The sequence below is a fragment of the Xyrauchen texanus genome, chromosome 8 (genome assembly GCF_025860055.1).
Source record: "Xyrauchen texanus isolate HMW12.3.18 chromosome 8, RBS_HiC_50CHRs, whole genome shotgun sequence".
NCBI classification, from domain to species: Eukaryota; Metazoa; Chordata; class Actinopteri; order Cypriniformes; family Catostomidae; genus Xyrauchen; species Xyrauchen texanus.
In genome coordinates this window covers 35,521,348-35,665,526 of record NC_068283.1, presented here as the reverse complement: position 1 = coordinate 35,665,526, position 144,179 = coordinate 35,521,348, and the positions used below count along the sequence as shown (strand labels likewise).

Here is a 144,179-nt window from a genome sequence, read left to right as displayed (position 1 = left end):
ATATATATACACAGAAGTACTTCTTGTGTGGGTGTTCAAACTGTACACATCATAAGAACAACAGGTTGAGCTTTAAATGATTTTTGATTTGATGATTTGCTTTCTTACGTGAAACACAACAGGAGATTCTAGGCAGAATGTGAGCCTCAATCACCATTTACTTTTCATTCACTTTTGAATTTAGTTTTTTTCTAAACAATGAAAGTGAAAAAGGGCTGAAGCTGTCAGTCCCTAACATTCTACCTTACATCTCCTTTTGCTTTCCAGAGAAGAAAGAAAGTCATACAAGTTTGAAAAACATGAGGGTCAGTAAATGACAACAGCATTTTTCATTTTGAGTGAACTATTTCTTTAAGATAAAATGTTGTGTGTTCTAACTACTCACAGTGTTTTGTGGACTAGGGGATGTGGAGGATGCTGTTGAGCTGGTGCTGGATGGCATGTAGGAGCTCGATGCTGAGCTGTCCGCCCTCTCTCTGAGCTGCCCTGTGGGGCTAAATCGTCGGTCCACCTGTGGGCTACTTTGGGACCCAGAAGAAGAGGTTGGGTTTGTGGAATGGAGCTGTTTAGTCCCAGCAGCCATTTCTGAGATGAGAGAATGCATGCTTGTTTTTGGGTCCTCTGGATGGAGTACATTCTCTGGTGGACCTGTTGTTTGGCTTACCTCCTGGGGCTTGGGAATTGGTGCTGGAAACTGTGGATCAGGATTTTGACACATGTCCATATATTGCCCTGCCAGCACCCCCTGGTAGTATGGAGCATCAGGGTTGCCCATGCCTGCTTGCTGGGCCGCATACATAGGCCCATAACCTGTTTGAGGGGCCATTTGGGGGTGAAAACCTTGAGGTATGTGGTTGGGCATGGGTCCAGCTGGTATAAAGGACTGTGCAAAGTTCATAGCCAGAGAAATAACATTGGCCAGAGAAATTAAGGGCTGCTGGGAGGGAGGTGGCCACAAACCTGCAGCTTGTTGGCCAGGTGGAACTGCAACTGGAAGGGAAAAAGTGTTGCTTTCTGTCTGAGAACTCATCTCGACACTCTGCTGAACTGGAGAAACAACAGAGGAGGAGGAGGAAGAGGAGGAGAAGTTTGGGTTGCTAGGGACGCGTGTGAGAGGACTTGAGTTGATTGAGTTCTTGAGGGGGGTGTGATCCATGGAGTAGGGGTAAGGGTATTGGCCGCCATGAAGGTAAGGTGGTTTGGTGAACTGAGTGGGCATGGCAGACATCTGGTTTGGTAGGAGATGTGGCAGATAATCAGGGTGGGAGTATTGTGGATATTTTGGGGCAGATGACTGGTAAGTCTGTGAGGAACCTGATGAAAAGGAGAAAGAGAGAGAAACATTGGGTTAAGATAGTTGCAGTACTGTTGGTTGACAGCAGGCATTCCTAATTGACTAGAGTATGATACTGCTGGAAATTTCAGCTTAAGCTGGTACCTGTGTTTTGTGAAATGGTCAAAGGTGGTCTAAGCTCATCTAAATTGGTCTTAAACTGGTCCAAGCTGGACATTCACAGTCACAGTGTTCCAATAACCAATTTGACCACCTGAAGCTGGTTAGACCATCTGTTAACTGCTAATGACCATCTTAGACCAGCTAGAAACCAGCTATTATGTTCCAACCCTAATGAGAAAAACACTGTAAATCAGCTGGGAGGCCAGCTTTCCTGGTCATTCACTGGTCGACCAACCACCATGTTCCAAAAAAACAGCTTAACGACCTGAAACTGATAGCTTGTTTGTTGCTGTTCCAAAATGGTCTACCAGCTTGGACAAGCTAGAAAACAGCTACCATGCTTCAACCCTGCTGAAAAAACAAGTCTTAAACAACTTAAACCAGTCTAAGATGGTTTTCTGGTCTTAGGTGGTCTTCCATCCTGGTCAAGGCTGATCTTTTGATTGGTTTTATAGTGGTTTTGAGTATTTGTCAGCTGGTCGGACTGGGAGACCAGTTGGCTGTGTAGCTAAACCAGCTGAGCACCAGCTTAAATCAGAAAAGACCAGTAAATCATCTTAGGGCCGTTAACACAGAAAGCATTTTTGAGTGCATTTTCTCAGTTGTTTTTCCTTTGTAAACATGTGCTAGATGGATGTATTTCATTGTTGTTTCTATTCCAATGTTTTTTAGTTTTTTTTTTTTAAGAAAAGAGAGCAGTGCCTTTTTATATTCAAATAGAGCTTTTATAAGGTGTACACCGGATGTGCAATGTGTGTAGTTTTGTTCTCTCAGGTAATGAAATCTATTTGTCCAATTAGAATCAGCAGGTGTCAAAAACAAATCCTGAGACGCATCAACAATGATGCTGGTGTCAAAGCCTGGTTTCCATGGGAATGGGTGTTTAGAAAAACAATGATGAAAAAGTGAGAATGTTCATTATGATGCTTAAACACTGAATGCCCCAAAGGGTGAACACTCTGTTGATGTGACAGAACATAGCTCTCATTGCCTGAAGAGACCAAAGATGATTTGTCTTGACAGAATATGCTGAGTGGTGATGTGACAGTATGATTACATGCACTTTAAAAGTTTGATTTCAGTCAGACTAAATCAATAAATGAATAATTGAAACGCTTAAGTACGACTGAAATCGTACAAGTCAAATTTTTTACATACAGTATGCGATCGTAGTTATCAATGTACGCATGCTCCAAAAAGAGGGGTGATGTGGGACTTGTAACACAACTCAGCTGACGCCCTTCTTTCATATATTCGATTACGCATTTTGTAATGTATAGTTTGACTGACAGATGAAGACTGTAGCTTGACAATGCAAAAACCCACTGTAGCTTGGTTGCTAAAACTGACAAATGATTAGATGGGCAGAAAGAATGATTTGAAAGTGCTTTGTGATATCAGAGGTTGAAAGAGGACTGAAGTATGGTACCTGTAGTGTTAAAGGATTGTGAGCGCAGGGGGCGGACCTGTGGAACAGCATCATAGTCGACGTAAAAGTCTGCACTGATTGTAGGAGAGGAACCCCGGGTCACCTGACCTATACTGGAGGCAGCATAATCTATAAGATAAAAATATTTGTGAAATTTTAAATTCATTTTAAGTAACCCAAACAGCAAATGTTTTGGTTGGTGAATCTTATAAAAACCCTTCCTGTTCACATTTCACCCCATATTAAATAAAATAAAATAAAGCTTATTTTAAGACCGTTAAGATGTTTCTCCTAATGGTCCATAACTAGTTATTTTTAAAGCAAAAATTATTATTGTTATATAATTATAATTTCTTCAAAATGTATTTCTTTTTCTTTTTTGTGAAAAATGTAAATGTTCTAGACAGGATTCATGAAGTTCAACTCTACTTGTCAGACAGCAAAGATCATATGCTTTGGACCTCATGGTGAATACTTTAAACTTCATATGAAAGCTTTACAGTATATGGTCAGTGTTTGTTTGCATGTGTGTGTATGTACTTGTGTATACTTGTTACCTGGCAACGAGGAGTAAGAGTGAGTGCGAGCGAGGCCCTGTGTGTGGAGATTGGGCTATGGGGAAAAACAGAACACATGTTAGACAAAGACAAGAGTCAGGAACACAAATATAGGATCCAATCACATTGTTACAGAGTCCTTTCTCACTAATGACTATTCAATATTGATGAAGTTCTCTTATTACCTTCAGTGTGATGAACAACTCAATGTGTCACTTTGAACTAAAAGAGTTCAATCTAACATGTTAGAATGACTTTCTAAGGACATCATATTTCTGAACAAGAATATCTACAATCTCAAAGTAAATTTAATGAATTAAACCTGGTGCTTGGCCCTGGTGCCTGCCTGGTACCCTGGTGGTTAGCTGACTTACACACTCCAAACCATTAAGATACCCTAAAAGATCTACCAAAGAGATAGGACTAAAACCAGTAATTTGAGTTCTGACTCTCCAAAAGCTCACCTGAACTTTTTATCTCTTAACTTGAGACATAAGAGAGGCAATTTCTGTAATTGGCGCCAGGGCAAATCTAATCCATTTGCACTGTTTTTCAATTGTTTTTCACACAAACATTCTAAGTGCTAAAATGTTAATGGACGGCTGTGGCTTGGTGGTAGAGTGGGTTGTCCACTAATTGCAGGGTTGGTGGTTCGATTCCCAGCACACATGACTCAACATGCCAAGGTGTCCTTGGGCAAGACACTGAAGTGTAAAGCACTTTGAATACCGCTAAGGTTAAAAAGGTGCTATATAAGTGCAGACCAAATGTGTCTCGAGATACCGGAGTTCTGTTTTGTTTGTTGCACTGTGTCCTAGTTTTGTTCAGAGCCAGCGTGTACAGTCTGAACTAATTTCATGGCCATCAAATTCAAAACACTTACTTGAGGCCGTGAGAACTGACAAAATCACATTTGACAGAGAAGGGAGAAATCAAAGAAAAGTTGATGGACGTAAGGTTGAGTACACAATTCCATTGTCTGAAACTAATATGACTATAATATGATCAATTTATAGTTACAATAAACAGGACTAAATGGGAAAAAAAAAAAAAAAGACTTATCTCTGGAAATTAGCACCCTACATAATAGAAATCACATTTTCCTTTATCTCTGGAAATTAGAGGGCAACAATCAGTTTCCGGATCAGAAAAATCCCATTCATTTTCTCCATGGGGGGAATTGATTTTTAAACAATAAATTGTAAACCTTTAAAGACAGATCTACTGCAAGCTCTAAGATTTTTAATCGATGGTATACGCTTCTGTTGAAGCTATCAGTCCATGTTATTTCCACACACAAGAAAAAAATAAAATAAATCAGCAAATGTCCCAACCCCACCCTAATCCTAACCATATGGCTGGGTAGCCTGTCAGGAACAACGCATGGCACCTTTCATCCATCGTGCAAAAGAGCCCAGTAGCAAATGCTCACTCCAATAACGCATGGCGAATGACACAACGGAGTCGGGGTCCCTACATTTTCAAACTACTTTACTTTGAAATAATCTTGTATTGTTTCTTACTTATAATCAACTTTAAGTCTTAGTTTAGTTAGTTTAGTCTTCGTTAAAATCAGTTTTATATTTCCCATCATTTTTTACTTGATTGTCCTTTGTAATGCTTCATGGAATTGTAGTTCATTCCCACCTATAAAATGATAATTAGAGAGTCTTGTACCTTTGTCTTTTTCCGATTTTCAAATAGTTGTGATACGCCTCTGAGCTAGTTGGTTTGTTTCATGGCTTAGAACTCTTTTATAAAGGATATTGTAAATCCCTATGGGGAAAAAAAAGCATGGGAAAAACACTTCCGGAGCCAATATGGCTATAAATAAAAGTAAGTGGACACTGTTGCACTCTTGACTTCGGTTAATTACTGTAAGTACAATTAAACTTTCCCACAATGTCTGTGCTCTGCTCAGTTGCCAATTTACCAGATAAAATGATAATAGCATTAAGTCACTTGTTGTTTAAAGAACATATGCTTCAGGATTAGAGAACGAATTCAACAGGCTGACGTGTTTGAGAAGAGTTGATACACACCTGTGAGGCGGACAGTGATCCGGCTCTACTCAGGTAAGGCAGATGAGGGGTGTGTCCTGGACTGATTGGCCCCAAATGCTCTCTCCTCATCAGGGCCTCTGCCCGACAAATGATGTCCCTCATGCGGTGGATGAATCCCTCCCTCTCTCCAGGTAGGATAAACTCATTATGTACCTAAAAGGCTTATTTTTAGTACTCATTGAAAACATGGTGATGTGCGAATGCACTGTGTGTTTAAAACTTCCTTAACTAAGCATTTAAGAGTCTAAGGAGAGGAGCAATGAGTGAGTTGGTCAAATATTTGTCCCTGCAAATGCTGAGGACATGCGACTTTGTATATAATCACAATCTTTATCTAAAAGAAAAAAGGCAGCATTTGAGATGGCAGCTGACCTCAAGGCAAAGTCTCCTACCTTATCAATGTTATTTGCATGATTTCTACAAGCTATAAAATAGAAAATAAACGAAATATTTGAGAAAAACAACTTGGAAATGTATTATGTGGGCCCCAATGTGTTGGAAGATAGCAGTGAATTAATTTTCAGATGTACCTTTATATGATTACCCTTTTAAGGATTAGTCAAAAACAGGTTATGAGGTATGTGCAGCTTAAAAATATGTCTAAAAAGCTAACAAGCCAGAATGGAGCCTTATACCAATACCAATATTATACCAATAATATAACTTAACTTGCTTTGTTTAGTTTGTACTTTGGTCTATCTTTATCAGGTGAAAAGTACATGAACCTTTAAATTGACCTGGATGTCTACATAAATTGGTCATAAAGAGTTGATCTGACTTTCAACTAAGGTTGAAAAGTCAGATCCCCGAAAAATCATGCTCTGTGAAAATTAGCCGTTTTACACATTGTTTGTGTGTTATATGTTTAAGAATTCTGCGTTTGTTTACTGTTGTCACTTTTTTGAAGAGCAGATCAAACGTTATGTCCAATTCATGCAGAAATCCTGGTTACTTTTTGCAGTAGCTCACCATCACTGCAGCAATGTCTTCTGGGTTGTCTCCATCCAGGTCGAATTTAAAAGTCACCATCTTACTGTTGTGTGTCTGTAGCTGACACTCTACCACCCGGTCCACTTTATCAGACAGCTATATGAGGAAACACACAGACAGGCACGATAAGATGGTATTTGTATGGGAGAGCTTCACAAAACGACAACAACAACAAAAAAACCTCATCTGATTTTGAGAGCAGGTCCTACAATCCGATAACAGACACAGTGTCAATGGATTGAGAGGTTTGGAACCACAGATGTACAGTTAAGAATAGTTAACTGAACATTGACTCACCTCAGTGATGCGTAGACGTGAGCGAGCCCTCTTCCTCAGCAGTTTGGTGCCTGTGCGTTTGCTCTGACCTTTCCCACCCCTCTCTGATAGGCCCTCGTGTCCGTCACTCAAGCCGGAGGTGACATCAGAGGCATAGCTGTTCAGAGAGGAACAGTCACATGATGATATGTTTAAAACAGATGGATAGGAATTTGCTAAGAATTAATTGTGCCTGCAGACGTGTCTGCGTTGTTTTAGCACCCATTCACGAAATAAATTATGAAAATAAGGAATCGGTCCAAACACCCCCCCCCAAAAATCTACTCCGAATGTAATTTGCATGCTGCAATTCCCAATATTGCGGGCCGGTTCTGAGAGCTAGGTTGAGGAAGATGCAGCAGACTCCCACGATCAGGCATCCTTTACAAAGACTGTTCAGCATCACTCCACCACAGTGATCTAAACACCTGAATTGGCTCTTTAAATTCAGAATGTGTGCTCACTAGATCACATGTCTGGAAAAATACCCACCTAAATTAGGTAAAAATCCATTTTTGCACTGAAACACCACATACGAATGAGGCGAAATTGTTTAGTACACTGTTAAATTGCTATTTGTGATGTTCTGAACTTCACAGAACAGATCCTCACAGAGCTTTCCATTTATCAATTTACCATTAGCACATAATGGTTAAGTACTTGAGGATAGATCTTCTAAATCAGGTTGAGCTAATTTAGTATAATGCAATTATGTACTTGTGTACCTATTAGACCATATGCTACCTTTGCTTTCCCTTCATCAGGCCTCCAACAGAAATGGCCTTCATGGTAAATTGCTTCCCTGAGCTAAATCATTACATTTAATGCACTTCCCACTGAGCTGTGTGTGTGAATATGAGTGTGCACGTGTGTAAGTGAATGAGTCATACAAGATAGGGACCGTTTGACTGGAGCACTGCGGCCACTGTCTGTACACGTGGCACTACGCTGGTCAGTTGGTGAGTAAGATATAACTTTCACAGCTGGGCTCATATCTTGACATCAAAACAAAAGCCAATTTTGCACAGAGGACAGATGCAGACCAATAATTCAAATATTATTTAAAGGTGAAGTGTGTAATTTATTCGACATTAAAATACTACCTTAGCGTGATATGTGTGACTACAAGTAAGCCAATCCTCAAAGGATTTCCTTTAAAAGTATTAACACTGTGGCTCTGTGAAGCTATCAAAAATGGCTCTTTTTGTTTGAGCATCCTGAACAGACCGACACAGAAACACTGGCTCAACCAGTGGTGTACGTTTGAGGCGGGACTATGCGTTTATTCAACCAATGGCAGACAGCAGGAGTGTTCATTATTTGTGCAATTTCGTTTGTTGCATCTAGAGGCAATTCAATTACACATTTCAATTTAAAAGGGGTTTAAAGGGGTTATGACATGAGAAATCTAATGTTCCTTTAAATTTGAACATACAAGAGGTCATTGTACTGTAAATACATACTGTAAGTTTCAGAACTCAAAATGTCCTCTTACTGTAAAAAGAGCATTTGTTGAAACCAAGCTGCCAAAATGACTAGTTCTCAACTTCCTCCACATTTTTATGTAAACCTGTACTGAGCATTTGCATGTGACCAGCTCCACAACAACATATCAATGCCTACTTTACCTCATCTTCCATAGCCTCACACAGTAGCAGTGAGCAGTGAGATGGCAAGGATAGAGCGCCAATCAGTCAAGAGCAGAGAGCCAATCATAACTGTGGGTGTTTACTATCAAGTCTTAATGGAGAAGCAGCAACAAATTCGAGCCTTTATGACACAGGGTATAAAATTACCTATCAACAGGAGAAGAAAACCCACTGGCATTTCCTGACTGGGTCCTGTCTGCATTTTGGGACACAGCAATGCTCTATGGAAGGACCAATGGCAAAGGAAAATGATTAGCAATGAAAATCATGATTTAAAAGTAAATCTCATCCAAATGAGCACAATTCACAAATTATACACATTTAGAGATTTGGTGCATTTATATAATAGTTTCGCTGTAATCTCTGCAGTCTAATGGTCTGAAATCCCAACATTTTCCCTTTTTTTTCTTATTTTTGTTGCACGTGTTAAATAATACAAAGAAATCATTACTGCACATCATTTTAAGCATCCTCTTTGCCCCTGGCACATTTGCTACCTACCGATGGAAAACGGAGAGCTGGGATTGGTGCAGCCAATTTGGGAGGTGCTTCAGTGGGTGGGGCTTCAAATGCTTCTGCATTTGGCATTACACTAGTTGGTTGTGGAGCTGTGGAGGGTTGGCTTGCCACAGGAGTATGACCCTCTGAAGACTCCTGAAGCCCAGAGGAACTGAGGTAGCCATCCGTCTCACAATCAGCTGCCATGGTAACACAATTAAATAAAACAAGAAGATTTTGTTAGTGAGCAGCTAGCTATTAATAGAGATTTAATATGTGAACTAGCAAGGCTGCAAAGTAGCCACAATATATGCTCCCAACAAACACTGTCGATCTATAGGGTATTACATGGTTTTTAAAAACCGCTAGCAAACTTATTTAAACCTATCCATTACAAAAATCTCTCAAATCAAATGTATACATGCTCTCTTTTTAAATTCTAACACTAGACTGATAAATTAGGGGCCATTCACACCTAACACATTTTTGCATCTGTCTGTGCTGTTTTGCAATATTTTTTCTATGTAAACATGCACTAGACAGACATAGTTGACTGCTGTTTTGTCAACATCTCGCTCTGGAGAGCCACAGTTTTAAGACCATGTCAATTGAAAAGAACTTCTATTTATAAAATGCGTCTCGAAACATCTGCATTCTGTTCTATTCCTTGCACTGTGCCTAGCCGTTTCAACGCAAGAATGCATTCGGCTGAATAACCCCTTAGGTATGTGCACTCAAATATTTGGACAGAAACAACAGCAATGACTGATCCTGAAAACACAGTAGTTGCATGACTTAATCTGTTATAACTTCAAAAAATTGCACACTTATTGAATGTCCATTAAGAACTTTAACCCCCAACTGTGAAAAAGGTCATTTTTGATCGAGAACAGGTAAAGAATACATAATAAATACAGACTAGATTTTGGTACTGGAACCAAACGTTGTGACTTTGTCAAGACTATCAAACAAAATAAAAAAGACAATTTAAACAAATTGTTCATTCCATTGTCTTTTACAGTTTTAAATAGCTTTTTGTACATCTAGGAATCAAATTTGACCTACAAATGAATTAAAAATATCTAAAATGTTGCCCCCAGCTCTATTCTCTAGCTTAAACACACACACACACACACACACACACACACACACACACACACACACACACACACACACACACACACACACACACACACACACACACACACACACACACACCATTATACACTTTGGGACCACAATAAAACAGATTTTCGTTAAGGTTTAGTGCTGTTGTACACTAATCAAGAATGTATGCCATTTTTAATGATTTTCAATAAGGGTAAAAAAAATGACAGACAAAAGAGGGGTGCAGTTTTTTTAAGACAATAGGAGGGTTAATGCAAATGTGTCAAATTTGGCCTCCTTTTTAGTATATGTGATTGATATTTAATTTGCTATTTGTTACGGTGGCATTTTTGGCGGTACCTTGTAGTATGATCAGTTAAAGAAACTTGCATCAACACTATAACGAAGACTTCCAAGTCTGGGGCAGCATTGGAGCAGAATGCAGAGTCCACCTTTTAAAAGTTAAGCTATTTTTCACTTCCACATCATCTGCAACGTGCATGCCAGCATGCAATGCCAGTTTGATGCATGTCTCCATAGACCCACTTTAAAAAAAGTTAGATTTGCGACAAAGTGGCTGTCAATATGCCGTAAATTAGCAGATAACAATACAATATGCTGAAAATTGCTACCAGAAGTTTGCAGCTCTTCTCTGGTCATGGTAATCTGCAGCAAACCTAGGCAACAAATTACAATTTGCCACGACTGCAAATACGTCTATGGTAAACCTGAACTCTAGATTTATGTAAGGGCCACCAGCCAAAAAACACACCAAGGGAACTCACTTCAACACCCCATCCCAAACCAGAGTACTCAAATACTTGGATGATTTACCATTACACTGACATACAGTATACTAACTGATGATGTTTAGCGCTTTTACCAAAATGAACCCCTCTAAATTGGCATGTAATATAAACATAATGTACATACAAATGGTACAGTAACAAAGGTACTGTATGTAGCCCTATTGTTTGCCCACTAATGAATAAATCACATTGGTTTAAAAGGTTTGTTGGTCATTGGAAACATGTGACTGACTGGAAAATCATGTAACACACATACACAGACACAACTGTGAGAACATGTATCTGTGTGTATAATAATCACTGTCTTGGGTTTCATTTAGTAGCGTTGGCTCTACAGTAATATGTGTGGGATAAAGCCATGGAAAAAAGGCTTTCAGCAAGTAATGGAGGCAACAGATCAACAGCAGATAGGATTTCGGAAACTTACAACACAGACTCAAAGATTGTCTCGCTTAATGCATTTTTATGGCCAAGTCGGACAATACACCTTTGTAAATACTTGGAGCACACTCATATGTATCAACATAACCGTGTTGAGAAGTAATTAACTAAAAGTACAGTAGTGATGCTACTAACGTAGCTTACATATGTGTGACAGCTGATCAAAGGTCAAACAGTGTGACCTTTCCTGTTACAAGCAACTATTTCTATTGCATTGGTGATTTTTATGACAAACCCCAGTTTAGGAAAGTACATAATCAAATGTACTTTCCTAAACTGTTCTCACCCTCATATGGGGTGTTGGAAAGTCACCTCTTTTTTGTTGTTGCTGTATTTAGAGGACATTTGTCTTTACAAGTTTAAGTAATTATCATTTACATTAAATCATTAAAAAATATATTTTTTTGTAAAACATGGGTGTTATCAACAGGTAAATTTGAATAGATATTGCCCCCTCAAGTAACTTAAATGGAAAACAAATTTTTGTTAGAACCTTGTAGGAAAACAAATTACTTTTTCAAAAGAGTAGCTTGACTGTTGTTGAACAACTTTAAATTATGAGCTTGTAGCTCAGCAAGCTGCAGTTTCAAAGTAACTACCTCTGTTCAACTCCATCCAACAGTGTAATATACTGTATACATACATACACACACACACACACACACACACACACACACACACACACACACAACTCACATGCTGCCGATGAGTAGCTGGCATTACTTATGTTGAAATACTGCCTCTGGTCTGCATCTGGCTCTTCAGGTTCAGTGGCAAAGCTGGCATTGAAACCAGAGTCAACAGATTTGTTTGCAGGCAGTGAAACAGGGCCAGACGCTGTGATGGTGGGCGGAGCTTGAGTAGGTTTGGATGTGGGCATCTCTACAGGAGGCTTGGGAGCTGATGGGGTTGAAACTGAAGGTTCAGCTTCAGGAGTGGGTTCTGGTTCCTCCTCAATCACCTCCTCCTGACGCCTCTTCTGGGCCTCTTCAGCCTGCCGACGGAGCTTCTCTCGCTGGCGCATGATGGCGGTGACACGGTCACGGATGGCTTTGGCCACAAGCTTGTAGTCGGCTTCACATACAAAGCCAAGAATGACCTGAAAGATATGGAAGTTTTTAAGGGATAGTTCACCCCGGACATTACAATAAAAGACTAATAGTGGACTGTTTCAAACTTGTTCCAAAATAGTCATTTTTGCAGTTCTTTTTGGTACTGTTTTGTTTGGTTGTCGCGCAGAAATTCGACACTCCACCTTTAGCCTACGAATTTGAAAATGGATAATTTATGAACATAAATCAAGAACTCTTATCTCACCATCTCCTGAGCTACCTCCTCTGGGATGTCCTTGTAGAGTTCGAACAGGAACTCAATAGCATTGTTGTCCTTGTATTTGCCATGAAGCTTCTTTGTGTCGTCCATTCGAAGCCACAGTTTAAGGCCAGACTTCACCATGTCATCTTCCTCGGCCAGCTCGACATGGACGCCATTATTCTCTTGGAAGAAGGTGTGCTCTAACAAGTCCTGGATAGTGTACCTAATATAACGAGGACAGATAAAACACAGATAATCACATTCAAACTCTGTGTTTTAACTGGAAATTTAATTTAAGCTACTTCATATTTATCTTGTTGAGATTATATCTACAGGGGCTTTAGAAAAAATCCAAGCAATAAAAATTGACTATACAGTACCTATCTCATGGGGACATTTGCTGTCAGACAAGGACTTTGAGGTTTTAAATGTGATTAAGAGTAAGAATGTTATCATTTACTATAAATTAAGATAATTCAATAAACACTATTAATCATCAGAATAACCAGCTATTGGATAGGGTTATGACAACAGGCTACTGACCTCTCTCATCAACAAACATTTCCGTCCGCAGAACTGCCCCTCACTGGATGTTTTTTGTTTTTGACACCATTCGGAGTAAATTCTAGAGACTGTTGTGCATGAAAATCCCAGGAGATCAGCAGTTACAGAAATACTCAAACCAGCCCATCTGGCACCAACAGTCATCCATGCAATGATATAATTAGCCAATAGTGCGGCAGCAGTGCAGTGCATTAAATAATACAGATACGGGTCAGGAGCTTCAGTCAATGTTCATATCAACCATCAGAATGGGGGAAAATGTGATCTCGTCTGTGGCATGTATGTTTCTTTTTTTTTTTTTTTGCACTTATATAACACCTTTTTAACCTTAACAGTATTCAAAGCGCTTTACACTGTGACTCATTCACCCATTCACACACCAATGGCAGCAGAGCTGCTTTGTAAGGTGCTTGCCTGCCATTGGGAGCAACTTCGTGTTCAGTGTCTTGCCCAAAGACACTTTGGCATGTGGAGTCGTGAGTGCCGGGATTCGACCCACCAACCCTGTGATTAGTGGCCGACCCGCTCTACCAACTGAGCCACTGCCGCTGTAACTGCTGATCTCCTGGGATTTTCATCCACAGCAGTCTCTAGAATTTACTCCGAATGGTGCTAAAAACAAAAAACATCCAGTGAGCGGCAGTTCTATGGATGGAAATGACTTGTTGATGAGAGAGGTCAACAGAGAATGGCCAGACTGTTTCAAACTGACAGTCTAAGTCTACGGTCACTCAGATAACCGCTCTGTACAATTGTGGTGAGAAAAATATATGTACAGAGGTCAGAATGTAATTCTGAGATGATATATGTACAGAGGTCAGAATGTCATTCTGAGATGATATATGTACAGAGGTCAGAATGTCATTCTGAGATGATATATGTACAGAGGTCAGAATGTAATTCTGAGATGATATATGTACAGAGGTCAGAATGTCATTCTGAGATGATATATGTACAGAGGTCAGAATGTAATTCTGAGATGCGGGTTGGCACTGTTTTGGTGGCACGAGGGGTCCTACACAATATTAGGCAGGGCTGATCTCTGTGTTTATATATATATATATATATATATATATATATATATATTATACACACACAGTGGGTACAGAAAGTATTCAGACCCCCTTAAATTTTTCACTCTTTGTTATATTGCAGCCATTTGCTAAAATCATTTAAGTTCATTTTTTTTCCTCATTATTGTACACAAAGCACCCCATATTGACAGGAAAACACAGAATTGTTGACATTTTTGCACATTAATTAAAAAAGAAAAACTGAAATATCACATGGTCCTAAGTATTCAGACCCTTTGTACAGTATTTAGTAGAAGCACCCTTTTGATTTAATACAGCCATGAGTCTTTTTGGGAAAGATGCAACAAGTTTTTCACATCTGGATTTGGGTATCCTCTGCCATTCCTCCTTGCAGATCCTCTCCAGGTCTGTCAGGTTGGATGGTAAACGTTGGTGGACAGCCATTTTCAGGTCTCTCCAGAGATGCTCAATTGGGTTTAAGTCAGGGCTCTGGCTGGGCCATTCAAGAACAGTCACGGAGTTGTTGTGAAGTCACTCCTTCGTTATTTTAGCGGTGTGCTTAGGGTCATTGTTTTGTTATAAGGTGAACCTTCGGCCCAGTCTGAGGTCCAGAGCACTCTGGAGAAGGTTTTCGTCCAGGATATCCCTGTACTTGGCCGCATTCATCTTTCCCTCGATTGCAACCAGTCGTCCTGTCCCTGCAGCTGAAAAACACCCCCACAGCATGATGCTGCCACCACCATGCTTCACTGTTGAGACTGTATTGGACAGGTGATGAGCAGTGCCTGGTTTTCTCCACACATACCGCTTAGAATTAAGGCCAAAAAGTTCTATCTTGGTCTCATCAGACCAGAGAATCTTATTTATCACCATCTTGGAGTCCTTCAGGTGTTTTTTAGCAAACTCCATGCGGGCTTTCATGTGTCTTGCACTGAGGAGAGGCTTCCGTCGGGCCACTCTGCCATAAAGCCCCGACTGGTGGATGGCTGCAGTGATGGTTGACTTACTACAACTTTCTCCCATCTCCCGACTGCATCTCTAGAGCTCAGCCACAGTGATCTTTGGGTTCTTCTTTACCTCTCTCACCAAGGCTCTTCTCCCCCGATAGCTCAGTTTGGCCGGACGGCCAGCTCTAGGAAGGGTTCTGGTCGTCCCAAACGTCTTCCATTTAAGGATTAGGGAGGCCACTGTGCTCTTATGAACCTTAAGGGCAGCAAAACATTTTTTGTAACCTTGGCCAGATCTGTGCCTTGCCACAACTCTGTCTCTGAGCTCTTCAGGCAGTTCCTTTGACCTCATGATTCTCATTTGCTCTGACATGCACTGTGAGCTGTAAGGTCTTATATAGACAGGTGTGTGGCTTTCCTAATCAAGTCCAATCAGTATAATCAAACACAGCTGGACTAAATTGAAGGTGTAGAACCATCTCAAGGATGATCAGAAGAAATGGACAGCACCTGAGTTAAATATATGAGTGTCAGAGCAAAGGGTCTGAATACTTAGGACCATGTGATATCAGTTTTTCTTTTTTAATAAATGTGCAAAAATGTCAACAATTCTGTGTTTTTCTGTCAATATGGGGTGCTGTGTGTACAATAATGAGGAAAAAAAATTAACTTAAATGATTTTAGCAAATGGCTGCAATATAACAAAGAGTGAAAATTTTAAGGGGGTCTGAATACTTTCCGTACCCACTGATAGATATATACTGTAGAAATACAGTACTGGGCAAAATCTACTGTACATTAGATGTTTCACGTCGCATTAGGACAAAAACATAGATGTACATAGAATAGACAGCTTTAATTGAGTTTTATCACTTTGTGTCATATGTTGCGTGTTTACTTGGAAGTCAGGCTGACAAGTGCCCAAAGGCCCTGTAACACGACAGAGGTCATATAAAATGGCCAGGGATGCGTGCTCATGAGCCATAACATGACAACATCTGAAAAAGTGTTCGGGTTAGTGTCTTTGACATTGTTAATTCTGTAACCATGTGTCACCTGATCAGTGCAGGGCGAAAACAAAAATAACCATTGCAGCTTTGTAACAAAAATTGTGATGTGCAGGGCTCTCCGTTTTGAAGCCTTCATGGTGTATTGTTTAAACGTCAAAAGCACTGGAATCTGGGTATAGTTATTTTAATGTGTACACAGTAAAAACCTGTCTGGCAGGTGTTAAAACATTACGATGGCTGCTGGCACACATACACACCCCTGCAGTTCTTTGGGTAGGCCTACAGATTTTTTTGGTTTGTTGAAGGATTTTGTAGATGTTGAAGTTACCTTTCGTCTTTCTTCATCCGGATACATCCTTCAATTATCTCTTTCAGTTCTGGGACTTTTACTTTGTAAAAACTGTCTGGCTTCATACCCTGAAGGACAAAAGAGAGAAATAATTCAAAAATCTCTTAAAAATTATTCCAAATGTTTCCAATTCAGAAGTCAAAGATCAAATGCATGTGTTACTGGGGAAGGATAGTTATGCATCTGCTGCAGCAATCTACTGGTTGAGGGAGAAGAAAGGATAAAGAAGAGGAGGATTATTTTTAGATACTGGAAATGTCAAATATGTCAATCACTTGGACGGCATGAACAAAAATCAGTCCAGAGGTGAGCCTTCACTCTAATGGAGAAAACAGTTCTGGTAATGTGTGTACATGTTTGTTAAATATGGGTGTGTGTGTGTGTAGAGCACTCTGAATGACAAAAAGACACATCTACCTATATTTACACAAAGAGATTAGTGGATATGAAACAGACCAGGAAGGAGTCACCAGAACTTAGGCAGAAATCCTGTTAGAAAAGTACAGTACAGCACTTGTTGTATTTCCTCCAATCTCAGACTTTCTTTGATTACTGTATTAACAAGTATGAGCAAATTACAAAAACTGTCATTTATGCATTTTATTGACACAGTGTTGCATTTCCAGGGACTTGAAAGAGGTTCAATAAATATTAATAAATTAATGAAGTTGGATCATATCTATTGTCAATTCATTAAAACCATTCAAAACAGAATTACATTATATAAGTTAGTCAGAGAGAGAAAAAAAAAACAAAACAGAAGTATATTAAAACATTGCAGACCAGGCTTGCTGGTTTGAGCTTCAGTATTTAATTGTCGTAGAAGCTCCAGACTCTATTAGACTATATGTAGGCTGCACAGAACAAATTTTATCTTTAATAACTTGGCAGGGACGTTTTAACTCATTTTACTTGTGAAGAGGACAGCCAATCAAAACAGAACTAATACACACATAGAAGTATTAAATATAGAGTAGCTCCAACAGTCTGTTTAGGTCAGGCAGACAGAAAAAAAAGTGATGTAAAACTAAATTTCGACTGCTTTTGGTGTATGAAAGCTTTAGAAAAAGAAACATTACATGCAACAAAAGTATCAAATTGGAGCCCTTTCCTTTAACAGACCTAAACATTAAAAGAATGTTCTGGGTTCAATACGGGTTAAGGTCTAGCGACAGACTAATCTCACTGTGAATTTGGCGACAGTAGATTGAAAGTTCTGTTGCAGAAATCGGCAAATGCTTACTGAAGAAAACACTGCCCCTGGTAGCTGAAGATGGAAGTGTTATTGAATGTTTCAGCAAGTGTGAGCTCCAGGTGAAAATAATACAAAATAAATAATAATTGATCAATTGTCACACATTACACATACATTTCTGCATATACATGCTGAAATAATTTATTTTTCACATATCCCAACTAAGCTGGGGTCAGAGTGCAGGGTCAGCCATGATACGGCGCCCCTGGAGCAGATAGGGTCAAGGGCCTTGCTCAAGGGCCCAACAGTGGTGTCTTGGTGGTGTTGGGCTTGAACCCCTGACCTTCTGGTCAGTAACCCAGAGCCTTAACCGCTGAGCCACCACTGCCCCTGTGTCCTAGAGAGGGGTGCCAAAACTAAGTTGTGAATTGGATTGTATTTTTAGTTGTAAATGTAGTGCATTCAACAGGAACACATACTTTATTAACCATACACCCCAACAAGGCATGTAACGATACACACATTTTATGATCCGATATGATACAAAGCCTCACGATACAATAAAAAAAAAAAAACAGCGCCAACAAATGTTTTGCTCAAATTTATTTGAAGATTCAACATTAATGTCTTTTAAATCATAAATGACACAACAATGTCTGACATTATCAAACATATAAACAGCACTGCATTTATTTAGTTTGATTGTAATGAGTAAAACTCATATATGAGCTCACAATGTTCATGTTTTTCTTGAGAAAAAATAGTTTGTCTACACTTGTCATTTATATCTGTATAACACTTTTCACAATACACATGGTTTCAAAGCAGCTTTGTAGAAAATCATGCCTTAATGATTTAAAGCCCTCAGAGAGCAAGTAACTTATTTCAATGTTATTTATTGTAGTCTTGTGTAATAGCAGGTTTCTTACATTGTCAGATTTTTTAATAAGCTTGTTTTTGTTGCTTATGAGCATCTTGATCAATGCGATTCTCCGTGTCATCTGGGAGGGTTGCAACTTTGCTGCTGCTGTGTTTCTGCTTGGCAAATCCATCGATTTGAGTGATGATGTTGACATAAATAAAATAACATGTTTGATGTACTGTAGCACCAGGACTTGACACCATTGTTTAGCAAATTCGACAAGCTGTGATGCTACAAACTGCTTGCTGATGTACTGTAGATCTGTTGCTCTGTGAGCACTTAGCACTGCCTCTCTGGGGAGAAGACTGTTCCGCAGCTCTCAACATTGCGTTGCTTGGTTTTAATTACACTATAATGTGTTTATATATTGTACGATACATGTGGTATTGAACCGTGAGCATCGTATCGTACGATACAATACTGTACAATACAATATTTATTTTTACGCCCCTAGCCCCAGCCCAAACTCCAACCCTAAACCTGAATGTCAGTGGCATAAAAATGTAATCTTAGAGGGAAAGATGTCTCTGGAGTAGTGCCATAAGAAAAGGTAAACACACTTGAACTGAAGCACAAATACCTGATGGGAGATGGTGCTTGTCAAAAACTCAGCAGAATGAGGTTGATGTCAGGATACCAGAACATGTGATAGCACCGATTTCCCATGTGATCACGTTGCTATCGGCAGTGTCAAATAGTCCCTCGATGTATAAAAACAATACAAAAAATGCATTTATAGTAAAGAACCAGTCTGAACTCATGAAATGTACATGAACATGACAACATTTTTGCAGTTCAAAATTATACACATTTGGCTGCAGGTTTCCGGTGAAATGTCCAGCTGCGAGTAAAATGGTGTCGTATTCAGATTACATTTACATTTATGCATTTGGCAGATGCTCTTATCCAAAGCGACTTACAGAGCCCTTATTACAGGGACAATCCCCCTGGAGCAACCTGGATTTTAGTGCCTTGCTCAAGGACACAATGGTGGTGGCTGTGGGCTTGAACCAGCGTCATTCTGATTACCAGTTTACCAGTTATGTGCTTAGAGCACTACACCACCACCACTCCCAGATTAAGTTTTAGATTGAATTTTAGCTAAAACTTTTGCCTGAACCAAACCAATAGTGTTTTAAAATATAAATGAGATGTTATAAAAGACTTCTTTACCTAATCAATGCCTATCGTTTATCCATTAGTGTATTAAAATGCAGAAGCGAAATTAAAAAGCACATTTTCGGATTTTCGTGGCTGGTCCTCTGATTCAAAGTCCAACACTTTATGAGGTGAGCTACCGCACAAGCTATTCATTTAGGAATAAGTGTATATATGTAGGTGGTCTATAATACAAGCATTAAAATGTAAAGTTTTTCAAAAGATGCATTAGAGTATAAGTGTGTTGATATCATAAAATAACAGGGTCTGAGTAATAGAGAGAAAAATAAGTATATATAAAGTCATAATCAGCCATTAAAGTCATGATTTGAGTGAAAGTGAATAATACACAGTTGTCGTGGCACCTCTATTGTTCATTTCACCTGGAAGTTTATATTGTGTATTTAAAGAAGTTCAGTTGAGAAAAAGGACAGATGGCAGAGTCTGCACAGTTTTTATGACTATTTTCCAAAAAGGACCACCGCAGTTTCATTTAGATGATAAAAATCCAATTTTGAAATCCACAAAACATTAGTTTTATAGCCCATCTCCCTTAAGTGGTAAAGCAAAATTAAGTCAAGCTCTTGATCTGCGAATGTGAGGCACTCTAAACTGCATTGTTAAACTCAAACGAGGAGAAAACCACAACATTTTGCTCAAACGTGGGTCATTTTCAGAGCATTACAACCACTTCAGAACTGTCTAATTTGATGTAAATGTCCTCACTGTGGTTATGTTGATATGTTAAACACTTAAAATGACTAAAATGTACAGTATGTTGTAAACAGTTTCAAATTCATTACATAATCGTTCAAAACTTGGACAAATACCAATGGAGCAGAGTTATGACGCAACTTTCGTATTCTTCCAACCAAGGCCGATGTCATACTGCGAAATGTGTTAAAGACTAGATCCCTGTTGCTTCTGGACAGAACATTTTTGTGGCAACGTCAGCCATGTTCTGAGCTGTCCAGAAAATACAGAGAGGAACTTGTTGACGTAACCAGAAAGCTTTGGCATTACTCGTTCAGATAATAGGCCCATTGAAAGGTTGAGATGGAAAAGTAAACAGAAAATACAAAACAGAGGTGCAATTCAGCGTAAAGGGGGCGGGTGGGCCTGGAGTTCTCACATCGTAAAACTGTTTCTGTTTGTAGGCTTTTTCCTGGGCTTGCAAACCAGATTGTTGAAAGGGATAAGCTTGGTATAAGAGTTGTAATGATTTGTCATGTATCCTTCATGGGTAAGGCGCCTCTTTATGTCATCAGTCTTTTGAGGAAACCCTTTGAGACTGTGAGGCAGAGACTAAAATGGCTATTATGTTACAGTAGTCGTAGTCACCATTCCCATTTATTGCATCTTTTTTCTATAGAATTATAGTGAATAGTGACTGAAGCTAACATTCTGCTCTGGTATTCCCTGACAGGAGCCTCTCTCGGGACAGACGCGCTGGTACACAGCTGGCCCCGGTGGATGCGCAACTATGCATTCCCCCCCAGTGAGCCGTCTGGCACAGACCCTGTGCAAAGTCAGGGAGGATGAGGAACAAATCACCCTCGTGGCCCCCCCAGACCTCACACTCCTCGCAACAGCACCTCCCTGGCAGATTCCTCTTAGGAAGGACCTTCTTTCTCAGTCCCAAACTGGCACCCACACCCAGACATCTGGAACATCCACGTCTGTCCCTTGGATGGGACGCAGAAGATCTAAGTGGCCTACCACCAGCAGTCGTAGACATGATCACTCAAGCCAGAGCTCCCTCTACCAGGCATCTTTATAGCCTGAAGTGGCGTTTGTTCGCGAATTGGTGTTCTTCCCGAGCTGAAGACCCCCAGAGATGCGCAGTAGGGTCAGTGCTTTCCTTCCTGCAGGAGAAGCTGGAGGGGCAGCTGTCCCCCTCCACCTTGAAGGTATACGTAGCCTCTATAGCCGCACACCACGACACGTGGATGGTGCCAGGGAAACACAACCTGATCATTGGGTTCCTCAGAGGCACCCGCAGGCTGAATCCTCCCAGGCCATGCCTCTTCTCCTCATGGGATCTCTCTGTGGTCCTCTTGGGCCTTCGGAGAGCCCCATTTGAGCTGCTACAGTCAGTCGAGCTGAAAGCCCTCTCCTTAAAGACGCCCCTCCTGATTATGCTCACCTCCATCAAGAGGGTGGGGGACCTGCAAGCGTTCTCTGTCAGCGACTCTTGCCTGGCATTCGGTCTGGCAGATTCTCACGTGATCCTGAGACCCCGACCATGCTATATGCCCAAGGTTCCCACGACCACCTTCAAGGATCAGGTGGTGAACCAGCAAGCGCTGCCCCGGGAGGAGGCAGACCCAGCCCTGTCGTTGCTGTGTCCGGTGCGTGCTTTGCACACCTACTTGGATCGCACGCAGAGCTTTAGACACTCTGAGCAGCTCTTTGTCTGCTTTGGTGGACAGCGGAAAGGGAACGCTGCCTCTAAACAGAGGCTTGTCCACTGGATTGTGGACGCCATTTCATTGGCCTTCCAGGTCCAGGCCGTGCCCGCCCCCTTGCGGGTTCGAGCACTCTCTACAAGGCACTGGCCAATGGCACCTCTCTAGCAGACATCTGGTAACCCCTGTGATGTATATTCCGCGGTACAGTCTCCCTGTCGATGGACCCGCGTCTCCCTTTGGCAGAGCTCTCTCTGCCCCAGTCGCTGTGTTTGTAGAGTCACTTCCATGTGCAGCTGCTGAACCCATGTGTCATATTGCCACATGTTGACCTCCCCTTTTGAGCAGGATGTGGTCTCCTGAAAAAGATTAGAAAAGAACACCTTCCCCAATGCGTATGATAGTGTTAGATGGCCCCAGCCGAATCGAATACTCTGTGGAGAGAAAACATAGAGAGAAAAGGCTGCAGCTGGTGCAGCCTGCTCCCATGCTAGTTACGTCGCTTCCCCCCCTCAGGGATGTGGGGAACTACATGACGTCTTTTGGGGCATTGGGGGAGGTTACGTGCAGTCTGATGCACCTGCTATTACTCACGCAGCAGCATGCTTGCACCTGCATCAGTAGTTCACGTAAAACAGTTCAGCTGTTGTGGTGTTTTTCTATAGGGACCCGTAGTGTCACTACATCGACTCAACGTCGAGTGAGTGATAGAAGGGGAACGTCTTGGTTACTTTCGTAACCTCCGTTCCCTGATGGAGGGAACGAGACGTTGTGTCCCTCTAGCCACAACACTGTACTAGACTCCAGTGGTTTAATCCATATCTTCAGAAGTGATATAGTAGGTGTGGGTGAGAAACAGAACGCTATTTAAGTCCTTTTTTGACTCTAAATCTTCACTTTCAAATGTGAAAGTGAAACTAAACAGAGACACCACATGTGACATTCAGATGTAAAAGTGAAAGTGGAGATTTAGAATAAAAAGGGGACTTCAAGTTTTATTTATTTATTAAGATTTATTTCTCACTCACCGCTATTATATTGCGTCTGAAGATATGGATTTAACCAATGGAGTCTATGGATTACTTCATAGTGATTTTTGGAACTACAATGGTCTGATCACCATTAAGGTATATTGTATTAATCTACAGAGCTGAAATATTCTTCTAAAATCTTTGCTTGTGTTCTGCTAAAGAAAAAAGTAATACATATCTGGAATGTCATAAGGGTGAGTAAATGATGACAGAATATTCATATTTGGGTGAACTATCCCTTTAATGTCTCATATCATTTTGTTTTTCAAGGCAATTTATCTTTATTTAAGAATATATTAATATCTTAAAATGGAAAGCAAGACAAAAATACTGATTAAAAAAATATTTTTTGTTGTAGTGTGGCACCTGTAATGCTTCAACCGCAAAGGGAACAAGCAACACTGCCTTAGATTTTGGCCAAAACTAGGTACCTTAGTTTTGCTGCCTAATGTCCAGAACAGCCTTTGCGTTTGAAGCATGATGCCATAAAATGTTGGCAGTTCAGTAGGTTTTGGAAAAGATCTTCTGCCTCTCTTTTTCCTTATGGCTCAGTGCTCTGGAAAATGGAAATGGCCTCTCTTGCCAACCACGCTATTTCTGCATGTCCACTTCAAAGTCCGAGCTACACATGTCACACAGTACCTGCTCTGCAATACCAGGAACAGCAGCACGAAAGGTGATGTCTGTTTGGCATGTCAGAGAGGCGTAGCAACACACAAATGACTGCAATCATCTAATTCACTCTTTCCTTCCTCTTTTTTTATCAGCTGAATCTGATATGGCCTAACCTTGGGATAACACTTATGTATGAGGGGAAAACAGGAACAAAACACAACCAAAGGACATGCCGATTGAAGAAAGGATAGCTGTAATTTCATAAACATCTTACTATGATGCAGAACAAGACGATATAATGTCCTTGAATCAGTGAATTAAAGAGGAAATGAGCACAGGCCAACGTATGTGTGAAATTAAATGTCTCTAATATTCAAAATGTATTAAAATGTATAAACAACCTAAAAGAAAATGCATTATGAAATCACATTTCCAATGTATTTCATTATTCTAAAGAGGGGATTAGAGGCCATTCAGATTGACCATGTTCATGCGCTAAAAACAAACTACACACAGACCAGAAAATATAACAGAGTTCAGATGCTTGAGACGTGTTTTTAAAAGTTGAAATTATTTTTAACTTCACACTGCATCTAAACATGGCACTTCTTTGTGACACAACATCCATCTCAGATAAACAATTTAAAAATAAAAAAAAAATAAAAATCGGTTTGAACGGCCCATTAGGCATTACATAATCTGTACTTTTTGAAAGTCAGCTTTATTTTATTACAATTTGTATACAAATTTGTATTAAAGGGGTTATGACATGCCTTTTTTATTTAAAAATTTTCCTTGAGGTACACTTATAATAAAAAATAATAATTATCCATATATTTGTAAAACATGATCATTTTCCCACCCTCATTTTGACCTTCTGTCAGAAAACTCGTGGTTTTGCTGCTGCTTCTCCTTTAAGACTTGACAGTAAACACCCACTGTTATGATTGGCTCTCTGCTCTTGACTGACCTGCTCTCTACTTGCCATCTCACTACTCACCACTACTGGGCAGGGCTATGGAAGTGATAAGGTAAAGTAGGCATTGATGTGTTGTTGTGGCGGTGGTCAGATGCAAATGTCTTCACAGTGTGACATCACAATGTGGAGGAAGAAGAGAATGGGTTGTTTTGGCAGCTTGAATTCAACAAATGCTCTTTTGCAGTGAGGAAGAAAAGTTGAGTTCTGAATCTTACAGTATGTTTTTACAGTACAATGACCACTTCTTATCTGTCAAAAGATCAAGGAAAATTGTATTCCTCGTGTCATGGTCCCTTTAAATATATTCATTATATAATACTTTTTGTATGTAAAAAATATTATATTAAAGTATTGTATTAAAGACCCCATGAAATAAAAATAGCGTTTTGAGACTTTAAGCCCATGTTGGTTTGCTTTAAGGACATTTACATGTGATTCAATCCCCTTAATATACATATAAAACATTTACAAAGTTTGAAATCAAGGTGTCTTGCTTTATTGTGTAGGCTTAACCCTAACCCTGCTTAATTAAAATTACCCCATAGTACCACCTAGCGTCCAACCAGCGGTAATACTGGTGTTTGTTCAAAGTATCGAAAAAAGTATTGTTTAGGAACCAGTAACGATATTGAATTTTTTTTAACAATACCCAGCCCTACCCTCATGCCATCCCAGATGTGTGACTTTCATTCTTTCAGAACACACTTGAAGAAAAAAATTGAAAAATATCTCATCAGGTCCTTAAAATTTAAGTGGTTGGTGATCAGACCTTTAAAGTTAAAAAAAAAAAAAAAAAAAAAAAAAAAAGTCAGTATAAACATAATCTACACAACTTCAGTGGTTAAAATAATGCCTTCAAATCACTTTGGTGTGAAAATATTTTAAGTATTTTTTAACACTAAATCATAATTTCCGTTCAGCAGTGGTATGCGTAAACATGCACGTGCGACACACCCAGAAGAGCAGTGCTGTTTACAACTGAGTAGAAGGAATGCTGTACAGAAGCTTTGTATCACTTTAGAAGTCATTAACCACATGAATTTAACCACTGTAGTTGTATAGATGACGTTTATACTGACTGCCTGTGACTTTTAGAGCTTCAAAAGTTGGATCATCATCCACTTGCATTTTAAAAACCTACTAAGCTGAGATTTTTTGTGTTCTGCTGAAGGAAGAAAGGCACACACTTGGGATGGAAGAGGTTGAGTAAATGAGAGAATTTTCATTTTTGGGTGAACTATCCCTTTAAGAGAACAGATTATAAGATGGTAATGTAAGTACAGTGACATGTACTTCTCAACATGTGCTGGCCATTTAATGCATCAAGGAATGGAACTGAAAAATAGCTTACAGTCCTTTAGTGTGTGTGGTTTTAAGATGAACGAAATGGAAAATCAGGCCGTTTTCCCACAAGAATTATAACTCTCCAGAAGGGGTTCTGTATCCAACAATGCTTCTAGTGTTGTTCTACAACTGTTTAACTGTGTGGTTTTTGCTTGTATATTACACTACTCATTAACACATTGATTGGCCTTAGGCGAAGAGGCATAATGGAAGAGATTATGATCGTGCCAACTTGATGCACACCCAAGATTGTGGTTAGTGTGCACTGCACATATAAGCATAATTGAATTAATAACAGATTTCAGCGCTGTTATTAGAAATAAGATGGATCGTTGGGTTAACCAGTGGGTTGAGTTCTGAGCGACAGAGGAGAATGCCGTTTCCTAAATGGAATTATATCTCAAGGGTGTTGTGCTTATTGTCCCATAGTTGTGAAATAAGTCACCCAAACTCTCATACAAGCCTCAAGCCTCACTCATCTACATACATTTGGTTCAAGTAAGCACTAAAAGCCCTTTCCCACCTACAGTCCTGGTACTTTTCCCTTAGTAACTTTCAAGATCAGAACTCTTCCAAGGACCGGGACACCCAACGAAATCAACAACACTGACGGAGGACGCCAGGATCGGAGCTATACTTTTGTTTGTTTAGCTGTTTTATATGCAGCTTTGGCTGCATCGGAAAATGTAGGCAGCTGCCTTATCAGTTAATGGTTTAAACAACAGTGTTTTTGGATCAGCCTATTTCATCCTACCTTCATCCATCCTCATACAGCCTCTGAATGCAGCATTTTCCAGTTTTCAGACAGTTTTCAGCTTACAGTTTAAACCAGGCTCGTGAGCTGCTCCATGCTGCCTTCAAGGTGGCTAAAGTAACGTTTAACTGTACATAAGTTACTGAAATACTCACTCATTCACTTAAAAAAAAAGTGTCTTGATGCAAATTAACCACGCAGTATCAGGCATGCAAAACTACCCCTATAGATATATCCTAGATTTAATGACGAAATGACACATTTTCTTTGGTTAATTTGTTTATAATATGTTATTTCTGTTAAGGGAATTGTAAAATTAGCACAACCCTCTCAGAATCAGGCTAGCAGCTAGTTTGTTTACTATTGGTGGCTATGGAGCTCCTCTCCTTTCTCAAAGCAGGTTTTTGTCCAATCACAGGCTGCAGCACCTCCCACAGTTCCTATATGCCCCAAAATATCTACTCCGGAGTATGAGCTAAAATTGTACCCTAAAACGACTTCAAGGAACTACAGTTCCTTAGGTGCGAAAGCGACAAAAAGAACTAGTCCAGGGAAAAGTACCTAAAATGGGCTTTAGTACCACCAGTGGGAAAGGACCTTAAGTTTATAATGCATGAGTTCTGCATGAAAACATTCACACGTCTTTTTTTTTTTTAAATAAATGCAAAAAGAGTCCCAAGCGGTGTTTTGACTGTGCATAACTAGCATTGTGAGCCAAGCCCGGGGCTGTGACATGTATCTCAGCCTAAATAATACAGGATTGACTTACACTGGTGACTTTGCGGTAGATCTGTGCAGCGTTTTGGCACTCCGAGTAAGGGTACTCTGACGTGGTCATCTCCAGGATGCACATACCAAAGGCATAAACATCCACAGCTTCATCATACTTCTCCTCATACATCTCAGGAGCCATAAACTCTGGAGTACCTGTGGTGGAGCAAAGAACAATGCCAACAAAATCAGAAAATTCACAAACGGGTCATTCTGTGTCAATATAACCCAGGGGTGTTGAGAGGAGGGTGATTGAGGATTCACACACATTTCACTTCTGGTAACATGCGTAACTGTTCATCGATATTGAGAGGTTATGTCTAACTTCTTTGCTTAATAATTGGCTAAGCCCCTTATCTCTTCCAGCCCTAGCAACACCCCTGTTAAACCCTTAAAAAGGTGGCAGCATCATTATTTAATTTTTAAACAAGAATAATAAGATAATCACCTTTGGTGCTTTTCTAATGATGCTTTCCAGAACTTTGCACATGTACATTTCTGAAGCCAAATAAACTAGATGTGTTGCACTAACCGTAGAGCCACATGCATCACTTATTCTTAATAACAGTTTATTATTAACATTATTGTTTTTGTGTAAATAAATAAAAGGTATGTTCCTAACAGAAATTATACTATTGTATTTTTGGACATGAAAAACTAGCCTTGTGAAATTGAACAATTTACACATGGAGCCTCACTGAGAGCCCCATATCTCTAAAAGACTCACACGTGTAATCTCACGCGTGTCTCCGCTAGAGTTTTAGAAAAGATCTCAACAATGTGACTGTTCTCAGATTTGCCAAGATACTAAAACTGTTGTGTAGGTGGGGGCTTGGTCGAGTGTTCGTCCGGAGAAAGCGGTAAGGGTACAAACCTGAGCGCTATAATATCCAACACATGTTTCTGATTGCAGCAAGCACTGGGGAGAGAGATAAAAAGAGGGAGCATGCCAGAGACGAGGAGAGAGCGCCGAGCTTCCGAGCCGTGTGTGTGTGTGTGTGTGTGTGTTACAGAACTCTTACGTTGAAAAGCGCGTTGTTTGAGTGTAAATAAATGTACCGTTTTGGGTTTGAAATTCCCAGTCGTCCACTTCCTTCTTCTAAGAGTGAAAGAGATATGCTACAACTGCCAATCAACAGTCAATATGTACTCAAACGCTTCTCATTAAATTCTTCCAAAACCAAATTATCTGAGCTATGCTACTCACCTACCTTTTACAGCTCTTTATTTTATAGATAATGTGCCATTTGTATATATGTGTATTCCTGCTTAAGCTATTTTAGTAGAAACATACAAGACAAAACTGATACTTTAATGAAAAACGACTAAGAACTCCATTTAATCTCCTGAGCTGTTAAAGAATAACTTTTGAGCAACCTCTATTGGACTCAGACATGACAACCTTTTGATTACCCAAACCTTTAACCAATAAAACGCACCCAGAAACATGACTTAGCCCACCAAGAGACCAACTGTTTAAATTTAGACATAAGCATTTACAATACATTTGAAAGCCAAAGACAAACAATTTAGATACTGAATACCCTTGGAAACTTCCTTTGAGCTTGGGACTGAACTTAAGCGATTGGTTGGGCAACGTAAATCTGTTACTGATGTATCAGGTGGCACATGCTTTACTTATTCATGCCAGTGAACATTCTCCTAATCCTCTGGGTGTGAGCAGATCACATTTTAAATCAAATTTAGCCAACGGTGAGCTAAAATGATATACTGAATGCAAGAAGTGAACATTGTAGGCAGGTGAGAAGAGAAATAGTGTTAAGCACCTGTAATATAATAAATATAGTTGACCTCATAAACAAACAAACAGATATATAAGCTGATAGCAGAGGTGGGGCAGAGTTCTTTCACAGGAACTCTCGTGAAGGTTAAAGAAAATTCTCTCTGGGGTGAAAATGGATAGCAAATGTAGGGACATTTCAAGTTTTGTGATTATAGATTATATGTTATACAATATTCTCCTGCAAAAAAAAAAAAACAGTGGGTCACAATTGGCTGATTTTTGGCCATTTCAGGATTATCATGTGATAACGGTGTCCACTTTGTCAATTAACAGAAGAGTTACTTCCACCATCTGTCAGTACCAAACTCTACAGACAGCCTTGACATTTTAATCAATTAATAACAAACCATTTCTGATTTCACTTTTTTAACTCACAAAAGCTGGTTTTAACTCACCTATTACACTCTTGGCGAATGAGGCACTCTTGAGTGTGGCTAGACCCAGATCACCGATCTTCACAGATCCAGTAGGGCCAGTAATGAAGATATTGTCACACTTGAGATCTCTGTGGATGATGGGGGGTGTTCGTGTGTGCAGGAAGTGAAGGCCTTTCAGGATCTGATGACTCCATCGCTGGAGAAGCTTCAGTTTCATTTCTTTGAACCTCTTCAGGTACCTGTCGGAAAACAGAAAACAAGAAAACCCATGAGCTCAAAACATAGCAACCCTGAGCCAAATGGCAAACCTAATGTGGACTTGTGGTCTTCTGGCTTACATTTGAGTGTGACCATAAAGGCCATTTGTCACTCTTTGGTGAAAACCACATTGGTTTTCATTGGTTGATATACTTCAACTACAGTAACTACCCAACAATTCATGTGGCCAAAATCTCCAGTCAACAATGAACAGTCAAGGGTGGACATGAAGGATTTAGGATGTGCCATTTGGGATAGGGCCACTGTCACTGAAGTGTGACATATGACTGGATGTGGTTGGAGTTTCATTAGCTAATCATCCGGTGATGTTCAATGAAACTATGCCAAAATCCAGCCAAGCTTTGAAGGATTTGGCTTGTTACTTAAAGATTTAGAAGTTAAAAATTGAGGCCTGCTAAGTTTAGAGTCAGCTAAAAAGTACTTGATGTCTTCCACTATTTGAGCAAGAATAAAGAAAGTTCTCTAGAGAAACTGCATTAATCCTACTGTTGCAAACTGTTGGATAAAAGTGACTGCAAAATTACAGTTATCAAGCAGTTTCCAAAGGCAAAGGTTTGGGAGAAATTCTTAAAAATGTTGGCTTTACTGCCTCATGGACATCTTTTTCATTCTGATGTCTACTTACTGACATCTTTAATGCCCACACCATCTGCAAGCACTTCCGGAGCAATTTTACGGAACTATGCGAGGACTGAACTTACGTCTTCAGTGTTCCTGACGTCATGAGTTCTGTCACAAGGATGATGCACTTGTGACCTTTCATAGTGGACTTCCAGGAGTCGTAGAAACGGACAATGTTAGGATGCTGTAGACACTTTAGCATTTCCACCTCTTCACTAAAACGCTGCCGTTCTACTTTTGTCAGCCTCCGGGTCTGTCAAAGAGACACATATTTAAAACAAATTTATGGGTTTGTTCATTCATGTCAGTACAGGATGGGACATATGGCAAGCTCTGGATTTCTCTTGATTTGAAGGGACTTCAAGTTTAGAGTGACTTCAGTGACTAAATTACATTTGTTAACTTTGCTTCAGATCTCCTTTAAAGAAGTGCAAATGGATTTCTTGGAACTGTTGGAAGCAACTGTTGCATGCCTTTTCTGCCATTTATTCCCTCTCCTCTAATGTGTTCTCTAATGTGATTTAACCAAGTAGGACAGTTTCCTAGATTCTTGCTAGCCCTGGAACAACATGCCTATTAACCAATCAAATGTTATGGTTAGGTTAAGGGTCATGAAGGATTAGGCCTAGGGATAAGGTTCAGGGTATGAACAACATTCTTTGAAGCCATTCACACTAAAAGTGGTTTTCCGTCCATCCATGCTGCTTTTCAGTTGTTTTTCTACGTATATATATGTGCACATCTTTGACATGTTTTTTTTTTAGCTTTTTGTGCAGGAGTGACACATTTTTAGATGCTGCGACGGGATAAAAAGAATGTAAACTTTAAAAAATTGGCTACTGCAACAAAGGATTCAGCCTAAACAGGCCCCAAGTTAGTTTCCATCTTATTTCAGAGGAACTGTAGGTTAAGGTTAGGGGTATAGTTAAGGGTAGGGTTAGGGTTTTGACTGTTTGAAATGAATGTTGTTCCTTGACCAACTAAGAATGATGATCCAGAACATTATTTAATTGGTAGAAAGTCTTTGCCCCCTGTCTGAATTTCTGAGTTTGTGTTACTCTTGTTTGTGGCCAGATTTTATTGTGAATTGCGGCAGTATATAAATAGAGTCTAGTTGTGAAATAGCCTTTCATTTCTTTAGGAGTTCAAGGTTTCAGTTACGCAAAAAAGCTAGTTGTTAGCCAATATAACTTTCTTAAATACATGAATGATTTATTTCATGTTTAGTTTTTTTGTGTGTGTGTTCATGATGACATTTGGTGTAAAAATATAAATAAAATACAGAAAATTAGACACGAGGCAAAAACTTCAGCAATTCAGGAGGTTGAAAGTGCATGAAGTCGTCTTTATACGTTCATTTAACCTAAAGTTTACAGGTGAGTATGGCAACAAAATGCTTGAGAAATTCTTACTTTTCCCACCATGAAATATAGACATTATTTAAACCGTAGAATGGATATGTAGGTCAAAATGTACCTATGTCTAGTTTTTAGGACATAGTTTTTATATGAAGTGGTCTTTTGATCTGCAGCTCCAGGTGTTCCTAAATTAAGGTGTCTTCTTTCAAGTGAAGTGATTTTTCTTTTTTTTATCATTTTTTTTTTACATTTAGTTGAATTTCAGAATTTTGTTTTAGTTGAAAAAAATGTTTTCATTATAAAATAATTTGTATCACTACCCCTGGAATGCATATGTGCTTCCTATTCAACACATACAGTAAGTGTTTTTGTGATATTCAATGCATTTAACACTGGCATTCATTTTTAATACAGATTTTTTTTAGTTTACATTTGTTGTGTAATTAAATATATGCTAAATACCATGTTAAAATGTAGTTATGTGTAGTATTCAAGAAAGTTGACATTCAGCTGATGCTTATAACCAAAGTGTTTGACATTACAGCCGTTACAGGGACAGTCCTCATGGAGCAACCTGAAGTTTGATGACTAGTTCACATCAAAAGGCAAAATGGTCATTGCACCAGGACCACTTCTTAGTGTATTTTTCTTTTGGATGCCTCACCACTATGAACAACAAATATAGCTACATAGAGCAGATCGGGGGCCCTAAGCAACTTGCTTAGTTTACCTATAAGGAGAACCAGCACTGCAGTTATGCATTTAAGGAGGGTGAAGTTACATAGGCGTTTGAGGATTAAAAGGAGGTCAGTTGGCTCATCCACCTTGACACAAGGCCACATGTGTTTGCTGCAACACTCACAATTTCAGTGATAAGACATGTGAGTCTTGACTGCACAAACAAAGCACCCATGGGGCTATAAGGCCACATTCTATCAAACTGTCTAATACATTCAGTACCAAGGGGCATTCAGACAGAATGCATTGTCACATTAAAAAAGCTAGATGGAGCACACTAAATAAAACAGAACACGGGTTGCTCGAGACACATTTTTAAAAGGTGAAGTTCTTTCAACTTGACACGGAGTCTTAAAAACATGCCACTTTTGCTCGCCATGCAGCAGTCTAAGACCTCAGTCTAGGGCCTGGGTAGCTCAGCAAGTAAAGATGCTGACTACCACACCTGGAATTGCAAGTTCGAATCCAGGGCATGCTGAGTGACTCCAGTCAGGCTTCCTGCAACCAACTGGCCCGGTTGCTAGTGTGGGTAGAGTCACGTTGGGTTAACCTCCTCATGGTCACTATAATGTGCCGCTCTAATGTATAAATTCTCACTCTCAGTGGGGTGTGTGGTGAGTTGTGCGTGGATGCCGCGAAGAACAGCGTGAAGCCTCTACACGTGCTAGGTAACTAGACGCAGAGGCAACTGAGATTTGTCCTCCGCCACTCGGATTGAGGTGAGCCACTACGCCACCATGAGGTCTTAGGTTGCATTGGGAATTGGGCATTCCAAAATAGGGAGAAAAGGGGAGGAAAAAAAAAACAGAGCAGACAGATGCAAAAAAAAGTTAGGTGTGAACAGCCCTTAACACACACAACAATAGTAACCCCCAATACAACACAAAACCTTTATACAAGTGAAAAAGAAGTCTCAATGCCGCACTGCAAATGACCACAAAAGCACGCTGTCACAAATCAAAACATGATTCACTAAATCCTGTTAGCAGCTATTCTGTGTTTATAAAGCATTAGCATTCCAGCAAAGCCAAAATGTGCTAAATCCTTAAGCTGGCACCCTTTCTATACAAAAGCATCTGAGCTCCACACATGGAAAAACTGACAATCCCTTCAGCTTTAATTACTCTGATTTGCTGCTTTGGGTTTTAAAGACTCTAAAAGCCTGAACTGCATAATTTCCTGAAAAAGTAGATGATGTATGACAGAAGCTGTTGGTCAAAACACATTTGGCACTTCTGAGTTTGTTTGCATTTCCACAGCTGGCCCTCTAGACAGACTGATGAGCTCCACACATAATATTATGTCAAAGCAGAAGCCAGATGTTGCCAACAAAATGGGGGACCTTCTCAGTAACGGTCCCCTAAGACAGGTGACAGGTCGACCGGACCGATGACTGCCTTGTACTCAAGGTTGTTAGACCGTAATAGGCTTTACAGCAATAACACACTCAAATCCTACATTTTGTTTCACCTTTAAAACAGAGAATCCACTGTCCAGAATTCTGGTGTAAATGATGAGTGTTGGTCTAGAGAACTAAGCTTATAGTGACTACTGTGGGCACTAAATTCTGGGTTGAGAATGTTATTTAACTTGATTTAACCTAAAGCTAATGGGTAGAATCTTTCGGATAGTAAAGTTTGCCCAAAAATAAAAATTCTGTCATCATTTACTCACTCATGTTGTTATACTGGTTTGGAACAACATGATGGTTAAGAAATTAGTTACATTTTTGGGATAATCTATCCCTTAAACAACCTGTGACATTGAGAATGTGGGGCAACGGCAGATGGTTATGTAACCAAGGCAGCTGAGGACAATCCTTAAACAGGTTTGGATGAAGTTGGAAGAAGTGGAACATGAAGTGTGCATGAGTGTGTTGATAGTGCTTTAATCGTAGTAATAGAGAACAGCAAGAAAAGCATGAAAGAAGATCAAGTGTCCTGTATGTCAGGCAGAGCTGCAAAGGAATGCTGTTGCATCTCTGACTACACTATTTCAGGACGTTCCCCCCCAGAGCCATGGAAAAACTGCTGTGTGAAACTCGCTCTCTCCTGCCCTCTCCCACTTTTCCTGCCAGTCCACAAGATCCTCTATCACAGGGATCTTCAACCTTTTTCAGGCCAAGGCCCTTTGAGGGTAGAGAGATGGAGATGGGTTACATAATGTATAAGTGTTGTGTTTTATGCCTATAGTAATGTTTATGGTACCAAATTAATGTATGTACAACGTGCATTCAAAGCCATCAAAATAATCATAAAGTGATGTACAGCAGGGGTCTACAACCTTTTTTGACATGTTGTTCACTGTTATTCACTGTGCCATAGCCCCTCCAGATGGAAAGATGGATGGATGGATGGACAGATGTGGTACTATACACATGTAACTATAGGCATAAAATGCAACACTCAATTTTATACTATATGACACTATTTTTGCAGAGCAGCTACCAATTCAAAATAAGTTTTAACATAAATCTCACACATACGAAATGTAGAAAGTTACTAAAAATCTTCAGTTTTTGTCTGCAGGGAAAATCCAGCTTAAACTGGTAGCTTTTGGAACATGGTAGCTGGTCCAAGCTGGTTGACCAGCTACCATGTTCCAAAAACCAGCTTGAACATCTTGAGCTGTATGAGCAGCTTTCTAGCATGGATCAGCTAATGACCAGCTTAGACCAGCTAAAGACCAGCTTGAACCAGATACTGACCAGTTTGGACATGCTCATGAGCATCTTGGACCAGCTAGAAACCAGCTACCATGTCCCAAAACACAGCTACCAGATTAAACTGGATTTTCCAGAGGCTCCGAGGTGAAATGCATTCATGGAAAGATTCCCTCATTATAAAAATGTCATATAATGATGTGTCTGACTGGATAAAGAAGCTATCAGACATTGTTTTGTAATCTGTGCTAACATCCTCTCTAGGATAGAGAAGTCTCTTCCCTCTTATGGTAAATGAGCCAAATGTTGATGGTGGTAGATCCATTCTTAGCCACAACAGCCAATTCACCAGTGCAATATAGCATTGTGCTAACCGCTAATGTAACCACAATCAGAACAACACTGTCTGCCACTTTCAATTTGACTTGCTTAAGTTGGAAACTGAGCCTCGTTGTCTCTTCAAGGAGTTTTTAGCAGATACTAGGCCCAAATCATCAATAAATTACACAGGCTCTGCTTCTAGGAACACTTTTTACTGCAGGGCTGAACATTTAATAAAAACACTTTCAGCACAAACAATTCCCAAACTGCTAGAGGAGCTTTCCTCAAGAAAAGAAAATGTTCTTACAAACAGTAATTTTATGGACCCTAAATGTAGATCATAAATGGTGCCAGAACAATCCAGATCTGTCCCAACACCACTGCTTAAAAGACCAGCTTATATCATCATGAATTGCTGGTTGTTAGTGCTAGTTTGGTGCTGGTCAAGCTGGTGGGCCACCAATTCCACGCTGATTGACAGATGAAATCTTACTGGTTAAGGTCATTTAGAAGCTTTCTGGGCACACCAGCATACCAGCAGCCAAAACACAATATATGCTGATGTCTTTCAGAAGAGACCTTGGAATTGCATCCGGAACCTGTTTTAGTGGATCCCCCCACCTCATTCACCTTTGCAAGAAATTCCCAAGTGAGAGATCCCACAGACAGTCATGGGTGGAAATGTGAGACTCCATACAACTTCCAAAACAAGACTGCCATGTGTGTGTTGCTATGTTTATAATTCGTGGAATGGTTCATCACTGTAGGGCTGGGCGATATGTAAAAAAGATTTTAGCGATGATTGCCTTAAAATATATTGTGCTATCCAATTACATTATCAACCCACCAGTGTCCAAATAGTTTTTGGGGCCTCTCAGTTTCTCATGGTTCCTACAGCCATTGTGCAACAATAAGGGCTTTACAAACAGAAAAGATCTTAGAACATCCTATATTCTGCCGTATAGACGTATAAACAGTGAAAACCAAGAGGAAATGTGTTGAACTGAACTCTGAATGTTTGGAATAGCAAAACCTGTAATTATAGTTGACAATGGTGGTCAGCGGTTGACTGTGATTGGGGTTTCTGAGAGTGGTTGTGACGTCAAAGTGAACATGTAATGTATTCCAGACACGGGAAACACATGTAGTGTGCATTTACAGAGCAGAAAATAAACTGGCAATGAATGCAGGAACTGAGAGACAGTGAGAAGGATGTGATGTAATAGTGTTGGAGTGTGTGGGTGGGTTACACAGGCCTGCTCTTTATCAGGAACAACCAGTGTCATCTCTAAAGATACTTTGATTTTGAACAGAGGGGCAGCACAATATATTGCCTTACTGGCTCCAGTGCTCTATTAATGCCCTGTTAACACTGACATGATTTTATTGTTGGTGGTCACCAGGTCACTGCACTGTTGGTCGTAGTGGTCTCTTCTACTGTGGGGCAGGCATTCATGTGATTAAAGGCATCCGTCTAGCACATGCTTAACTAGAAAAACAGCACAGACTGATGTAAAAACATGGCCCATTACTGTATGGCAAGACTTGAAACTTAACTAAACACTCAATTACTTCTCTTCAGCTATAAAAAGAGCAGTTTTTGAGCAATACACTTTTCCTTTGTGTTATTGCAATTGTAAACAGCAAAGCTTGGCAAAGACAGATTCAAATTTGCATTGCCTGTGTGAATACAATAGCTCTACGTTTTACAGCATCTACAATCATCCTGGTTCCACACTGTAAAAACAAATCTTGTTAAATTAAAAAAATAATGGCAGCTGTGGTTGGCAGAAATTTGACGTAAAAAATATGGTAACCACGTTTCAGGCTTAACGGGACGTAATTTTAATGCCTGTATATTTTATGGTGCATTACAGTAATATATATTATTATATAATAAACTTGCTATATTAACCTTCTAAAACTGTAAATATCTGCTCTTCACTTTATAATTTATTGTTAATCACTATAGTAATTACAGAAGAGCACATGAAGACATGATGTTCACCAGTAGTGGCTCTTCCAGGAGCAATGACCAATAAACACAGAGACAGTGCTCAGTCTCACTCACACAAACATTAAAGCCCATCAGGGTAACACATGTGAAATTAAAATAATGTCATAAACACAGAACACCCCAATGTATGTAACTGATATTAAAAACAAGAACATAACTATTCCCATAAAATATAATGAAATTAACTGGGTCACACAGGGAATTCTGGGAATGCCCAATTATTGTTTTTTACCGTAATTTTTACAATAATTTATCTTAAAGTACATGTACTCTCTTGTTAAACATAATACATTTTTACTGTTAATTATACAGAAAATCATACTTTTATTAATATTTTTGCAAAATGTTACCGTAAACTACATGTATTGTCTTTTTAAATGATATATATATTATTTAAAATATATTAATATAATATATTTCAAGGTAACTTCCCATTAACCAAATAAAACTTTTTGCTGTAACATTTTCAAAGTCTTTTACCGTTAACATTACAAATATTTTTTACAGTGCAACTACAACCATTTTAAAGTACTGTTTCCCCTAAATAAATAAATTTATATACAAGCAAATAAATGAATATACATAATACAATTAAAATAAATCCTGTTATAAAATAATTTTTCCTTTTTAACATCAAGTGATCTACAGTTACAGCAACCAATGTCCATGCAAGTACTCATTTTACATGGGGCATCAAAATCCACATGATTTGGGCAGTGTATTCTCAATAGCGGTTTTAAACACCATGCACCATGGGGGGTGCATGGTGTTTTTACAGAAAGCTCTGTAAAAAAAACGCTTGAGGGGTGACATGATGCTCTGTGTACATGTGCAAATATGCTGTTGTCAGTGCTCTTAACGGTTCATGTTAGAGGTCTGCCGGGTTCAGGTCAGTTTTTCAAGTAGGACTTGAAATGTTGTGTGTATGTTTACTTTTATTGTTACGAATGTTGCCTACAATGCTTACATAAAATACACCTTTTGCAACATGAGCAATCCTCTGCAGCATTAGAATATAAGCTCCAGGTTAAAATAAATAAGACAGAAATATTTTACTACTGTATACTGGATAACATGCATTGATTATCTTTAACTAGAATTGTATTGAATCAAACATTTTGAATGCACTTGGCTTCAACGGCTGATAGGATGAATTTAAAATTATTTTCTAAATTGGGCCTGAGTTGGTTGGTTGCTTGGGGCCCCAGAAATTGTAAACCTGCCCCTGTGTATTCTTAGCCTACACTGGAGAGCAATGAAAATTTGGCCCTGTGTGCCACTCTTACCCAACCTGTGAATGAGCATTTGAATATGCTTCTCCGTCTGTGATCAGTTTTGCCACTTGTTTATTTTATGATGCCAAAAGTCCAGGATATGTAGGCCTAGATCCCATCTATAGTGATGAACTAACTAATCGTTAATGCCATGGGATACATGTTAGATAAGATAATTAAGATAAACTGCAATCTCAGCGGCAATGTTTTTCCGCCTATAGCCCATAATGTAATCTAGAGAGATAAGCACACTCTAGATAGTGAGTCATCATTTAACTCAAATATGCTTAGCCTTTGACCAAAATCCGACAGTCTTGGCACAACAACCTAATATGTTGTCTGAAACACAGTAGCTGCAAATGTAGGTGAAAAGATCCCAAGAACAACAATGGTTATCATGAGCCACTAGAAGCTTCTCTGGTTCCTCTCTGACATCTGAGATGATGGGGCAGGTCTTTATGAAGAAGTGGTAGCTGCCAAAGATATCCGTGGTGATCCATACAGTATATACTCTAGGCTCTCATCCACATGGCTGGAGTCAATGGAGTCAAGAATGCGAGTAACCTACCAAATGGATCTGCTGAGATCTCTCTACAATCCAGGAGTAACTCAAGTCCTGCAACTGAACAGGTAGAGAATGTTGCTAGCAATGCCAAAGTCATGGGTTAGATTCCCAGGGAACACACAAACTGATCAAATGAAAGCACTATCAGCAGCTTTGGATAAAAGCATCTGCCAAATGATAGTAAATGCAATGTCTAGACCAGCATTCAAATTTAATCATCATTATTCAAATAATCCATTGCCGGAAAGGAACTGCATAGTCATTTTAAATACACATCGTAGAACACAAGCTGTCTTTGAATGGAGGCCACTTTGTGCATGGATTTCAGGATTTGAGGACAAGAGAGAAATTACTTTCAAAGAACTCATTTCCCAAGCGCTCAATTCTAAATCCTCCCCAAAACCCAATCCTTATCACAAAATCTGCCCAATACTCTCATCTTCACCAAAAACAAGCCAAATTTAGCCTCTACAACATACGTAACAATGATTTTTAACATGTTCCCCACCATTTTGACCAATGAATTTGATCTTGACTTTTGCATGACCTTTCTAGTCATTTGTGATTACTAGATACAGATTTTTTTAAATAATTTTAATTTAGACCAATTTGCCAATGAATTGTTCAAACCTGAACTAAAAAGGTGAACCTTTTTAACCTATTCATTGACACAAAAGCTAATTTACTTCAAAAATCTAGCTGATGAGATATTTTTACTATAAGTAAGCAATTTGTAGATTGATTTCTCAGAATTTTTTTAAACACTGTGATACTTTGTGGGTTTGTTTGAGCGTCCCAACATGTCAACTTTTGGCTCAATCAATGGCATGATTTTATGGCAGGACTACTTTTTTGGTTGACCAGCAGAGAGTTTTTTTTCATAGCCATTTGGGGCAGCTAGCGGCTAACACTTAGTTTCTTAAGTGAAGAGTTTACACATTTCAGTGTAATGCAAACTTTACCAACAACTTTTTCCACTGTGCCTCTGCTCTTTGGCTTTAAACCATCTGTCAGGAAAATGGTCTGCATGCCCAAGTACACCAGAGGAACGATGGATGATCCCTCTATTATGTAAGAAATGGATCAATCTAGAATTTCCATACCCACTACCTCACTGGAAGCTTCCTCTTTCTCTCTTGCTATCTCTCTGCATATGAAAGCCCCAAATTTATGGATCACTAAAATGGCACAAACAGCCTCTCCATGTCATAAAAAAGACTTTATAATAAGAATTGACAAGGTGGCAAATGAGGTGTGGAAATATCTGCGCATTTAGACAATGCTGGTGTGTTTGTTGAGACTGGTGCGTGCAGTTATAAAACAGAAACAGGCCCTGGGAAGCCATGTCACTGACTTGACTTAAATAAACAGTTCTGATACAGTGCTACAGTGACATCATTCATTGGCCATAAAAACCAAGGCATGTTTGACCACTGTCAGAGATGTATGACTGGTGCAGGATTGCACTAAGGTAAACAGGTAACAAACATACTGTAAGGTGTAAAAAAAAAAAAAAAAAGAAATTCTATCCAGTTGTGCCAAAGTTACAAGCTGCAGTAAGTTTATTGGACTTTATTGAGCACTTTGAAAGTTCTTACCTTAAAAGAAAGTTCATTCAAGTTTATGGACCAATTCAATTCACTTGTTGATGAAGGAAATCAAGTTTAATAATCTAAAACCCATAAAAAAAAAATGTTGTTCAGTTAAGTTAAATGGATGAAATGAAATATTTTGTTATAATGATGAAAACACATTTTTGTGTCTATCCAAATGTATTTTTCATATGTTTTTACATTACTGCATATTTTTGGATATATGTAAAAATATTTATTAAACAACATCCATTCACCCATTTTCTACATCCACTTATCCCATGTATGGTCGCAAGGCAGGGACGCTGTAGTGGGGGTAGGACGACTCTAAGAGCCCTGGACAGACAGGCGCCCCAGCACTGCTGTCGCAGTAACTGATGGTCCAATTCTACACTAGGCAGATCCAGGAATTGAGTTAACAAGATCATCAAGGATCTCTCACACCCTGCTCATCACATCTTCCAGCTCCTGCCATCTAGGAAGCCATAAAAACCAAAACAACTAGACACAAAAACAGTTTCTTCCCCCAAGCAGTGGCCCTCATTTACAACTGAACTTCACCAATAAACTGCATCACAAAAGCAGAATTTGCGTCTCTCTATAGACATGAGGCGCCACATAAAGCCTGAACTGTTAGTTGAAGGTGCTGTTATTTAAACACAGTAGCACAGACACCACTACAGATACTGGCATCTTTTGCTTAAACACACTGTAGAAAACAAAAATGAAGCAAAGTGAAACTATCTTCATCCATCTGATGTGTGATTCAGACGGTTCAGCTAAGCCAGGTTTGAGTCGCCTTTAGGCTATAGCATTTTTTCTGTCTAAATTTAGCTTAATTAATCAGCATGTTATGTGCCTTTCATAATAAACAAACATATTTTTGTTCTAATTTTGTGAAAATATATCAGAGATGTCATCATGGCTTGGGTGGCAATGATTATGTATTTGTAATTGTTATGTAAATTGTTTGTTTGTTTGTTTGTTTGTTTGTTAGTAGATTCTCACTTTAAGGAAAATATAAAATGGTCAATTCAGACTTTTACATTTTCATACATTTTCTAAAAGGCCTCCTATGCTATTTGCCATACATATATATTCTGAATGTAAAAATATTTAAACACAAAAACTGGACTGCTGTCATTCAGCTTCAAAACTAACTGTTGATCTTATTCTGAGAGTTTTGAAGAGACTATTTGGACTGTTTAGGATTTTCTTTTACAAAAGTACTATAGCTGCCAATGTGGCAAGTTATGAAAAATATTCAAAAATATATATTATATAATTATATAGCCATATGACACTATGTAAGCTATGTATTATTATCTGGACCTTTGCTGGGAAGGAAATGTTGAGAGTCTTGGAACTTTAATAGAATACCCCTTTTATATTGTGTCATAATTGTTCTATGCATATTTTGTATACTGTGCATATGTGAGTACTTGATGCATGTTTAATGGCATGTTTAATTGTCCTTGGAGAAAAACACCAAATCAAATTCCTAGTAAGTGCTACTTAACTGGCCAATAAAGAGAACTCAGAATTCTGGGGGTGTAATACTTATGGATCATTGACAAATAAGGTATTTTACAAATCTAGTTTAAAACACTTCCGATTTGGTTTCATACATTTAAAAAAAAACAAAACATAACATTTTCTACAAAAACAAACAAACAAAAAAATACAAATAAATAAAAACAATCTAACTTTAAAACTGTCATGTGGTGTAACCATTAAGTACATGTATTGTAATATTTTCTCTGCACCTTGAATACATGAGAGTATAAACAACTTTTTCAAAAGTTTTCAAAAACATTTTTCAAGATTCAAAAATAAATAAAATTACAGTAAGTTAGTTGTGCTTGAGGCATTGGTGTAACTCATTCCACTTTATTATCCGTGTGTGTATGTCCTGCCTGAGGGAAGGGAGGCTGTCTGGTGGCTGTGTGGAATGTCTCATAAAACCAGCATTTTGCTCGTAATGCTCTCAGATCTATAAATGGGCTGGGGATTCAATACACCTCGATGTTCCCATTATAAGATTTCACTAGAGCCTCTGGCAACACAGAGGAACGAGATTACAACGTAAAAAACTGAAAACCAAAAGAAGCAAGGCTTAAATCTACAAATTGTATGACGCTGTACTTTAGGAATAAGGGATTAAAAGCATTTGATCACATGTAACATAGATCAAACCATTTTGTTCTAGCAACGGCAGGCTTTTAAATGTCCTGGCAAGACCATAAGTTTACTGTTTTCCACCAGTAAAAAAAAAAAAAAAAGCTCTGTTTTCAGAGCTTTCATGTTTCAGTATTTGTTTACTACAGTAGAGAGAGCTGGTTTGTGTTTAGATGTGACAAATGTTTGACACATTTAATCACCAAATCATAACAGTAAGGGGAAATACATTTTTTTAACATGAATTTCGATCCATTAAATTCTATGTCCTCAAATACACATTTGACAATTCTGCATCCGTATTGCTACCTTAATTCAGGAATTGAAATGGAATATAAAAGCTATGCACAACCTATTTACATAATGCATCAAACTATTATAGTTCAAAAGAACAAGTACAAATCCTGTTTTGCTCTTTAAGTTCCTCTGTTTTAATCCTCTGTCCTTTTTAATCAAGAGGTGGAAAGCTTGCATCTGTGTCCTATTCCGGTCATTATAAAGCTTCAGAAGTTTCTAAAAGGCAAACACTGTGTCCATAGAGCTTCAGCTCAGTGTGTTGCTACACGTCATAGCAGACGATTTCATGATCCCTTCCTTCCACAATGTGATACAGGGATGTTTGACTGAAGCCCCAAGATACAGTTTAACCCCAGTTAACGGTCACCATGACAGGAAGTGACAGAATTTAATGCCAATGCCAATTGTTCTAAGAAACAACACAAAATTCAATACAGATAGAAATGTAATGTCAACAATAAGAGATAAAGATTTTTTTTCTCATGAAAGGTCAGTTTAAGAATGAAAGTCAGAAATGTGACAAATGCAATCAGAATAAACTGAAATGTATAAAATATTACAAATATTAATTACTCATTCTAAGATTGTAGCTTGGAAAGGTTTATAGCTTCTGAAAGGCAACAGAAACTTAAATAGTCAGCGACTGCGATAGAGGGTCATGGCGACATGCTGCCGCTGGATCTGGAAAATCTCTGTGCCGCTCTGATCTTCGAGCTATCATCTAACATCGCAAAACAGGTAAAAGCAGCCATTGACTCCGCCCTTTCCCCAGTTGTTGCCTCTTTTGAGTTTTAAATAGAGCATTGAGTCACAAGGATGGCAGATTGATCAGCTTAATCAGCACTTGAATGACTATAGCGACCGCATTGTAGTCACTCTCTCGGCCTTGAAATCTTCAGGTCATCGGCATACCGGAGCGAACAGAAGGGAGCGATCCGGTTACTTTCATGCCACAATTTTTCCAGGACGTGCAGAAATCTTTCCAACTCCCCCGCTGCTGGATACAGCGCATCGTATTGGTCCTGCGCCTTCGGCTGACGGGAGAATCAAAGGCCTAAAGTGATGATCCTGCGGTTTCACTACTTTAACAACAAAGAGAAGGCTGTATGGTGTTTGAATTGGAACAAACTCTATCAGATCCATAAGGTCTTAATTTTCCCTGATTTCAACTCGTGTTGCTAAAAGGAGGGTGACATTTACAGCTGTGAGAAACAGCCTGCGTGAGAAGAACGTGAGGTTCTCTCTTAAAATCCCCGCTTGCCTGCTGATTGACCTCGGCTATGAGAAGCTTCATTTCGACTCCCCCAAAAAAGCACAGCGATGGTTTAACGAATGGTATTCAACATCCTTGGTATCTTGTAGAGATAATTATGCAAAGGACACAATTTTATAAGCAATTGTACTCTGATAACTGATAACTATTAACCGAGGGTGTTTAGGCAAATATATGTTTTGTATGTTACTCCATATGTTCAGGAGTGACTTCATTCGACATAGATGTGAATAGATATGGTTTACAAGCATCGGATGTTCCAGAGTTTTGGTGTTCTGCCTCCATTGTTTGGGAATGGAGATAAGAAATTGGGTGATGTTCAGGGTAGGGTGGGGGGAAGGATGGTGGATGTTTTTTTCCCCCAATTTATTTATTTAACCCATTTTTTCCCTTCGCTTGTGGCCTCCTCTCTACTTATATATTATCCTAACTTGACGGACAATACCAGAAGCTCAGATAGATTCCAGAGTTGGAATGTGAAAGGATTGAATGGTCCCATTAAAAGATCCACAATTTAGACACATTTAAAACTACAAAAACCTGACTTTGTATTCCTCCAGGAAACTCATCTGCGCCTCAAGGACCAATGCAGACTCAAAGCTCGCTGGACATCACGTATGTTTCTTTCCAACTTTGATTCCAGGTCTAGAGGAGTTGCCATTTTGATTAATAAGACTGTGCCTTTCTCTATCGACAATGTTATTTCTGAAGTGAATGCTAGATATGTAATTGTGAAAGGGGAAATTTCACAAACACCATTAGTTTTGGTAAATGTACGTATATGCCCCAAATTTTGATAATACCCTTTTTGCTCAGAATTTGTTATCAAAGATCCCAGCTCTAAACACACATCTTTTGATATTTGGGGGAGGTTTAAACTGTGTTATTGATCCAGATTTGGATAAATCAAGTACTGTTATTAAAGTTCCCTCTGCTATGTCAAAGATATTTTCAGAATTTATGGTTCAGAATGGTTACATTGACCCATGGAGACACTTTAAACCCACAGCAAAAATATTCAATCTATTCATATGTCCTTCAAACTTTCTCTCATATAGATAATTTTTTTTATCAATAGTTCTCTAATTCCTCAGGTTGTAAATTCTGAATATCTGCCCATTATTTCAGACCACACCCTCTAAGTCTTGACATTCTTTTATTTTCATATCGCACTTCTTGACCGCCCTGGAGGTTCAATTCCTTGGTTCTATCTGATTTAGTATTTTGTGAATATATTTCTAATTCAATAGATGATTTTCTCCTTACTAATCAGACCGATTCAATCTATTATTTCTTTACTTTGGAAAACTTTGAAGGATTTTTTAAGAGGACAGATAACCTCTTAATGTTAATAAAGTACAGAGGAATAGGATTAAAAATGTATCTGATAATGTTCAAGCTTTAGATGACCAATATGCTCATAGCCAGACTCCTGAGCTACATAAACAAAGGCTTAATTTGCAGGCAGAATTCAATCTGTTATCCACAGGTGAGAGACTTTTGTTACACATGCGTGGCAAATAATATGAATATGGGGATAAGGTCAGTCGACTCCTGGCCCACCAGCTGCGCAGCCGAGTGGCTTCGTGTTTTATTACTCAAATTGCACAGCCCGGTGGTGCACTAACCTCAGATCCTGTGGAGATTTATTCGACTTTTAAAAACTTTTACTCCTCTCTGTACAAAACTTCTGACCATTCAGAGGAAATTAACCATTTTCTTGGTCATATTAACTTCCCTAAGGTTGATTCTCTTTTAGCATCTGAGCTATTCCTTTGTTTCTACCCAAATCTTTCTTCAAGAACATAGACCAATTAATCTCCTCTTTTATAAGGGCAGTGGAGGGCTTTCCTTACCCAACTTTATGTATTATTATTGGCCGGCAAATATTCAGAAATTGGTGTTCTGGTAAAGGCCTCCTCTTTGCCATGGTGCCACTTAGAAGATAAGTGTTGTGTTTCAACATCTCTCCCTGCTATCCCCTTGTCCCTTTCACATTACACGGATAACCCAATAGTATGCTCTTCTCTCAAAATATTCTCTCACTTTCTGTGTCATTTTAAATTTACCTCAGCATCAACCACGGCTCCTATACATAATCATCTCTTTCATCCTCCCTTTTCTGAATCCGTATTTTATTTTTTTTCTGGGAAAAGAAAAGTCTGAAATGGTTTGAATCTTTTCATTAATAATGTGTTTGCAAGTTTTTCTGAATTATCCTCATTATTTAATCTGCTTCCCTCTCACTTATTTCGTTATTTTCAAATTAGGCACTGTGTCTCTGTTCTCCGGGTTTCCATCTCTGCCTACAAAGTCTACATGGGAAGAGGCATTTAAACTTAAATTGAAATTAAAGACAAAACTTTCTAAAATATATTCCAATGTTTCAGATTTGTGTGATAAATGTAAACTTTCACCATGTAACATTAGCCATATGTTTGTACTTTGTCCCAAATTGCAAAACTTTTGGAATTTTTTCTTTACAATAGTTTCTGACATCCTAGGGTTCAAGTTAGTTGTTAGCCCTTTGATTGCAGTCTTTGGTGTTTCATCGCAGTCTCAGCCTTTAAGCCGTTGACAGGCTGACGTCGTGGCTTTTGCATCTCTTCTCGCTAGGGGCAGAATACTGTTATATTGGACTTCCCACAAACCCCTTCTATTTCAGTTTGGCTCAAAGATTTTGCCTTTTTTTTACTTGAAATTAAGTTTAATACTAGAGGTTTAATTACAATATTAGAGTACAATAAAATGAAGTACAATATTAGAGGTAGGGGCGAAAATTTCTTTGAAAAATGGCAACAGTTAATACAAAATTTACGATTTACAAACCTTAGACATGGATTTAGTGGAGGTATATATATATATATATATATATCTCTCTCTATCTCCCCTTTTTATCATTTCAATTATGTATGTACAATATATATATATATGTGTATACATGTAAGTCCTGTTGTTCTGATTGGGGATTGTTCTGTTGGGATTGGGTAGGATTTTATATGGTGGGTGGGGTGGTATAAAATGTAAAAATGCAATTTGCAACAATAAAAATTCTTTGACAAAAACAAAATAAATAAAAAAAAGGCATATGAGATTTCATTTTAAGGCTTTAAAACTTAAATATGTTTTAGATATTTCAAATGACTTTGAATTAATATGTCTCTCTTTTTGGTCAGGTTAATTTTTGGTAAATTTTACATTTTCAAATTCAATATTGTTCATTTATATTTTGCAGGAGTTTGGCGCTGCCGGTCGGTGCCGTGGACGATGACACACAAATGCTCTGTTCATGGCATTTATACAGTATATTAGCTTAAAATTCCCTTATTTGGGCATTAAAATGTGATTGGAATTAGAATATCCAATAATCGAGTTATAAATAACCGTGACCAGATGGTTGTTTCATAATCGCGACAAGCCTAGATATGATAAATAACTTTAACATTGAAAATTTAACACACTTCAGCTGTAGATGCAATGCCAACAATAAGAGATAAAGATTCCTCTCATGGAGGGTCATAAACTTATCTCTTAAACAGTTTATCTCCTGAACTGTTTGAACTGCAACTAATGCAAATCAGAATAAATCAAAGCACCTTTATCTACAGAGGGTTTGATGTGGTCATATTCACCTCATACAAATGAAGGTCATCAATCTAAATCAATTGGAAGAGCTTTAAAGCAATTAACAGTTTACCTGCGGTGAATACAATAATAGTAATGGGTTTATTCAAGACTAATGTCATTGCAGACCGCTATTAGGGAGTCTGACTCATATCTGTCTTGTTGATTAGAAAAGGCTTGAGTCAGATTCCGTTCATGTAGTGAAATTATGAGATAGATGATTATCTTGCTAAAAAGAGCAACTGTGAATAAACCATTGTAGGTTGATATTATCTAAAAGTGCAACACTATAGCTCTGGGGCAGGCCCGCCATCAGGTGGGGTCAAAGGGTACAGATGACCCCAGGCCCAAGGCCCAGGGGGGCCCATGCAAAGGTCTATAGTTGACCCTTAATGGGATCAAGTACAACAATTTACTTACTGACTTATATCACCGAAAATAGAAATCATATGCATTTACATGACAAATACATTCATTTTATCATTAAAACACATTTCAATTTGTCACCTGATTCTGATACCCCATCCCCCGCTGTTATTGTTAAAATGGTTTGGTCAAAACACCTGGCCAATCAGATGTGCAGAACACACACGATGTGCATTGTGCAATGCGGACACTGACTAGAGAGTCAAAATTCCTCACCAAAGGCTAAAATCAGGGGCACAAAAAAAGAAAAGCGAGCAAACAAGAGAGCAAAAGTGAACGATAGAAGCAGAGAGGCGGTGGACAAGTTTCTTTTAGGTATGACAGGCAAAAAGTGAATGTGGCAAAAGCATGGCAAAAGCGAGGAGCTAGTGTAGACTAGCAAATAAAACTGCAGCTAGCTAGCTTAACCTTTAAATAACGTTAGCACGTTCACTTGACTAGATAAGATATCAATATAATAGATAGATATAAATGCCCTTATAAGTAGGGATGGGTACCAAAACCCGGTATTTAATGGGCTCCGGTGCTAAATTATTAAAGACCGTAGTATTGATAAGCTCCAACATTACGGTTCTTTTTAACGTTTTGGAGTAATTTATAAATCACGCTGCTGCTGCCCCCCTACTCGGTTTCGGATTCCAACAAACTAAATGTGGGACAAAGAGTAGCTATGTTAATGTGGGACACATTACCAATGTTGAGAAGTCAACATTTTTTATATGATTTTTTTTATACATCGCAATTTTCCCCGGCGCTATGTAGGCAGCAAAGATGGAGAGAGGTCCACCTGCACTTGACCTGCTCTGGGGCACAATCAAAACATTTCTCAGTTTTTTTAGAGCAATTAGTCAAGCATGACACAGCAACATTTGCTTGACCAATTGTGTATGTTTGGGGCGGGACTGTTTAAGAACAGTTTATACAATCAATTGATGATGGGGGAGTTCTCTGTAATCTGATTGAAGACAGTGATAATTGATGACACTAGGGGTGCAGAAATGACAAACTTCAGCCTTAAGAATTTACAATAAAAATACTTTTGGTTTATTTCTCACTCTTGAAATGGAAGGTTGAGTGATGCACATTACATTATGTGATAAAATACTCAATTCTCTGTATTTTGGGAAATGCAGACATTTGCGTATACAGTATATATACTGAATACATCGGACACAGTAATAGTAGTATGGTAGTATGCTCACTTTGTTCAGTAGTAGAATAACACACTCAAGTCCAAGTGGCAGTCATCAGTAATCTAATCTCTTCTGTGACTGGTCAAGATAATGAACAGTTCGTCTATGGAGTGACTCATTCATTAGCACCATAACTCGGAGCACTTCTTTACTGAGAATCAACATATGGCCACTGGCAACTATGGCAAAAAAACAAGACATCAAAACAGCTCATGTGAGGTCATATACATGACCTCTATTTAAAAAATGTCAAGATCACAAGACATGCAAAAACCAATGCCGTCTGACACCACTGACTTCAAACCTGGTATTGCGAGATGGGATTTTTAAATATGTGCAAGAGCACCATCTCACCTTAAAGGCATAGTTCACCAAAAAATTAAAATTCTCTTATCATTTACTCACTCTCATGCCATCCCAGATGTGTATGACATCCTCTCTTCTGCTGAACACAAATTATGATTTTTAGAAGAGCATCTCAGCTCTGTAGGTCATTACAATGCAAGTGAATGGGTGCCAAAATGTTGACCCTTCAAAAAGCACATAAAGGCATCATGAAATGAATCCAGACGACTCCAGTGTTTTAATCCATATCTTCAAAAGTGATATGACAGGCGTAGGTGAGAAACAGATTGATGTTTTGACAGAAATTAATCTCCCTGCCCAGTACACAGTATGCATTAAGAAGGTGAATCACCAAAAACACAAATGTGAAAGTGATCTGTTTCTCACCCACACCAATCGTATCGCTTCTGAAGACTTGTTTTATCCACTGGAGTTATATGGATCAATTTTATGCTGACTTTATTTTTTTGGAGCTTCAAAAGTTTGGCACCCATTCACTTGCAATGTATAGACCAAAGGAGCTGGGAAATTCTACAGAAAATCTTCATTTGAGTTCAGCAGATGAAAGAAAGTCATACACATCTGGGATGGCATTAGGGTGAGTAAATGATTGGGGTGAACTATTAGTTTAATGTTGTCCGAAACCTGTTTGACTTTTCTGTCTGCCATGGAACACAAAAAGAGATGTTAGATAGAATGTTAGTTTTAGTCCCCATTCACTTTCAAAGTATGGAAAAATATGTAAAGAAAGTGAATGATGACTGTGACTAATATTATGACCATCATATGCGTTTGTGGTCCACAGAAGAAAGTCATACTGGTTTTGAACAACACAAGAGTGAGTAAACACTCAAATTCTCAGCAAAAAGCTATAAGCAATGGCCCAAAATGACCCATAAATTGTGTCTGTGACAATGATCTCTGATGACACAGGACTCAGATGGGTATCAGTATACTGCTCATATTTAATCTGTGCCCGTGTGATCATGTGCTTTAATTGAGTATTAAAGCAGAATGTGAACTCTCACCCTCCATGGAAGACAGCTGTTGTTGTCAAATCATAAAGAAACAAAACAGTGGGCAGCCATGGTCACACAACCAACTACATCAATATTGAATCATACAGGAGGACTGCAGAGTGTGATCAACAGAACAAACACTATCAAAGGAAGTCTGCATGTCAAAGTGTGTTTGTGTGTGTTTGCATGTGTGGGGTCGAGTTTGTATGCATGTGTCTAAAGACAAGTCCGGACAGTTGAATTATTACTTATAACAAAAATAGGGCTTTGGATTTTTTTGTGGAATATTAAAGAAGATTATTCATGCAAGTTAATATATCTGATAGCTAAATTAGTTTAAAGTTTATTTTGCGGCCACATTAAGAATAATTACATTTAAAGGGATAGTTCACCCAAAAATGAAAATTCTCATAATTTATTCAGCCCAAATGATAATTAATTTCTTTCTTCTGCTGAACTCAAATTAAGATTTTTACAAAAATATCTCAACTCTATTGGTCTATATAATGCAAGTGAATGGTGGCCAGACCTTTGTAGCTCCAAAAATCCCATAAAGGCAATAAAACAGTAATCCATTAGACTCCAGTGGTTAAATCCATATCTACAGAAGTAATATGTAGGTTTGGGTGAGAAACAGATCAATATTTAAGTCCTTTTTACTACAAATCTCCATCTTTGACCAGCCCCAACCAGTAGGTGGCGATATGTATGAACAAATGTGAATCGCCAAAAATAAAAAGAATGTGAAAGTGGAGCTTAATAGTAATAGTAATATTTTCGCAACCACACCTATCATATCGCTTCAGAAGATATTGATTTCAACACTGGAGCCTTCTGGATTACTTTTATGCTGCCTTTGTGTGATTTTTGGTGCTACAAAGGTCTGATCACATTGCATTGTGTGGATCTACAGAGTTGAGATAATCTACTTAAATCTTCATTTGTGTTAAGCAGAAAAAAGAAATACACATCTGGGATGGCATGAGGGTAAATTATGAGAGAATTAAATTTTTTGGGATGAACTATCCCTGTAAGGACTAGTCCCATAAGTCAGTTTCATTTACTTGGATTTCCCACAAACTAAGATTAATATCAGATTACTTTACTGAAAATAAAATAAAAAGAATATTACTTTGTAATGTAAAGAGCCTCTACCAAGATTACATTGCATATGTAAGGTGTCAAAATATGTAAAAAAAACGCAATGGTCTACTAAGGTCAGGACAGAAATACTCAGAGATCCAGTTGAAATGTGACAGATCTACAGTATCCTTTGACAGTTTATTTGACTTCTACACATTTGAATTTACAACACTTTTTACACTGAAATACAGATGTTACTGTAAGCAAGCGAGGTCTTGGAGTACGATCACACAAAATATGGCATAATTATAAAAGATACACAGAAGTCACTTGGTTTTTAGCTGCTATCAAAGTACACAAAGTTACAGATTCTGTGTACAAAGTTTTCAATCCACTCTGAGTAGGCTATATTATTATCTGTTGAGAGGAAGGGAGTGTTAATATATTCATGGTTCAACAACAATTACTGTTTGACATCTACAATCACATGGTATGCATGGTCTATTCATCTATTGTTATGTTACTCACTCAGTGTAATATTGTACGTATAACCTGAGGCCAATTGATGCAAGGCCTTTGCTGAAAGAGTTAAAGGAATAGTTCACCCAAAAATGACAAATCTGTCATCATTTACTCAAAAACAATATGCCACAGCTACTAGTACAGACAGATGGGATAAAGCCCTAACCACCTTCCAACGAATCTTCCAACATAAGTGTCCATGTGATAACAAAAAATGTGATATTATTGGTTGAAGACAGCAAGCGCATCACTTTCCATGAAAAATACGTTTATAGAAATGTACATGAGATGCTCAGAATACTGAAGTTTAAAATTATGTTAATAAAGGAAGCGGAGTGGTGGTGGCGTAGAGGGCTAAAGCACTAAACTGTAAAGGAGAAGGTTGTCAGTTCGAGCCCCACAGCCACCACCATTGTGTCCTTGAGCAAGGCACTTAACTCCAGGTTGGGGGGATTGTCCCTGTAATAAGTGCACTGTAAGTCACTTTGGATAAAAGTATCTGCCATATGCATAAATGTAAATGTAAAGGAAGCAATTGTCATAGGACTAAGTTGACAGTTTTAAAAATTGTAATATGTAATTGTTAAATATGTATAATTAATATTTAACATATTCAAGTAATATAAAAAAAAAAATCAATTTACTTAAAATTTTATAGATTAATTCAACAAAACAAATTCAATGCAAACCACATTTAAGTTATGCAAACATATATTTTTACAGTATTAAAAAAAAAAAAGTAATAATGTTTGAAATGCCACCTTTAGAAATGTGTATTATATATATATATATATATATAAAATCTGAAAACAACGTAGTGGACCATTTCCATGGCTGTGTTAAGTTTAGATTTTTTTTTTTTTTTTTATAGAAATGTTAAAAAGAAAAGTAAACATTTAATTCTACCTATAAGGGAACAAATAGGCATACTTGGTCAAATATATAATGTAATTATTTGTCACAAAATGTGTCTGGGATTAATGGAATTGTGTAGTGACTGTTTTGAATTTCTTTGAACTGCAATTCAGTAAATCCTCTTGCTATCATTCCAATTTCAATTCAACTTCCTGTGGGACATTTCCAATAAAAATTCCAACTCCTGAATTGAAAGGAAGTTATTTCTGAAATCTGAATTTTGCACAACAATTGAATTGTAGAAAATAAATGAGTGTTGGGGGTAGCTGAAGGGGGTTGATTTTAAGGTAAATTACATTTCGGAAGCAGTATGGCGATATCTCGGAGATTGAATATGTCTTCTATGTGAACAGAAGACAAAGAAATGGAGAAGTGAAAAATGTCTACTGTGATCTGAATGCAGAATATACAGTTCTGTTCATGGAAGTCTAGTTAACTTGCTACATAGCGCCTCCAACAAAACTCTAAATATCTTTCAAAGATGCCACAACCCTTACAAAAAAATCTAGAGTTCTGGCAGACTAGCAGCAAAAATGCCACTCATTATTTTCCCATGCAAATGAGCTTGTGATTTGCCACAAATGTTTTGTAGACGTTTGCAGCTCTTTGCCCTGTAGTGATGAACCTTTGGCTACAATGGACAATTTTATGCAAGTTTAATTTGCATGTAAAAATTAACTCTTGATTTTTGTAAGGGCCTGCATAAGTGGCATACGTACAGGTTTTTAATGAGTGTGCATATGCGTGAACAGACCAGATAACAAACGGCATAGCCCAACGACAAGTCCAAACAGTGGAAAGAATTCAACATTTCTGGGAGTACAGTGGAAAAAAAAAACACATATAAAAATCACGTTCTTGTATATGAGGTAAAGTATACGAGTGGAATCACAGAGTTTGACATAACAGAGAGACACCACTATTGCAGCGCAACTTCTCTACAGGTCGTGATAGAAAGCTATGGAACAAGCACAGCAATAATTCTGTAATATCAGGAAATAAAGCGAAGCAACTGAGAATAAAATATCAAAGTATTCTTTGGATTCCATGTTTGTTATTTACACAAGCATCATGGGGATATTACCTTGCTGATGAGAAAGCCATTTACTGATTGAGCCGCATGTATACAAGAGTAAAGAGTACACCGCTTATACAGTGCATATTAACAGGAACATCACTGTCTCGCAATAAGCCGCTTTCTGGTGTCAATGTAAAAGTAGTCACTGTATCAACCTGTTACTTTGCAATCCATGGGCATGCTGTCTGAGGCTGAGACTAGTGCTAACCTTGTCTATGATACTTCGTACAGAAGTCAGTGTGAGCTCAATTGCAAGAAAGATTTTATTTCCAGTTTTTCAAATGTATTAACCTGCCAGACTCTGTTACTGTGTCGGTCTCAAGAATAACCAACCATTCAACACACCAAGGCTACAAGTGCCACCTGTAGTGTATCATCCCATAATCTCACAGCCCTGTATCACTTTCATAAATGGCCTCTAAAGTAGAGTTTATGCATTAAATGTGAAGACCTTAAGACAAAATATTTTCATGTACCTGTTCATTTACTCAATCTTGTTGCCACTGAGTTACAAGGGCAGGGATGTGTGTTTAAAGTACAAACAGGTTGAAGGTCTCAAGTAACCACTGGGGCTTAAAGCCTTATTTGTATATACAATAGATACAATCGGTAGATATTATGTGTACTCATACTGGCCAAGGCCAAGATACAGAAAACACCTTAAGAGTTACATTATAATACCTTGAATCGTTCTCTGCACCGTGGCAGTCATCAAGGTTCAGTCTAATTAGTTGCAATCTCTATCAACATAAAAAGGCCTGTTAAGGTTTTCATAAGGCTTTTGGATTTAATTTCTTCAGGTCATAAAAGCTTTGTCTGAAGATCATGCACAGCATCATCTCAAAGATGCCGATGAATAGCTCAATGTAATGAACATGGATTATTCAATGGCTTTGTGAAGAATCATTGAAGAAATGCTATTTTGAGTGTTTAAGAATGATAGTAAACAGTTTATTTGCAACTACAGAAACTATTGTTTTATCACTTAATATACAGGCTCCACTCCAACTTAAGTTTGTACATCATTTTATCATTTGGTGTGCTATCCTTTTTTTTTATGTTATACTTTTTTTAATCTTTAAAAAAAATAAAAAATAAATAAAATCTCCCTTTGAATTACATTGCTAGAATGTTCACCAATTAAAATGAAACCAACTGTGAAGACTACTTACTGTTTACATACAATTGGGTTGAAGTCATTAAAACTAATTTTTTTAACCACTCCACAGATGTAATATTAGCAAACTATAGTTTCTGCATGTCATTTATGACATCTACTTTGTACATGACACAAGTAATTTTTCCAAAATTGTTTACAGACAGATTGTTTCACTTTTAATTGACAATATCACAATTCCAGTGGGTCAGAAGATTAAATTAACTGTGCCTTTAGCAGCTTTGAAAATTCCAGATAATGATGTCAAGCCTATAGACAATTAGTCGTTTAGCTTCTGATAGGAGGTGTACATGTGGATGTATTTTAAGGCCTACCTTCAAACTCAGTGCCTCTTTGCTTGATTTCATGGGAAAATCAAAAGAAATCAGCCAAGAGTTCATAAAAAAATTGTGGACCTCCACAATTCTGGTTCGTCCTTGGGAGCAATTTCCACATGAATCACATTCATCAGTACAAACAATAGAACGCAATTATAAACACCAAAAGGACCACACAACCATCATACCGCTCAGGAAGGAGATGAATTCTGTCTCCCAGAGATGAACGTAGTTTGGTGTGAAAAGTGAAAATCAAACCTAGAACAACAGCAAAGGACCTTGTGATGATGTTGGAGGAAACTGGTAGACAAGTATCTATATCCACAATAAAACAAGTCCAATATTGACATAACCTGAAAGTCTGCTCAGCAAGGAAGAAGCCACTGCTCCAAAACTGACATAAAAAGACAGACTACAGTTTGCAAGTGTGCATGGGGACAAAGATCTTACTTTTTTGAGAAATGTCCTCTGGTCTGATGAAACAAAATTATAACTCTTTGGCCATAATGACCATCGTTATGTTAGGAGGAAAAAGGGTGAGGCTTGCCAGCCGAAGAACACCATCCCAACAGTGAAGCATGGGGTTGGCAGCATCATGTTATGGGGGTGCTTTGCTGCAGGAGGGACTGGTGCACTTCACAAAATAGTTGGCATCATGAGGAAGGAAAATTATGTGGATAAATTGAAGCAACATCTCAAGATATCAGCCAGGAAGTTAAAGCTTGGTTGCAAATGGGTCTGCCAAATGGAAAATGACCCAAAGCACACCTCAAAAGTTGTGGCAAAATGGAATAAGGACAACAAAGTCAAGGTATTGGAGTAGTCATCACAAAGCCCTGACCTCAATCCGATAGAAAATTGCGTGTGCGAACAAGGAGGGCTACAAACCTGACTCCAGTTACACCAGTTCTGTCTGGAGGAATGGGCCAAAATTCCAGCAACTTATTGAGAGAAGCTTGTGGAAGGCTACCCAAAACGTTTGACCCAAGTTAAACAATTTAAAGGCAATGCTACCAAATACCAACAAAGTGTGTGTAAAAGAAATAAAAGCTGAAATAAATAATTCTCTCTACTATTATTCTGACATTTCACATTCTTAAAATAAAGAAGTGATCCTAACTGACCTAAGACAGGAAATGTTTTCTACGATTAAATGTCAGGAATTGTGACTACGGTGTATGTAATATATTGCAACGGTGTATGTAAACTTTGACTTCAACTGTATAATATTTTCATACTGAATTGCACTCTGAATTGTACTGAATTGTAATTGCAATCATTTAATTGCAAAGGTGAAAAAACAAGATGAGTTTCAGAGCCATGAAAACGGTGACATTAAGGAAAATTCTGAGTTTAATACAAATAGGGCTTAACAGAATTTGTGGAATAATTTTGACCATAAAGCTGCAAAAATTGCTGTTACAGTAAGACACTTACAATGGCAGTGAATGGGGCAAGTGTATAAATGTTAAATAAACACTGTTTCAGGGGCCTGGGTAGCTCAGCAAGTATTGGTGATGACTACTACCCCTGGAGTTGCGAGTTCGAATCCAGGGTGTGCCGAGTGACTCAAGCCAGGTCACCTGAGCAACCAAATTGGCCTGGTTGCAAGGGAGGGTAGTCACATGGAGTAACCACCTCATAGTCACGATTAGTGGTTCTTGCTTTCAATGGAGCATGTGGTAACTTGTGCGTGGATTGCAGAGAGTAGCCTGATACTCCATATGCTGCGAGTTTCCGCGGTGACATGCACGACGAGCCACATGATAAGATGCGCGGATTGACGGTCTCAGAAGCGGAGGCAACTGTGACTTGTCCTCCGCCACCCGGATTGAGGTGAGTCACCATGACACCATGAGAGTAGCTCGGAGTAGAGCTGCTGCTCCTTTGCATCGAAAGGAGTCAGTTGAGGTGGTTTGGGCATCTGGTAAGGATGCTCCCTTGGCACCTCCCTAGGGAGGCGTTTCAGGCACGTCCAGCAGGGAGGAGGCCTCGGGGAAGACCCAGGACTAGGTGGAGAGATTACATCTCCACACTGGCCTGGGAACGCCTCGGGGTCCCCCAGTCAGAGCTGGTTAATGTGGCTCGGGATAGGGAAGTTCGGGGCCCCATGCTGGAGATGGTGCCCCCACGACCCGACTTCGGATAAGCGGTTGAAGATGGATGGATAAAAATTATTTTAAAAATAAACACCATTTCACAAGTATAGCTATAAGACGTAAACATTATGTGTTAACATTATTTTAGTGTGATAAAATTAACGATTTACCTACGTTACTGAGTTCACCAGATTTCAGGGTTTAGCGCCATTGTCATCCTGACAACAAGCTTCTGATAGTGGATAGAACTTTACACAAATAATATCAAAAAGCTATTTTATCACACTAAAATCATTTGAACACATATAATATTATATTAATATTATTATTATATAATATTATATATAATATATATATCAAGTCCTGTGGTTTTGCTTTTGAAACTTTTGGTTTTTAACATTTATAATTTACAACAATAAATGCTTAAACGTAATGCAGATGTTTGCTTTTTTTAGAAGAGGAAGAAAAAAAAAAAGGAAAAAATGTATGGAAGTGGCACTACTACATTAAAATCAGAGAACAGAGCTAGTTGCAGTCTGCTCTTTGCCTGCAAAAATGAATATGTTGTGCTATAGGCACCCCAATAGTGCCTTTGTTTATCATGTCTTTGGAATGACAAAAAGGGAGGAGTGCCATTCAAGAGCAGAACAAGGTCTCAATCCACTAATGATGTGTTGGTACAACAAACCTTCTTGTAACCAACTGTTGTTGCCCTTCGTCCTTTCACGAGTGTTTTTCATGTCTGACTTCTTATGTGAGATAAAGGGTGTGAAATGAGCAGGATTATGCAATTAAAATCCATTTGTTTTGCAGCAAATTTGAAGAAATTTTGAAGTTGTACTCAATTAATCAGAATTAAGACTTTTGTTTTATTGTAGAAATAGCAAGGATTACTGTCATTTTTACTTACACATTCATAAGTGTGCAAACATTAACATTGAAGAAAAATCACTTTTCAGATGCTGGAGAAGATTAATGACATTTTGGGTTGATGAAAGCTAGTGACTATTTGGCAATTCATTTGGGCTTTTGAAAGCAACTCAAGAGACATTCAGGTTAGTTATTACATAATCAAGAGCCACAGGCTTTGGTAAACTCTTGTGCTGCCTGCAGCTCAGAAAGAAGATGAATGGTTGGCAGGGAATGAATTTTCTGAATTAATCATCCTTAAAAAGAGGCAAGCCTACAGCTATTTTTTCTAATAAGTCCAAATAAATATGATGCACTTCAGCCATGAATGCTATTTATTAGTGTTGGTGAAAATGATGTTGAAAGATAAATGGTGGCTTGTTAGTTTTAAACCATTTTTTTTTTCTTCGTTTAGATCAACCTGAGTTTATCCTAAAAATACATTTGCCCTGATTACCTGGACAAGAAAAAACAGAAGAAAAGTCCCCCACCACCTTGTAGAATATTAATATAATCATACCAACAATTAAATAACAAAAGTATAGGAAAGGCTATTTATATAGCATATTTCATACACAATGGGAATTTAAAGTGCGTTAAATACAAATTATAAAGAAAATACAATATAAAAAAGTACAAATTATTAAAATTAAAGAATAATAATAATAATATATATATAAGTATCAAAACAAATATCAAACAAATGAAAAATGAATTAATCTAAATTTATATTTTTTATTTTTTATGTATTTACAGGGTTATTTAACACTAAAATTAAAATTCTGTAATAAAAAATTCTGTTTTAGGATAAAGGAGCATGTTATGAACATGCTGTCTCCTTTGAGTGGAAGCATAATTTGAACCCAGGTTTAGAACAACTCAATTCCATTATTTTTAGCTAGGAAGTAATTTCACACTAAACTCAGTTTACATCCAACTTTTTTAATAAGTAAAATGTACACACCTACTGGCTGACCCAAGCTTGCTATTGAAGGGTGAGGGTCAAAATCCCTTGGCTCTTCAGATATATCAATGCATATATATATCCTTTTATATCAATATCTATCTATATTCTGTTGCTTAACTTTTTTTAATAAAATGATGAATAAACTATATGCATGATCACATAATCAATTCTATTTTCTTATGCATAACTGAAATATACTTTGAATCATATGTGTGTTGAATGTTAATTAGTCTCTTTTAGGAACATTCCAGAGTCTCTCTCTCTGTCCTGCCCGTAGTCTGAAGGTCCTTTGGGGATAAGCTTAGCTGTGATGAGAGGGGGCAGGGAGAATGTTAAACATATGTTCTGTGTTTGATCGTTACTTTTCTATGATTAAGTATATGGTTTAAAGTCCTATGCAATACTACCTGAATAGTAGAAGTGTGATTTTCTATTATTATTTCTTTAGGGAAGAAATGTATGTTATTTCAACCCTCTCCTCTGCCCGAGGAGTGAATATTTTATCTCTCTGTTTTGGTTTAAATGGCCTGATAATGTGTGCTCTAGCTGTCTTGTGCCCAGAGAAGGACTGTCGTTCGTCAGTGTTTTGTGTGTGCGTTTGACCTTCTACCTAGGTTTTGAACCAGGGATGCACACCAGGCCGACTCGAAGACGCCCCGCGACCATCTGCGAGGTCACTTCAGACTTAAATCTCGGGCGCGGACGACAAGTGCGCTGATTAATGTTGATAGGCCATTTAACTATCTATATGTTGTGACTTTGTTCTTTTAGCCAATCAGGAGTAAAATAATGGAATGTACGTCCTTGCAAATGGTATAACTGATGTAAGATTTTGTGTAAGGTACGAGCTGGCTTTTCGATCTCCTCGTGAGACTTTGCCGCTGGCTCTACCAATTTCACTGCAGACTATACTTCAGTACATTTTTGACTCTTTTAAATTGTACTCCTCGACTCCTGGTCTTCTTTCTCCATATCTGGTCCAGGTCATAACTGTTATTGTTATACCCCTAACACTATTAACACACCAAAGGCCATTTGTTCCACACTTAGACACACTTGTTACTGCCCTCCCCCCTTGTTTGGGAGGCCAATGGCCACATCACATCCGGTCTGTCAATTAAATCCTATCTTTATCTGGCCCAACCACCTGATACACAGCCCTACTATTTCCTCCCCTGTCCCCCCTCCCACAGGATATACAATATCAGCCCCTACAGCTGGCCCATGTGGACCCGAATGAGACAACAACAAGACAGCCACAGCACACTCAGCCTCTAATCAGTGAGTAGCAGAAATGAGGCGGAGAGATAATAATCAGACTATGGTCTATCAGTAAATAAGTTTTAAAGAAAAAAAAAAAAAAAAAAAATGCACGTTTACATAATCAGGCCATGGCCTCCAAGTAAACTACACATTTTATGTAAACGTGTTTTAGTCTAAATTTTCAATAGTGAGCAGAGCACTGAGCTTGCAAGTTAATGCATTTCATTGACTGCCCCAAGCAACCAACCAAGCCAGGGCCCCATTTCGAGAAATGTTGCAAAAATATTTAATTCTTCCTATCAGCCATTGTAGCCAAGTACATTCAAAATATTTAATGAAATACAAATCTAGTTAAAGATAATTAATCCATGTTTTCCAGTTATTTACCTACATATATGTTTACAAAACACTTTTTGTGTGTGTGTGTGTGTGTGTGTGTGTGTGTGTGTGTGTGTGTGTGTGTGTGAGAAAATTTTTTAAATTCAGTTGTTACGGTATATATTAATATTATATACCAACATTATTTATTTTCTACAGCTAACAATTGTAAAATTAGGATCAAAATAGCATAACATCCCAAAAGATGTGCATGAGTTTATTGTTTTGAATTACCATTGCGTATGAAATGTGCTATATAAATAAACTTGCCTTGCCTTGCCTACTTCACTCAGTAAAATTTTGAAATTCAGTTTTTACGGTATATATTAATATTATATACCAACAATTATTTATTTTTGTCCAGATTACCATTATAATATTATACAGTATTATTACTTTGAGGATTGGTTTTATACAATAGTAATATAGTTCTGTCTTAATTACTTTAACCTGGAGCTTATATTCTAATGCTGCAGTGGATTGTTCATCATGTTGCAAAAGGCTTTATGTAGGCTAAGCATCGTACGCAACATTAGTTACAGTATTGTAACAGTAAACATACAAGCCACGGCGGCCCCTCAGCACAATAGAGCATAAGAAAAAACCAAAACAAACATGGCCGTTTATCAAGCGCTGAAAATTGCTTGGTGCAGAATAATCAGAAATAATGTTAAACATTGTAACAGTCACTTCTTTACAAACTTGTTCAGAACGTTAAATCTTTGTAACACCTGCGCTAAAAACAGTCTAGACACAGCGCAACAAATGAAACAGAACGCAGGTGTCTCGACATGCGTTTTTGAAATCTGAAGTTATTTATAACTTGACAGTGTTTAAAATGTGCCAGTCCTACATAAGACACTGAAGAAACAGCGAGACGTTGTGCAGCAGTCAAGGACATTTGTCCAGCGCGTGTTTGCATAGAAAACAGTGCAGAAGCACGCAAAAACATTTCAGTGTGAACGGCCCCTCATCCATTTGCGCCTATCAGTGTGAGTGAGCGTGCGTGGGCGAAACAAGTTCAGAAGGCCTGTATATTTTATTTTCAGAGATTACAAACCCGAACCCAAAGTCCTACCCGGCGGCTTCGTGAACCGCTCTGAGACCGCAGACAACAGCGCATTCATGTGTGTACCCAGAACATCATGTCAACCCTCAAGCGGTTTTTGCAGATATTTCCTACTTGTGCCGTCAGGGGCCCCACGCAATTGCATGGTTTGAATGCATTTATTGAGTTCATGGTGTCTTTCACACAGATAAGAACCATTCCTAGACATGCAGTGAATGGGCAGCAATAAAGCCAAGCTGTGTGGGTTAAGTAAGTCTTATTCTCCCCTTTTGTCAGCCGTCAGCCTCAGTGAAAGAGAGATCATTACACGAGGCACTTCAGTCAATCCCATTAGCAGCATTAAGCCACAAAGCAAAGCCAGTATCTCGTTGTCACAAAGCGGTGAGCCATCTTCGGTGGTCACTATCCACAGTCACCATGGCAGCTCTGGTCCTCCAAACCACCATTTACCAAGGTAATTAAGCAAGGCAAACTGGGAGAAAAAGAGAACAATTCTTTCAAGTGGATTAGCTGATGAGTGTGCAATAGACAGCAAACAGCACATTCTGAGGCGAGGCAAGCTGACAGAAAATGAACAGCAGGATAAATGGTCGCTGAGGAATGGCTTTCTCAGATAAAACTGTGTGGGCTAAACATGTCCAGAGTAAAAGTCTGGGGGGCTGGAAGTCTGGGAAAGTCACAAAACATCTGCTCTGGCCATAACATGATCAACAAGCATCCTTTTCACAAAAAGAAAGACAACACTGCACAACAATAGCCTTATCCCAACCAGTAGACTCCTGTAGAAACCGCTGAATTTCAGACGTATTCAGAAAAGGACTAATCGGGAGTGTAAATTTCCACATGAACAGGCAACAATAGGGGCTAGTTGATACTCTTAACTTTAGTAAATATTTCCAGTAGGATTATTTAAGTCTTTTCTGTATAGACACACACACACACACACACACACACACACACACACACACACACACACACACACAAACTTAGTTTTGGTTTACTGCTGTACAGTACAGTAACATCTTTAACTAGACTGCTTGCATTCAATTTCATGTTTGCATTCAATTTCTTTAGTACTCATACTTTGAAAAAGAAAACAAAGTATAATAATAATAATAAACTCAGTTTTTTTTAATCATAGTTTTTCTGTACAGTAATGAAATGTAAAAAAATGTTTTTGCATGTTTTTCTGTACAGTAATGTCGTTCACTGTAGCCTATAATAAGACAAACTTTCAGTTATTTGCCAGTCATTATAAAATAAAAATCCCTCTTAGCAGGCCTGCCATAAGTCGTTACAACCAGTCGAATTTCAACTGAAAATTTCTGTTGAACTTCACGGTTCCCTGTACATGTCAGCTAAACTGAGGTATGTGGCTTTTTGTGGACGTTGATGGTTTTATGTTACTTGGGTCCGTTTTTTCACTAATACGTCTGGCAAACTTGAAGTTAAGTGAGAGTATACTATTCCCACATTTTTCCAGATTTGACTCTTTTCATGCAGAGCTACATGCCCTGGAAGCACAAAGAGAGACTCAGTGTGCTGGTGAGAGCACTGTCAGCAGAAGATTCAGTGCCTCCTCAGGCTACGTTCACAGAAAGTCTTAATCTTCCATTCCAATTTTATGCCCAGATCCTATATTTTGCCATATCAAAGTAAATGAAGTAAAAAGAAGAAAATAGTTGAAGAAGCACTCCTCTATTATTTGCTGTGGACACTTGCTGACAGAAACTGACAATAGTGATATGTGCCTGCACAATGAAGAATGATATTACAAAAACATATGAATTGTGACTAACTTTGTCTGACCAGTGTCTAAAAAAACTTCTAGGTTTTGGTACACAAAACATTGTGTCTATTAGTTGGTACTGTTATTTGTCAATAAAAACATATACAAGTAAGAATGAGAGCCCAGATGATCTTAGTGATCATGTCTAATAAATGTAATATACTGTGACAGTGTAGACGTTGTTACACAGACTGATCTCACAGTGAAATCGGAAACTGAATTTTCTTTAGCTCAAATCTGCCTGTGCTTATGGAAATGCAAAACACTGCCGCCAGTGGCCACAGTGGTAAGTGTCATGGCTGTATGGGCAAGTGTGAGCTCCATTTTGCATGTGTACTGTCCACAGAGGGACCCCAAAAGCGAGTTGTGAAGTGAGTTGTTTTCAGCTGTACAGGCTGCAATACAGCGAGTTTACGATTACTTGCTGGTTTCAAAGCAGGATATAAACCCAGGTCTCCCATGCTGCTAATGCAACTTGATTCCGGCCGCACCATAGTGAAAGGTAAACTTGCTGTAGCCGATGCAATAATGCCTGAAAGGAGATGGTGCTTGTTGGTGTGTTGGCATAATCCCACCTGGAAGCCCAGCTTCTCCATTTAATGATGCAAAAAATCCATCTGCAAGGTACATGCCATCATAACTATACGCTGCTACGGATGCATGGATGCATAAAGACATTGCATCATTATTTATTGTTATATTTTATTGTTTACTTTTTACACATTTATTGCTGTTCACCTCACTGACTTGAACATTTTGGCAAAAAAATAATTTGCCATAGAAAGTTTGAAATTGCTAAATGTTTATTCTGATTCTTCTGTTTAACACTCATTTTTTTTTCCCCCCAGTTAATTTCTGTTAACTGAAAAACTGACACTTGAAAACAATTTTAAAATGCTGAAATTTGAAAAAAAATAAAATAAATAAATAAAAACAAAATGTGAACATATACTGTATATCCAAATGCATAACTTGTGATCAAATATAAAATTAGGTTACAAAAGTAACCAGACTACACAGTACTGTAGGAGCTTCATAGAAAACTGCAGCCATCTACTGGTTATTATTGTCACAACATTATTTTTTTTGACAATTGTCTTTGCACACTGGTATGGGATACACCTAAAATTAAAGATGAACCTGACAGTCTTGCTTCACAATAGATATGATAAATATAGAGCTTTTATGAAGTCAGAACAACAGATAGTCTAATCCAGCAGATTTCACACACGTGATTCCACGTCATCAACACTGTTTGAGACCTCAAACATACAGGTAATAAACTGGAGGAAAGTTCATGCTTTTTTATTTTATATAAACTTGCCTGAGTTGAAAGAAAAAGGGTTAACTTCTCTATATTTAACACTTATAATAGACCGAAAAAAATTGCAAAATTTTGAGTCATTCCTTGTTTGAGTTTATTCACTTGAAAGGATGAAATCTACAGCAATATGAGATTTAATGCATTTGGAGTGTGTCATTCTGCAGCATGACCACATCCGACTTTTGGTCGAACTACTGCCTTGATGAGACTACAATGTCACATGCTGATGAGAACAATCTGTTGCGTTGCAAAATAATAAATGACATCAGTGTTGCTATAATTTCTAGTGAAACACAGAAATAGAATGCATTTAATAACTAATAGTCAAACAGCTACTGTAATACATTCATCAATTCATCACAGGGCAATACGAGATCGGTTGATTGCAGACACACCAGACATTCTCAATGTTTATCTCATCAATTATATTTGCTGTTTTAACTACATCCTTCCTGAAAAACCTCCCCTTTATCATAATAGCATTGTGTCTATGTAGGACCCCTAACTAAAACACCTGCTCTGGTCCTTCCTGCAATTCTTCATTGAATTGGCTGACCTGTTGACCCTAGATAAAGTGATCCATCCAATACATATATAACCCCCCCCACCCCACCCCACCCCACTATATAGTTACCATGGTCATTTTTTGTATGGGACATCAGTTGCACCTAATTCATGTTTCAATCAATTGATTGAATGAAAACTCATTCTGATTTCAAAATATTTCAGTTGATAAGTGACATACACGATGTTTAGCTATTACACATGCAACAGGTGTTTTTGCATAGCATTGACTTCTTACCTGCAGTTCACACCAAGCAACCTCCACTGTGGTCTCTGTATCCAAGCCCTTGTAGACGGTCTTAAATGACCCCCTTCCGATCTCTATATTAAACTTTAGGAACCTTCCATCAGGTGAGGTCGCCACAGCTTTCGTCTCAACCTCATCCTTTTCATCCTGCTCGCGTTTACTCTCAAACAGAGCCCGTGACAAAACAAGCTTCTTCTGCGTGCTTTCATCGGAGGATTCAGAGCTGGCATCGATATCCTGTACGCTGGGCTCCACGGCATTCCAGGTCTCAGCTGGTCGCGGGTCCGAGTCTTGGGTCTCCGGTGGGGAGCTGGAGACAGGTGACATTGGTGGAAAAGTGTCCGTCTTTTTCTCATCGTTGATGCTTTCTGATAAGATGTTGTCAGCTGACCACGAGAGAGTTTTCGTGAGAGGTGCGGTGCTCTCCTGAGGCTCTATATCCACGGTGTGGAGTTTATTCAACCTGTAGGCATGTCTCCTGGAGTTTGCCGAGTGTCTCCTCCGTCTCGGCGGCAGGCGCGCTGGGAAGAAGACGTCTGCGTCAAAACCCGCAGCTAACTTCGGGAAGCCAAGACCAGCCATGTCAACTTCAGCCTGAGACATTGTAGTAGACACCCTTGCAGTTTGGATCGCAGTTTATTGCATTACATATCAGCGTCCCTGCATTCCAACCTTTCTCCGTAAGAGATCTCCATAACAACTATCTGCTTATTTTAGTGTAATAATAATATCAATAACATCCGAACCATAATAACACTTCCAGAACGAACTTCTACCGGAGCGCAGTCCAGGTTAGGTACAAAACAATTAAGTAAAAATACAGCGCGAATATAAACTAAATTCGATCGCAGTGTAGCGAATCATCTTAGTGTTACCGAATTCAATAAATCATCAGCGCGAATATCCAATGAATTCGAACGCAAAGTAGCGTTTCTGCGTAATGTTGCGCAAGCGAACAATCGAATGTTTAATTATTCTATAATTTGACTAAAAGTGTCGCTTGGCGTTTGAGCGTCTCCATGCAGCGCACGTAGCGTTGTCTTCGCTCTCTCAGCTCTAGTATCTAGAGCGCTGCTCTGGTTGCTCCTCCCTGTGGATAAACACTTTAGTACAGTGATTATCAACCCTGTTTTGGATATCTCCCCAATCAAACACGCTTGATTGAACTCATCAGCTCGTTAGTGGGGAGTCCAATACCTGAATTGGGTATGTCAGAAGGGAGATATACATATGTTGAGGGGCCTTCACGAACAAGGTTGAGAATTACTCGTCCAGGGACCACTTACTTAATATTACTTTAGCAAAATCACTCATGATGGTGCACTCATGTCTCAAATAGATATCAGTTGAGATTTTTTTCACATAATTATTTTTTTTATTATCTGTTGCCAGATCATAACAAAGTCAGTCATTAATCAGTAGGGTAGATAAATAGAACGTATTAACAACCACTATTTCAAACAAACCGAACAGATCACATTATTCCTGAGAGATGTTTTTATAGCTAAAACCAGAAGCCTTAAAGGGATAGTTTATCCCAAAAATATAATTCTCTAATCATTTACTCACCCTCATGCCATCCCAGATGTGTATGACTTCCTTTCATCCTCTGCACACAAATGAAGATTTTAAATGAATTTCTCAGCTCTTTTGGCCCAGAGCAAGTGAATGGGTGCCAAAATGTTGAATCTCCAAAAATCACATAAATCAGCATAAAAGTAATCCATAAGACTCCAGTGGTTAAATCCATAGTTTCAGAAGCAATATGATGGGTGTGGGTGAAAAACAGATCACGTTCTTATTCTTCTTCTTGTGTTTTTGGTGATTGACATTCTTCATGCATATCGCCCCCTACCTGGCAGGGAGAAGAAATTCAAGCAAAAAAATGACAACAATGTTTCTCACCCACACCTATCATATTGCTTCAGAAAATATGGGTTAAAACACTGGAGTCATATGGATTACTTTTATGATGCCTTTATGGGCATTTTGAAGTGGCAAAATTTTGGCGCCCATTCACTTGCATTGTATGGACCCACAGAGCTGAGATCCTCTTCTAAAAATCATAATTTGTGTTCTGCAGAAGAAAGAAAGTCATACACATCTGGGATGGTATGAGAGTGAGCACATAATGAGATCATTTACATTCTTGGGTGAACTATCCCTTTAATGATATCGTATTCATTCATTTTTTATAACCTAGTGTGATTGTAAATGTATGATCACACTTTATATTAGTATTCATGTTACTGTGCAATTAGCTACATATCTAAGAGTGCCTACTTATTAATACTGAACCACATGCCCATACTGTGAAATTAATTTGTAGAGGTGCTTATTATTTACTCATAATGTAAAAGAGTGTCAATGTGCAACTTAAAATCAATTTCTACTTGATTTAACCCTTAAAATGACAAAATCATTTAGATGTTACACAGTAAGTATTTGTTATCACAGTTACCACATGAAACCCATTTTTAGATTTCCTTATATTTTTTTACAACTTGTATTATTGATACAAAATTAAAAACACTGTCATCTTGTAGCCTACAATATAACTTGTGACACCAACTCTATAAATAAAGATGTGTCCGATTATTTAGTCAAGATAAACGCTCATTTCCCAAATTCTTTCTGCCTTGAAAATAATTATATATCTCTCCTGTAGCATTCCATTGATGTGACACTCATATTACAAAATGTATAAATAGTTCCAGCTAATAATAGCTGAAAGATCAGCTGATAGTGGAATCAGATGAGCAGTATTAGAGTTGGATAAACATAGACATGGGGTGTAATGAAAACCTCTTTCGGTATGTTGCTCGAAGCTCAAACGTGTGCCAAACCTGGCTGCAAGTCACACTGTGAAACACATCAGTATGTTTCTAGTTAAGATATAAATACATCTAGTCAATTATCTGCATTATTGGACAGGCACTTTGAGTAGCCTGACTTTATTATATAGATCATGGCCTAATAAACTAATTCTTACTGAGGTAATATATTAATAATATTAATAATATGCCAGTCTTAATTTGGATTAGTGAGGATCCCTGGAACTCTTCTGCAGCACAAAATGTATCTGTGCATGCTCACGCAGAGGTTATTTTGAACGGTCTCTCTCTCTCTATCGGCGTCTTTGTTTTTATGGTTTAGTTTCCTAGTGATGTGCTGATGCCTAAGTAAAAGACATGCATTGATTGTGCTTTCTTAAGAAAAGTGCAAGGGTCAGATAGATCACACAAACACAGGTTATCTGTTTCTGACTCTGTGTTTTTACTGGCTTAAATACTTTGCATGAGGATTAACTTTGACTTGTCTGGCAGTGAGCTACCGGAGAGGTTTTATACCCAGCGGCAGATGACTTGACTTGACAACAGTGCTTATGTAACAGGTCCTGCTTGATCCGCTCCGAGCAGGATTCGAACCGGTGTTGCCGGCATGGGAGGTGGGCATACTGAGGAGGCTAAAGCCTACAGCCTCTAGCATCAGTCGCTAGTGTGCCTCTTGAGGCCAGCGGAGTGTGGTTTTACCCACACTGCACTGTGTATTATCTGGCTCCCGTTACACTACCATTAATTCAAACAATAGTGGTCTCTGGAGCATTCGATGATACAGCTGACGTACTGTATAGCGATGGCAAATTATCATGCTAATGTAGAATTTCATCTGTTTTTTGACCAAACTGCTGTCATGTCATGCTTGCTACAGGTCATTTAAGCAGCTGAAAGCAATTCAGTTCACTTCCTGTGCTGTTGGTTGCTAGGTGCTCCTACTCAACTGCAGTTTGCTATAACTATATTAGGAGGCAGATCATGTCAGTTGGTAGTTGCTTTACATTAAGCTGATTTTTGCTCAAACTTGCCATATACAGTGCATCCGTAAAGTATTCACAGCACTTCATCCACATTTTGTTACGTTACTGCCTTATTCCAAAATGTTCCTCAATACTACATACCCATAATGACAAGGTGAAAGAAGTTTGTTTGAAACTTAGCAAATGTATAAAAACTACACACATGTACATAAGTATTCACAGCCTTTGCTCAATACTTTGTTGAAGCACCTTTGGCACCAATTACAGTCTCAAGTATTTTTGTGTATAATGCCACAAGCTTGGCACACCTATTTTTGGGCAGTTTCTCCCATTCTTCTTTGCAGGACCTCTCAAGCTCTATCAGGTTGGATGGGGAGCATTGGTGCACAGCCATTTTCAGATCTCTCCAGAAATGTTCAATCGGGTTCAAGTCTGGGCTCTGGTTGGGCCACTCAAGGACATTCACAGAGTTGTCCCGTAGCCACAACTTTGTTATCTTGGCTGTGTGCTTCGGGTCATTGTCCTGTTGGAAGATGAACATTTGCCCCAGTCTGAGGTCCAGAGCGCTCTGGAGCAGGTTTTTATCAAGGATGTCTCTGTACATTGATGCATTCATCTTTCTCTCGATCCTGACTAGTCTCCCAGTTCCTGCCACTGAAAAATATCCCCACAGTATGATGCTACTACCACCATGCTTCACTGTAGGGATGGTATTGGCCAGGTGATGAGCGGAGCCTGGTTTCCTCCAGACATGCCGCTTGCCATTCAGGCCAAAGAGTTCAATCTATTGTTTCTAATGGTCTGAGAGTCCTTCAGGTGCCTTTTGGCAAACTTCAGGCAGACTGTCATGTGCCTTTTACTGAGTGGCTTCCGTCTACCCACTCTACATACAGGCCTGATTGGTGGAGTGCTACAGAGATGGTTGTTCTTCTGGAAGTTTCTCCTCTCTCCACAGAGAAACGGTGGAGCTCTGTCAGAGTGACCATCGGGTTCTTGGTCACCTCCCTGACTAAGGCCCTTCTCCCCCAATCGCTCAGTTTGGACAGGCGGCCAGCTCTAAGAAGCATCCTGGTGGTTCCAAACTTCTTCCATTGATGGAGGCCACTGTGCTCAATAGGACCTTTGTGCTCTGACATGCACTGTTAACTGTGGGACCTTATACAGACAGGTGTGTGCCTTTCCAAATCATGTCCAATCAACTATACAACAGGTGGACTCCAATCAAGTTGTAGAAACATCTCAAGGATGATCAGTGGAAACAGGATGCACCTGAGCTCAATTTTGAGTGTCCTGGCAAAGGCTGTGAATACTTATCTATGTGTGATTTTTTTGTTTTTTATTTTTAATACATTTGCAAAGATTTCTTTCACATTGTCATTATGGGGTATTTTTTGTAGAATTTTGAGGGAAATAATTACTTTAATCAATTTTGGAATAAGGCTGTAACATAACAAAATGTGGAAAAAGTGAAGCGCTGTGAATACTTTACGGATGCACTGTAGATGCCCCATTAAATGTGTGGTCACATTTAGTATGTATATGCACTTTAAAAGTTCGATTTTAGTTGTACTATAACAATAATTTGTCAATTTACCATCATAAAAAAGATTTTGAAAACATTGTGTAAAAGGTTTTTTTCTTTAATTCAATTTTTGTGAAGTCTGACTAACAGACCTAGATAATGCGATTGTAGCTCCGCTTAGTCCACCATGTTTACAAGTTTACAGTGTTGGGTAGTTAGGTATTACATATAATCTGGATTATGTAATCAAATAACAAAAATCAAGTACTTGTAATTGTAATGCACAGAATCAGATTACAGTTACTTTTTAATATATTTCATGATTACATTACAATTCATCCAATGGCAATAGTGTGTAAGTAACTCAAGTCAAGTCAAGTGGTTTTTATTGTCGTTTCAACCATATACAGTTAGTACAGTACACAGCAAAACGAGACAACGTTCCTCCAGGACCATGGTGCTACATAAAAACAACAAAGGACCAACATAGGACCACATGAGACTACACAACGAAATAAAATACCTATATAAACTACCTATATATACCTATATAAAGTGCACGTGCAAACATGTGCAAAAAGTACAGGACAGTACAACAAATTACTGACAATGAACAGGACAATAGACAGTGCAGCGCCGACCAGTACTCAGTAGTGCAAAAAGATGACAGTTTCTAAAAATGTAAACATAACATACTATGAGATAATGTTCTATGCACATAGCAGTTATTGAGGTAGCAGACAGTTATAAAGTGACAGTTATTAAAGTGCAACTCAGGACACGTGTGTCAAACCAGTCTCTGAGTATTGAAGTCTGATGGCTTGGGGAAGAAGTTACACAGTCTGGCGTGAGGGCCAATGCTTGTACCTCTTGCCAGACGGGAGGAGGGTAAAGAGTTTGTGTGAGGGGTGTGTGGGGTCGTCCACAATGCTGGTTGCTTTGTGGATACAGTGTTTTTTGTAAATGTCTTTGATGGAGGGAAGAGAGACCCCAATGATCTTCTCAGCTGTCCTCACTATCCTCTGCAGGGCTTTGCGGTCCGAAACGGTGCAAGTCCCAAACCAGGCAGTGATGAAGCTGCTCAGGATGCTCTCAATAGTCCCTCTATAGAATGTAGTGAGGATGGGGGTTGGGAGATGTGCTTTCCTCAGCCTTCGAAGAAAGTAGAGACGCTGCTGGGCTTTCTTGGTGATAGAGCTGGTGTTGAGGGACCAGGTGAGGTTCTCCGCCAGGTGAACACCAAGGAATTTGGTGCTCTTGACGATCTCCACAGAGGAGCCGTCGATGTTCAGCGGAGTGTGTTCACCTTGTGCTCTCCTAAAGTCAACAACCATCTCTTTTGTTTTGTCGACATTCAGGGACAGGTTGTTGGCTCTACACCAGTCCGTCAGCCGCTGCACCTCCTCTCTGTATGCTGACTCGTTGTTCTTGCTGATGAGACCCACCACGGTCGTGTCATCGGCGAACTTGATGATGTGATTCGAGCTGTGCATTGCTGCACAGTCGTGAGTCAGCAGAGTGAACAGCAGTGGACTGAGCACACAGCCCTGGGGGGCCCCAGTGCTCAGTGTGGTGGTGGTGAAGATGCTGTTCCCGATCCGGACTGACTGAGGTCTCCCAGTCAGGAAGTCCAGGATCCAGTTGCAGAGGGAGGTGTCCAGGCCCAGCAGGTTCAGCTTTCCAATCAGGTGCTGGGGAATGATTGTGTTGAATGCTGAGCTGAAATCTATGAACAGCATTCGAACGTATGAGTCCTTATTGTCTAGGTGGGCCAGATGGAGGGTTGTGGTGATGGCATCGTCCGTTGAACGGTTTGAACGATACGCAAACTGCAGTGGGTCTAGTGAGGGGGGCAGCTGGGTCTTAATCTGCCTCATGACGAGCCTCTCGAAGCACTTCATGATGATGGGTGTAAGTGCGACGGGACGGTAGTCGTTGAGGCAGGACACTGAAGACTTCTTTGGCATGGGGATGATGGTGGTGGCCTTGAAGCACGTTGGAACAACGGCGCTGCTCAGAGAGATGTTGAAGATGTCGGTAAGAACATCTGCTAGCTGGTCTGCACATCCTCTGAGCACTCTGCCAGGAATGTTGTCTGGTCCAGCAGCCTTCCGTGGGTTGACTCTACGTAGAGTTTTCCTCACATCTGCCCTGGTAAGACAGAGCACCTGGTCGTTGGGAGGAGGGGTGGACTTCCTCGCCATCACGTCGTTCTGCACTTCAAACCGAGCGTAGAAGTCGTTCAGCGCATCTGGAAGGGAGGCATCTTTGTCACAGGCAACTGATGTTGTCCTGTAGTTGGTGATGGCCTGGATGCCCTGCCACATGCGCCGCGTGTCACCGCTGTCCTGGAAGTGACTGTGGATTCTCTGGGCGTGTGCGCGCTTTGCCTCTCTGATTGCCCGTGACATTATAACTGCATGATAATGTTCATAAATTTAAGATTAAACATTAATGCCTGATACAGGTCGCATGACCAAAACATTGTATCAGTAAATTCTTGATATATATATATATTTATTAAATTTTTTTATGCAAGCAACAGCAGCAATGTGCTGGACTTTTTCTTGTTTATGACTAATGTTTAATGAAAGAAGTGTTAACTTACATTTGGTACTTAATCATTTAAAATCAATGAGAAGATTTATCAAAGCATGTAATGAGTATTCCAAAAGCAATAAGATTAGATAACCTAAAAGTGTAATCTCAAAGATAATGCTACGGATTACAATTTACCAGTGTATTTTGTTATGTGTCTGATTACATTTCAGAAGTAATCTACCCAACACTGTGCGTTAATCGCTAAAGTTGTGCCGATGCTCCGAAAGATAGAGATGACATGTAATATGTATTTAACACTTGCAAAACTAATGTCCCTCCTTCAAATATTAAATTACACATTTTGTCATGTATATTTGGAAAGACAGATGAAGACTGTAGCTCGACAACACAAAACTCCGCTATAGCTCGATTATAGCTGTATTTCTCAGTGAACTCAGTGTATTTGGAGTGAACTATCCCTTTAACACATGATCTAAAGCAGCAAAAGGACAACCTATACACTGAATGTTGTTTACTTGTCATTTCCTGACAGCTTCAATGGAATGCTTCCGAATGCTGATCTGTTTCACAAGAAAAAAAAGACACTGTCAAATGCAGATAAATAATAGTGTGACATACATACTATATAGGCGGTACACATGGGTGTAGACCTGGGTCACTGAATGACCACAGTGTTTACAAAGCATGCTAATAAAATCAATTGTGTCCAAAAATGCTAAATATGATATGAATGTTGACAGGAAACACAGTTTATTATCATGGAGTTAATTTAACTTGTGTTGCGAAGATAACTCAGACCCCATTGCCAATGCCTAGGGATCCAAACAACCACCTTGACACACAAGCTCAGAGGAGGGACGTGTTTTCGTGTATGACATTCTTATCAGTATGAACACATTGCTTCTCTCTGTGAGCAGCTGGGCCTCTCTGCCTCCAGTCCGCACTAATCACCCTTGTCCCACTGTAAAACATTTGCCAAATCATATTTCATGTTAAGAACAGCTTGTTGGATGGACAGAGAGAACATCACATATAAATACATAGCAGAAATGTAGGAGAGGTGATGGCTGCCGATCTGATTTCACCCTTATGCCATCTCAGATGTGTAGTGTTTGACTTACTTTCTTCTCCTGAACACAAAATGAGATTTTTAGAAGACTAGCTCAACTCTGTATGTCCATACAATGCAAGTGAATGGTGATCAGACCTTTGTAGCTCCACAAATCACATAAAGGAAACAGAACAGGGATCCATAAGACTCCAGTGTTTAAATCAATGTCTTCAGAAGTGATAGGTGTGGGTGAGAAACAGATCAAAATGTAAATCCTTTTCTACTCTAAATCTCCACTTTCACTTTTACACCAAAAAGTAACATGCAGTGCCTGTTTAGTCTCACTTTCACATCTGAAATTGAAAGTTGAGATTCATAAGGACTAATACTAAAATACAATAGTAAAAAAAAAAGACTTAAATATTGTTTTGTTTCTCACCCACACCTATTATATTGCCTCTGTCGATATGGATTTAAACACTAGAGTCATATGGATTACTTTTATGCTGCCTTTATGTGATTTTTGGAGCTACAAAGATCTTATCATTCACTTGCATTGTATGGACCTACAGAGTTGAGATATTTTTCTGAATATCTTTGAGTTCTGCTGAAGAAAGTCATACTGTACATACTGTACACATACAAGTAAAAACAAAAGAAAGTTTTAGATACAAAATCACTTCATTCCTCATTCATACCCATTCTGACAGGGTTGGGGAGTAACAGAATACATGTAATGGGATTACATATATAAAATACAAAATATAAGTAACTGTATTCCATTACAGTTACAATTTAAATCCTTCGTAATTAGAATACAGTTACATTCAAAAAGTATTTTGATTACTGAAGAGATTTCTTTGCATTTTATTGTCATTTGTTGCATTTAATATTTAGTCCATTCAGATGGAAATCATTTATACATATAAATGATGCGATCCAAAGTGCATTTGAACAGCGGTGAAACACGTTCTTATGATGTGGTACATTCATACGAGCAGACAGAGAAGTATGTTTGAAGTAAGTTCGGAGCAGACGAAATGGAAATAAACCTTGTGTAAATTGTCAGCAGTATGCTAAGCTAAAATGCTAACATGCATATATTTTGTTTTTATCAAGAAAATTAATTGTTAGATAATTTTTTTTTTTCTAGCAAGACCTTTGATATTAGGGCAAAAATCGTTCTCTTGATAATATTTTTTGTATTGTTTTCATGTAAAAATATCTAAAAATCGTGCGTGCTTTACACCACTCCATCCGACGCTTGGCATTGTGCTTGATGATGCAAAGCTTGCATACAGCTGCTCGACCATGGAAACCCATGCCATGAAGCTCCTGGCGCAGTTTTTGTGCTGATGTTAATGCCAGAGGAGGTTCGGAACTCTGCAGTTATTGAGTCAGCTTTGGCGACTTTTACTTACTATGCGCCTCAGCACTCGGCGACCCCGCTGTGGATCTGGATTACATTACGTGGTCTGTCACTTCGTGGCTGAGTTGCTGTGGTTCCTAAACGCTTCCACTTTGCAATAATACCACTTAAAGTTGATCGTGCAATAACTGGGAAGGAAGAAATTTCACAAACTGACTTGTTGCAATGTTGGCATCCGTACCACGCTCGAATTCAATGAGCTCTTTAGAACGACCCATTCTTTCACAAATGTTTGTAAAGGAAGACTGCATGTGCTAAGTGCTTGATTTTTATACATCTGTGGCAATGGGACTGAATAAAACACCTGAATTCATTGATAAAGAGGTGTGACTCAATACTAGTATATATTTATAAAGAAAACCACTTTAACAAGTAAAAAACTTTTACTGAAATCTGTAAAATTTTCACTAGTATAATTTTCGTTATCTGTTGTTCACTGATATTTATAATTAATTTCTTACTAGTTGAAATTCCAAATACACATCGGCTATGCACGTCTTCTTGCTAGTACAAACTAAATATTTCTTTTTTCAATAATTACATTGTACTATAAATACTTGTAAGAAAGTCTTATATGATGTCTTCAATCTATCTTAAATATGTGAAATCTATTTCCAGACATCTGAATTAACATTGCTCAATGTGATCAATAATAAAAGGTTTTACTAGTGCAAATGTAATTACTGATATACAAAATTATAATTTTCACTAGTGAAAATTGAACTGTTGATTTCTAAAATTCCAGCATGCGACTGATATCAAAAAGGCTTGTGAGCTGATCTAAAACCTTAAAAAAGTAAAATCAATCAAGGAGACTGTACATCTATGATGGTGTCAGCTCAATGACACAAGTGCAGAAAGCCACAGTGTGTAACTGTAAGATTATCTAAACTTGCAACTGTTGGGTAAACAATATTTAAAACACCAGAATCTCCTGATGTTACTTCACATACTGCTGTCTAGTGGTATTTAGTGGAATAGAAAGAATGCGTCTACATAAAAGCACATCTTTATTGTAAAAAGTTAAAGAGATTAAAGAGTATGCAAGATTAGGTCTCTATGAAGGAATGATCGGAGAAACTGTTCACTGAATCATGTTCCTGTATCTCAAAATGTTTTTTTTTTTTTAATGAACGCCATTGTAATGAACATATGAAAGGGCACAATCAAGAGATGATTAAAATAATAATAATAATAAAAGTAATTCCTGAATGAAACAACACACTCCTGAAATACAATTTACTGTTCTTTAATGGTTTTGACTTTGGGAATTTGTTTTAATCATAAATAGATCCAGAGTCCCAAACTATAACATAATGTAATGATGTTAAAATGTCCTCAGCAAAAAAGACTATTGCAACACCATTGAAAGTGAATGACAGCCAGGTATCAGTGAAATAATAGGGCCTAAGAGTTTGCCCCTGTCCGGGGCCCTTTCATGATGAAGCCCTTTGCCTCGTCATCAATCTCATCCATGATTCTCTCCTGCTTCACTGAGAGAATGGTGTAACTGACTGATGCAAAGATGTTGTAGTTAAGGCCATTAAATGACAACTTTGCAGATTAATAATGAATAAACTTACAAACAAATGCTTGACTTAGGTTATGTTTTCAGAGGTCAATAAAAATTATCACAATTTTTTGGTATGCCCAACATGCATATTTGAATCCCTCTTTATGAGGTAGTACAATTCTTAGAAGTACCTTGCAGTACCATGTAATGGTACATAAACATTAAATACCATCACTGAACAATGATCCCTATATGAAAATGTACTATGGTAACCTATAGCCTAATTTCCACCACAATACTAAATTTACTGCTGTAATACAACAATGAATTAAAATGAGCTCAAACAGTACACGAGGCTTTAAGAATCTTTGTGCCAATTATCTTTCTTATTATAATTACAATGGTGGCTAATAACATGTTATTCAGTATTTTGGCATAAACTACTTACCATAGTTAACTTTAAAGCGTTAAACACATTATAAAGGAAGTTCACAGGAAAGGTATATAATACTCGGGCTTTATTTAGCTAAAGTGAAACTGAAATTAAGTATGCAAAATAAAGCTCACCCATTAATCAAAATTAACCAGAAAAGGCTCTGTCGTCTGTCATGTTACGAAACACTTTGAAGGATACACAAGCCCACCACAAAAGCGCCGATGGCAAGGCCCGTGATCAAATTGCGGCTTCTCAGTCGTTTTGATTGGATCTTCCAATGTTCGAGTTCTTGTTGTCTTTTGACGAGCTGTTTTTGAGCCACTGTGAGGGGTTTCGGCGAAGTTGAAGCCCCTGAAGCGTCCCCAGCACTCTTGCCTTCCATGATTGTTCCGGGTTCTGTGTCTGTGACGTAACACAGTGCGCCAATCAAATATGTTTTCTTTTTTCCCCCGTCAGATGTCCCTCTACAACTAAACACCAAGTGGCGCCATAAGTATGAGGCAATTTTGCTAGTAGTATTTTACATTTACATTTATGCATTTGGCAGACGCTTTTATCCAAAGCGACTTACAGTGCACTTTTACAGGGACAATCCCCCCGGAGCAACCTGGAGTTAAGTGCCTTGCTCAAGGACACAATGGTGGTGGCCGTGGGGATCGAACCAGCGACCTTCTGAACAGTTCTGATTAACAGTTATGTGCTTTAGCCCACTATGCCACCACCATTTTATTTATTACTATTATTAATTCTGTACATTTTCTTAGATACAGTCTGAAATCATTTCCATAATTCAGTTAATATGATAGCTCATATGTTCATAATCATATCTATCATAAATCACAGATTTTATTTGTGGGTTAAAAGTATAGTTCACCCAAAAATGAAAATGCTCTAATCATTTACCCACCCTTATGCCATCCCAGATGTGTATGACTTTCTTTCATCTGCTGAAGTCAATTAGAATCATTTTTCAGCTCTGTAGGTCATTACAATGCAAGTGAATGGGTGCCAAAATGTTGAAGCTTCAAAAATCACATAACGGTATCACAAAACTAAATCATACGACTCCAGTAGTTAAATCAATGTCTTCAGAAGCAATATGATAGGTGTGGGTGAGAATATATATATATATATATATATATATATATATATATATATATATATATATATATATAATATTAAAATTAAAAAGACAAAACTATATAACTATAGCATCTCCAGTTTTACATATTCAAATTGCCTGTTTTCTGTTACCATGTGTAAGTTAGAGTAAAATGAATTTCAGGCTCAACTTGTGCAGTTGTTGGCTGTCATAACTCAAATTAGCTAATGCTATCAACGTAACCAAACTTGGACCATTGCTTCATGTAATCTAAAAAAAAAAAACCCCACTTAGATTCTGTGAACTATCAGCTTTTATTTTTTGTTGTTGTTTTGTTTTTGTTTTTTTGACAATTGTTTACAAATGTAATACCTATTTTTGACAATTGTTTACAAATGAAAACAGGCAAATCGGGGAACACTTCCACATACAGGATAATGTTGGATGGTCTATAATAGTAAAATATTGTATAGTACAGTACAATATGCAAATTCTAAGCTATAATTGTACATATAGTAACAGTTGTAACAGCTTAACTTCAATGCCAACATCTCATCAAACACCCTGGTCTTGCAGGTTCACACTTGCCAACATCAGGAAAATAATTACTTTCCTGTCTGAATGTGCTACACAGCTCCTGATCCAAGCTCTGGTCATTTCAAGACTGGACTACTGCAATGCTGTTTGCCTGTCCAGTCTTGAATCAGCCAAAGAGGGCTCACGTCACCCCACTCTTTATTTCAAACAAAACTCGCTGCCAGTAGCTGCCCATCTGTTCAGTGAACACTTAACCAATCCACATTAATTACACTTAATATTTATTAAAAAAATAATTAGCAAGATAGTCTGTCTCTTTCTTCTGCACTAGCATCTTTACTACTCCAGCCACTGTGTGAACTTAAGATATTGTTGACTTTTGTACAACAAATTGCTTATGTTCCTCATTTGTAAATCGCTTTAGATAAAAGGGTCTGCTAAATTACTAAATGTTTCAACAGCTAAATTTCATTCAAGCATAAGCAAGAACTGAACAGACAGCACCACATTTATTGATGGTTTCCCACATTGCACTGATCTAAAGTCTAGTGATAATATCTGTTTGCTTTTTTTAATTGATGTGCAGTTTTAATCTGACTTGCAATATAATAATTGTGAATGCACACTCTTGTAAACGTTTTATATCTTATCTCTGTCTATTTGCATGATCTCAGTAATTACAAGTTTAAAAACTGCACATGTTTGCGTAAAATTAAATTAAAATGGTGTATTGATTTTATTTACAGAATACTTATCTCTATAATAAAACTGAAAATGCCAACTATTACTTAACCATATTTTTATATAAACAAAAGTCTGTAAAAATATGTACAGCTTTAGTCTACAGCAACAAAGTTTGTATTTAACACTCAATGCAGAGTCAACATTTTACTTTTACTACATTCATACACATGTATTGTACTGTCAGTATTTTATACTAATATTTGCTCATAAAGGCACATAAAATATATTCACTATGTTAGTCGGTTGGGTAATTACTCTCTTTTTTAGTTTTAACAACAATCCCTCTTTGCTCTGCAATAAAGTTCAAAGTGTTCATACCACTTTGGTAAATAAGCACTTTTAAAGTCTGGGTTTCGTCATAAAGATCTTTGTTCTGAGATAAATTCACATCAAGCAAACATAAATAGAGGATCTTTTGTTTGGCGCTTAATCAACCTCTGCACTGTGATCTCGCAGGAATTAAACTATTTGTTTGACTGGCTAAATGAGGGATGTTCTTGATGCTCCACAAGCACGATACTTTAGTGAAAAGGCAATAATATATAATTTTCAGTAGTATGCAAGTATGTGCACTGTCATTAGTTCACTGAGGACTCCACAAGTGTGAACATTCACATTGCATTAACAAACAAATGTCCTATCGGATAGGATCTGATTGATCATATTGGCTGATGATAATTTTGTACTCTTAATTTCTTAAATACCAAGAACATAGATCAGAGAAACAATTTGGAACAAGGCAGTTCTGGGGCACCATGTCTGAAACCCAAAAATCCAATCAAAGCTTCTCACTCATGCAAATGTTTGAACTAAGTCTAATGATGCTGTTTCACAGGGTACTGAAATCCAACCTAGGACTGTAAACCCAGAGGTGGTCCTTAGATGTGGGTCACTGAATACTTCCAGCTTGTATATCAGTCTTTAACAGATTTTCCATTTGAGTATATATCCACTGACATTAAAAACTTATGATGCCATAATTGCTGAAAAACATTGCTGATTGGTTGTGAATTTGGTTAAAAAGAAAACATGAATGGGGATCTGTGACAAGTTCGTTAGAGCCTACAGGCCAATCATTTGTCCACATTTCTAAACATGATCTTAACATATATGAAAGTCTGTATCCAATCAGTAAAAAGAGAACAATCAGTAACCTTGTTCATTTCACAGGAGAGTTCATGGTAATGTCAGATTTTGGAGTCAAAGGGTTGGATGATTTTATTTGGTTTGGAAGACCTCGTTGTATTCGTTGAGAATGAGCTCCACGATTTGGTTCTGGAAGACCATGTGGATGGTGATGTTGGACTCTTCTTGTGGTCTCAGTAATGTTGGGCCAAAAACGATGGACATACTTTGTACAGACATGCGGTTCGACTCACCATTCGCAATCACCCTGCAAGACAAATGGGTTTATGGTCAGGAATGTAGTCCAGCTAACATTGTGTGGATACATACACTAGTTTTAGTGCTGTATCATAACCGTAGACTGAAGTTTAGAGCTTTTCGTTTTTAAAACTTTTCGTTTTACTAGCTTTTCGTTTGTATTTTTGAGTGGTGGTGGCGTAGTGGCTAAAGCACAGGGCTGTTAATCAGAAGGTCACAGGTTCTAACCCCACAGCCACCACCATTGTGTCCTTGAGCAAGGCACTTAACTCCAGGTTGTTCCAGGGGGATTGTCCCTGTAATAATTGCACTGTAAGTCGCTTTGGATAAAAGCGTCTGCCAAATGCATAAATGTAAATGTAAATGTAAAAGTTAATGTTTTCCTGCTACTAAAATGGTCTAGAAACTTCATAACTGTCCCCAGACATCAGCCCCTCCATGTATTAATATAATTCGATGATCTTTCTAGAATGATACTAATTGCCTGTTTTCTGTTTCTGGTCTCGAGACGCAATGTAAAAATTACAGCAACAAACGATCCAGAAGGAAAACTACAACCATAAGTGTTATTTGGAGTAAACATAAATTTCCAGCTCAAATTGTGCAGTTGTTGGCCGTCATAACAACTCAAAATGGTAAATGATATCAATGTCACTAACCTCAGACCATCGCTTTGTGTCATCTACACACTCAGGTGAGGCACTGTCATAAAGAAAATTGGCATCTCCACTCTATGAAGTATCGGTACTCTAGAGCCACATGCATTTTGACATTTTTTACAAATGTAATCCTTTAAACATCACATTTCCCACTAAGAATATAGGCCGATGCGAGTGAAAACACTGGAGACCGTAAATTGAAAACAGGCGAATCGTAGAACACTTCCACGTTCAGGAAAATGGTGGATTGCATGAAGTGAAAAAAGAGGCCCATACTTGCGAAGATGTTTGAAGAGAACCTCCATGGTGTCGTGGTTGGGCAAAGGCAGGTTTCTCACCAGATCTCGCATATATGACACTTTTTGTTTGTAGTCACTCATTTCTAGAAAAAGAATACAAGCAAATTTATTGAACCATTACTTGCATACTGTATCTATGTCCATTGTGTTTTTCTATGTCTAAAATATATTTCTGTTACAGCAAACACTTTCATTAGGTTTACTGAATCCTCCCTTGTTCATAATACTCAGAAATGCCTGTAACCAAGTGAACTTAATTTAACTTGTTGTTACAATGAATACAAGTTTACTTTAGTCCATTTTTGTTTTAATCCATGCTTTGCAGGGGACTCGATAGGGAGAGTAAATGTTAAGATTACATTTTATTTTATGTGTTTGTGCAAGTTGAATATAAAGGGATATTTGTTAGTGTTTAATGTTTTGCTATGCTGAGATTAAGAAGTGTTTCTGTTATGTTGGAGATTTGGGGGTTACTATTATGGTGAACAAAGGAGCTTGAGTTTAAGTTGAGGGCAGTTACATGTAGCAAATTATATTAATTGCCACTTTGTTGAGCAGTTGCTGTGCTAACCATAGCATAGTTGCTAAACTACACTCTGTTGTGCTTATCACTAGCATGTACTTAGCATGCTAACGTTCACTGTCACTAATTAGCACATAAAGAAATAAATTATTACTTTAGTTACTTTGTCATGTCTAATTTTGTTGTTTACCTAATTCTGTAAGGTTCTCCCTACACAAAGTATTTGTTCAGATTACATAGTTATTTTAAATTAAGAAAACTAATTTCAAACATGTGAAACCACTGTCCACGACTGAATAAAGTTCAGCCAAAGAGCTATTTTTATGAGTGTAGTTATACTCACTAATGGCAGCAATGAAGCCATCAAAGAAGCTGAAAGGGAACAGAGGCTCTGGAAGTTCACGCAGGAAGAGCTTTAGCGCTCCTGTGATCACATGGATCTCCTCCCACTGCCCGTCCTCCAGATCCAAATCCTCTTCTACAGAAGGAAAGAAAGCCATGAGGGATTTGAGTGACAAATCCTGTTAAACGTTAAAGGTTGAGGGAATCTTTCCTAATGTTTCTGTAGCTCTTGTTTACCATGATCAGCTTTATAACGAAGCTTTTGTATCACAGCCAGATTCCCGCTCACTCTGTAGATTCCATCTATTTTTAGACCTGCTCAAGACAAACAAGTGCATACTTTAGATGACCAAGGAAGTTCTTAGGACAACTTTGCTTTGTTATTGATTTATATACATGAACAGAGAGCAAAATGAAATATTACCCCTTTTCTCCACAGTTCGGATGCATTTTTCCACAAACTTGGGCACGGTTGTGTTTTCCCGATGACACAGGGTGTCTAGGTGACAGCCAAATACATTATCTGCAACAAAAGAAAATGAATAAATTAATCTCAATAGAATTCAATACTGGATCAACAGGTGAATAAATCTAAAAATAAATTCAAAAAGATTTTAAAGGGATAGTTCACCCAAAAATGACTAAAACCCCCCTCACCATCATGTTATATTGCCATATATGATTTGGGCTCTACATTCATGAATTGATCAATGATTTGATTTGATTTGAGATTTTATGGCTTAAATTTGTATCTTTTCATTATACAAAGTGATTGTGGAGCGGAGGGGAGTGGGGCCGGGTCGGAATATCGCGCGCCCGGTCCCCAATCGGCCTGATGAGCGCGAGGGATAAAGGCGGCCAGTGATGATGGTTCGAGAGAGAGTACGGGCATATCCGTCATGTGTGTGTTTATGTTTGTGCTTTTGGTTGGAGTTTAATTAAATTATCATTTATGTTGACAAGCGGTTCTCGCCTCCTCCTTGCCCATCCTTTAACTGTGTTACATTGGACACTGTTAAAGGATGGGCAAGGAGGAGGCGAGAACCGGCTTGTCAACATAAATGATAATTTAATTAAACTCCAACCAAAAGCACAAACATAAACACACACGACGGACATGCCCGTAATTCTCTCTCTCTCAAACCATCGTCACTGGCCGCCTTTATCCCTCGCGTGCCTCATCAGGCCGATTGGGGACCGGGCGCGCGATATTCCGACCCGGCCCCACCCCCTCTCTGCTCCACAGTGATCATATGGCTTCAGAAGACTTTGAATATTACGCACAAGTCGCATGAACCACATTTCAACTGCTATTGTATGGAAATCTGCAATAGTGACATTCTTTAAAATATATCTGTGGCAGGGCAGAGCCGGGTCGTGATCATACACACCCGGTCCCTTATCAGGCAAATTAAGCCTCCGAGAGGGATAAAGGCCGATGACAGATGGTGGTGCGACGAGAGAGAGATAGTTTACGGACATGTTCGTCATGTGTGTTTGTGTCTGTCATCGGCCTTTACCCCTCTCGGAGGCTTAATTATCCTGATAAGGGACCGGGTGTGTATGATCACGACCCGGCCCCTCCCTCCGCCCTGCCACAGATATATTTTAAAGAATGTCATATTGCCATATATGATTCGGGCTCTGCATTCATGAGTTGATCGGGTGTGTATGATCACGACCCGGCCCGACCTCCGCCCTGTCACAATATCCTTTTGTGATCCATGGAGGAAAGCCTTCCGGGTAAATTATGACTTCATTTCAGATTTCTGTGAGGTATTGCTTTAACACTTTCATGCATTCATCCGGTCTTTAGTTACCCAGGACCTCACGCTTATAAATTTGTATGCCCACACCTCTTAAGTATTTTCTGAACAGTGTAAATATACATATATATATATATATATATATATATATATATATAGTAGTAAAATTTAAATTTTTGTTTTAGTGTATAAAGTACTGACAACATTTCTTCCAAATTCCAAATAAAACATTGTCATTTAGAGCATTTATTTGCAGAAAATGAGAACTGGTCAAAATAACAACAAAAAAATGCAGTGTTTATAGACCTTGAATAATGTACGTGGGTTGAATCATGCATCATTCACAAAGAGGAATGTGCACAATTCCAGCCTTGCTGAAGCATCCCCAGATCATCAACGATCCTCCACCAAATTTCACAGTGGGTGCGAGACACTGTGGCTTGAAGGCATCTCCAGGTCTCTGTCTAACCATTAGATGACCAGGTAGAGGATCTGAGGGTGCTTCAGCAAGGCTGGAATCAGGCAGATTTGTCTTTGTGAAGGACGCATGAATCAAGCCACGTACAAGGTTATCCTGGAAGAAAACTTGCTTCCTTCTGCTCTGACAATATTCCCCAACACAGCCAGGTCAATCAACGTGTGGATGGAGGACCACCGGATTAAGACCCTGTCATGGCCAACCCAATATCCAGACCTGAACCCCACTGAAAACCTCTGAAATGTGAAATGTGATCAAGAGGAAGATGGATGACCACAAGCCATCAAACAAAGTAAAGCTGCTTGAATTTTTGCACCAGGACATGTTCATTTATCTTAAACACATACCTATAAATACTAAATCCAGAGAAACTGATAATTTTGCATTTGTCTCAAATATTTTCCAGAGCTGTTTATATATATATATATATATATATATATATATATATATATATATATATATATATATATATATATATATATATATATATATTTTTTTTTTTTTTTTCAAATGCTTAATTACCAAAGACATATAGGGCCATTAAAGACCTGAGATATGTAATGGTGGCACTTTTTTTTTTTTTTTGCACTTTCATAAAGCATATTTTTATGATTATTTAATCTCTATATAGGTTTATTACCACAAGATATATATTTATTTGTTTATTACAAGACAAATGAGTACTACAGACATACAAATGGCTACTAAATCATGTTGATTTTCTGTGACAATGGTGAATTTTGAGTATCTATATGCATGTATATCTACATATTATACATGCTACTTCTCACTCAAGGTGGTGCTGATGTTTCAGTGATTGACTTCATTTACATTTGACAATGCTATTTGATGAAGAAACAATGTGGAAGTAAACTACAGCAAGTGTAACACGTGAACAGTATGAATTGGCTATTGTCATTTGGTTGTACTACTGAAATGATGTAAATTGTGCTTCTATTTGGACTCAATATGTGCCTGATAAAATGAATATGTGTATCTTATGTGTATCTACTGTAATGTGTAGCTTATGTGTTCTGTGTAGCTCAATAGGTGTTTAAAAGCCAGGTGCATCTGATTAAATTTCAATGTGGAAGTAATGAATCCTGTTCTAGATTTGTTGCATTATCTCTTTGATATATGAAAAATAAAACACAAAAATATATCAGAATATATTCTACTCTATTATTTTCAAATTGTCTTGAAAATGTTTTTAGATCCATTTGTGATAGATATACGTCCTGGGTCACTAAACGTGCTGGACACATGGTTTTTAATAATGTTAAGTGAAACACCCATGCATTTAAGGATTAACCATCATGTCATAGATTCAATTTCACATTGATTGAGTGGAACAGGAACAGGAACAGGCATTGATGTCAAAGGGAAAAGGGTGATACTGACCTTTGATGTAGCCTTTCTCTTTGACTGACTGTAGGGTGGGCCTCCTCTGGAGGAACTTCCGTAATTTGTTACGAACACGTCCTTCTTCTACATCTATGATGGTTGGCATGCTCAACCTTGATGCTGTAAGAAAATATACGATATTTAAATACACTTCCACACCTGATCTGTTGAACCTTTCAGAACTTGCTAAAATGTTCTGAATCCAGCCCTTGATGTGTATTTATGCCCATGTGCACATCTGATTCAATTACTCACAGTCAGTCTTCCTCTCTCTATCTGCAGGCAATGGAGATTTTTCTGGAATGTCTTCTACCTCTTCCTCGGAGTAATGGCCATTGTCCTGCATAGAAAGGTCACATATTAGCACATTTTTAATTTCAGATTTGATGACATGTTGCATGCTTGTGGATAGTGGTATCTTTAAAATGTCACATTCTCAGTCTGGCCAGAAGGGGGCGCCACTCACCAGCATTCTGATGGTGTCCAGGATGATCTTGTGCCAGTCGTGGATGATGCTGTCTATGTCATACTGTATCAGATATTCTGAACCGTGACGTGTCTTCAGCTGCAGAGGGACATGGACAGTTTTACATGTCTGACATTATTAAATCAAAACTGAACATCTGTTAGCCCACTCTTTTGAGAAAGTAGAAATTGGTTCAACCCAGGACTATTATAAGTCCTGGAAGAACTAAAGACAACAAATACTGCCATCAATATCAAATGAACTAAATATCATAAAAACATATTTTTTTCTGTTTGTACCACACCCAAACCTAAACACTGTTGGAAAAGTTTTTGCATATTATTGCCAAAACAACAGTAACCAGTCACACTGGCCAATGACTAAATGGATAAAAATGGAAACAAACTGAATAGAGAAACAATTCACTAAACTTTTACTTCCAAGAAAAATAAGCAATACATTTCACAAGTTGTTGAGATATTTGTCTTTTTTTTTCTTTCTTTCTTTCTCTCCCTCCCTCCCATCCATCTATCCATCCATCCATCCATCCATCCATCCATCCGCTCATTTGGTAGAGCGGGTCGGCCACTAATCGCAGGGTTGGTGGTTCGAAGCCCGGCCCACATGACTCCACATGCCGAAGTATCCTTGGGCAAGACACTGAACCCCAAGTTGCTCCCAATGGCAGGCTAGCACCTTGCATTGGTGTGTGTGTGAATGGGTGAAAGAGTCACAGTGTAAAGCGATTTGAATACCGTTAAGGTTAAAACGGCGCTCTTAATGTCTGAATTAAGCTTTATTTAAACTGCTCACCTCTAGAACATTCTTCTTGCTGGATTTTGCCCATGACGCCCATGATAGAGTCGCTCCCTTTAATTCCACTGTGTACTCTGGGACGATCTGATTGCTCTTGGTCTGGAAATGTTAACCAATGGAAATCAGTAACAAAGTCTTTCCAAAAACAAAAAAAGGCTATCTTGATAGGTTCAGTGGGATTTTTATATAATCATGCAATACCAGATGAAAATATTGCAATTTAAGTGAACAAATTAAGTGAATGGTTTAATTACCGACATCCCAGCAGGCGTATATTTAGGGTCCTTGTGGAAGGTGAGTATGCCATCATGGAGAACAGTCCACGATTGTGCCCAGTTTTTCCTGAAATGACAAAGTATAAAGTAGAGAGAAAGCTATTAACCATTGTGGCTGTACATACACAAACTGTTAAAACGGATCAGGAAATGTCACATATATTCATACTTATGACACAAAACTCCATTTTGAGTGACTTTGAATTCAGAAACACAGTTTGAGTATTATTCACTAATGTAAAAAGGCATGTTCTAAGATTTCTACTGATATAAAAATTGTTACTCCAAACCATTGTTGAGATAGAATCTTTAAAGGAACATTTCAGGTTTAATACAAGTTAAGCTCATTCGACAGTATTTGGATACAATGTTGATTACCACCAAAAAAAATAAAAATAAAACTATAATGTTCTTTTAAAAAAAAAAATATAAAAAAAAAGCACAAATTGTGGACAGTGAGGCACATACTAAAGTATCATGAAGTAGTTTTATGGTTTGTTGACATTACATTGTCAATGAAGTTGCCTAACTTTACACAGAAAAGTTTAATAAGTGTTTTTATCACACTAAAATCAAGTTATCACGCACATTGTTTACAACATGTAGCTATGCTTTTGAAACAGTGAGTATTTATGCATTTACAGATTGGCACCATTCACTTCCATTGTAAGTGCCTCACTGTGACCCAGATTTTTTTCTTTTTTTTAAAGCAAATCAGAGACAAGTTGAAATTCATTTTTGTGGTAATCAACATTGTGCCACAAATGCTGTCAACTGAGCTTAACGTGTTTTGTAAGTGTTGGATGAGACTTTGCTTTTTACTTAAATGTATTGAATCCAAAATATTGTTGTTGGTCAAACTGACTCAAAATGAAGCAGCAGGTCACATACTGTATTATCACGAAGTAAAAAAAGATGACCTGCAAAATGACAAGTTAATAAGTGTCCCAATGCCCTACACTTCACTCTCAAGCAGACCGAGGAAGAGGGTTCAGTTCTGATTCTGATCAAATTCTTTTTAACAATCATACTCAATTCTCAGCACACATTAGCAATATACAGAATGAACTTAGTAAGTCAACACTCATTAGAAGTGTAAAGGGTAAAAAGGTCAAAACTTCACATCAACATTTGTCGACAGATGTTGTGTAATCACAGATATGAGAATACATTAAGACCCACCTCAGCCTCTTTCCATTCTCAGCAACTTTGGTCTTGTTGAGAATGCCAGCTTTCTCCATTGATGACTGATGAATGCAAAACAACTTTGTGAGATTGATCAGACCAAAGATAATTAAAGCCACACACACACACACACACACACACACACACACACACACACACACACACACACACACACACACACACAAATAAGCTCTTCAAAAATATACCAGGTGCTCATTACATAACAATAAACTACCTTTCACAGTTTAGAGAGTTCATGGTATATTTTTGGGATAGTGGAATTGAGTGCAGCAGAACTCAAGAAAGAGTCTTGAAAAAGCGAACATCTGTTAGTGCAGGTCTGTTGGTAGTATGTTAAATGAGCATCGATGGGACAATTAAAGCATGAAAAAAACAAAACTTAATGATTACCAATGAAAACTGACAGGAGACAAATATTTTAAAAGCAGTTAAAACTAATTTCCAGACATCAATGACAATGAACAATGATGTTAGCTATTGTTTTATGCATGCCATGTTATGAACCTCAATGCAGTCAACATTGCCTAAACCCTTTGAAAAAACACCAATCAGTAAATAGGTCCTGGACGCACATGATGTGAATGTGAATCTACGCTCTGATTGGACAGGTTCTGCTGCCGTCTTGGCCTTTTATCCTTCAGAAAGAAAACAAAACCATTCTTGGGTTCTCTTTAAATATCAATTTTTTTACGAAGCAATGAAATGTGGGCAAACAATTACAAGATCAAACGTGATGTGAATATAAGCAAAACAAAAAGTGAATGGGAAGAGATTGTTGCACGTGAATGAGTTTGGATGAATTCAAGAGTATGACTTCAAATATCCACTGAGCATTGGAAATAACAGAGGTTACATTACATACGTGATGTTGTATTTCTGGTGAATTCCCTGAGCTGGAGGCATCGCTGGCATTGTCAGAGGCGATCCTCCTGTGAGAGGGGTAAAATTTCTGTCGGAGGAAACACAGAAAATAAATTAATATTAGCTGATGGAAAAGGGTGCAGCTGTGTGTCAGATCAGGCCCCAGATGTTTCCTTCCCTCCTGTTGTGGTCATTGTGATGTCATCGGTAGAAAATAACTGATCATATAAGAGAACAGCCTTTGCTCTAAGGGAATTACTCACACAGTTTTGCCGCAACTAAGAAGCAACATCTCCAAAATACACTGGTCTCATTATGATGACTAGTAATAACTAGGGTTAGGAAAAATTCAAAATTCAGAATTTAAGAATTGGCTCCCTTTTAATTCATGAGTTGGAATTTGAATGGAATTGGCCACACCTACTGATGTGGAATCAGATTGATGGGAAATATAAGCACAGCAGCTGTACATATTTGTTCCATTAGCTAGGTAACTCCTACCCTATCACATGTAAGCCAATGTTTTATAAGTCTGCTCACAATATCACATTGCTGTTTCAGTGTGCTAACACGGTAACCTCCACCACCCCACCACCACAAGTTGAGTCCCGTCCTGCATGGGGGTAGGCTCCTCGCCCCTGCCTCCTATCTCTGGCAGGATATGACTGTTCCTAGTACAACTTCTTCATACCACCAGACGGGGCTTACGCCAAAGATAGACATTACTTTTCTGTTTTATATTCATCAAATAAATGTAATCGTAAATTTCACTCAAGTCTGCGAGTCTTCCTGATAGAAGTGGAATTCACTGATTATTATTGCAATACAAGAAATTACGCTGTCCCATACACAGTAAGTGACACAGCAGAGGAATTTCATTAATCCAACTCAAGTGTTGCAAGAATACATAAAGCATTGTGTCATTTATTTGGACAAACCATTCTTATTTATTGCCTGATATGTACAATACATTTCTCTTAAACGATTAGACATGTTTCTCTAAAGGTTCAATACATACAAATTAATTAACAGCCATAAAGACAGGTTTTAATTTTGCCATACAGCACCATAACACGTCCACAACATTGTACTTTGTATTATTTGGCTCCACTTTGAAAACTTTGGGGTAAATTAGAGCTTTAAAGGAAACAATGTGCACTTTCACTATAATCCGTTAATGTATTAAACATCATAAAATATATATTAATTAAATACAAATTGCTATATGTTGCATTTTAAATAATGATTATTAATATAATCTTCTGTTTCTGGAAATACCCCATATGTCCTATTTATGATTTCATCTGAAAAATGAAATATGTATTTAAAAAATACACTTAAAGGATTAGTTCACCCAAAAAAGAAAATTCATTGTTTACTCGGCCCTGTATTGTTATAACCCCATTTTACTTTCCTTTCTCAACACAAAGTTGTGAAAAAAATGTGTGCTCAGTGATGTCATACAATGGCAGTTTATGGTGACCAGTAAAATTCAGAAGTGCAATAAATTATTCCATGAGACTCGGGATTGTAATGAAAGCATTCAATAAGGTTTGGTGAGAAACAAACTGGAATATAATGTATTATTTAGTGAAACTCTTGACCGACCATTACTCTCCTCTGCACTTTCATGAGACTGCAGAGAGGAAGTTCAAGCAGACCCTGCAGGTCTGTCACAGCAATAGAAACAACAGAAAAAAAAACACAGCTGCACACAAACCAGAGAACCAAAATGACTAAATATGGCTGATGAGTTTGTAGTCAAAGAATAGATGCATTTCTATGTCCAGCCTTATTTGTTTGAAACAGAGTACTCAGTCAAACAGAGAGATGGAGGCGGGAATGTCTCGTCTCCATTTTGAACTGGTGAGCATTTGTGATAAACCTCCGACTGAAGAGAGCAAAACCTCAGCGAAAACATTTGGTAGGTGTAACGTTCTTGGCCAAAATCAAGTCTTTTTAATCAGCTAGTGAAAAGCTGGTCGCAATATAATGTCATGAGAAAGTTTTTGGACCGTGCCAGTTCACAATGGATGGGGTAACCCGGCGCGATGCTGAAAATAGAAACCAAGTGATCGACAGAAGGTACTGTCGCTCATCATGGCTGGCATAGAAAATATACCTTTTATCCCATGTTGTTTGCCGTCAGGTTAGAACACAGAGTGACTATCTATCTGTCTGTCTATCTCTCTCAGTTTGATTGAGAACTTAAAAAACTTAAAAATAAATAAGGCTGGGCATAGAAATGCATCTATTCTCCAACTACAAACTAATCAGACATGTTTAGTAAGTTCTGTTCTCTGGTTTGTGAGCAGCTGTGTTGTGTTCTGTTATGAATATCACTGTGGCGGACCTGTTTTTGATAAAATGTGTTTTGCTTGAATGCCCATAACATGATAGATACTGCTCTCATGCAGTCTCATGAACACGCACAGGAGAGAAACGGTCAGTCAACAGTTCCAATAAATAATACATTTGATTTTGGTTTGTTTCTCAGCAAACCATAGCATATGGTTTCATAACATCATGAGAATTTCTCCCTTTGTGTTAAAAAAGAAAGAAAGTCAAATGGGGTTATAACAACACAGTAAAAAATGAATGAATTTAAAGCAGTAATATCAATATAAAAAATGTGGAAGTGAAAGTGGAGATTTGTAGTAAAAAGGATTTAAAAGACGGTCTCTGATCTCCTCGCAAAACAACAAATACAAATTAAATAACTGTGTTTAGTATCCTGACACTCACCAGATCTTCTTGAGATACATTGAACTGGCCCATTGTGTGTCTCCAGTTGTTCTGAACAGTTGAAGCCTCTTGTTCCTTTCCGTTTCTCATCGTTGGCTGACCGGGCAAGACTGAAGCCTTCAAAAGCCAATAAAAGTCTGATAATGAGTTTACATAGAGCTCAAGGTCATGGATTTACATAGAATACACTAAGAGTCATACAGAATTGGAAAAATTATTTGATTCAGTAATTTGATTTGACAGAAATAATCACAAGCACAGAATGCTTAATCAAAGTCATGCACAGACCTCTGGAAGAACCCACTGGCATTTAGACCCATCTTTTGAGTAGTAATACACCTTCCCTTTGTCATCTTTAGACTGGACCCACTGTGATTAGTAGACAATAATGTTAATCTAGTTGTGAAAGTATTTATTTTAAAAAAAGAAGAATTAGCCACTTAAATATTTTGCCTAATTTGATTATGTTTCCAGCAACCAATACGAGTAATTTCAGTTTCAGTTAACACATTTCATTGAATCAATCCACAGAAAATCAGTGCAGAAATGTGAAAAAAGTCACAAGCAGATTTTCTTTGGCCCTGATTATTCATACTTTGTAAGATGTTCTCAGAATCTGACTATGTATGCACTCACCAACTGAGAGTGTCAATCCATAAAAAGGAAACTCCTAATACAAACATGCCAAAGAAAATCTCCTGAGATATCATATGAATGATTCACATTGTACTGACTTTCTAAATAATGATCATTCAGGATTTTGTTTGCAGAAGGGGAAAAAATCATTGTAGTGTATTAATTTGAAGCCCCAGTATCTCCCCATGTGTGTGTGATTTCTGATTAACTCTAATTACCTGTTCGTTTGTGTGTTCACTTGTGAATACAGTTGTTCCATCCTCTACAGAGCGGCTCCAGCCCGCAGGGGGATCATTATGTGTGTTCATAGCAGCCCTAGGAATGATGGTACGTTTGATTTGGGTTAACTGCAGATCCTTAGGGAGGTGAGGAAGATTATGGGATTCCTCATGATCATTCGTAGGGTAGTCCTCCTCTGGCAGAGGTGGCTGAATAATGAAAGAAAAAAAAGAAAGAAAGAAAGAACAAATGAAGATTAAAGGAAACAAATGAAAGGAAGAACAAAACAAAAAAAGAATAAACAAAACAGACAGACAGAAAGGATAAAATAAAGACAGACAGAATGAACAAAAGACAGAAAAAATAAAAGAATAAACAAAAAACACGAAAGCAAAAAGACAGAGAGAGAAAATATAAAAGAATAAACAAAAAACAAAAAGGAATAAAAAAGACAGAGAGAAAGGATAAATGAATGAATAAACAAACAAACAAAAAAGAAAATAAAGAAATAACAAAAGAAAAGGAAAGATAAAGGATTAAAGTAATAAAAAACACAGAAGAGAAGAATGAACCAAAGAACAAACAAAAGACAGAAAGAAAGATTGAAAGAACAAATGAAACAAAAAAGGAAGAAAGAAAAAAAGACAAGGGAAAGGATGAGAAAATGAATTAATGAAAGAACAAATAAATAAATGATTGACCAAATGAATAAACAAACAAACAAACAAACAAACAAACAAACAAACAAGAAGAAAATAAAGAACAACAGAAAAAAGAAAGGATAAAAAAGAAAAAACACAGAAGGGATGGAAGAATGAATAAAAGAATGAATAAAAACAGAAAGGAAGAATGAAAGAACAAATAAAAGAAAATAGACAAAATAATGAAAGATTTAACAAAACACAAAAATTAAGAATAAAAAAGGAATATTTAATGAAAGAGAGAAGGAAAGAAAGACATAAACAGACAGAAAGAATTAATGAACGAACGAAAGAAAGAACAGAGAGAGAATCAGTTTTTGAGAAGACCATTTACTCACAATGACTGATCAACTCATCCTTTACAAAGAGCCGAGCAAATAAAGTCATTCATGAACAGAGAAATAATTCAACTATAGAGGTATAGAAAGAAATTGTTCAGCCCTCTATATTTTACCAGCCCCACTGCCATATCAGTGTGACCCAGTGGGCATTTACTGTCTTACCGGCACTTCTGCTTGCTTGCTATGATCTTGCACGTCAGCAGAGGGCGGTGGGGACAGCGGCTCTGGCGCAGTCCAAGAGGATTGCTTCAAAGTGTGGTTATAGTAGTAATGTTTCCCAGTGGCCTCATCCAAAAGCTGCTCCCAGTCAAAGCCCTGCGAGTGGGTTGAAGATGGGGTGGACATTGAGGGCAAGGGGGAGGTCTCCATACCAGCTCCTGGGTGGGGGCTACGGGGATCAGACCAACTGCTGTGCCCCGTGACAGGGTCATAATAGAACTCCTTGCCACTGTCGTGGTCTGTATGGACCTGCCATCCAGCTGATTCAGGAGGAGATGTGCAGTCAGGGGCGGGACTGAGGGCAATGCCTGGTGAGGAGCAGGTGGAAGCAGAGGAGATCAGAGAGAGAGGGCCGTTCTTCTTCAGGTCATTAACGTTAGCGTACACTGCCGTGATGGGGTTTTCATTCTCAACCTGATGGGAAAGATGCAAATTAGTCATGTTGGTGTGTATATAATGGCTGCTTTGTGAGCACTTACAACTGAGATGTCCAGGTCACTTTTCCATACAAAGTGGATGGTAACTACAGCCGCAAGCTTCAACAAGGACAAATAATTTTCCATAACAATAGTTGTTATGACTTAAACATTAATGACAAATCAGCTATGCAATAGCTCTATGCGAGAAAGAGTTATATATTCAGTTATTCACTGAAAAAAAGTGTCTTTGCCCTTAAAGGCATAGTATACCCAAGATAGATGTGGTTGAGAAACAGATCAATATTTAAGTCCTTTTTTTATCTTCACCTTATCTAGCCTGACCAGTAGGTAGCAATATGCATGAAGGATATGAATCACCAAAAAACAAAATAATGTGGAAGTGAAAGTGAAAATAGAGATTTATATATACATTTATATATAGAAAAAGGACTTAAATGTTGATGTTTATCACCCACACCTATCATATTGCTTCAGAAAACGTGTATTTAACCACTGTGGTTTCAAGGATTACTTTTATTTTACCTTTATACGACTTTTGGAGATTCAAAGTTCTGGCCACCATTCACTTGCATTGCACAGACGAGCTGAGATATTCTTCTAAAAAATTTTGTTTGTGTTTTGTGAAAATGATGAGAGAATTTTGGGTGAACTATCCCTTTAACAAAACATTAAATTAATAGCATTACCCTTAAATGCATATTTGGGATTAGCTTCAAAACCAAAATAAAAATTAACATTTGTGGAAAAAAGACTTTATGAACAGACCACATCACATGGAACAAGGCACCGGTATGACATCACATATCCATGTAAATATCAAAGTGCCATCATTTCCATTATATGCCTAAACAAAAACCTGTAGACACCTAATCTAAACAAAGAGCTGAGGGGAGAAAATACTGGTGGTGCCACTCCCTCAACTCAGGAACGACAAAGACATTTATGTGGAATCAAATATCTCTCTGCCTTTTATCTTCAAGCCTTCTCTCAACCTTGAAAATCTAACACCAAGCACAGATATCTTTAATGCAATTTTATTGTAAATCAAATCAAATGAATTTCACACTGGATACAAAAATGTTATCATTATCTATCCACCCTTGTGTTGCTTGAAACACTGTGGTAAACTAAAGGAGTTAACTAGCAGAATGTTTAGGCTGATCTTTTCCACACAATCAAAGTGAGAGGGGACCTTGGCTTAAATTTCAGTCTGTTCTTCACTCAAGGCTATTTCATTATATTTAGTGCTCAATTGACTATTTTTAGGGTATTTAAATGGTGTGTTGTTGTTGTGATTGTTGTTTTGTCCTTTTTTGGAACTTAACAGGCATAGTCACCATCCACTTTTTAAATAGAAGAGAGAAGCCTGGGCATTCTACTAGATAATTCATTTTGTATTCCATGGATAAAAGACAATGTCATACATGTTTTGAGCAACATATAGATGATGATAATTACATTTTTGGGTGAGCTATCCCTTTAAGGCAAGTATTGTGCATGACCGCACAAAAGCTGACATACGAACCACAATGTGAGGTCTAAAAAACATCAAAAACAGGTCCTCAATGTAATTTGCCGTTTGTTTAATCTATGCTCTTGAGTCTGAGTGAAAGTTTCTCTTAATTACATGTACTTTTAAAATGAGGAACCATCCTGATAATGTATTTTCCAAAGCACAGCATACTCCCTGGAGAAAGGAAGCTAAGATCAAAACAGAGCAACAGGCAGAGGTTTCCACTGCATTCAGGACACTTGAGGAGAGCTTAATATACATAATAGTGGAGCATGAAACTCAGCAAAAATGTATATACACCAAAGATATGAATCAGATGTATAAGCAAAAAGGAACACAACTACTTCAAACTATACACAATCATAGCTTTGGTTGTGAGTGACACCAGAAAGAAACGTTGTTGTTTTATTTTTTGCAGTGAAAACAAATGACAAATAACTCAAATTATGTCCATAAAAAAAAAAATAAATAATTGAGATATACAGTATAAATAAATAAATACTGTATATATTAGAGTTGGGAATAAATATCGATATGTTAAAGTATTGTGATATGTTTCCTTGTGATATTTTATCGATATTTGCTGTGATTTGGAAACATTTATATTGCAATATATCGTAGTTTTGTATCGCAATAATATTGTATCATGACTTAAATATCGATATAATCGATATTATATTGTATCGCCAAGTTCACTTGTGACTAGCACCCCTAGTATATGTGTGTGTGTGTAATACATATATATATATATATATATATATATATATACTCATTCACCAAAATGGCATTCAACTGATCACAATGTATAGTCAGGACATTAATAACGTGAAAAATTACTATTACAATTTGAAAAGAAATGTCAGAACTTCTTAAACTACTTCAAAGAGTTCTCATCAAAAAATCCTCCACATGCAGCAATGACAGCTTTACAGATCCTTGGCATTCTAGCTGTCAGTTTGTCCAGATACTCAGGTGACATTTCACCCCACACTTCCTGTAGCACTTCCCATAGATGTGACTGTGTTGTCGGGCACTTCTTATGCACCTTACAGTCTAACTGATCCCACAAAAGCTCAATGGGGTTAAGATCCATCACACTCTTTTCCAATTATCTGTTGTACAATGTCTGTGTTTCTTTGCCCATTCTAACCTTTTATTTTTGTTTTTCTGTTTCAAAAGTGGCTTTTTCTTTGCAATTCTTCCCACAAGGCCTGCACCCCTGAGTCTTCTCTTTACTGTTGTACATGAAACTGGTGTTGAGCGGGTAAAATTCAATGAAGCTGTCAGCTGAGGACATGTGAGGTGTCTATTTCTCAAATTAGAGACTCTGATGTACTTATCCTCTTGTTTAGTTTTCCATATTCCATATCTCTTTCGATCTTTGTTAGAGTCAGTTGTTCTTTGTCTTTGAAGACTGTAGTGAACACCTTTGTATGAAATCTTCAGATGTTTGGCCATTTCAAGCCTTCATTTCTCAAAACAGAAACTGTTTCTTTTTTAGCATTTTTGACATAATATTGACCTTAAGACATGCCAATCTATTGCATACTGTGGCAACTCAAAAACAAACACAATGTTAAGCTTCATGTAATGAACCAAATATCTTTCAACTGTGTTTGATACAATGGCAAGTGATTTTCTAGTACAAATTATCAATTTAGCATGATTACTCCAGGATAAGGTTTTGGAGTGATGGCTGCTGGAAATAGGGCCAGTTTTTTTTAAATCAGTAATGTCCTGACTAGACTTTGTGATCAGTTGAATGACACTTTGGTGATTTAAAGTAACAATTTCCTTCCGAAACAGCAAAATCTGTACATTATTCCAAACTTTTGGCCACCAGTGTATATATATATATACACACACACACACAGTATATACATATACTAGGGGTGGCAATCACAAGTTAACTATATATAAAATATATACATTATATGCCAGTCACTGCTTGAAATTTATTTTCAAATACAGCAGTAGACAGCTTTCAAAAGACAAGAGAAATACAGTATGATCTATTTGTTTGTTTATTCAATATCTGTGATTTATTGATATTAAATCAATATAAACCTTTACTAGAATATATTTGGTGGGATAACAACAAACAACTGTTTCTTTCAAGCAAACAACAGCAGGATAGTCTCAAATGTGTAGCAGTGACTCCACAATATTCTACCTGCATATCTTACACGGCATTCCCACAAAACCCACTCTCAGCCTCGCCTTGATTACCGCTTACCTTACGAAACCTCAGAAAGGTCTCCAGTCTTGGCACAAGTGTATGGCAAGCCTTCAGGATGACCTCTTTCACTTCCATCTGAACAACATTGCCAAATCTTCTCAAACAGAAAATCAAACAAAACTTAAAGGTTGGTTTCCTACCACATTTGGTCTGACCTGAAAGGTGCCAAAAGCTTCAAAAGATCAAGATCTGGTAATGCTTTGCCACTGAACAACAGCAGTTGTCCAAGTGTACGTTGTCAGCATGCATACACCAAGAGCAGACTCACAGAAATTGTGCATTTAACAAAAAAAGATCTGGCTTCAGGGGAGGGGCACATCAGATATTTCACAGGAAAGCTGAAAGGGATATCCCAAGGGTCATATACAAACATGGACAAGCCACATACAAACACAGAAACCTCAACTGGGAACACCAACTAACTGCTGTTATAGGGTGGGGGGAGTTCAACTGTGATTTCCTCTTGAGGTGGAGTAATGCTAATTAAAGTAAACAAACATAATCAGGGATCCGGTAAACATCCTGAGGTCTACCAAAAACACAACATCACATGGAATAATGGACTAAAATTTGGAGTTAATCAAAGTGACACAAATGTTTATGAAATATAACCATGACATTTCTTGTAGAGTAAAAGTAAAAGCCATGAGTGCGAGTAAAAACCTCATCATTCCAATAAGGGCTGGGCGGTTTTTCCGAATTGTACAATTAATTTGAATTTGCATTTTGACATTATTTTTTTTTTTAATCGAGAAATTGAGCTTTTGCAAAAACGCTACGTTAGATACGTTATAAATCCACCAAAGTCTGAATAAGGAAAAGAAAAATTATAAATGCCGCTCCCGATCTGATCAGCTGCACGTGTGGCCCGCTCCAAATGAACGTGACAGGATATCAACATGGAAACTTATAAAAGCCAGTGGAAATATTCCCAGTATGATTGTATATAGTGTGATTGTAGTTCATCTTCATCCATCATGCATGTATACACAGCAAGGGTGTAGCACCCACAGGGGCATAGGGGACACAAACTTTTCAAAGTTTAGGTTTGTCCCCCTGCACTTTTCCAAGCTAAACCCATACCCAGTCAGTCCAAATGGTGGATTTGTATACAGTATTCTTTGCATTTTGTTACTTTGGGTTACTTTTGGGTCACAGGTGAGTTTCATGCATTGAAACAATAGGCCATCAGTCAGACAGTCTAATCAACGTGGCTCCATTCATTTCTACAAAGTTTCTTTCAACAATGCTAATTTATCCATGTTTTTATCTGCATTGATGTTGATCTAAATTAATAATCTAGAGATGAGGAACAAACAAGGGAGTCATTTATTGGCATGTCATTTTTGATTGGCAGCACAATGTGAAATGCACTACAGAAAAAATCCCAAAGGACAATTCTGTTTTCAAGCACATATTGCAATTGTAGTTTATCTCAGCACACGAGCCTTCATTAAGTTATGCTTTTTACATTATGTTTGTGAGGTAACAGTTTGAGCAGTTCTTTTTACCAATTTAAGCAGATTACTAGATCGGTGTTAAAAATGTAAAGCTGCTTTTAATATCGGCTCCTGTTTTTTTACCTTTATGTTGGTGTGCAGTCGACAATTTGTAGGAACAATGATAGATCTGTTTAGAACACTTAACACTTACTAAAGTGAATAAATATGCAGACACGCTTTTTGATATATGAAAACATACGGACATTATTGAAACTAAATTATAATTATTATAAGACTATTACTGTTGTCTTTTGATAAATGTCATACACAGCATTTCAAATAGGTAGAGAAATTATAGATATTCTTTGTTCTTTTAATGGTTAAAATCTCTACTAAAGTCTTTTTGTAGGTCTGTAATAGGCCTGTCACGATTATTAAAGAGCACATATTATGAATTTTCAAATATTACCTTTCATGTAGTGTGTTATATAGCTGTTTGTGAATGTAAAAAAATGTCTGCAAAGTTTCAAAAATCAAAGTGAACGACAAAAGGAGTTATTGACTCCCAAATGAAAGAACCGATTCTGAACACCTGAAACGAATCGTTAGTAATTCCAGATTTACTTCCTTTGTATCTGCGTAATTTGGTAACAAAAACCCGCCTCTGGTCTTCATTGGCTGCTCGCGAACAGCTTTGACCCGCCCTCCAACACTACCAACCACAACAGACTGGGACATCTGACCAATCAGAGCAGAGTAGGCTCTCTGAAAGGAGGAGTTTAGAATGAATCCTTTAGAACGGATCATTGAACGATTCGTTTTTGACGCTGGAAAAAAGGTAATGCTGCTTTTTAAATGAGCAAATTAAAGTGTTTTTTGACCTTGGATGCATGTAAATATATTGCATGAGACCTTTAAAACAAAATTAGGCACGTTTTTAAATACCATAATAGGTGCTCTTTAAATAACCGTCTGATTGCAGTTAAAGCGTTAGTTACGTGACGATTATTGCGCTGCATTTCAAATCATGGAGAAGCTGTGGCTGCATCTGAAAATGTAGGCAGCTGATTTGCTACCTCGCTGCCTAATCAGTTAATGGCTTAACTGACTGCTGTTTTAAATGAATGGAACTTTAAATGAAACTGGTCTCTGAACAGTTTGAAAAGCACCTTATTTTCATTCTACCTCCGAGGCAGCATTTTCCTGGTTTCATACGCATCCTATATATGGGAGAATCAAACATCCACCGCTCCTTTTGCCATGACGATTCAGATAGATCACTGATTATTGCTATGTTTTGTGACCTGTTTAGAGTATACTGCATATATATAGCCAACATTTGGCAAGTGATCATTTTGACAAACTTTGCTTGTTGAATTGATAATATATTTCACATTGCTGCGCTGCTCAGTCTGAGCCGCTAGAGGGCGCGTCTCTATCTGCAGGCGTTTATGAATATACACACAATTGTTTGATATACAATGACTACTTTCTAGATAAACTTGATAATTTATAGGTATTGATTTCTAGATAACTTTCTAGATAGACTTGATTTAGATCAAGTAATTCCTACACTTGCTAAGAATAATGTTGCTGTGTTCTTATTCCATTATTTCTGAACATCTGGGTTTATTTGATTTACATATACACTCTGTTGACAACTTCCCCCATTTGGTGCATTTGTACATTTTTCTTGCACACCATTGTTTCCTATAATGAAAAGAACTTGTTTGCCTTGCATTCTAATAAAGAACATACAATTTTAATAATGTTGGAGTACATTTAAAAGTTAAAAAAATGTATTTGTGACTAGTCTATAAAATGATTTAATTTTTTTGCTATATCGCTCAGCCTTAATTCCAATACGGGAAGCAGTGCTTGTAAACTGAAATCACAAATTTAGTTTCACCCACAACTTCCTCTTTCCTGTTGAGTAGTTATGTGCTGAAAACTGGATAAGAGAGCCTTCTAGTGTTACCAAATCAAGCTGTAAATCTAGATTATAAATCAAGGCTGGGTTTTGCCATTCAAATAAAACCTCAAAAGAGTTTGTAGATACTCTCTTGATTTCACTTTAAAGTAGTCTCTATGGTCTCATTTGTACCATGAACCAAAGTGTGAATGAATCAGAGCATTTATGACAAAAAAAATAGCAATATGACAAATTACTAAATCGCTTACTAAACATACTCTGGGTAGGATTATGCATGTAAAATGCATTCCTGTTTAGGCTAAATCAAGTAATTTTACTCTGGTCTTTTTAGTGACCGTTGTCTTTTTGGTTCCCTTTTCTTGTGTTGGCCTACAGCTTTGACAGAGGTCCAATGTTCAAAGTCTTTCAAATGAACCAAACTAAATGCAATCTTCTACAATTTAATCTTGGATTAACAATCGAAATCCCCCAAGTACTCAAAAACATATTGTAAATAAATTCAGTAACTACCGACCGTCAACATGCACTGTGTGATTCTTGGCCAATCATTTGTGTTTCTTGGCCTCAAAATAGTCATTCCACTGTATTTTGACCCCATTCCTGATCTGTGAGTGTAATTAGAAAGACCTCCTTGATGCAACACAAGGCGAAAATAGAACCAGGAAGACTAGTACAAATGTTGATCAACAAAATCAAATAGGATTACGAGATTTCTTAAATGTTGTTCACTCAGGTCTGATTAAAAGTTAAGGCATTCACATAAATTCACATTTCACAACTGAAATGACATTACAGAATACATTTCCAGGACACTGATTCATTCATAAACTAAACTGCAATGTCTTTTGTGAATCCTTACCAAAGGTTTAACGTGAATAAAAGACTTTAACTAACTAAGGTTTTTGAGGACACGAAGCAAAACCTAAACACAGCTACAGAAATTGAGTTCTGTAAAATGTCAAAATATACTTATCCAAAATTAGAGGGATTATTTATCAGCTTCGAATTTAAATAATAGATTATGGTGCCAACACAACTTTATAATACCAACAGAAGAGCTTCATATAACCCAATATTCTGACCAATATAATCAGTAAAAGCATGATTAACATCTTATCGCTGAGCAGTTCAGAGGCCAAGTGCTCTCAGAATAACCATTTAGCAATGAGAGATCAAAATAGACTTCCATGAATAATTTGAAGCACAAAGCAGATCAATTAAATTATGTATATAGGCTTGACTGAGTGTGTGAAAGAGCAATGGCTGAGAAGAGAAAACATAAAATAAAAGCAGCCCATGTAATTCTCACTGAAAAAAAAAAGATGAAAATTCAGTTTTTAGGACTTCTTAGGAAGCTGCAAGCTACAACAGTCATAACATTCCAAGTATAAACCCCAATTATACTCTATGGTCCTTTCCAAATCTATTAAATAACCAATTCAAAGGAAGCTACAGCTTTTTTATTTGTATACACACTTTAGGAAACCTAATGCTTACAGTTAACTTTAACATAAGCCTAGCTCTGATGTAATGAAATACAGGCATCGTATAGCAATCATTTGACATCAGGGACAAAGATTTGACTATATGGTACAACAATCCATGTCATGAGCAGTAAATTACATTTTATCAGAGAAGTTATATATACAAGCTGCAGACAGCGACATAATGAAACCGTATGCATGGCAAACATGCAAATTGGTCTCATTCTATTTTTCAAGAGTTTTAGTTTTGTCGCGTCATACTACTAGTGTTGATGGATTGTAAAGAATTAAGAGTACCTGTCTTTGTTTCCTGCTGGTCACCTCAGTTGAATCTCACCTGTCTCTCCTCAACATCGATTTGAGGCTTGAGCCCGCTTGGGTAACTAGCTGTGAAAGGGAGTGGTGACCAGCCTGCTCCCTTTAACGCTTTCTCTCCCAAACTTGCACTAAGCTTCACTAGCCACACTTCCAAATGAGCTATTGTTGTTATGAACAACACAAGTAATGTTCATATTAAGATTTTACACCGGCCATCTGATCTGTCCACGGCAATCTCTGGATGAATGGGGAGGACACAGATGGCTTTGTGGACACAGTGTCTGTGATGAGGGACCAGGGTGGGTGTTATTATGAACTTGTTTGGGTTAAAAGGAGTGAATTGTGATTTGGAGGCCTACAGGAAATAACTCCTCCTTTGTTTTGTAAATGTGCCAGTGGTCGAGGGGCATTTTAGCAGGGTTGGGTGAGCTTGCATTTGTCAACTTGGTTATTGCAGGAAGCCAAATAGAGATACTTTACACATCACCCAAAGCTAGAGGCATCCTGTAATGATTAAAGGCTCCCTGCCCCCACAATACATTAATTAAGCTCATGCTTTGGACCACATGTTAGTCACTGTACTTATGGATCATCTTCCATTAAAGTGAAATGTGGTTTATGGCATCGCCCATCCATGACCAGACCCACACAAAATCTTCTCTCGTAGGATTCCAGAGAAAGCTCCTCAGATTTCCACAGTACTGGAATGCCCCCATTCACAAAGTGGTGCATCCACATATATCCTATATATATCCAAAATTCCTCATCTGATGATCTAAGGACCTTAAAGGAATAGTTCACCCAAAAATAAAAATGCTCTCATCATTCACTCCCTCATGCTATCCAAGATGTGTATGACTTTCTTTCTTATGCTGAACACAAACAAATATTTTTTAGAAGACTATCTCAGCTCTGTAGGTCCTCACAATGCAAGTCAACAGGGTTCAAAACATTTAAGTTCATAAATGCCCATAAAGGAAGCATAAAAGTAATCCATACTACTCCATGTCTTCAGAAGCAATATGATAGGTGTAAGTGATACATTTTTAAGTTCTTTTTTTACCATAAATTCTCCTATCTGTCCAGTAGATGGTGATATGCACGATTCACAAAGAATACAAATTGCCAAAAACAAAAGAAGAAGAATGAAAATGCAAGTGGAGATTAATGGTAAAAAAGGACTTGAATATTGATCTGTTTCTCACCCACACCTATCATATCATTTTTGAGTCTTATGGATTACTTTTTGCTGCCTTTATATGCTTTCAAGTTTTGGTCACCATACACAGAGCTAAGAAATTATCATTAAAATCTGTGTTTTTGTTCAGCAGATGAAGGAAAGTTGTATACATCCGGGAAGGCATGAGGGTGAGTAAATGATGAGAACATTTTCCTTTTGGGGTGAACTATTCCTTGAACATGCATTTGAAGCTAAATACACTGTGGGATTTCTGTGAAATATGTCCAGAAACTAATACAGACTAACAATGACTCTGAAACCTGATACAGGTGCATTGAGAGCCCCACATCCAATGTGCCTGTCCCCTCAGTTCCAAGCAAATTTAAACTATTACCAAAGAAGAGTGCAACTACAGTGATTCTTATCAGATCAGAAGTATTAAGCATACTTCAATTCACACAGGTGATCCATTTACACTAATATTAAAATGAAAGCCTAAATAACATCAAGTGTGCAGTAAGTTCAGAGTTGGTACGGTTAACTCTCTAAAATGCTGTGGTGTGAGGTTAAGTTCAGAGACACACAGAAAAAGAGCCATGGGATTCCCTTGAATTCGATTCAAATGCTAGAATTTGGTGATGAAACTGAAATGAATATCTCCCTACTAGAAAGCCATTTCTGTTAAGTAAGCTTAAAGATTCTGACTTTCTCTTCTTAAATGTTTCAGAGATTTTTTGACAAATTATATTTTAATTGCTAAACCAACAGAATATAACAATAATTTTAAAAGAGAACGTTGCAAAATGATAACAAATAATAATAATAATAATAATACACTTTCATTCTCTCTCTCTCTCTCTCTCTCTCTCTCTCTCTCTCTCTCTCTCTCTCTCTCTCTCTCTCTCTCTCTCTCTCTCCCTCTCTTTCTGACAAATTTCAAGCTCTGAGATCATTTACTGTTTTTGAAAAGATTGCCTTGCAGCTATTAAGCCTGACTCAGATCCCAAGATCTTTGCTAACAATGTCTCAAGAGATTAATGATACTCCGAATCCTTACTTGACCTCCAAAAAAATATATTTTGAAACAAATTAGAAACTAATGATATAATTACAAAGGATATCTCAAATTATACTTAAAGTACTACTTATAAAGATTACTGACCATACGTAAGAGTGAGCTGCGATGTCATTCCCATATTCTTTAAAAGACATCGATGATAAAGAAGACAAACACTGTTGTGACGCCCTGTAGCTCTTAGTAATTGGACTCTGTGGCACGGTGTGTTCAAACCAATGAAATTGCTCACAAACATGAAAAAAGCAACGGGCACCCTGACAACCTGTAAGGCAAAGAGCCATGGGTGAGTGCACTGCAAACAGAGTGAGTGCAAACAGATCCTGAAACGGAATCAACATTTTCTTTGGATACACTTCGTCAGTGTCTTGGGAAGTGGTTACTATGGCCTATTGTTGTGCACACCTGATATAATAAGGTATTAGGAGGATGAGAGTGCCTCGTATCGTGTAGATGTCTCTCATACTGTATGCTAAAACAAGCTTTAGCTCACTGTGCCCTTCCCTTGCTGTAGGAAAAACTGTAATATCCTGTTCTGACATTATGTTGGAGAGCCTGTAAAGAAGCTCTCATTTATTTACCATTGTTTTCAGGGCATTGTTTCATCTGGCTGCAAAATCTTAACGTCATCAATTGCTGAATAACGGCATTTTAAAGAAAGATCAACACGTGACTTTGATGGTAAGCTGATGTCATCTCAGTCGTGGCTCAAAATCAAGTACAATTTGGACTTTGGGACTGAGCAATACTGAAATAACGCTGGTTGAATGAGTTAGACAACTCAAACTTCTACCTTCTATTTTGCCACATTGTTGAAGGATTTGTGCAATATGCCAACATCGCCTCCCTGTGGCTCACTCTGATATCATGCCCCTGCATTAGCATATAATTTCCTTTCATAAAACACTTCCTGTTCTACTGCTTTCCCTCATAAGGTTTTATGGTCTATTGCAAATACTGGCAATCAGAGAGAATGAATGTGTCAAAAATACACAATAAGTTTTATTCAAGCTAATCCACTTCCTTTGTTCTACAAAAGAAATGGATCTGAAATCTCTACACAATGAAATTACTTTCCATTCAAGCTAATTCTTATGCTCCCAATGAAATATCCCGGTCACAAACACAAATATAAAATAGCTTCACAGTGTTTGCAGGCTAAATTTCAATTACGTTTTTGTGAATTTATAATGGTAGACAAACTGGGTTGAAAAGATTGGTCCCATCTTTACATATCAGAGATAGTTCCTGTCTGTACATAATTGGGTGTACAGTTTAAGGAACTGTGAAATGTGAACTTTTGTAAAGGTAACCAATGCCATGAAGAGGTTTTGAAAATTTTATGTTCTCCTTGTCTATTCTGTTAGCAGACTAATCCATTAGGCTTAAAATTTCACTGTTTTCAAATTAGATCCATGCTTTCATTGTTTAAATGTTTGGCTAAACCTGTGTGTGTTTGTCTGTTACCTGTGCCTGTCTGTCTTTATCAGCTGGTCTCACAGAATATTTTTGCGAAATTATTTTTGTGTGCCTCGTAGTACTGTGCGTATCATGGCACTTTCCTGGGGAACAATGACTTTCATTCCCTTTCACACAAATCACAAGATTTGTGTGAATTCCAATCGTATACACAAAATCAGACTTGGACTGACAGTCTGAACATAGCCATAGAAGCGCCACTAAATTATTTGGTTGCTTCAGCAATTGCATATTTTTTTTTATCTCACATTTCCTTTTTATGGCACAATCACAAAATGTTTAGGGTAAAGAGGTCGGTTACATTGAAACTCTATAGAAAATGAATCTTCAAAAACTTTGGTTTTTATCTCACATTTGCTTTTTATGATAATATCAGTTTTAGGGTAGGGAGGTCGGTTTTGTTGATTTAAAACTCAATAGAGCATTAACCTTAAAAAAATGCATCTGTTTTGGAAAATTAAACTTGCATTTAGAGAGGACCGTGGAACTCTACAACATGTGTACAATAATGCTGAAATAAGGAACCATATAATATAATTGTACTGTGTGAGGTATCCCAGGTATAGGTGTGTGTACTCGTTTAACACTGTACCTTTATCTTTGGGGGCGAGCCTGGTGCGTTTTGTAATCCTGTTGGTGTTTTGTCAGTCAGTATCAACTTGTCTAGATTCAGATCTGATATGGATTCATAAATATTCTCTGAGTCTGGTGATGGCAGTGGTTCTGAACTGGAGCTTTCACTTTCAGGCTCAATTGGGGATTCGGGCTCTGGTGACTTCCTGTGAGACTTGGTTTCTGTTGTGTTCTTGATGACAGGGAGCTCTACAGGTTTGACCGCGATAGGTCTATGAAGAGGGTCGGCCGGGCTGAAGCTGGGCACTCTGAACTTATCAGGCACTGTTTCAGCTGGAGTGCTACGAGAGCCAAAGAACAGATTGGTCGCATGACTCATCCTCTTCTTCTGCTGCGACGAGTCTGAGGCAGAAACCGTAAGCAGAGATATGAGAGAGTCTGAAGATCCACCACACTTGTAAGAAGGGGGCTCGTGTAAATCCAAAGGGACACCAAAAGTCGACATGCGATTTTCAGTTTTCTGATAATTAGCTTTGGAACGTAGCCTAATTGTCACCTCATCCAATTTGCGGACCTCTGCCAGGTCAGGCACAGCAGGTGTCAGATCAGGGCATGGTGGCTCTCTGAAGTCCAGAGGTGAAGGGATGTTGGGTGGAAGCTCTTTTACATATTTAGCAGGAATATAAAATGGCTTGGCATGTTCGTCTTTGCACACATGCCACCAATGATCATTGGATTTGGCCAGGAGGATGTAGCGCTCGTTGGGTTTAATGGACACCTTGTGACCGTCCCGGCCCTGGTATTCATACTCAAATTCCACCAGTACCAAGCCCAGACTGTGTAAGGATGTCATCTTGCCTGTCTCAGCCATTTACCCCTTGCACTCCTTGAGGGAAAGGGGTCACCTGACAAGCAGGAATCAAGGCTCAGCAAAGGCCCTCCTGAGGGTATAAAACAAATGAGAGGATTATTAAAAGCAATAAGAGCAAAAGGCAAAGGTTATTGAAATAAATTAAGAACATGCAAGGGCTCCTTTATTCATTGGGCAAAGAACACCTGCTCTACAAATGCAAAAACTACATGAGACTCTGGCTGACCTCTCTAACATCCAGCTGTTCTGAATGTTGTTTGACTTTGCAAAACAAGCCTGATTCTAGTAAACTAAGATAGGTTATTTCTACTACTAGTAGCTACTAGTAAAAATAATGTTAACCTCAAGCATTTTCCAAAAGGACCTAAAACCATCCACCCAATAGAATCCCTTGCCCCTAAAGGGACAGTTCACCTAAAATTACAGTTCTGTAATCATTTACACACCTACATAATTTTTTCAAACATATATTAATTTCTTCTGTGGCATACACAAATACACAGAATTTTAGCCTTAGTCACTATTCAATTTCATTGAATCTTTCTGCCGTACAATGAAAGTGAATGGCGATCATCTCCTTTTGGTTCTTCCACAGAAGAAGAACAGTCATGTTAGTTTGGAACAAAATGAGGTTGAGTAAATGATCATAGAATTTTCATTATTTAGGTGAACTGTCCCTTTAAGACTGAATAATTAGTTATCTCATGATGGTGTCATAACGTAAGAAATTTTGAAATTCTTTACTAGCAGTAGCTGTTGTATTCCAAAGGTTCAGTTACTGCTAATTCTATAATGACAATGTTGATGATGCATTTTGCATCACACAGTGCAATAACAAGCACAGTAATTCATTATATCACAGTATCTAATACCATTAAGCATTTTTAGTTAACAGTGGCAATCTCATACCCACACCTTTTTTCAACAGCTGATATTTAACCTCAGGGAATTGAAGGTAGGAAACTGGTGAGGTATACTCATATGGACCGATAACTGAGGCTAAATGCCATACTGTAGTTTAGATCAATGAACTGAAACAACCAATCTAGCATGACCCCCCAAAGTCACTCAAGTTAGATTACTATAGTTTTGGTGGGTTCTAGTAATCCAGATGTAAAGGATGAATGAAGTCCTAGCTAAACCACTAAATTTAAATTTAAATTAAACAGATTTAGTAAACGCATAAATGTTGTCCTTACCACAATGGTACTTCCAGACTCATTCCGGAATGAAATGACAAGGTATGTTATATATACATGTGCCAAGAGAAATACCATCCTTTACAGTTTTTGATAAAGTTTGACGAGAATGTTAAAGGGACTATATTGATTGACCATCTATCTGTTTACTCAGTGCACTTAAAGAGATTAACCCTTGACGCAAGAGTGGTTGTTTAATGTTTGCTAGACTGTCGCTATCACTTGTTAATCTTTGATGTGCTGTTTGACTGCAGCCTGTAAGGGAAGCTGGCTGTAATATGGAAGACAGATAGCAGACTAGTGTTAGTAATCAAAGTGCTATCTGGGTTTGACTGTCAGCGAATTCTATACAAATGCACCTTGGAGGTCTCCGATATCAAGTTATAGACAGAATACAATGTCATTGACATTTCAAAACACTGGAATGGTGATGCATTTCACTAATTCTAATGCTAATATAACATTTGCAACTTTTTTTATTATTACTAAATGACCCCTAGTTTCACACCAACTTGGTTTTTGTGGTGGCTCCTTTAAAATACTTCCTTCCTCTTGCTTGTCTGTTGCATAGAGATAGACAGGAAGACCTACTGCTGCTCTCAGGAACAGCATAACCTGACAGTTGAATTCTATGTTTTATTTGAGTTCTGTTGATGGTCATATTACATAGTGTATGCCATTTGTAAGTACTGATTGTACTGGAAAAAAGAGCAGCTTGTATCATAAACATGAAAAAGCACCAGCCAGAATACACTAAGGCCAACAAGAACTTGGACTGTAAATGTTTTGCTTCCTCTTAGCTTTATTACACTTTTTGATTCCCTTAACTCTTCCTCAAGAACATGTTAAGCTAAGATGCAATGTTCCAATTCCCTGAAATGCCATGCTCTTTTTAAGCATTCAATTTGTAGTAGTTGTTTGAAGCTGTGTCAAAGCACAGCAGGCATTCTTCTCCAATCAAACAATTCTCGAAGGATCTTTTAAGCAGTCATTTTATCTTTAACCACAGAACTGATTCCAAACCAAATTTTAGAAGCATGTGCTCTATGGTGCCTTAATCAGACACCAGCTCATATTATAGCTATTTTGGCCCAGCTTGCAACAAATACTATATGGTTAAAATGTTTTTGGAATATTTATTTATGTTTAGACACAGAGATGCTTAGAAAGGTTAGAAAGTAGTAAATGAAATTTCATAAATTTGAACAAAATATAGTAACAGTTATAACACTAAAAACAAGGCACATCATGCCTAATGAAGTCCTTTAGCTATATTGTTAGGAGTATATTTTGTATTTTCATTTAAATGGTAAAATCTGTTAAACTGTAGCTGAGAGCATAATCAAAACTTTATGACTTTTATATAAAACTTTATAATCATGACTTTATAGAACTTTGTGAATGAACAGCTATCAAATTCTGCATAGTTCTGTGGGTGCATATTATGTGTGGGCCTTCTTTTTTTTTTAGTCACTGCACTCTAAGGGTCAGTAGACTTAACAGATGCATGTAAAGCTAACTGTCAAAGTGTGTCTTGGTCAAATTTCTTGTTAGACCTGATGTTATTCAAAGCTTCCGCATATGAGAGTGAGTTGCAGATAAAACCAACCTATATGAGACTTGGGATGGACAAGGCTGGCAGTCTGCCTTTTGCAGTAACAGACTAAAGAAAGAAAGGAAACACCGAGCAGAAAAAAATAAAGATATTATGTGTTTGGTGGAGAGAGAAACTCAGCAACGAATGGCCTCTAAATGTACTGTTTGAGAAACTTTTAAAACCATCAAACTTTACAGGACTATATTGCAAACTGAAACCATTATATATAAACTATGATAACATTTAATTTAATAACTATAAATTTAAAAACTATTGTTCAAGAAAAATTGAAAATTGTGTCATCATCTACCACCATATTATCCCAAATATGCATGACTTTATTTCTTCCATCGAACAGACAAGGAGATATTAGGCAGAATTACTTTTATTGAGGTGTTATTGCATCTTTTTTTTTTTTTTTTTACATGCAATGGATGCAAATGATGACTGAGGCTGTCATTGTACCTAACATCTCCTTTTGTGTTCCATGTGAGAAAGAAAGTCAGGTGTGGAGTAAATTAATACAGAAATAAAATTTTAGGTGAACTATCCCTTAAAATAATTGGTGTGCAGCACCATCCTACATCACAACATTAGTAATAATCTCCTTTATCATGCAACTGAAAAATAAGGCAAAGATAAAAACTGAGGCTTTATCAGTCTCTTGCAAAACAACATCAGCCGATGTTTTTTGACAAGCCAAGACATGTTTGCAGTGAGACAGATGAGGGACGCCACCCCTATACACTTGGCAAGAGTTCACCAAAAGAATTTGAAGACAGGCAGAGCTGTCCTTCCTTAAATATGTAAGTAAACAGAAGCCCAGACCACCTTCGATTCATAAACCAGGGGGTGGCAATGGATCGAGAGGAATGGCAGCCTTGTGGTCTATCAACACATATTACCCGAGTCAAGTAGGGAGAGGCCAAAAGCACAGTGATACATTTGGCTCTGGGGAATATACTGTACCTAAGCCACACTGATATACAGTTATGCCAACATCAATCTCAGACTGGACAGTTAATGTATGTATCACAAAGTATTCAACTTTGTAAGGGTTAGCCAGAACCTGTTTGATGACTTTTGAGCCCTTGAGTGATTCTTCTTGCATTTGAGCAGCAGCAGTGCAAAAATATCAGAAACAACAATGCATGATGCATCATGTTGGAGCGTTTAAAAAAAAAAAAAACACCTTCTGCACAAGCTGTATTTAGGGAGGAGGGGTGTCCTTCCAAATGAAAATGGCTGCTAGTGTAGAACAATTGGAGGAGGCTGTTCCCATTCACCACTGTTTAAACACGGAAACTCTTTGTTTTTCTCTGGCCTGGCTTGCTTTGACCTTGCTGTGTTGTCTGCTTCTCTCACAGGATGTTCACGATGGGGGAAAAATAGGTCTTCATACGATGTGTTCACTCAGCCTAGCAGACAGCCACCTTTAAAATTAGATTTAGGGCTGGCTGTCCTAATATTTCATGTTACCTCCTGCTATCTGTTTTGTCTGTTCAAGATCTTTAACATCCCCATTATGTTTTGAAGTGTCGTTTCATGCCTTTCATAGCCTTTCGTTGGGTTATGAGTCAGTTATGAAATATGGACTCCACAAAATACAACATTTAAAAGCCCAAAGGTGATTTCCCCATTATCTTCTTTGTTATATTGTATTTGAGAATGTGCTTGCAATATTATGTAAATGCAATTTTAAAGGAATCGATCACCTACGGTAGCTTTATGTTATGGATGGGTCGAAATAAATTTTTTATTGAAACTCTCCCCCTCCACTGCAGTTTTTAAATCTAATTTGCACTTGTGTGCATTCAAGATATTGTGCCAGATTGAACCCAAGCGTATATAAGCTTTGAGAACTATGGTGGAAGGGAAACTTTTCAGAAAATAATGACTTTGATTTCTGTCTGTTCACTACACAAAACTATCATATGACTTTATATGATGGGAATGTAGTGCATAAATCCAGACTGATCTCACTGTAAAATCTGAGGGTTGAGTTTTCTTTAGCTTAAATCAGTCTGCGCTTACCAAAATGCAAAATTCTGCTCTCATTGGCCAAAGCGGAAGGTGTTGTTGGGCACATGTGAGCTCCATTTTCCGGGGGTATTGTCCAGAGTGGGCACTAAAAGCGAGTTATGAAGCAAGATGTTTTTAGCTACTTGGGCTGTAATACAGTGAGTAGGAATGCACGTTTTATAAACTGTGCCTCCCAACCCTACACCGAAACATTATTTAGAGGGAAAGATTTAACCTCCGAATCACGCTAGTCACTGATTATGAACGTAATTACTTCTTGGTTTTAATGCGGAATCCGAACCCCGATCTCCTACACTGCTGAGGTAACATGCATTCAGTTGCACCAAGGGAAGGTAAACATGCTGTACCCAATATATCTGATATGACATGGTGCTTGTCGATGAGTCGGCATAGTGTTGCGATCCTAGGGTACTGGAACTCTTGAAAACAATATGCAGACTAACCGAGTGATCCTATTGGTCAATCATCTGGACTACTTCACTGTGCTTTTAAAAAAAAATATTTGTACCTTTTTGGAGTTTGATGAAATAAATCACCACCCACTTCTGTTACATGGAAAAGAACATTCTCCTTTTGTGTTCCATGAAGAATGAAAATCATATGGGATTGGAACAACATGAGGGTGAGTAAATTATACAATTTTAATGTATGGGCTATCTAACCCTTTAAATCTCAAATTAGAGAACCAATTAACCAAAAGTTAACCAATCTACTTGTGTAAAGTGCAATTTGCAAGAAAATTTTAATTTCAAACAAAACCTTCTTTGCTTTCAGATTTTAACCCAAATGAAGCAGTGACCTGACAGAAAGTCATAACAGTTATTCTGAGATGTGTACAAAGCAAAGACTGGAGGTAAAAATGAGATCCGCTCTGGAATGCACACGGAGAGCTGGACCAGATCTGTGGTGTTCCAGTTTTCCTTCACACCCACACCCACCGGTCCAGTCACCTCAGGAATGCAGAAAGAGCACTCTCGCGCTCTAAAGTCTACACTCATCAACAAACTGTTTTAAAACATACTTCTCTATGTCTAAAATAAGACATGACTTAATGATACAAACAATGACAAATTGTACCATTCTTCACAGCTTCCATTGACTACATGAAGCTGGTTTACCAGATTTGGAAAGCAATCAGAACCAAAGACTCTGTGACACTGAGTGACCATGATACTGACATCACCATTCATTTTATCTGCATTTCACCAATCAGCTTGAGCATTGACCGATGCAATCAAGTGAATCAACATGTGACACCCAAGTAAACAATTTCATTGTCACATTTTTGAGCGCATAGAACACTGACTATCAAGCACTGATCACATTATGCTCTGATTTTCTGGTCTAACATTGTAAGACTGCTCAGTGTGGCTTCTCTATTGAAACTGCAACAAGTTGTGCCGTTTATGTAGGCAGACAGCTGTTTGTCTTGTACTTGTTCTAGGTATTTCAAATGGATAACTTTAAAGAACACCGTCACACAGAAAAAAATTTAATTGACAAATTTTTCCCTTAAAAGTGCAAAGTAGGATAGAATGATGACTGTGTACAACATAAGCAGCTGAATTCATAGAACTTACAGTATTCCAAAAATGTACCTGCTGAGGGGAGATTTGAGCGCCATCCTCTTTACACGTCTGTCTTGTTCTCTTCTCGTTCAAGTTAAATTTGCAGCACAGTCTCCTGTTTTTCTTCTCTTTTCTTTAAATCTATTTTCCTTCCCTAGAAGCTCACTCCTCTTAATGTCTTAGACAGACTTCGATCTTTCACCCACTTTGTTGTTCCACCTAAAGCTCAAAGTTCCAGCCATGACAGTTGTCGCTTAGGGCCAGTGTGTGTCTCTGTGTGTAATGTATGTATGCTTGAATGTGGGTGGGTGTGTATACATGCTAGATCTTTGTGCCAGTTTCAGCTTGCCTGCCTCCTCTGTCTGCATTCATTTCCTGTTCAAGAACACACATCACAGCTTCAGAAGAGTGAGACAGTTTGCAACAGGAAGAGAGAGAGATATGAGATTATGGTTCAACTGAATAATTAAGAAGAAAAGCCTCATAATTATATTGTGTTTTTCTTCACCACTAGCAAAGCAGCACAATGCACTATTGGGTTTAATCTGACAATTTACTTCCTTGTGAAATAAACAAACTGAACTGTCAGTCTAACTTTCTGGAGTGTCACTATGTGGTTAAAGCTGTTTTGGGCCTTGTCAACAAATCAGGTCACTGGAAAGATTAGTCATGATGGGTTAAATAAAAAACAAAACAGCAAATCACATGACTGAAACTACAGGTGACAAGGAACATAACTATGAAATAATATTAAATCAAATGGATAGACTTGAAGCACATCTTTTGTATTGGGTTCAATACAAGTTAAGATCAGTCGACAGCATTTTTGGCATAATGTTTATTACCACAAAAAATATTTCTATATTTTGACTCCTCTCTCCTTTTTCTTTAAAAAAAAAAAAAGCAAAAATCAAGGCTAAATGGAGGTGAATGGGGCCAACCTGTAAAGATTAAAATTCTCACTATTTCAACAGTATGGCCACAAAACATAAACAATATGCATGTCAACATTATTTTAGAGTGATAAAATCTCTTACTAACCTTTTCTGTGTTTACAACTTCGATGCCATGATGACGTATAACGCTTTAAAAACCCTAAAACTTGAAAACGACTGTAAAACTATTTAAACAGCTTTACTGAACAAATAATATGCTAAGTTTTAACAGGACAGAATTAATGTAAGCGCTTTTATTAACTTTAAAGCTTCACAGTTCTGCCTTTAAACCCTCCAATAACATGCTTAATAACATGGCTGTCAACCACTGAATGAAAAACATGAGCTATCACAAAAGTTCTTCTTGCTGCTTCTATGAATAACACACAGTGGTTGATTCACACCCATTTGGGCTCTAGTGGTTTTTTCCCTCCCTTCCACTTAGCACAACCTCTGGTCACTTATAGACTGCACAGAACTGAACAACCTCTAAAGACAACTAGTACTGAACATTTAGGAGGGGTTAACCTCAGATTTGTCAGCATCATAACATGCTCCGCCCTGCAAAAAAAAAATTAAAAAAAATTAAAGAGTGTGCATAAGAGGTGGGGCACGTGAAAATTTACCATTGCCTTTGGACTCCGTACTTTCGGTGATGTAACGTTCAGTTATCAATGTGTTGTAATTTTCTGTAAAAAAAAAAAAAAGTGGAAATTATGTTTTATTAGGATACAGAGATGAATCAACAGTAGTTAGGCCATAAAACCATGATCTATTTACTCAACATTGTTTAGTGATCACACAGTGGACAGTTTGATGTCAACGGCTTTAACATTGTTGGGAGCAAAGTGTGTGAAGTGTGAAATGTTAAATGGACATTCTAACCTTTCACACCAGTCACAATGGCTTATTTATAGTTTGTCCAGGTTTTTTTCAATACTGAAAATGAAATATCATTTACTCAGGTGATTAAAGGGACTGTAAGTGATTTCAGCTGTTTTGCTAACTTATGCCATTTGTTAACATCAGCATACAGTATCGGCAAAATCAACATCATCAATCGTGCAAAATGATTAATAGCCACAAAAAATAAAAAGGTTCGCTCCCCTGTCTCTTTTTCTCTGTTTACAGATCCTGGGGCCATCACAAAGATGCTTATTAATTTATTTATTTCAAGTAATAAATACTGTAGTTTTTCAATATTTAATAAGGAAATGAAATCATCGTACAGTAAATCTCAACAAGGATTGGGCCCCTCCTTGTCATGGGGCAAGTTAACAGGTTTAACCCTATTAAACCTAATCAGGATGTTTCAGTTTTTGAAAGTGAACAAAAATAGCTTGATCTGCATTGAAACATTCATCTCATCTATGTCTTTCCCTCTCTCTCCCTGCAGTCCTCCCTCTTCTTCATCCTCTGAAAGGAACCCCCCTCTTTCCTGTTCAGTGAGTGCAGCCACAAAAAGTTTCCTCTACACAAACTATCTCATTTCCTACCGAAGATTCACATGTCGTTACCCCAAACACACTCTGGAGTGAAAGAAAGGTATAGTGTGTATGTGAGCTTTGGATTGTGTGTATTGCAGGATGTACTGAGACAGCAGCCACATCACAGAGGCAGGTGGTGAGCAAATCTAATGAACTCTTGAACAAGTGAGTGCATGTCTCAGTAATCAGTGTCTGTGCTTTTTTTCCCCTTTGAGGTAGCACAGCAGATACTGTGGAATCTAGCGAAATGCAAGGGAGGCTCTGACATGTTCTGGTATGAAGCATGTTCAGGCCTTCAGTCTATTTTAATTCGCTGAACATCACAGAGGTTGAAACTGACATTTCTCAAGTACTCATAAGATCTTAAAGGGACAGTTCAAAAAATGATAAGTCTACTCTCACTCATAATGTAGCTCCAACCCAGTTGACTTTCTTCCATGGAACAAAAAACATTAGGAAGAATGTTAGCCTAAGACAGAATTTACTTTCATTGAATGGGAAAAAAATATGCAATGTAAGTAAATGGTGACTGAGGTCCTCAATCCCTAACATCCCTAAAAGCTCCTTAAAGAGAGAGTTCACCCAAAAATGAAATTTCTCTCATCATTTACTCACCTTCATGCCATCCTAGACTTTCTTTCTTCTGCTGAACACAAATTAAGATTTTTAGAAGAATAGCTCAGCTCTGTAGGTTCAAGAAGTACCAAAAATATTAAGCTCCAAAAAGGACATAACACACACTTTTTTTACTCTATATTCTCCTCCCTGCCCAGTAGATGGTGATATGAACTGTCAGTCTAACTTTCTGCAGTGTTACTATGTGGTTAAAGCTGTTTTGGGCCTAGTCAACAAATCAGGTCAACGGAAATTTTTGTCATGACAGGTGAAATTAAAAAAATTACAAATAAAAACAGCAAATCACATGACTGAAACTACAGGTGACAAGGAACATTACCATGAAATAATATTAACTCAAATGGATAGAATTGAAACACATCTTTAAGGAATATTCTGGGTTCAATACAAGTTAAGCTCATTGGACAGCATTTGTGGCATAATGATTCTTACCACAAAAAAAAATTAAATATATATATATATATATATATATATATATATATATATATATATATATATATATATATATATGTCATTGGTTGCTTCCGATGACATGGATTTAACCACTGGAGTCGCATTACTTTTAGGATGCCTTTATGTGCTTTTGAAGCTTCAAAATGTTGGTACCCATTCACTTGCATTATATAGACCTACAGAGCTTCAATTCTCAGATTCTGTAGAAGAGAGAAAGTCATACACATCTGGGATGACATGAGGGTGAGTAAATGATGAGGGAAATTTCATATTTGGGTGAACTATGCTTTAAGTCGTAGAGGTTTGGAAGAACATAGATGAGGTGGCAATTGTGACAGAATTTTCTCTTTAAGATTTAGTTGAGGTCGTAAGCGAAAGACGAGACCTTGCAACAGTAGCCTACACTACACTTGCAAAAAGGTTTTTGCTGTTAACATAGTGGTTCTTATTTTTTTTAAATGCTTGTAACTATTTTATTTATTTCCAAGAATACGGGTTCTCGTGAGCATATGCCAACTGTAATGACACAAATCAAACAGAATTCATCGTTTAACAGTCAGTGTGTTGTGGTGTTTTGCTGCCCCCTACCGATGTATCCGCTGACTCGCTCACACTTAAAAAAAAGAAAAATAATACAAAAATAAAATATTATATATATATATTAGCCTGCTTTTAAGATTGAAAAGCTTTAACCTTGAAACATTCATTTCTATTGAACTTAAACAAATATGCACCTTACAAATCAAATTTATGTAAAATACTTAAGGTTGGATGTTACTGGTAGATGTTTTATTTGAATATTTATTTTATTTTATTTTGTATTATTGTTTACAGAAAAAGGTTGATCAATAATGTTTATTTTAATCATCATGTCCACTGTAGTTATTTAATTCGTTATATTAGGCCTAAAGTTTTAATTATTATTAGACACATTCATAGAGCTCCTTTTCACTTAAAAACATCATCCGTGTGTCATGTAATATTTAATAGCTTACAAGAAATCTTAAGTTAAAGCCAATCATAAGATCACTGTTATTATTTGGAAACAGTGGAGTGGTGGTGGTGTAGTGGGCTAAAGCACATAACTGTTAATCAGAAGGTTGCTGGTTCGAGCCCCACAGCCACCACCATTATGTCCTTGAGCAAGGCACTTAACTCCAGGTTGCTCCGGGGGGATTGTCCCTGTAATAAGTGCACTGTAAGTCGCTTTGGATAAAAGCGTCTGCCAAATGCATAAATGTAAATGTAAACAACAACCCGTCCTCATGTTTTGGCCCTTAAAGATGAATGGTGACTGCATGGCATTTTGGGATGAATTTCCAGAGAGAACAATGAGATGGGCAATATGGTTAACTACTTTTAATACGATAAATGCTTCAATAGGCAACATTTTTTTAAATAACTATGTAAGTTTTTTTTTTTTTTTTTTAGATTTTTAGATTGACCTAATGTCAATCAAATTGTTAGATTCATGCACGGTTGTTTAGCATCTCAATCAACCAACAAAAGAACCACCACTTCTTTTGTTTTCTTTCTTTTTATTTAAATATTTTAGAAATTAATAAAGCTCCATTGCGTCACAATCTAAGATAATAACATGCATGATTGCATTACTGAAGCGCTTGGGCTCATGTAGAAAATTAAAGTGACAAACAAGTCAACAAAGGCGGAAACAATGTCTAACCGACATCATGCCAAATTATGACATCACCAGTACGCCAACGTTTATTACATCACCCGAAAGGCTAATTTAAGGCACATTTATACTTACTGGGCGAACAGGCTTCGCTTTCAAATTATGACGAAATGCAGTGACGTTTTTGTTCTGCCAAGTTGTTCGTTTGGTGAGATTTCTCCTGTGCACATCTGCGCGGCTGGTCGAAGAGCGCTGATGATTGCTAAAAAATATTCATGGGCGTGGTTTGGTCGTTACGCTTTTTATTTACAATTGCGCGTGCCCGCTGAGGAGTTTTTTTTACTAATATTTGGGTAATTCTGTGATTTATTGCCAACGTAACTGCAACGTCTGTAATATAATTAGGCCTACCACTTAACCTTACAATTTAAATTCTACTTTTTTACGTTGTCATATGTGAGCCAAACAAAATAAACAAAAAATACAGGCTTAAATACTCGCAACTCTAATTTCTATGACAGATTTGTGTTGTAACAGTTTAATAATTGCTATCATTCAATTGCCATCATTCAAGTTTTGCACAATGTATTTGGATGAATGAGTGGACATGAAATCTTAAATTTGTTTTTCATTCTAAAACAAAATGTTTTCATGCTAATTAGGATTTCATGTATCATTTGCTTTTGTATCTGTTTGTACATTAAATATTATGAATCATCTGCACAATATCAGGGCCTGCATGTCAAATTCGAGTAAAAATAACTGTGATTTGTATTAGATCTTTTGGGAGACATCCACAAAATGCTCATAAATTAAGTGCCTAAATATTACACAATAACAAATTGAAACCACAATAAATATGCAATATGTTATGATGACTAATTTGCTATTTAAAATGTATAAAACGCCTCCAGTCGCAACATAGAAAAATTAAATCTATTTGAAGATAAAAATGTGTTGCTTTTCGCAAAGTTAAAACATATTTAACATGATACACATAAACAATGTAAATATAAATATAGTGATGGATGGGAAAGACACAATACTGTAATATAACAGCACGCGCCTCCACCTGAACTCTTGCGCGCGCATCATCTGAACTGCGCGTACAACGCGTGTGTTTGTGTGTCTGTTTTTCTGAGGTAAGACGCTTTTTATTTCACTACACAATATAAAAATGTCTTAAGTTATGAAAATAACGCTAGAATATTTCTATATTTACACTAAGCCTGACATAATCTCGTCTGACAGCAGATAAACAGGACAACGCGTATTTCTGAGGTTCAACACTTATTACTTCACAACAAATAAACTACTTTAAAATGTACTGAAATATTGTGTGTAAAGCTTCCTTGAGCTTTTGAAAGAAGCTAAATAGGCCTACATAAAAACATTTTTTTTTTTTTTTAACCATTAGTACTGTTAGCAGTGGTGTTGCCAAGGCAACCGGACAGCGGCTGTAGTTCCGAGTCAAAGTTCAACAACCCCATCAAATTGGTTAAGTAACATCATTACCTTCTTGTTGAAGTTCTGTTAATATTTTTGAATCTGTGATTATTTAGCAGCTTTAATCTCCTGAAATGTCCGCACATTATGCCAAATGTGTATAACGGAAGTGTCCAGGATAAACTTTTATGTACACTCTTAAAAGAAATGGTTCTATTTAGAACCAGAAATGGTTCTATCACCCGCTTCATATATGGAACTCCAAAATGGTTCTATATAGAACCATTTTAATGGGTTCCATAAAAAGAACCCCAAATGGTTCTTTGAATCCAAGTTAGATGGTTCTATATAGAACCATTTAGGGGTTCTTTATTATTGAATAAGAAAATATAATCAATACAGAAAGTTCATAAATTAATTTATTCAATTGATTATACAAAAAATATTAGTGACATTTAAAATTGCACCTCTGTATACTGTATTAGACAGCAAAACCTTTTTACATTTAAGATGTTTTATTACATTCAACCATTTTGTGTGAATTATTTAATTTAAGCATTTTCGCTTTGCAATAAATATAAATAAGATTGTTTATGTACTGTATGTACATATTTCAGAGATACATGTAAAAGTTAAGTACTGTACAAGAAAAAAAAATATTTTCTGATATTTGACAATGCAGATAAAAAACAATACATGAACAATTAAAACGTATTAAATATCACTACAATTTACAGAAGTTGACTGTACATTTTTAGTACAGGTATTGGTGTTCTTTTGACATGCTCTTGCCTAAGTTTAAGCATGTATTTTTGAATAAAAGTCATTGTGTGCTTAATGTGAACCGGGTATTGCACATTGAAAAGAAAATAGACAGCAAACAGGCATTCCACAGCCTGTGTCATGTCGATGTCTGCCTCTCTTATAATGGTCACGTTGTCCATTATAATGCTGACACTTTCAGCCTTGAGGGATCAGGAGAGCCGTTAAACACAATGGTGGGTGTAGGACCTTTGGGTTCCTGTAAAACAAACATTTCACCTTTTGAGTGCTTTTCACCAATTAAAAGATGTCATCGAATAGACTTAAAATTACCCCATAATTTACTCACCAACAAGCCAACCTATGTGTATGACTTTGTTTCTTCACTTAAACAAAATCTGAGATATTTTTAATAATATCCTGGCTCTTTCTAGCTTTGTAATGTGTTTTAATGTCAACATTACGGATGACTGAAGAACATTCAACATGCTACCACATCAGCTCCACTTTGATTACTTGGAATCTCATTGGTTCTTTCGTTCTTGTGACTGAATCGTTCATGACACAACACAGATATGACAGCTAGGGCCAACAAGACTCATAATAATTAATGTGGAGCTCATGTGCCACCCCATTGCATGTTATTCTCTTATCTATACATAGTCTAATTATAGTAACCTATCTTGGCAAATTTAATCTTTTTACTCTCACTAACGTACCATTTGGCTTTAGAAGACAAGTATTAAACCCTGGAGTTGTATAGATTTTCTTTATGATCGATGCACTCAAAATTGGGGTGCTATTCAATGACAGTACATAGCAGTAGAAACAGTCCAAAACTTATGACTAAGGAAGAGAGAGTAAATTAAAGGGTAAATTTAAAAAATTTGGCATAAGGGTGAGTAGACTGACTAATATTTTTATATTTGCATAAACAGTTCCTTTAATTCAAGTCAAGTGCATCAAATGTTAATGAAACTACAGAAGACTCTATACTTACACTATCCACACAGTAGAGGAAAGTGGCATTTTCTTTAAATAGTGCTGGCAATAAAATGAGTGCAGCATTCCTAACGAGACCTATAAACAGATACAAATGATTGTACATTAGGTACAGAAATCAATTAAAGTTTACCCAAAAATTAAAATTCTGTCATCATTCACTCACTCTTGTCATTTTAAACCTATATGGCTTTCCTTCTTCGGCATAACACAAAAACATATATTTTGAAGAATGTTGGTAACCAAACAATGCTGTTACCAATTTCTATTATATGGACAAAAAACCAATGCAGGTCAATGGGCACCGCCGTTGTTCGGTTACCATCCTTTAAAACATCTTCTTTTGTGTTCTGAAGAAGAAAGTCATAAAGATTTGAAATGACAAGTGGTGAGTAAATTATGAAATGTTTTGGGTAAACTATTCCTTTAATATTTACATTATTTTAATACATGTTTTCACTCGTACAATTTATAGGAGCTACCTTTAAATTGACAATGCATCTTTACACTGGGCATGGAACAGATAGGTTGGATGGGAAAAAATATATGGTGTTGTTACCCTCTGTGGTTTCCTCTGCTGGTCCAATGAGATTTGCGTAGAGGTTTTTTTGACTTCCTTCTTTTGCACTCCTGATGATGTTTGGGGCCATTTCATTTAGAGATGTTTCCATGTTCTTCGCCAAGTCTGTTCCAAACCTCATTGTCATTTCATGCAGCATCTTAAATACAAAACATTTGTTTACTTCTGGTGCTTGTATCCAAATTACACACTTTCAGCCGAACAAGTTCCTTAAAGTCAGCATGAACTCTAGGTTGCAATTGACTACCATATAGTGATGTATTTCCGAGACAGAATTTTCAATAAGAAAAATAGTGGGCGTGGTAAAGTAATCAAAATTATTACAGGCGTTGAATCCCATTTGATTGAAATACCATGTAACATTTTTTTTCTATTCAATTTGCAATTTGTCATTATGGTTTGCAATCGAGACGCTGGGTGAGTGGCGCCGGCGTCAGTTTCTCGCGAACTTAGTAATGGGTGTTAACCAGGCTTAAAAATACTGCATATGTCGAGTGGTGATTGGCTAGATCTGTGATTAATGAATGACGTGATATTAGAGTCTTCCCGGTAGAACGTGCGCTAGAGCTCCCATTTCTAAATGACCTCAATTTTTAACAGAAGTATATATCTAAAATTAAAATAATACAATTAGAATAAGAATAAAACAAAAGAACTTTATATCAAATAAAATACTTTGTATTTGGCAGACGCTTTTATCTAAAGGGAGTTGCATTGCGTTCAATCTATACATTTATCAGTTTGTGTTCCCTGGGATACCCTTTTGCATTGCTAACGCATTGCTCTACCAAATGAGCTATAGGAATTCACAGAAATATAATATACACAGATTTTTCTTATTTGCCTGGCACAAAATGTAACAGTGTTTACTCACAAGCTGTGGCACCCCAAGAAAAGGAAACTGCTCCATTACTTCAGCTGCAGGCCTGTCCATAATCTGTACTCTTTTGAAAAGAGTGCGCTTCATCCGGTTCTTGACCTCAGAGTAACTGGGGTTGCTTTTACACAACTCCAGGGTGATGGCATTAATGTGTTCCTGGAAACTTGTCTCATCCTCACCCATTACTTCCAGGTCCAACACAATCTGAGGTAGAAAAACAGTATTGTGCAGTACGTAAATATGAATCAAAGTCACAGAATAAAATATTTAAGATTGAAACATCAATCTTAAATTAAATCTTTGAAAAGAGCCAGACTTCCCATCACTAGCCATTATATCCAATGGTTCTCTTCTACATTTTGCACTCTGAAATAATTGTCAACATGTGTTTCATGTTAAGACTAATTTAATCTACCTTCAAAATCAAATTTATTGAACTGAACTTGCCTCTTGTTGTTGACTAAGTCCCTCAGAATATGTTTGTCCAGCACACTTCCTTTTGATCCCATACTTCTCCTTCATTTGCAGGACGATTGATGAGCTAACCAAGGGAATCCTTTCTTTTTAAAATTTGTTTCTAAGGCATTCCAACAAGGTATCCCGTAGACACATTTATACTTTCTTTTTTAAATAGATTTTTTTCTGTGTGAGATTTTTTAATGGCAATTATCTCAATATTTTCACAATATTAAAAGAGCAGCAATACGTTCATACATAACCAGAGGAGCTGCCATCCTTCAAAAATGGAAAGCAGGTGATCAAACTCCCCAGAACATCTCCATACATTTTATGATTTGGGTACCTAAGAAATAATCAAATATATTATTTCAGTACCCAACAACCAAAACATAAAATACATTTAACTGTTATAAAATACAATACTGTACCAGGTGTGCTTAGTGATGCTGTCAAACAACACTTGAATCAGTAATGCACGGATGTGAGACTTGTCCTTCTTCTTAAAGCCGGGATCCTTCCTCTGCAAAGCTGCTTGCAATTCAGGGGGAAAGACAGGCAGGTTGTATAATGCTGGCCAAGGTTGGGCAACAAATGAGCCCTCATTCTCACAGGGTTCTTGTCTGTAAACATGAATACAACGTTGAAGTCTTTTATACAGGATATTCATTTTACTTGCCACAATACAGTCTGTTTAAACTTTAAAACAATGATACATACGGAGTACAAGATATTTGAGGCACTTCAGTTTCCAGGCTGTTTGAAGAAAAATAAAAATATAAATTAAGATAAGATAAGGATTTTAAGCTTGGTTAGCATAAGTTTGTTTTATATTTAACCACAATGTTTAATATTTAACAGTACAGACTTACTTTTTTAACTTATTAAGCTCCTTCATAAATGTCACCTGATGTTTCATTATAGGAAAAAGTCTTTCCACCATCCTTTCTGTGAGACCCAGCAGAGTCTCCCCATCAATTTGCTGCTCTGTAAAAAAAACAACCAAATATTTCATATTCTATAGAAGAATTAATAAATAAGAGAGACATGCCACAGAAGTACAATATATTTACCTAGAAGATTGCACGCTGTGATATAATGTAATATACTTAGTGTCATCATGCACATGTGTGTCAAGAGGATGAAATTCTTTCTCCTCCCCTGGCTGCACCAGAATCCACTCCTTCTGGTCCTCCAATTTGAAAGCATGGAAATGTCTTTCAAATGTTATTGGTATCCGCAGCTTGCCAAAGATCATCCAAGCACCCCTGAACCGCAAAATCTTCACAATCTTTATAAAGATTGGGATGTCCTCCTCCACAAGATCTATAATTAAGTTGTCTCCCACACAGTATTTCACGTTGTTGGTCATAAGAGAGCTACACACACCAAGCCTCTCGTCACCCTGAATATCCTCTGTCTCACTTCTTCCAATCACACCTTTCTGTATCTCCAGTGGTAATGCTCGAAAAGGTACTACCCGTTCACCCTCCGTGTAGTTGTTCTGACGCAAGGAATCCAGTGATGTCAGTTCCCAGCACTGCCTTAACTGGTGCCTCTTGGCAAGGGTGTAGCTGAGATTCTTGAAGTTACACGTGTTGTGGGCTAATCGCTTGAAGTATTGGTGCTTTCCCCTCAAATCTCATGCACCACAACTGTTTCAGAGGCCCAAACTTTAGTATCAGTTGTGGATAATGAATGAGAAAGTGTAGTTTCGGAGTGAAAGTCTAAGGGAATACAGACTGGAAGGAGGACAGGAATTCGCCTATCTGAAGGCTTAGGAAAGGGATGATTTTCCTTTGTATGGTGGGGGACAAAATCACATCTGCTATATCCCTACACTTCAGGTAAATGTCCCAGTGCACCTCACCTACTGGAATGTAATGTCCAATGAGAAATGGCAAAATCCTGAAGAGGCACCAGACCTGAGCAGCAGACCCTGGTAGTGTGTTTTTCTTTAGCACACAATGTGGAAGTTTCTGAGGGAGGTTAGCCCGTTCATTCCTGCCTATGTTAAATGCATCCAATTCTGCATTTATCTGACTTAATGAGACAATGTGCAAAAAATGTAATGCCTGGATAACTCTGGTAATCACAAGAGGCACCACACCCTCCAGAAAATCGTGCATTAAGTCAGGGGGAAAGTTTTTTGTTACATCAAAGTAGTTCAGCTCAGTGAAAGGGCACTCACTGACCACACCATATGTCTGTTTGGATATTCCAGTACTTTATCTGAGTGCTTGCAGATGGTACTGATGTACCTGAGAAGATCGAATTATTACATCATCTTCGTTAACGTGAGACCTTAGGTCTTTGTAGCTGATCATACAAAAGCGACAGATCCGTCCACTACTAAAGCAGCAGGTGAAACCTGCCAGGCTGTGAGCAGACAAGTTGTCAGCTGAAATAGTGGCAAGAGCGCATTTCAAATTGATGTTGTGACCATATACACTGACCTGCAGTCCTTCAGTGTACAACAGTTTCAGGTCATTAATCAGCGGCAGCAAGATGTCTCTGTATGAATACTTCTTTAGAAATTGATTTCTTACAAGTAAGCACAAATGTATATGCCTCAATTGTGATTTGCAGTTAGATTCAAGATTGCCAATCATAAAATAGAAGGCTGCTAATTTGTGAACTGATCTTTTAGAACCCAAGGGGTTTACCACTTCATATTCATCAGTGTAGAGATGTAATCTTAAAATATTAGGATCTCCAAAAAAGGGGCTCTCTTGAAAGAATTCTCCATCTGTGTAACTGCTTAAAAAATCTGTACTCGGGGCTTGTTCACAGGTTCTTCGATATGATTCAAATATGTCAAGTTTCTCCAACTGAGTCTTCAGAACATCAATGATAGGAACATACTGAAATGTGTCCTCCTTCCCCTGGCTATTGGTTCCAAGAATGTGCTTAACTGGCTCCACTAAATGTAGATGTTCTTTGCAATATTTGAAAAGTTGATAATCTGACTGAACATAGGCAAACACACTTTCTATAAGTGTCTGATTATTTAGCAAGTTATCCAAGTCTTCCTGGTCCTCTAGTCTAAACCCAGATTTGGTCAAGTGGAATTTTATGATTTCAAAATAATTTTGTTGGAAAAATTTCAAGATGAACTCCAAGCTGGAAACAATGGTATACTGAGTTGCTTTAGGAAGTAAATGTTTTTCTTGAAGATTTAATATAAAGAGGGCTACATGCTGTCTCAGTCCCAATAACACTGTTTCCAAATCAATTTCAGGCAAAGAATTTTGATTGTTCTCTAGCAGATCATCTTCAGGCACCTCCTCCTCACTTTCATTGTCGTCTTCAACTACAGTAGCGTTTTCAAATTGGGGATGTTGCAAAGCTTGTCTGTGGTTTCGATAGATATGGTTTCTGTAACTTGCAACAGTCTTATATCTTCTAAAACATCCCTCAATGTTACAGGTAACACTAAAATCAGCTTGGTGGTTATGTTGCACTTGCAGGTGAGTTAGAAACTTTGTGAGTTGAAATTTCACATCACAAAATGTACATTTATAAATTTTCATTTGTACCTCTGAAACTTTCTTTTGCATCAATGAGGTTTATAGTTTGAAGCCAGTGGCACGTGTCATCTACTGACCATTTATCAACCATGGTTATCTGGGGGGGAAAAGAAAACAAAGCATAAATAACACTTCACAAACAAACTATGCATTAAACACACCTAAACATGTTTTGCTTTAGAACATTTGAATGCTAAATTTAACCATGTGCTATCATCACTTTAAACGCATGCATCACAGTAACGTTAGCTAAACATAGACTATGGTATGTGCGTATACGAACGCTGCACTGGAACCGTGCACAGTTTTAATGCAGACCAACATTAATGCAGTTCTCAACTGTAACGTTAGTGTCCACTTTCCTGCTGAGTTTAGCTCCAACCCTGATAAAACACATCTAAACAAGCTAATCAAGATCTTCGGGATTACTGAAACGTAACGTTAACAGTCTGATCTGGGTTGGAGCTAAAAACTGCACAACAGTCGACCTAGCGGGCCAAAGTTAAAGGTGCCCTAGAATGTGTTGAAATAATATTTTACATTTGTCTCTGATATCTACATAGAGGGTATTGGCTTATTTAAGGGCATTTCAAATGTCCAGATATGGTTTTACAGACCCATTTTCAACTCTAGAAATTGGCCCTAGAATGAAATGGTCTGTTTTTACCTTATTTGGAAGGACCATGAATACTAGTTCTGCTCTGATTGGCTGTTTCACTGCGTTTCACTCTGTCTATGTGAAATACAAGCGTGCGAAATAATCATAGGCCTACGTCAGTTTTCGAAAATTAAAACATTTTAACAAATGGACTAACGTTAGATGCCTTGTCAAATAAATATAGCTTCATCTTGTGTAGTGGAGAATGTGACGTTAGCTAGAAGGATCGAGTGAGCTAACATTATCTGTGAGCAACTAAATTAACGTAGTTAGCCCCTGACGTGTTGTTGATGAAATAGACGAAATTGAAATTATTTGACAAAAGGGAATTTACATATGTATCTACAGTATTATTTTGTAGATTTATATGACAACACAGGCAAGAAATATTAACCTCAGCGTAAATACTTTTGTCATACTATTTAGTTATGCTCGTTACTTGGAGTTTGCTATTTGTTACTGTACTAGGATCTTGCGCTGGATCTAACACAGTGTAAATTATCATTAATAAATTCACTACTTACCGCTTGCGGGAATATAGTTGGAATTGCCCCCTTCTTCAGTATGAGACGCTGAGAGAAGCCTGCATGATATTGTGCCAGGTTAGAAAATAAGTCTGTGAAATGGGCAGAGCAAACTTCGAATTAAACTGTTGCGGTATCCGATTATAGATAAACATCAACCACGCCTGTTGACATTTCTTTTCTGTGGAAAGGGTAGAAAAGTCCTCACATCCCCTGCACAGCCTGGAACATAACATTTATTTCCATGATCTGTCATTTTCCCTATGACCCTCCCTTGTTTCGATGATTGGGCTGCGCAGTTCCGCCTGGCATTGAACATGGGCTGGCACATGCAAATTTTTGGAGGCGTACATATTAATGATCCCGACTGTTGCGTCACAGTTGGTGTTACGTGGAGATTCGCCTATTTTTCAGGGGGGGGGGTTTCAAAAACGAGATTTAAATAAGAAGGAGAAAACAATTGTGTTTGAGACTCACTGTATGTCATGTCCATGTACTGAACTCTTGTTATTTAACTATGCCAAGATAAATTCAATTTCAAATTCTAGGGCACCTTTAAGAACTTCTAACGTTACACCTGTTAACACAGGCCTGAGTAGTGAAACTGCGACAAACATTCACATATCATACACCTCCGTCTTCCACCCGGTTCGCTTATATTTGAATTGGCGCTTATCGTTAATGTACCGTTAACGAACAACGAGCGCGCGCTTCATTGAAATTAAAATTCACGCGTCTGTCTCGAAGCTCGTCTCCTTATAACACAGCTGTCTTATTGTTATTGACAATTTAATTAACATTAACAAGGAAATAAAGGGAGACTGTAACTTAAATAATTTAAAACCGGAGGAAAAACAATTTAACAGGGCTTTCTGAACGGACGGCTGACGAAGCCCGTCACTGCTAACGTTACACAGCAGTGTCTGAGGTAAATATTATCCTTTTTGCTTCTAGTATCAGTATGTAACACAAGGGCTAGTCTAACCAATATAACTATTAAGCTGGTCTATGTACAAAAGTAATTTAGCCTTGTAATTTCGTGGCATTTCTGTGGCAATAGGTCTCAGTTTCTTGTATTGTTGCCTTTTTTTCTCTGTTCTCTGTCAGAATAAGTGAAGTAGGCTATAGCAGTGTTTCCCATTAATTGTCTAATTTGCCCCACCACCACGGTCTCATAATGAACCGAAAACATTTTTTCACTTCTCAGTCTCACAATAACATCAAATAAAAGGCTGTGTTTTGCGCTCTCTCTCTCTCGCGCGCGCGTCAGTCTGTTCCTCACCCGTTGCTGTAAACTCACGCACTCGCAGATATATGCACTGAAGTTTTCCGTCCGTTATTTGGTTGAGGACGACGACAAATCTTTGAGGAAAGTAACGTTAACTCAGCCCTCTACATTGCGAATAAATCACTCACAAATGCGAGTAAATTAGGCCTACTCGCTGTGCGACCAAAAAACGTCTGTTATTAGCCACTGGCCACAAGTTAAGTGAGGCATAATACAATTATGCCGCACTTTCAATAATTCAATTAACATTTCGCTGACTCGCCAGTGATAGAGTTGTGTAGTTTCAAACACCGAGTCCCATTTTACTGAATACAAACAGTTGAAGCAGGATTCAGCCTCGTCTTTCCCTGCATGCTGTCTGATGAGCGCGGGAAAAATAACTTGTGTCATTCAGTTGTGAAGATGAATCACTTCTCAAGTTTTCTGATGTGCACGCCGTCTACAGAGACTTTCACCAAACTCCCGTGAAAATTAAACGAGGTACAAACTTATTAATTTTGTGAACGCAAAGGACTCCAGTTTCACTTAACAGCCATGTAATGCAGATGGGGTTTATTCACGCAGTGCAGCAGTCAGACAGAGGAGATATCCTCCTGCTCTATTTCTGTGGAGATGATCAAATGCAAGAAACAATCGCCAAGTCTTCCTTCATGAGAGGTTGTTAACAAACATTAAAGGTATCCACTGCATTTATACACTACTCGGCACAAAATGTATCATCGTCAGTGTACAAGAGCAAACAGATAATATTACTGCCGAAGTTACAATCATGGTAATTAACATAAATTAACGTTAGCGTTAGCATTTACCAAGAGAGAGCCCTGGCGACTTTTGCTAAAGTCTTCTTGCAACTTTGGCTGATTTCAGACCCAGTGTCCAGTAACGCATGGAAGTCTATATACATCTCCCTACCAACGCTGAGGTGAATATGCATCTGGCATTAACCTTGTGGACAAGGTCTCCCAAAAATTGAAGGAGCGGGGCATGGGTTTTGGGCATGACTGCCACTGGGAGTGTTAGGGTCATCCCCCAGCCTACGAAGTAGACTCTGGCGGTTGAGGGGGGAAGGGTCTGGCCTAGTCATGTTGGCGGATTGTCACTATTGGCCCCCTTGTGGTCATCGTCTGGCCCTTTGGGGGGACGGCGAGAAGCATTGAGGTGTTCATCACATCCGCTAGGTGTTTCTGGATGAGGCTGCCATTCGTAGCCCTCAAGCTCCAAGTCTGCCCTCTCGGAAAACTGGATGTCTAGGACTCTGACATCGTCATCTTCTTTATCAGTCGGACGCACGACTGTTTCCCATGTCATCTGGCCCATCTTCCTAATCTCCTGCATGGTCTGTTTACCTTGTTTACACATCAGTGCAAGGTAGGTTCGCACTCAGGGGTGGAGATTTTGGAGGAAGAGAGATCTGAAACCTCGCTCTTCTTCCAGACCCGGCTCATTACTTCCTTGGAAGTATGCGTTCCTTAAACGCCTATAATACTCCCTGAGAGGCTCCAAATGCTTCTGTTTGATGCGGATGGCACTGAGGGTGGCTGATGTTTCATCAGTATATGGCGAGAATACTTCACTGAGAACCCTACAAAGCCTTGGGTAACTGTCCCCAATGCGCGGAGGTTGAGTCTCAATGAAAGCGTGGACGCTTCTGGAAGTTGTTTTCCAGATGAGCTTCAACTTCTCGCATGCCAAGGCAAGTCGGCAAGACAATGTTCGATGTCACTGAGGTAATCGTTGACATTTGAATCTTGGCTTGCTGGGTCGAAGCATTCTATGTCCTTTGCAAAGGAGTCAAGATGGCGCATGCGCAGACCTGTGGATTGGTCCCGCTTGTATCCATCTGACTCGTCAGAGGATGAGAACCAGTGTCTGCCCCCACTGCCACAGTGTTGGGTGAGACCACTTCCTCCTCTTGGTGAGGGAGGTGACAGACACCTGAGGGGAGGATTGCAGAAGTGGGGCCTTGCCCCCGCAATGTGGTGGACTCCTGTCCCAAACAGGGATGCGCTCAAGCTCCGGGAGTTGAGACAACGGTTTTCGAATTCTACCAGAACCAGGGGTGGGGTAGCGGAGAACTTCTTGAGCCTTGGCCCATGCGTCTAGGCTTTCCTGCCTGACTCGGTCGTCCGCGGCTTTTCTGCTATCTGTTTCAGCCGACTGGAGTCTTCCTACACACTCCTCCAGCATTGTATTTGTGGTCTGGAGGTCCCTGTGTAAGGCGCAATTGCGTGTATCGAGCCGACTCCCATGGGCGGTAAGTGTCCTTACCTCACCCTTGAGTGTTGCTATCTGTAGCTGGGCCTTGTGGTGGTAGAGCAGGAACAGTTTGCCAACAACTTCCTGGATAGTGGATACCTTCCCTTTAGGATCGTGTGCACTATCAACCACGGCAGCCATTTCAGCATCACACTGGGATTGTGTGAAGCTGTTAAGCTCCTCCCTTTCTTCTCTAGGGACAAGGAGGAGGTCAGCGACCCAGTTGGACCGTGAGATTTCCTCACTTGACTTGGGAGCTTCAGCTGGGGACTGGGAATTCATATCTCCCTGGTTAGGCAGGTGAGAGGGTGATGTCCAGTGGACCCCTATAGGAGTATAGCTCTGTGGAAAACACTGATGCACCAGTTGTTATCCCTACTAGGACCACTTACCGGTCACTCAAGAGCAACTTCTTTGTATTATTAACTGTTTCTTGAACTGCTAATTAGGTGTTAGATAGAATAATTTATTTTGGTCACACCCCTATTTTTACATGTATACAGTGAAATGTATACGTTTTCACATATCCCAGCTAAGCTGGGGTCAGTGGCATCTTGGTGTTGCTGGGGCTTGAACCCCGACCTTCAGGTCAGTAACTCTGAGCCTCAACCGCTGAGCCACCTTTGTCCAGAAGGAGGGAAAATTCTTTGTATGTCTCTTTTCACACCGCAGGCTTAGAAGCTGGGCACAGAGAAACCGAAATATTCTTTCTTCTTTTATTTTGTTGGCGGTCTGGTATCATGAGCACATGCCTCCACCTACTGTTCAGTTTAATGCATCGTATTCCATGCCTTTCTCTTAATCCATATAAAAATCAAAAGGTTTCGTTTACCCCAAGTCTAGATCCATCATGACCCAGGTGTCAGCTGGCACTGCGTGTTCAGCTCCTCCAGCTTCCACACCGAGTCCCTCTGGATCCAGACTGACGCATTACAACACAAATCTGTTCTTTGATATATTTAAATGATATCACTCAAACCTGTCCTATACATATATTGTACTAAAACCCTATATCCTAACCTATCTCTATTAACCTCTATTCCTAATAGATACTCCAACTCCCTATCTTTATGTCCATTATTGTTTAAATATTGTATTAATTCCCTTTTCTCCTGTATATACCTTTGTGGAGCGGAGGGGGGGGCGCGGCCGATCAGAATATCGCGCGCCCGATCCCCAATCGGCCTGATGAGGCGCGCGAGGGATAAAGGCGGCCGGTGACGATGGTTCGAGAGAGAGAGAATTATGGGCATGTCCGTCGTGTGTGTTTGTTTATGTGTTTTGGTTTAAGTTTTCATTAAATTATCATTTATATTGACAAGCCGGTTCTCGCCTCCTCCTTGCCCATCCTTGAGCTATTTTACATTGGTGCCGAAAGCCGGGAAGGAGGAGGGATGCCCGTCGCAGAGTCCTCGACGCTGCCGTCCACCCTGGGGAGCGCCGCTGCCATCTTCCGGGTGGCGGAGTGGCCCGACCGCCCGGATGCGGGGAGCGGCCGTCGTCCGCGGGGCAAATGGGGACTGGATAACCCGACTGCCTGGAGCGAGGGAGCCGCTGCCGGGGGCGGAGGAGTGCCCTGCCGTCCCCCGAGACGCGGAGGGGTCGAGGGAGACCGCCGTCCACGAGGGGAGGAGGGAATAATCTCTCCGACCGCCCGGAGCGGTAGAGCCGCTGCCAGGGGCGGAGGAGTGTCCCCATTTGCCGCCAGAAAAGCAGAGGCGCGTTCTGCCCGCTGGGGGTCGAAGGTGTCACCGGTTTGCCCGGGGTTGGAGCGGCTGTCGTCCGCCTGAGTGTTGAGGAGTGTCGAGGACCACGCGACGGTACATCGGAGAACCGGTGAGTGAGTTTTTTCTCTCTCTCCTCTCTCTCTCCCTTTTGCACCGTGTTGGCCTTTTCCCTCGCCTATTTTGTTGTTTGTTTGGTTTTTTTTTTCTCCCTCCTCTCCTCCCAGGGTGAGGAAGGCGGGGATGACCACGCGGGACGCAAGATACACCCCGCCCCAGGGATAGGGGGGAGTGTACGTCATGCCGGTGGCACCCCGGCCTGAGATAACGCCGGGAGGAGTGTGGAGCGGAGGGGGCGCGGCCGATCAGAATATCGCGCGCCCGGTCCCCAATCGGCCTGATGAGGCGCTGCGAGGATAAAGGCGGCCGGTGACGATGGTTCGAGAGAGAGAGAATTATGGGCATGTCCGTCGTGTGTGTTTGTTTATGTGTTTTGGTTTAAGTTTTCATTAAATTATCATTTATATTGACAAGCCGGTTCTCGCCTCCTCCTTGCCCATCCTTGAGCTATTTTACAACCTTCTACAGTCAAATATGACATGTTCTGCTTTTTCTCTACTATCATTTTCTAGGATTCCTATTAAAGCCAATGAAGAGTTCAATCCTGTATGACCATTTACATTTACATTTATGCATTTGGCAGACGCTTTTATCGAAAGCGACTTACAGTGCACTTAATACAGGGACAATCCCCCCAGAGCAACCTGGAGTTAAGTGCCTTGCTCAAGGAGACAATGGCTGTGGGGATCGAACCAGCAACCTTCTGATTACCATTTGTGTGCTTTAGCCCACTACGCCACCACCACTCCAGACCAAGCCTTAATCTAGTTATTATAACCTCTTCTGGTTTCTGCCACATATAATTTTATTAATTTCTACCTGTTTTTTTTTATTTTATATAAATGTCTTCCCTTCTTGTTCTTATCCCATATTTCTTGTCACTTTTTCTTAATACATTTCTTAATAATACATTTTATTTCCCCCTTACCTAGTGGTACTCTAATATCCTCTTCATTTCTTTTTAAAGCCTTCTTCGCTAACTCGTCAGCAGCTTCATTTCCATGAATCTCTTTATGTGCTGGTACCCAACAGAATCCAACTGTCCTTCCTTTCCTTTGAATATGATACAAGAGCATGAATATTTCATTTATCAAATCTTCTCTGGATGATCTTCGGGTAGCTAATGATGTTAATACTGATGCTGAATCAAAACATATAACTTCTTGTTTGTTCCTGACTATCATCTCTTTCTGCTTGTCATCTCTACTTCCACATGCCTTTACTGCTTATGCATAAGTTACTTTATTTCCGACTTTGTATTTTTGAACTTCTCTTGCTTTTATCTGCACTTCACATCCTCTATATGCTGCACTATGAGGGCCTCCACAGTTACAACATTTAAGCACAGTATTTCCTGGACATTTATAATATTCATGTTCATCTCCACACTTTGGACATCTCATTGCCCCCCGACAGACTGCAACTACATGCCCTATACTCTGACATTTGAAACATCTTAGTGGCTTTGGGGCATATTCTCGTATTCGATAACTTAAATATCCCATTTGAACTTTTTTTCAGGAGACTACCTTCAAAGGTAGGCAGAATAGACTTGCTTTCCAGTCTCTGTCCCTCTTTGTTTTTGAATAATCTTCTTGCGTTTATTACTTTTCCTCCTCTTATATTTTCTGTAATTTCTTCAGTTGATATATCCAACGGAATTCCAGTGAATTCCTCAGGAAGTTAGACAAATTTCCATGACTGAATTTTTTTAGGAGTTTTGGGGAAAGTCAGTGCGGTGTTCATAAGCTGTAACAGCAAAGGTGTTGCTGCTTTCACAACCTTGATGACCTAAGATTGCTGAGCAACAGGCAATCACCAACCACCCCCATAAACCTTCCCACAGCACAATCACGCAGTAAAGCTAAGAACTACACTGCTGGACTTCAGGCGTAGATTCTTCTTGTTGCCCACTGAAGGTGTGGTTTCACAACCTGCAGCAATTCAAGAATCTTGGTCCTTGGAACCCAGAATTTTCTTATGATGTCGTCATCAGATAGATAGTCAAGTAGGGAGAAATGTATACTTATGTAGGCATTTATATACACTACCTGACTTCTGCGTCGCCTTCTGTGATTAAGCTGTAGGATTCTTTGTAAAGCCACCATTGTTGAGCATTTGTTACACACATAGATACTGTATTCATTAGGAGAGTCATTAATATACCTGCTACTGATGCACCTGAGGAATGGATAGAAACACCTTGGCGGCTAATAATCATCTAAATTAACTAGCAAAATGTGAGTTTTTGATCAATGATTTGTGACAGTAATAGAGCACAGCTTGATTTAATTATTAAATTATTGTAATCATCTGTTAATGGCAATCATCTGTTTTTGGTAGTTATCATGCTGTGGCTTGGGGAAAATGAGAAGGCCTCTCTTTAGAATTGTCTGAGGATTTAAATAAAGGATGTGTTTTGTGTCATGTTTGGCTTCTATTATCTTGTGTATTGAGAAAATCTTTACAGCCATCTTTAGTTACTTGACTGCTGTAGTGTATGTGATGGTGGGTCATCAGCACTGCAAAACAATAAAGGTTTGTATTTCATTCCATACATAGGATTCATACATAGGAAAATAACAGGTGCAGTCCTCAGATGCCAAGTTCGTTATTTACAGCAGCGTCGCGGCGAAATGTCGTTGCTGTGTAGCTGCTTACTTGTCGAATCTGTGTGTATATATTGAAGTTTCTAATACTATTTTTTAAATTAAATGGATGCAGGACTGTATCAAATCTAATAAAAAATTGTGGTATTATATCCCCAATTTAGTTTTTAACAAAATTGGCGGTATTAAGTTTCTCCTCAGTTGCAATATTGATAATAAAATCCCCATTAAACTATCTAACTTTCAAAAAAAAAAGCTCTATTATCTTGGTTGCTGGTGTACAAACACAGTTGCTCTCCCCACAAATGTTTGATTTGGAATAATAAAGATATTAAATATAAGAATAAAACACGTTTCTTTGAATATTGGTTTAGAAATGATATTTTATTGGTGACACAGTTGCTTCGCCATGATGGTCACTTAATTTCATATGGAGCATTTCTAGATAGATTCAAACTTCCAAAATCTGCAAAGGATTACGCAATTGTTTATGATGCCATACCTTCTGGACTCCTTCAATTGTTGCGTGTTGCTGGTGTTGTTGATTTGAATGTAACCATTCATTTTTACTTAAAATTGGATGGTATAATTATTGTTGATAAAAAATGCAACAATAACTTAATTAGACAGATTAGTCGGTCTTTTAGCGTACCCCCAGCTAAACTTTCTGGAATTCACGCTTCCAGGACATTGAGTTGGAGGAGTCTTTTATGGTTTCCAGGAGACACTGGAGAGATTTCATTTAAAATTATTCATTGTATTTATCCAGTAAATGAGGTTATGAAAAGATTTAAGAAAGATATTGATTTGAAATGTGTGTTTTGTAATTTGAATGAAGAGAGTATTTGTCATCTCTTTTTTTTATGCATTTGCTCTAGATTGTGCTGGTGTGATTTTAAGGTCTTTTTTAAGGAGATTTCTGGATCTGATATTACTTTGGAGGACAAAAATATATAAATATTTTTTTTTTACAATAGGTTTGTTTTGTTCTTAATTTGTTTATTATTTTAGGGAAATATCCCATTCACATAAATGTCGTTAGTTAAAAAGTAGGCTACACATAGTTTTGTACAATTTAAGTTTGAACACATAGCTATTAAAAACAGGGGTGTATGTTACGAATAAGATACAGAAAACGATGACACGCCCCTAATATATCCTACTTGTTTCATGGTGAAACCAGATGTGGGAAAAGCCTGAAAACAAGTACTATTGCTGTTTAAATATATCTAAAATATCAGTGGGCAGTAGACCTAAACGTTTTATCCACCTTTTTCCTATCCTGTGATGCTTCGCGCGAAATGTGGGCGTTACTTCCGTTGTCAACACAGCTGTTGTTGCAGTGTTCCTCCGTTGGATTCCATTAATTCTTTCGTTGCAGTGTTGGGATTTTGAGGTGAACGTGTATGATTTCGTGAGGACATAGGCCTACTGTAGTACATCAGTCACTATACACTTATTTTAAATATTTTACCTAATTTCAAGATGTATCCATTTCAATTGAATAACAAATTTCCATCTAATTTAATTGCTTAATCTTTAACTAAATAAAACGTACAAATCTTACAAAATTCAAGTTTTATTAATTACATTTCCTTCAAACTATTCAATTAAATGGAAATGTGTTATTCAATTGATATTGATTCATCTTAAAAATAGGCTAAAGTATTTTTCAGTGTGTGTTACTGAACGATAATAAACTGCAAAAAAGTCATGAAGCCAAAGAAAGCGCGAACAGATACAGTTGATATATAATTTAAGCACAAACGCAACATTTCGAGCAAAATGATCAGTTGTTTTAGTGGAGTACCTGTGTTAGTTCAGCTTCAGATGTGTGTACTTGTCACCCTGCATGTTCAAATCAGACAGACACACCAAGGAAGAGCTTTGACGTATGTAATCACTTTTACAATTTTTCCAATGTGACGTTTTTTTTCCTTTTAAATCCACACGTAAATGTTTTTTGTTAGGCAGGTGATGGGGAGAGGTGGTGCTACACTGCCGTCTGGGACACACCAGGACGTTGTTTTAAACCTAAAATGCGATGTTTTTTTTACCTACCTCTGTATGTATTTTTTGTGATCTAGTCACTAAACATTTTGCACCCTGTTTACAACTATATTTAGCACTGAACATTTGAGATCGGAAAAGCGTCTTACCAGCAGTTAACAGGGTCTAAAATGACTGCAGTCAGAGCTAGGGAATGCAGAAGTCCCACCCACATTTCCCCAGTAAGACCCCCAGGAAAAAGGTGGATAAAGCATGTGGGTTATAGAAACATCTGTAAAAGAATGTGAAAATGCAGCAGAAAATAGCTTTTAATTGGTTAACAGGTAATTTAACAAATATGGTAAAAAATATTATATGTCAAGGTCATAGGTTTGGTTTGATAATTGTTTGGGACATACTGCAAGGATCATTTTCAAAATGTTGGTATTAAGAAATTGTGAGAAAATCCGTCTGGTAATATAGGTAAAACAACATCATTACCTAATTTAACCAGTCTGATTTCTTATTTCTTAGACCCACCATATTAAATATTAACTTTTTTATTAAGAATTTCTAAAGTATAAACAAATTAAGAACTGACCACTAGGGCTGCACAGAAGAAAAATGTTATATAAAATGAATGGCTCAAAATCAAATGTTATGCTTTTCAAAAAGATTTGCCTCAAGAAAATGATTTCCAAGGGACATGAATTGACATTCTGTCAAATGTATTATCCAGAATTAAACAAATGGAAATCTAAACAACTGGGTAGGTTAAATCAACAATTTGAATGTGAAAAATGACATCACAAGATAAACAAATTATGGA

General features: G+C 38.1%; 5 protein-coding genes across 5 annotated transcripts in view; all 5 read right to left on the bottom strand.

The window, feature by feature from the left end:
- Window positions 1-68,388, bottom strand: part of LOC127648439 (serine/threonine-protein kinase WNK4-like) — a 74,909-nt gene extending 6,521 nt beyond the window's left edge. Inside the window, exons 1-15 of the mRNA XM_052133114.1 lie at window positions 67,365-68,388; window positions 30,871-31,043; window positions 29,909-30,129; window positions 27,708-27,865; window positions 16,512-16,600; window positions 12,632-12,851; window positions 12,011-12,413; window positions 8,961-9,157; window positions 8,607-8,680; window positions 6,793-6,928; window positions 6,475-6,591; window positions 5,485-5,658; window positions 3,443-3,497; window positions 2,886-3,014; window positions 386-1,314 (exon numbers count right to left, since the gene is read on the bottom strand). Coding sequence (XP_051989074.1) covers window positions 386-1,314; window positions 2,886-3,014; window positions 3,443-3,497; window positions 5,485-5,658; window positions 6,475-6,591; window positions 6,793-6,928; window positions 8,607-8,680; window positions 8,961-9,157; window positions 12,011-12,413; window positions 12,632-12,851; window positions 16,512-16,600; window positions 27,708-27,865; window positions 29,909-30,129; window positions 30,871-31,043; window positions 67,365-67,976 — 3,687 coding nt within the window. The 5' untranslated portion in view covers window positions 67,977-68,388. The remainder of the gene's footprint in view (window positions 1-385; window positions 1,315-2,885; window positions 3,015-3,442; window positions 3,498-5,484; window positions 5,659-6,474; window positions 6,592-6,792; window positions 6,929-8,606; window positions 8,681-8,960; window positions 9,158-12,010; window positions 12,414-12,631; window positions 12,852-16,511; window positions 16,601-27,707; window positions 27,866-29,908; window positions 30,130-30,870; window positions 31,044-67,364) is intronic.
- A 10,411-nt stretch (window positions 68,389-78,799) lies between these two features.
- Window positions 78,800-80,124, bottom strand: LOC127647537 (cytochrome c oxidase assembly factor 3 homolog, mitochondrial). The gene is made up of 2 exons (XM_052131816.1): window positions 79,902-80,124; window positions 78,800-79,268 (listed from the first exon to the last, which is right to left on the bottom strand). Exons 1-2 carry the CDS (start codon window positions 80,083-80,085, stop codon window positions 79,162-79,164), a joined length of 291 nt encoding a protein of 96 aa, XP_051987776.1. The 5' UTR covers window positions 80,086-80,124; the 3' UTR covers window positions 78,800-79,161.
- A 971-nt stretch (window positions 80,125-81,095) lies between these two features.
- LOC127647536 (rho GTPase-activating protein 27-like) lies at window positions 81,096-119,618 on the bottom strand. The gene is made up of 20 exons (XM_052131815.1): window positions 119,421-119,618; window positions 118,410-118,754; window positions 111,121-112,042; window positions 97,369-97,839; window positions 96,164-96,373; window positions 95,598-95,678; window positions 95,310-95,426; window positions 92,566-92,652; window positions 92,276-92,338; window positions 91,680-91,744; window positions 90,477-90,564; window positions 90,220-90,321; window positions 89,407-89,505; window positions 89,196-89,280; window positions 88,938-89,060; window positions 85,717-85,815; window positions 85,530-85,607; window positions 85,294-85,428; window positions 84,405-84,510; window positions 81,096-83,479 (listed from the first exon to the last, which is right to left on the bottom strand). The coding sequence occupies exons 3-20, from the start codon at window positions 111,970-111,972 to the stop codon at window positions 83,305-83,307; spliced, it is 3,036 nt and encodes a 1,011-aa protein (XP_051987775.1). The 5' UTR covers window positions 111,973-112,042; window positions 118,410-118,754; window positions 119,421-119,618; the 3' UTR covers window positions 81,096-83,304.
- A 6,297-nt stretch (window positions 119,619-125,915) lies between these two features.
- On the bottom strand, window positions 125,916-128,718 carry LOC127648150 (uncharacterized). Its single transcript, XM_052132743.1, has 5 exons — window positions 128,644-128,718; window positions 128,191-128,400; window positions 127,296-127,455; window positions 126,735-126,814; window positions 125,916-125,993 (listed from the first exon to the last, which is right to left on the bottom strand). The coding sequence occupies exons 1-5, from the start codon at window positions 128,716-128,718 to the stop codon at window positions 125,916-125,918; spliced, it is 603 nt and encodes a 200-aa protein (XP_051988703.1).
- Window positions 128,719-128,809: 91 nt separating this feature from the next.
- LOC127648450 (sterile alpha motif domain-containing protein 3-like) lies at window positions 128,810-132,569 on the bottom strand. Its single transcript, XM_052133127.1, has 5 exons — window positions 132,192-132,569; window positions 129,525-129,639; window positions 129,373-129,408; window positions 129,084-129,275; window positions 128,810-128,998 (listed from the first exon to the last, which is right to left on the bottom strand). Exons 1-5 carry the CDS (start codon window positions 132,271-132,273, stop codon window positions 128,905-128,907), a joined length of 519 nt encoding a protein of 172 aa, XP_051989087.1. The 5' UTR covers window positions 132,274-132,569; the 3' UTR covers window positions 128,810-128,904.
- Window positions 132,570-144,179: the final 11,610 nt, after the last annotated feature.

Bases quoted from the DNA above. Each gene is read 5' to 3' on its own strand.
- LOC127647536 (XM_052131815.1), bottom strand. From the start codon at position 111,972: ATGGCTGAGACAGGCAAGATGACATCCTTACACAGTCTGGGCTTGGTA. The intron at 95,427-95,597 runs GTCTGTGCATGA...TGGCTTTTGAAG, and splicing joins GCCAGTGGGTTCTTCCAGAG to GCTTCAGTCTTGCCCGGTCA. The intron at 90,322-90,476 runs GTAATTAAACCA...TAACATTTCCAG, and splicing joins ATACGCCTGCTGGGATGTCG to ACCAAGAGCAATCAGATCGT.
- LOC127648150 (XM_052132743.1), bottom strand. From the start codon at position 128,718: ATGAAGGAGAAGTATGGGATCAAAAGGAAGTGTGCTGGACAAACATAT. The intron at 127,456-128,190 runs GTGAGTAAACAC...TTTGTATTTAAG, and splicing joins TTCTTGGGGTGCCACAGCTT to ATGCTGCATGAAATGACAAT. The intron at 125,994-126,734 runs GTAAGTATAGAG...TTTGTTTTACAG, and splicing joins TCCTCTACTGTGTGGATAGT to GAACCCAAAGGTCCTACACC.
- LOC127647537 (XM_052131816.1), bottom strand. From the start codon at position 80,085: ATGGAAGGCAAGAGTGCTGGGGACGCTTCAGGGGCTTCAACTTCGCCG. The intron at 79,269-79,901 runs GTATCCTTCAAA...TCTTTGCATCAG, and splicing joins CGCTTTTGTGGTGGGCTTGT to TCAGTTACACCATTCTCTCA.
- LOC127648450 (XM_052133127.1), bottom strand. From the start codon at position 132,273: ATGGTTGATAAATGGTCAGTAGATGACACGTGCCACTGGCTTCAAACT. The intron at 129,640-132,191 runs GTACAAATGAAA...TTTTTTTTACAG, and splicing joins TGCAAAAGAAAGTTTCAGAG to AGCAGCAAATTGATGGGGAG. The intron at 128,999-129,083 runs GTACAGTATTGT...ATTATTTCTTAG, and splicing joins AGCATCACTAAGCACACCTG to GTACCCAAATCATAAAATGT.